The following is a 127,042-nucleotide window of genomic DNA, read 5'->3' on the forward strand; positions in this document are numbered from 1 at the left end:
AGAGTATAATATAATAGATTAATATTTTATATTATATTATATCTTTTCGATTAGATAATCTAAGTATCTTTTAAAGCTATAATATATTATTTACGAATCTTATTATCGTTATTAATAGCTTTTATTAATATTAGTTATATAATAATTTATAGAGAAATTTATTTAATATTAAATTAGAGTTCTTAGCGCTTACGGCTTAGTTTAATTTAAGAGCTCTTAATTAATTATATCGTATTAGTAAAGATATATAAATTAAATTCATAATCAATTTTTTTAATTAGAGCTATCGAGTAAATTTTAATAAGCGATCTTTAGTAAGCGATATCTAAATTTCTTATCTATAAATATCTATAAGACTAAATTTAGTAATTCTTTTTTTATCTAAAAGTCTATTTTACGTTTTATAACTTAAATAAAAAATCTTAAGATTTTAATAGAAAATAAAAAAGTTATTCTAAAATTAAATAATATATATCTATTTTTTAATTAGTACTATCGAGCGAACTTAAATAAGCGATATTTGAATTCCTTACGCTTTAATAATTATAAGATTAAATTTTAAAAAAATTTTATTATTAAAAAGCGTAAGTTTTAAGCTATAATTTAAAAAAAATCTTAAAATTTTAATAGAAAATAATAAAGTTATTAAAGGATTAAAAGTAGAGAAAGAGATTTTTAATAATTACGAACGTTAATTTATTTACTCGCGATAATTTAGTCGATCTAATTAAAGAGCGTAGATCTAACGAATTAATAATTAACTATATATATAAATTTAAGATTTTCTAATTTAGCTCTATCTTATTCTTTTATATATACTAATTATTCTATTACTATTTTATTCGCTTAAGTATAGATTTAGAAATTATTACTATTTATTTCTATATTAATAAATATTATTTACGCTATATTATATTAATTTCTTTCTAACTAGACTTTTTATATACGTTTACGTCTCGATTAATAATATCGCTATAGTATAAATATAACGAGCTATTATTATTCTTAATATCTCTTATAAAGAAAAGTATAATATTAAGATTCTCGAATATAATTATTTCTTTACTATTTTTATTATTTTTTCAGACGTTAAGCGTATATATATATCTATTTTTCTATCTTTCTACTTATTAATTATAGAATATAATTTTATAAAGAGAGAGAATAGTATTATAAGCGTACTCTATATTCTTAATATATTACTTAGCTCTCTAATCTATTCGAGTCTAGCGTATCTTAATAGAGATTTTATCTATTACTTAATATCTCTCTTCTATCTATATAGTTCGATATCTTAGTTATCTTATTTAAAATACTTATTTTAATATTATATCTATATCGATTCTAATAAATAACGTATCTTTTTTTTATTCTTTATAAGTATATTATTACGATACGCTAAGATCTTTTATAGAGTTATTATTTAATTAAATCTAGCGTAACTTAATATCGTATATATCTATTCTATAGATATATAGAATAATAAATATCTTTTATATTATTATAAATTTATAACTTAGTTATTTATTTTCTTAATATATTCTTTAAGTTAGTTAAAAAATATATAAAATATAAATACTCGAAAATCTATAATATTAATAGTCTCTTAAAAGCGATTTACTTTTAAACGTTTTAGTTTTTAAGTCTTAAACGATTATTTAATATTTATCAATATATTTATTAACGTTTTAAAATTCTTCGAAGACTTTAAGTATAAAGTAGAAGATATATTTAAAATGTTAATCTTAGAGTTTAACGAAATATTAATCTTAGAGTTTAACGTCTCTTAGATAAAAATTAAGAAAGTATAAAATTAAATCTTTTATATCTATAAGTATATTATTAAGTAAAACGATTAATACGTTTATAATAAATATTTAAAGATAAAATATAATATTAATTCTTAAACTAGTAATATAGCTATAAAAAATATATAAGAAAATATTAATATTAATATTATTTTACTTTATAATATTAAAATTAATATTAAAGTTAAAGAAAAGAGATACGAGAATATTTATCTATAATTTAGAAAACTAGCTCGAGATTTTAAATTTATCGAATAAGTTACTTATATTCGAGACTATCTTAAGTCGATTTTATAACTCTTTAATTTCGAGTATTATTCTATATTACTTAGATACTATATTTAATATTAAATACATTTTATTACTAAAAAATTTTAAAGTTTAAAATCTTAATTATAATAAGAGAATTTTAAGAATATATTTTTTAAAATTACTTTAAATTTAATCTCGAAATTAAGCGATTTAGATAATCTTCTTATAAGAATATTATTAATAACGATCTCGAGATATTATATATATTATTATTAATAATTAAGAGTATCGATATATTAATAAATCTTAATATCTCGAAATCTCGAAGAATATTATTTTATATCTCGATAGTTTTAAAAGTTATTAATTAAATCTCGAGAGCTTAATAGTAATTAAAGTTACTCGAGTATATTAAAATAATACGAGTACTATAAGTAATATATATCGTCTCTATACGCTCTAGACTATTCTATACTATTAGATTTAAATTCTTTAAATTATTAATATTATAGATTATAATCTTAATAAGATTACTTTAAAGTTTTTATATCTTTAATAAATTATTTTAATAAATATCTTATTTAAATAAGTTAGAGATTTTTACTTTCGAATCTTTTTAGAGTATATTAATTTTATTATTAATCGTATGCTTTTAAACTTCGATAATACTATTAAAATATATATCGAAGATCTCTTTAAGAAGAAAAAGTACGCTACGTAACGAAGCGAGATAGGGCGAGATTTTAAATATTTAATATTATCTCGCTTTAAGACGAAATTATAATAGAGTGAGATCGAGTCGAGATAAGATTTTTCTATCGAGGTAATAAGAATATCTCGCTACTCTCGTTAAGCGTTTAATTAAATTAATTTAAAGCTATTACTCTTATAAGAAATTAGTTTAAAATTAGTATTTCTATAATAGACTTTAAATATAAAATTATTACTCTCGTAATAGACTCTAAATATAGCTTTTTAAATATCTTTCTAAGTATCTATATCTTATATTTTATTTTACTCTATTCTTAATATATGATATTAAAATTTAAGAAGATTATTTAGAAATACTTAGAGTACTTAGAGTCTATCGAGATAATCGAAGTATATCTCGAAACTCTATCTTCGAATTAGAATAGGATTAGAGTTTTAAGATAATTCGAAACTTCGATCTAGAATCTTATCTCGACCTCGACTCCCTTCTTTAAAACTTCGTCGATATTTCTTATCTCGTTATATAGCGTAAGAAAAAATAGTAACTACGTTATATAATAGTTATTATTAAGAAATAATTCTTAATATTATAATATTAGTATAATGTAAAGCTATTCTATTAATTTATATAGTTTATAGATAAATATATACGATATTAAGTCTACGCTAATAGCTCTATAAGTATTTCTAAGATATCTTATAATAATTATTTATAAAAAATAGAGAAATATTATATTCTTATAGTAAGAAGTAAGTATATATAAATAAGTATATTTTCGAAATATTAGAAAGAAATAAAGACGTTAGATTAATTAATAGTATAAATTTTACGAGTTCTTTTATCGTAGTAAAATCTTTCGAAATAGCTATTAAAGTAATATCGAACGATTTTAATTCGTTTAAATATATATCGTTCGATATTTCTTCTATAGAGACTTAATTAACTATAATCGTTATAGTAGATTCTTTTCTTATAACGTTATTATAGTAATATTTCATATTAATATAATAAAGATAATAGATTAAGTTATAGTAATATTCTTTACTTATTAAATAATAACTTAATATAAGATCGTAGAGAGTAGATCTATATACTTAGTACTAAGAATCTTATTACTATTTAATTTCTTCGTAATATTCTCTATATTTATCTATTATAGTAACTTTTTCTCTTATTTAGCTAATTACTTTAGCTAAGTAGCTTATTAAGTAATTAGCTAAGCGATTAACTAAATAACTAGCTAAAATTAAGAGTATTCGATACTTAAAAGAATTTATAATTACTAATAAGACTTATTACGTAATTAATCTATTTTAATTCTTATTTTAATTCTTATTTCAGTTCTTAGTATATATATTTTAGTTCTTAATATATTTATTTTAATTCTTATTATACTTTAAAATAGAGCTATTAAACTCTAAATCTAATCGTTTTAAAAGTCGAGAATAAATAAAATGAAATCGAAAGTAGATATAGTAATAGTCTATTAAAAGATTTACTACTTAATTACTTACGTATAATAACTTTACGTAATAAGCTAAGTATTAATAGATAAGCGCTATAAATATTAAGATAAATAAAGACGTAGCGTAACTAGCTAGTATTATAAATAAGCGAATAAATTTAATAGACTTCTATTAAGTAATCTTTAGTTACTATTATCTATTAGAAAATAATTCTTAATATTATAATATTAATATAATATAAAGCTATTCTATTAATCTATTTAATTAATAGATAGATATATACGATATTAAGTTTACGCTAGTAATTCTATAAATATTTCTAAGATATCTTATAATAGTTATAACTTTATTAGATATTAATATTATATATAATATATAATTATTATTTAATTATCTCGAGCTATTAAGAGTAATTTCGTACTTTATAAATAAGAAGTTAAAGTTATTTAATATTACTCTCGCTCTCGTTAAGCTATAAAAGACGTATTTAAATAAAAATTAGATAGTAATTATTCTCGATATACTTAAGAATTATAAGATTTTTAATAAATTAGATTATATAATTATAGATAATATCTATTCTAATAATACTCTTATTAAGATTATTATAAAGATTTTATATAAGAAAGAAATCTTTTACGATATTAAATAACGACGTCTTTTATATAATAATTATATTATTAACTTAATAATATAGATATTTCTCTTCGAAAGAAATAGTAGATAATTATAAATATTTAAAGAATATAATTAATTCTTCTTTTAATATTTAGCTAAATTAGTAATAGAAGCTAAGATCTCTTAATAGACTATATAATATTATTATCTAAATTATAGAAAGCTCTTAAAAAATTTAATCTTTTAAAAAGCGAAGTTATAAACTTATATCTTATTATAATAATAATATTAAGTAAAACTTTTAATTTAATATATTTAATTAATTAATAAATTTATTATAAAGATATATATATATCTCTATACGAGATTAAAGAAATTTTAATATTGAAAGAAAAAATTATATTTTATTAATATTAATATTATTATAAATTTAGCTCTAATATTTATATAGTTAAGTCGAAGCGAACTAACGTTATTTCGAAGAAGAATATCTAGTTACTTAATAGTCTTTTTAAAGAATTAAGTATTTAACTCTCTATTATTCTTATTTCATTTCTTAATAAATTTCGATTTTACGAATTTATTTTAATTTTTATAATAAATTTTTATTATTATAATTTCACGATAATTAATTTTTATTAAAAAAAAATTTATATTAATTATTATTTAAAGGATTTTAATAAAAAAAAATTATATATTTTATTTAATAACGATTTAATAAAAAATTTATAATAAATCTATTAAAAACTATTTTATATTTAAATATATACGACGTTATAATATATAATTCGAGTTAATTTCTTTATAAAATAACTAGTAAATTTTATAATATTATAGAATAAAATAAGTTATAAACTATTTTTCTACGTTTCTTTTTTTAAATTCTAAAGCGCGATATCGAATATACGCGCTATATCGAGGTTTAATTTAGATTTTTACTATAAATAGTAGTAAGATAAATAGATAGAGTAAAGTTAAAGTAAACTTTTCTTATAATATAAAATACTAGTCGATATTCGTTATATAATATCTTTATTAAAGAGAAAGCTCTTAATTTCATCGTATTTATAATATAACTTCTATAAAATACTATTAGAGAAAGTAGAACTATCGCTAATTACTAGATTAAAAGAGTATAAAATCTCGCTAAGACGATAAGAATTCTATTAGTTACTACTATATTCGTAATAAATATAAAGAAATAATTATTAATAATATAATCGAGTCGCTTTCGAAATTATTTTAATATTATCTTAATAATATTTTCGATATCTTATAATATTAATTAAATCTTAATACTTTTAAATTCGCTCGATTAAATAAATATTTTTATTATATCTTAATTCGTTTTAAATCTATATATATTATTATTATTATATTAATATTTAATAAAATAACGTAAATATTAAATTTATAAGCTCGAAAATATTATTTATTTATAAAAAATTTAAAAAAAAATCTTTTTTATTATAGAGATAATATATTATAATACTTTTCGATATTTTTTATTTAATTAATCGTAATAAACGTAATAAAAATAATAAACTCTATTAAATATAATAATATTTAATTTTATTCTATTAGCGACTTAATAACGAAATATAAATACGTATTTATTACTTTTATATCTTATCTTCTTAGAGTATTATTTATTAAGATCTAGTAACTTATTTCTTAATAAACTCGAATATTTAATAAAATTTATTAATATATATAAATTCGATATCGAATTAAAAATTTCTCTTATTTCGAATTAATTACGAAGTAAAAAAGTTATACGTTATAGTCTTTATATTAAACGCCGTAGTAATCTAATTAAATCTTTTTTAAAAAATCTTAAAGAATTATAGATTCGGAAAAGTTAAAATATCTTTTCTTAATTTTTTAAATTTTTTAACTACAACTCTCGCCAACGTCGATAAATATGACCGCGCTGTCTTCGCCGGAGAACCCTGTCACCAGTTCCCGTTCCAAAGGAAAGAACTTCAACCAGCTCTGCTGACCTTATGGGCTAATACGTAAGGCACCTTTAAGCTATACGGCTTGAAAACTCACCGACGGTATGAGACTTTTACATTCAGTCTCTAGCTAATTAGACTTTGATATAAAGGAAAGACGCTAGAGAATCGCTTAATAATGTTATTCTAATAGAAGCGTAAATTTCTACTACTAGTAAATTTCTTCGAAGGATTATAGTTTAACTATTTATTAATAGACTTTAAACTACTAATCGAAAAGATATTAATCTCTTTATAATTTATAGAAATATTCGTTTCTTTAATAAATATAAAGTTTTAAAATATTTAACGAGTTAGTTTTAGAGTAAAGAAAAAAAGTTATATATTTAATATCTAGATATAAAAGTAGAGAGAAGAATATTTTAACTTTTATATAAAATCTTAAATTATAGATAATAATATAAATACTTCTTTATTTATAAAAGAATAAAATTCTTAATACTATATAAGCGTAAAAGAGTTAAATAATTCTAATAATTTTAATAATATATCTATAATATTATATAAAAAAATAGTATATATATAAAATATTTCGATTAAGATTTCTATATTTAGAAATATAAGTAGCTATTCTAGTAATTATTTTAATTAACGACTCGATAAATTTAATATAATAGCTATTAATATTATAACTATTATTATTATAACTATTACTATTATAGCTATTATTATTATAACTATTACTATTATAGCTATTACTATTATAGCTATTATTATTTATTAATTAAATAATTTATTATTATATAATAATTATAATAAAAGTAGCTATTATATCGAATTTATCGAATAAATATAAATGAAAATAAATACGATTAGTCGTTAATTAAAATAATAATTAAAATAATTACTTATACTTTTAAATATAGAAATCTTAATTAAGATATACTATATATATATTATATTATAATATAATATTATAGATATATTATTCTATAATATATATTATTAAGATTTTATATTATATTAAATATAGAATTATATAAATATTAATATTTTATATCTTATTAAAGTATAATATAATAGATTAATATATTATATTATATTATATCTTTTCGACTAATAATAATAATTACTATAGTTAATATTATTTAAGATATAATCTCTTATTTTAATAGCTAGCTTTTCTTTCTAAATAATTATAAGAATATTAATAAGATTATATTTTAGAAAATTATCTTATAAAGAGTATAATTTAATTCTAAAATAGTTATTACTATAGTTTTATCTAATATTATCTTTATTTTTCTTTAAAATAACGTTATCGCTTATTCTTATTTTAAGATTTTTCTTAATATTATTACTTAATTCGTTTAAAATATATTAATAAGATCTAATTTAATTTAGTTATTAATCGCGATTAAGCTTATTTTCTAAAACGAGATCTTTATATAAAATCGCTACGATATCGAGTATACACTACGTAATAAGACGGGAAACCTCGATAGGGTTTCGAAGAGGGTTGAAGTCGGGGTAGAGTTTTGAATTAAAGTTTCGAGTTTTCTCGAAATCTTAATCTCGTCTTAATTCGAAGCGAGGTTTTAAGATATATTCTATTATCTTAATAGATTCTAAATATCTCTAAGTAATCTCTTTAACTTTTAATAAAATATATTAAAAATAGAATAAAATAGAATATAGAATATAATATTATAGTTTAAATAAGAGTATAAGATATAGATACTTAGAAAGATAATAAGATATATGAGATTAAGGAACTATAGAGATATTACGAGAATACTATAAGGGCTTTATTAAGATAATAGCCTCGCGCTAACTTAATTAAACGCTTAATAAGAGTAACGAGATATTCTTATTACCTCGATAGAAAAATACTATCTCGACCTAACTCTACTCCGTTAAAATCTCGTTTCGAAGCGAGGTAGTATTAAATACTTAAAATCTCGCTCTATCTCGCTTCGTTACGCAGCGTAATCGAGATTATTAATTATATATTTTAAAATATTTAAAAAAAGATTACTTTTTTTTATAGTATTAATATATATAAAAGAATAAGATAAGAGTTAAGTTAAAAATCTTAGATTTATATATATAGTTAATTATAAATTTAAAGTTATTACGTCTTTTAATTAGACTATCTAAATTAATTTAATAGCTCTCTTAAGCTCTCTTATTAAAAAGATAGATATTTATTATTAATATATAAAATAACTTTTTTATTCTCTATTAAATTTTTAAGATTTTTCTTTTTATCTTTAGAGTAAAATTAAGGCTTTTAGATAAAAAAAGAATTTCTAAATTTAGTCTTATACTTATTAAAGCGTAAGAAATTTAAATATCGCTTATTAAAGTTCGCTCGATAGTCGAATAATTCTAATTAAAAAATAAAAGATATATATTATTAATATATAGAATAACTTTTTCGTTTTCTATTAAATTTTTAATTTTTTTTTTTAAATTATAGAATAAAATCTAGGCTTTTAAATAAAAAAAGAATATCTAAATTTAATATTATAATTATTAAAATGCAAGAAATTTAAATATTACTTATTAAAAACTTATTTACTCTATTAAGAATATCTTTTTATATAAGCTTAGATAGTCGAGTAATAATAATCTTAATAAATTTCGAAACTATTTCGCTCCGTCCTCGATTCGAATTCATAAATCTCTCTCGCTAAAAAATCGTAAAATCGTAAAATTATAAAATTCGTAAAATTAATAAAAATAAAAATAAATTAATAAAATTAATCTCTTATTAATTAACTTCTTATTAATTAAATTTTAAATTAATTTAAAGTTAATTAACTCTCTATAAACTTATTATTAATATAACTTCTTTTTTTCTATTAAAATCTTTTAATTTCTTTTTTAAATTAGAGAACGAAAATTTATACTTTTAAATAATCTAAGAACTTTAAATTCGATCTTATAATTCTAAGTAAATCTTAAATTATAATATTTTCACTCTTCGAGAGTCGAATTCAGTCTCGGAATTAGATTTAAAAACTAATTACTTCTTATAAATTTAATTTATAAACTTAAACTTATAATTATATACTTTTATAATAGTTTTTATTAAATTTTTCTAATTATTAAGAATATTAAATTAAATTATATCGCTTATATTAATAATTTAAGAAATTTAATTCTAATAATATAGAATAGTTTAAGACGTATATAGATAATATATATTACTTATAGTACTCGTATTATTTTAACGTACTCGAGTAATTTTAATTACTATTAAGCTCTTAGAATTTAATCGATAACTCTTAAAGTTATCGAGATATAAAATAATACTCTTCGAGACTTCGAAATATTAAGAATTATTAATATATCGATATTCTTAGTTATTAATAATAATATATATAATACTTCGAGATTACTATCGATAATATCTTTATAAGAAAATTATTTAAATCGCTTAATAATTACGCTGCGTAACGGACTAAGAAATCTCGACGAGGTTTCGAGAGAGAGAATTATATTAGAATCGATATAGATATAGTATTAATATAGGTATTTTAAATAAGATAATTAAAATATCGAATTATATAGATAAGAGAAAGATATTAAATAGTAGATAAATATTTTTATTAAGATACGCTAGACTTAAATAGATTAAAGAATTAAGTAATATATTAAGAATATAGAATACGCTTATAATACTATCTTCTCTTTTTATAAAATTACGAGTAAAGGCCTATAAATTAAATTCATAATCGTTTTTTTTAATTAGGACTGTCGAGTAAATTTAATAAGCGGTCTTTAATAAGCGATCTTTAATAAGCGATATTTGAATTCCTTACCTTTAAATATCTATAAGATTAAATTTAGTAATTCTTTTTTTTTATCTGAAAGCCCATATTACGTTCTATAATTTAAAAGAAAAATCTCAAAATTTTAATAGAAAATAAAAGAGTTATTTTAAAATCAAATAAGGGCTATCGAGCGAACTTTGATGAGCGAACTTTGGTGAGCGATATTTTAATTCCTTGCGCTTTAATAATTATAAGACTAAATTTGAAAATTCATTTTTTTATCTAAAAGCCCATATTTCGATCTATAATTTAAAAAAAAAAATTTAAAAACTTAATAGAAAATAAAAAAGTTATTCTATATATTAATAACGTACATCTATTTTTTTTAATAGTTACGAACGCTAATTTGTTTACCCGCGATGTCTAATTAAAAAGCGTAGATCTAATAAATTAATAATTAACTATATATATAAATTTAAGATTTTCTAATTTAGCTCTATCTTATTCTTTTATATATACTAATATCTTATAATTAATAAGTAAAAAAGTAAAAAAAAGATATATATATATACGCTTAACGTCTAAAAAAAAATAAAAGTAGTAAAGAAATAATCGTATTCGAAAATCTTAGTATTATATCTTTCTTTATAAAAGATATTAGAGATAATAATAACTCTTTATATTTATATTATAGCGACGTCGCTAATTAATATATAAATATATATAGAAAATTTAATTAAAAGAAAATTAGTATAATATAGCGAAAATAATATTTATTAATATAAGATAAATAATAATAATTTTTAAATTTATATCTAAGCGGATAGAAGATATATAAAATAATATAATATAATTAATCGAGAGCTCTTAAATTAAATTAAATTATTTTAAATTATAGACGCTAAAACTCTAATTTAATATTAAGTAAGTTTCTTTATATAATATTATATAATCGATATTAATAGAGACTATTAATAACGATAGTAAGATCTATAAATAACGTATTATAGCTTCGAAAGACGTTTAGATATTTATTAATAAGAAAAGTCTATTTAATAAGTTTAATATAAAGTTATTATTAAGTAATATAAATCTAAGAAATCGATTTATGAATATAAAAGAATAAGGCTATAGCGAAGATATTAAACGATTTTAATTCGATTTAAAATGAAATATTCGAGATAGTTTCGATCTAGAGAATATTTTTACTATTAAAGATCTTATCTTATTAATTAATTCTTTATAAATAAGATAATTCGAAATATCTCTTATAAAAGTCGTTTATTAGATTTTAACAATTTTTAAATTTATTATTATTCGAATTATATTAGATAAAATTATTATTAAAATCTTTTTACTTAACTTTATATTTAAAATAACTATTTCTTTAATAATTTATTTAGTTTAATTATTAATAGTAATATATTTTAATAAAGAATTTATTTATTCTAGTAAGAGGTTATTTATCGCGAGATTTAAGAGATTAAAGTAAAAAGCGTCGTAGATTCTTATACTTAATAAAAGTTTTGGATAATATAAAAAATTTATAAAGTCTATAATTTTAAATAGATTTAATTTTTATAATTTTATTTATAAAAAGAGCGATTAAAGATAATATTCTTATTACTTAAAAAGATCTTATTATCTATCTAAAAGATAATCTTTTATTAAAACTTATTAATTTATATAATTATAATCTTTTAAATATAATTTATATTACTTCTAATATATTTAAAAATATATTTTATATAATTTATAATATTCTCTATTTAAGTAATTCTAAAACGTTTATAAATAATCTCGTACTTATTAATATTTAAGCTAAAACTTATTTAAGAATAAAATCTTTTTTTATAAGAAAAAATAAAATATTAATAATTATTAAAATAGTATTATTATTAATAAATTTAATAATAAATAATTATTATATTTAGTTATTTTATATATAATTATAATATATTTAAAGATAATACTTTATATTCTAATTTACTCGCTTAATTTATTTATTAATCTTAGAATAAAAGAATATTAATAGCTTAATTATAATATCTAATAATTTATAAAAAGATTTTTATATAATAATTATAAATTAAGAATTTTAATTTAATATTATTAAGATCGATAGATTATATTAATAGAATATTTCTTTAAATAATAAATTAATACTTTTTTTACTAATAATATTTTTATTAATATCGAAATAGATTATATAATAATATTCTTTAATAAATTAATTAATTACTATTTAACTAGTATTATAATTATTAAATATAGATAATTTTATAATAAAGTTAATTAATATATCTTATTATTATTTTTATAGAATTAATAAAAATTAAAGTAAATTATATTCTTAATTATAAGATATTTTAGCTCTCTAATAGATATATTAATTTTAAATATAAATAATTACTATTATTCTTATTTCTTATTAATAATATTTTCTTTTAAATAATTTATAAAAATCTATTATCTCGAGATAATTATAGAATAATTAGTTATATATCTCTTAAATAATATTAATATATATATTATTAAATATTTATAAATAGTTTTTATAATAAAGTATCTTATTCTATACGAAGTACTTATTAAGAGTAATTTCTTAAAATTTATTCTTATCTTAGATAATAGCGTTATAAATTTTTATATAATAGTTATTCTTTTTATTAATTTCTACTATCTTATAATAGATAAAACTATTAATTATATATATATTAATATATTTACTATTTAATTCTAATTAATTAAAAATAAAAATTATTTTATATTATTAATATAATTATTTATTTTTAAAATTAATTAATTTATATCTACTTATTTATATAAATAAATTTATTCTAATATTCTAAAATTTAAATTAATAAATAATCTTTATATTAAATTTTAATAATATATTTAAATATCGAGTTTAGCGTTAATTAAGATTTTTTTTAATAAAATATATTAATTCTTTATAATCGATAAAGATTTTAATAAAAATATTTATATATTTTAATTTAGAGTATTAATATTCTAGATAGCGAATAATTATTAATAGTTTCTTATCGTAAATCTAGTAATTATACTCGATTAAGATTAGATTTTTACTATAAAAGACTATTAGATAAAATATTCTCTTATTATTATATTAAAAAAGAATATAATTATTAATATAATTAAAAAGATTCGTCTTTAGAATAATCTTCTTTCTTTTATTAAAATAACGTAAAATTTAAAACTTTAATAATAACGACTTTTAAAAAGTAGAAGATTTTTTAATATATTAAAAACTAATTAAATATAGCTTTCTATATTATAAGTTTTATTATAATTTATTATTTTAAAAAAATCTCTAATAAATTATTAATAAAAATTATTAAATTCGATAAAGATTTATATCTCTTTAAGATTAATAGATATAATTTATTTAAAAATAATTTAGATTTTAATAAGATTTATTTATAACTTATTTATAGATATTAATAAATTTAAAAATTTAATTTCTTAAATATAGAATTTATATTTAAGAATATTTATTTAAAAGTTAATATATTTTAATTTCTAAAGAATTTATCTAACGTATTAAATATATTTCTTTTTTATCTTATTATAAATAAATATATTATCGAGATAAATCTAATAGAAATTATTTAGAAACTCGAATAGAATATTATTTATATATTATTAATATATAGCTAGATCGTTAATTAGATTAAAAAGAAATACTTAATATTTATATATTTTAAAAGAAGTAATAAAAGTAATAAAACTCTTACTATTAAGATATATACGTAGTTTATTAAATATAACTATAATATCTAATCGAGTAAAATATTTATATTTCTAAATTTTTACTAAAATCTTATCTATTAATAGAATTAAATATTAATTTCTTTTAATAATAGCGTTTAGCTTTAAATAATTTATATAAAAATATAACTCTTTATTTAACTTTTCTATAAATAAAATAGATAAGATAAATAGTATATAATTTAATATTATAAAACTCTTTTTTAGATATTCGTCTAGATACTTCTTTATCTATTTTAATTTATATTCTAATATTAAATAAATTCTACTTTTCGAGAATTTTACTTTATTAAAACTATCGATAAATTCTAATTTTTAATTAAAAGAATAATATAAGAGAAGTATATTCATCTTAGTTCTATTAAAAATATCGAGATAATTATAATTGTCAGGACCAGCATAGGTGCGATACCAGTATGGGTGAGGTAGATCAAGGATAATAAGGCTACCGAACTATGTAGGTGGGAAGCAGGCATGATATAGTAGGAGATGCCTCCTGCCAAGGCACTAGGCCATAGGGCTGAGTGATGTGTCAAGGGTACGCTCGTAACACTATCCCCCCCCTCTCAATAGCCATGGCCCCCATGGCTGGTAGACCGGAGATGCACGCCCATTGCTTGCCCTGTGTCTCCAAACATCCATAGTCCGTGTAGGCCTCGACCGGAGAAGATTTGCCGAGGTGTAGTGGTATTGCCGGGCCGCGTGCTGGTCTTGACTGTGCCATGCCTGCCATACCCACATTATCCTTCAGAGATCGTGGAGATATAGCCACATCTTACCTACGTACCAGCAAGATTCTCTAAGTTCTTCTCCAGTCTTCTTGCCATAGTCCTTCGGTAGAATTGAAGAAAATCCAACGCATGCATGTGTCATAAATCCCCCCCCAACAGGGCAAATTACCGAATCATACCCCAAAAGTATGAATCCTTACCGAATCATACCCCTAATTACCGAATCATACCCCTACACCAAATCACACCCAAATATGGGGTATGATTCGGTAATTTGCCATTGCTTGGGGTATGATTTGGTAAGTTGTCAAAGTGGCCTCAAACTACGAAGGAGATAATCCGCAATCTGGCTTATTCGATTATAGAAATAAGGGAGTTTCTCCGACCGCATTTGATGAGACTTCTATCAGCCTAAAAACATCAGACGAAAGCCGAATGGGCGAAATTTCGAGCCCGGGGGTGTCCGACTTCACGCTGCAGACACCCCTATTCGGGTCCCATAGGCCCGGTAGGGCCCCGAAGGAATAATTCCTACTACGCTGCGCGACGGGGCGGGATAAGCTTCGAGGGTCAAACCTCGCCCCGGAACCCCCTCGTTACGCAGCGTAAATACCACCATTATCAATAATCAAGTCGATGATAAGCTTACCGCTATTATTACCTTCATTAAACCCTCTCATATCAGAAAGCTATTATTTTTCAAATCATACCCTAAGCAATGGCGAATTACCAAATCATACTTCATATTTGGGTGAAATTTGGTGTAGGGGTATGATTCGGTAATTAGGGGTATGATTCGGTAAGGATCCATACTTTTGGAGTATGAATTAGTAATTCGTCCCCCCCAACACCTGTTGGCAGCCTGGCCTAAAGCTTCACTGTAGATTTGCCCTGTGTCTCCCATGCTCTTGCCATCAAAAATCCATCCTTCGTCTCATCTCTTTGTCTTAACTTTGCTGATTCGTGGGTTTGGTAGGAGGTAGGGAAGAATCGAATGTGTTGAATGCCATTTGATAGCAGGCTTCACTATGTGTGTTGTCGATATGCTTAGTAAAGAGATCGAATCGTAGTCGTTTTGCCGGGTCTATTCCCGTCGCCATTATAGCAGGCTCACTATGATATTACCGACATGCTTAGTAAAGAGGTCATACGTTTACTACTCTTATAGTAGACTTACTGTAAGTATATAGGTGATCGGCGATATAAAGAAAGATATCTTGATGTAGATGTAGGTGGGATTTAGTTGAAATTTATAATATATTAAATATAGGTAAAGATAAAGCGGAGATATCTCTGAAGTTCGTTTATAATGTAGGTGGGTTTAGGTTGAAATTCATAATATATTAAATATAGATAAAGATGGAGCGAAGAGATCTCTAGAGTTCGTTTGTGATGCGGAGCGGAGAAGGATTTCTTATATTCGATATAGAGGACTCGTTTTTTAATGAATTAGACTATCGTTAATAATATAGATTATCTAATATAGATTCTTTCGAATAATATAGGTGGTTTATGATTTATATATATAGTAAGGCTTCTATATAATAGAAAGACTCAGCGTTTTCTTTATCAGACTCGGTCGCTTACTTCGAGTAGAAAGTGAAAAACCCGTTAATTCTCTTCGCCGGGGGGTGTACGAAGGAGCTTTATTATAATGTCAGGACTAGCATAGATGCGATACTAGTATGAGTGAGGTAGAATTAGAATAATAAGGCTACCGAACTATATAGGTGGAAAGCAGATATAATATAATAGAAGATGTCTTCTATTAAGATACTAGATTATAGAGCTAAGTAATATATTAAGAGTACGCTCGTAACAATAATACTTTATAAATAGCTTATATTTTATCTTTTTAGAATTAATTTTATTAATAGTATTAATTTAAATAAGATAATTAAGATTATAATATTTTTTATATTCTTTTCTAAGTTATAGAAATAAGTTTTATTAATCGATATATAGAGATTGCGAGATATTTAAATAATAGAAGATATATATAATATTAGCGAGTTATTATAAATCTTATTTATTATTAATATAAATAGTTTTTTTTACGAGTTAATTAATAATAGATTACTATATTAATCTTAGCGATATTAATAAATTTAAACTTTTTATTATTTTTATTTTTATTTAATAAGAAAATATTTTAATTAGTCTTATTATTATAAGTAGATAAAAGAGAGTCTTATTATTCTAATATTATAGATAAAGAAATTAATAATATAAATAATTAAAGCTTTAAAGTTAATAGAAAAGAAAGTTTATTTATTATTAATATTTAATTATTATTATAGTTATATCGATCGAATAAAAAGAGTATCTTATCTTATAATATATTAAGAATTATCTTATATTTATCTATCTAAGATTTCTTAATTATTATATTATATTATAATAATATAATTAATATTAAATATATTTCTTTTTAATAATTTTCTATTATTATTATAAAAAATAAATAATATATAATTAATTATTTTATAATCTAGGTATTATAATTTCTTAATAATTTAAATTATAATAATAAAAGTAGTTTTAAATATAAGACTTTATATATTATTAAAATTAAAAACTTATTTATAATTATATAAGTATTAATATATTTACTATCTACTAAAAAAATTTAAAATAAATAATCTCTCTTTTATAATAATAATATAACTTATATATATAAAGAGTAATATATTAAAACGTTATTAAAAAGATCTATTAAGTATACTTTATAAGTATCTCTTATTATAACTTTAAAAGAGATTATTTATTTTCTAAATTTAATAAAGAATCGTTGTTATTTATAATATCGACGTTATTATTTTTTAATTCTTTATTTATATTTATCGCGTAAAGTTATACTTTTTTAAAGTTTTTATTATTAATCTTAATTTAGATAATTATTATATAGTTATTTTAATAATAATCTTTTTTATTAGAGTTATAATATCTTAATTTTCTTAACTTTAAATTAATTTTAATATTTAAAGATATAGTAATTATAGTCTTAATAATAGATTACGATATAAATTATTTAATTTTTAAAGATATTTCTTTATAGTCTTTAAGATAATAAAATCTTTTATAATATATTATAAATCTTTTAGATTTTTCTTAATTTCTTTAAAAGATAACTTTTTAATATAAGAGTTTTTTTAATATTAAAAATAATATTCAATTAATAAAGTCTAAATAGAAATCGATAAAGAATTAAATCTCTTATTATAAAGTATTTATATTACGCTATATATTATTATATCGATTAAAATTTTTATAAATATTAATTTATTTATTTATAATCTTATTAATAAACTAATATAAATTTATAAAATTTTAAAAATTTCTATATATAGTATATTATATAATTTTATCGTTAAGTTATAAAATTATATAAATTATTTTAAAGTTTTTAATAAGATAATAATCGCTATTAGCTCTAAATTTCTATTCTATTCTAAAAAATTGATTATTTTAAATAGAATTACTATTATTAATAAATAGAGATAGAATTAGAATTTTAATTAATTTTTCTTTTAAATATCTAGATATATATTTCTTCTCAATTAAAGATAATAGACTTATTTAAAGATATAATAATTTAATTTAATTTTTTATTAAAGTCTCTACTAGCGCGTTTCTTTAAGTTTATTTATTAATATAAATATAAATATTTTAAATAAGATAATTAGGATATTAAATTATATAAATAAAAGAAAGATATTAAATAATAGATAGATATCTCTATTAAGATACGCTAGGCTCGAATAGATTATATTAAGAATATAGAATACGCTCGTAGTAGATCGAGGTCGAAGTAAGATTTCGAATTAAGATTTCGAGTTTTCTTAAAACTCTAATCTCGCTTTAATTCGAAGTGAGATTTTAAAGTATATCTTATTAACTCGATAAACTTTAAGTATTTCTAAATAATCTCTCTAAGTTTTAATATTATATATTAAAACTAGAATAAAATAGAGTATAAAATATAATATTATAATTTAAATTAGAGTATAAAATATAATATTATAATTTAAATTAGAGTATAAAATATAGATATTTAAAAAGATATTTAGAATATATATAAAATTATATTTATAAGATATTAGAGAGATATTATAAGAATATTATAAAGATAATAAAGTATCTTTATTATCTTAATAGAAAAATTCTATCTTAATCTAATTCTATCTTATTAAAATCTCGATCTAAAGCGAGATAATATTAGATATTTAAAATCTCGCTTTACTTTATCTCGTTATATAGCGTAGCTTAATTTCGATATTAAATTCGAGATAATATTAAAGAATATATTCTTAGAATTCTTTCGTCGTAATTAAGATTCTAAACTTTAGAATTTTTTAATAATAGAATATATTCGATATCGAATATAGTATTCGAGTAATATAGAATAGTATTCGAAATTAAAAAGTTATAAGATCGATTTAAGATAGTCTCGAATATAAGTAATATATTCGATAAATTTAAAATCTCGAGCTAGTTTTTCGAATTATAAATATAGAATATATTAAATTTATTTTATTTTTAAAATAATATTAAAATTCTTAAATTTATAGAAAATATAAGACTTTTAAAACGTTAATTTAATTAATTAAGATAAAATTAATATAAAAAATTCGCTTAAAGATATTTAGATATTAGTATATATAATATAATAAGATAGAGTTAAATTAAAAAATCTTAAATTTATATATATAATTAATTATAAATTTAAAATTATTACGTCTTTTAACTAGACCGACTAAGTTAACTTACTAGCCCTCTCGAGCTCTCTTATTAAAAAAAATTAATATACGTTATTTACATATAAAATAACTTTTCTATTTTCTATTAAAATTTTAAGATTTTTTTTTTAAATTATAAAACGTAATATAGACTTTTAAAAAAAAATTATTAAATTTAATCTTATAAATACTTTAAGATAAAGAATTTAAATATCGCTTAGTAAAAAGTAATTTACTCTATTAAGAATATTCTTTTATATAAGCTTAGATAGTCGAGTAGTAATAATTTTAATAAAATTCGAAACTATTTCGCTACGTCCTCGGTTCGAATCTATAAATCTCCCTCGCTAAAGATTCGTAAAAATCGTAAAATCGTAAAATTCGTAAAATTCGTACTATTAATAAAAATTATAAAAATTATAAAATTAAAAATAATAATAATTAATATAAAAGAATTATTATTAAAATTAAAATTAACTTCTTATTAATTAAATTTATAATTAATTAATATTTTAGAAATCTATTATTACTATAATTTCTCTTTTTTCTATTAAAATTTTACTATATTTTTTTCTAAATTATAAAACATATTCTACGCTTTCTAATGATTTAAAGTTTTTAAAATTCGATCTTATAGTTCTAAGTAAATCTTAAATTAAGTTATTTTCACTCTTCGAGAATCGAATTTAATCTCGATATTAGAAAAAAAAAATTAATTACTTTTTATAAATTTAATTTATAGACTTAAACTTTTAAATAATAATATTTAAATAAGTATTAAAAAATAAAAAGTTATTAATTAATTTACTAGGTAGTTATTAAATAACTTTATTACTTAATTAATTAATACTATTTATAATAATCTTAATCTATATTAAATAATTAATTTCTATATATTTAAAGCGATTCTTTATACTCTTAATAAGAATATCGCTTAATTTAATAATTAAGTTTTTAATAAGTTTTTTAAAGTTAAGATTATTTATAATAATAGAAATTAAATTATTAATAAGAAAGATAGCTTTCTTCTATCTATTAAAATAATAAATATATTTTAAATAATCTCGCTTTTACTCTATTATATTATTTAAAGTTAAAATTAAATTATATAATAGTATTATTAAGATATTTAAAATATTTAATTATTATATTCTTAAAGATAAATATAATAATATTATATATTACGAGTAAATATCTATAAATTAAATTTATAATTATTTTTTTAATTAAAGCTATCGAGTAAATAGATAAGCGATCTATAATAAGCGAATATTAATAAGTAATATTTGAATTTCTTACGCTTTAATAATTAAAAGACTAAATTCAATAATTTTTTTTATTTAAAAGCCTATATTTCGTTTTATAATTTAAAAAAAAATTAAATTTTAATAGAAAATAAAAAAGTTATTCTAAAATTAAATAATATATATCTATTTTTTAATTAAGGCTATTCGGCTATCGAGCGAACTCTAATAAACGATATTTGAATTTCTTACGCTTTAATAATTATAAGATTAAATTTTAGAATTTTTTTTTTATTAAAAAGCGTAAGTTGCGTACTATAATTTAAAAAAAAATCTTAAAATTTTAATAGAAAATAGTAAAGTTATTAAAGGATTAAAAGTAGAGAAAGAGATTTTTAATAATTGCGAACGCTAATTTATTTATTCGTAATATCTAATTAAAAAGCGTAGATTTAACGAGTTTATAATTAACTATATATATAAATTTAAAATTTTATAGCTTAACTCTATCTTATTCTTTTATATATATTAATATATTATATATTTCTTTAACTTCGTCTAATTTAAACGATTTATATACTCTCTTTTAATATATTTAATTCTTAATTTAATTAATCTTTAATATAATAATTAATAAGTTCTAAAATTAATTATTATAGTAAATTAATCTATATCTATACTCTAAAATCTTTATTTATAATTAATAATATATAATTCTAAATCGAGTTATTAATAAGATCGATTTATTAATTATAATTTTAAACGATTTATTAAAAAGATAACTTACTCGATTAATAAGATATATTAAAAATAAGATTATTAAAGAAAAACTTCTTTTTTAAATAAGAATATAATTAATTAGCGATTTGTAATAATAGAAGTTATTAATTATTATATAGAAAGTAAATAGAGTTCGATTTAATTTAGAGTTAAAACTTTTTTCTTCTTTATTAATTTTATAATAATAAAAATAGATTAAGAATATATAGTAAGCGATTAGAGTTTAATTTAACTTAGAGCTAAAGCTAAAACTCGATTTAACTTAAAAAAATTTAACTTTATAATTTAAATTTATATAAATTCATTTAACTATCTTTTTAAATATAATAGATTACTATAATATTTTATTTATAATATATATCTAACTATTAAAAGTAATTAACTTTATTAATTAAAAAAGAATTAGAAGATTTTTTAAATTAATATTTTTTAAGTAATTATTAATATTTATATTAATAAAGCTACTATAGATAATTAAGCTAATAAATAATATACTATTTTCTCTTTCTTCTATTAAGAAAATCTACAATTTATAAAATAACTCTATTAAAATATTATTATTTTATTAATTAAGTTCAATCAGCTAGATCTCTTTACGATCATATCAGCAGCCATGAAAACCTCTAAGGATCATTCTCCGAGGAGCCTCAAGACTTTCACTGTGGCCATAAGAAAAGTAACCTTCCAGGCATCATTTGGGCGGACTTTGAAACGCATTCTGAGCTAAGGTGCGCCAATGCCGAAGCTTGGACTATAGCTAGATGAATTGGTGTCGCCGAAACGCGACCTCGTATGCTGAAAATTGCAGAAGGCCACCACGTCACTTCAATATGCGCCTCTGCAAGGTATAAAGAAAAGACTGGAACGTCCAGTCATGTTCAGCAATGCTATTTGTACTCTGAGCTGACTCTGCCACAAGCTCTAGAACCCTAATGCTGTGCGCTCTTTGTAGATCCTGGCCAAGGTGCATACTTGGCGACAAGATAGCACATGTTGTCGTACGCCCTATTCTCGTACTGTAATCAGCGCGAAGTTCGTCCTCTTCCACCACAGCGATTGCCAGTCGGAGCCGTCCAAATGCAGTCGTTCCTTCTGTCTTATTTCGAGGACGGGAATAGGCCACTCACATCTGCCGAACACTCCTCCCTTGAAGCATGTGGTTGACTGAGTAGACAACATCATAATATGTAGAATACAAACGATTGCGATCGTCCCATTCCTCTGCGGGTTCGCTCATGCCATAATTTCTCAGATACGTCTTAGTATAGATCTTCGAGTTCACCTTATTGTATGGACAACGCCAGTCCGCTATTTCCATCTCGTTGTGGGCATAGTAAGACCCGGCATCGAATAGGATGATGTCCCCTGTCTCATATGAGGTGCCGGTATTTCCTTCCCAGAGATCCGCATGAATCAAACACGGCTTGACGCTTCGACCTTCTGTTTCCAAAACTCCGACCAATCTGGGTATGACCTGAGAGACTATTCTCGCACCGGTCCTCTCGAGCTCTGGCCACGATCCGTTGGTCTTGAAGTCTTCGGCCATGACGTGTATCATAAACTTTGAAAAGAATGAGGTCCAGCTACTGTCCCATTCTGTAGCCTGCGGCGTTCGGCCATTACAGGTTCTTACATGGAATCCGAATTTCCCAGTGGGAGATACGCTTTTCCTGTGCAGCTCAGTTATAAGGGCGCAGAGACGGTCGGGATCCGGGACTTGGTTGCTCATTTCCGCGAACTCGCAGAGAAAGAAATAAGTTGCTGGAATCTCGGTCTGGAACTTCCCTCGCGCAAGCGGCTTCGGAATCCCCGCCGGTATGGTTTTGTAGAGCTCCATCATCGCCCAATATTCGCCTTCCATCATTGCGTGTCCAGCATCTTCTGTTGCGCATTTCAGGAAAAACTTCTTGACCGAACCATCGGCCAACTCGGTAGTGATACGAGCTGTGATGGTCCAAGCGGAAGACCCGTATCTATGGGCGGAAAGAACCCTGGCGCCTTCGGGGAGATGGGCTGTGACATTTTCGTCTACTGGAAAGTCCCCATCTATGGCAGAGGAAGCCCCTGGCTGTGGGCACTGAAGGAGAGTGTGCACAGTGCCGCTCATATCGATTGCGCGGTCGCAGTATGAATTGAGTACTCGGAAAAAAGAGATGGGTAAGATTTCAGGCGGAGTAACTGACATACATAGCTATAGTGGCTTGGTGATTCGATCCTTCTCGTTCCACTCGAGAGATCTGCACTGTCGCTGGGATTTTGCCGCCGGGATTGAGATATGAGCCAATTGTAATACCCCGTCCTGTTTGGTCACTGACTTTACATTGGACGAAAGCTCTCCCGTATGGGAGCTTCCCAATGGACCGCCCCCAATTTCTGGACAGACGGTCCAAGACGCTGGACGGAGTACGGCCCATAAATGGCTTTGGATTGGGCGATCCAGGCCCTTTGGATTGACAGTCCGGACTATTGGGAGCCTTGCCCTCATGCATATGTGATGCACGAGCAGTCAGACGAAATGAGAACCCCTATACTCCGTGGATCCTGCGCACGGTCTGGACTGGCCAGATAAGGAAGGTAAGATGCGACGATCTTACACAAAATCATTGTCTCCCAAACTTCGTTTGCCAGTTCCACAAGGAGCTGTCCACTCTGCCTTGAGATCCACTGTTCCCTTCGCTTGCGTAACCTCAATTTACAAGTCTGTGATACGATCTAATTGGCTGGATGATAGTCCTCAGGCAAGCAAAAACAATATCGTCCTCTAGTTACTTGTATACCTCCCATTCCATGATTTCCATCGGTTTAGAATGACGGCATGTGACAAGCCTCGGCTAGGTCCGTATGGGATTTGCGGAGCAACCTAATTCTAGACGCTGTAGCGTTGAATCTCTCATGCATCCCTTGGCCAATAATTTCATAACTTTCTAAAGCAACATACAAGTAAATTATGGCTGTGAAATCTTCGATCAACAGGCTTTTTCTTGTCCCATCCATTGCCCAAAGGTACGGCATTCATTCTACCCTTGAATGTACACCCAGCTGCCGAGGGTCCATGTACTAGTACAACAGTACAGTACGACATCTCTGCAGTGCGCCCAAATCGAGAAGCTGCAGCCTCGTCACTGCTTACTTGTGGACCAGCGCAATTAAAGGCGCTACGTATGCCGTGTTGGTCGGTCGTATTTGGCTGATCTTTGCCCCATTCAGATTCACATTCGGCCGGGCCACGAGCATTATCATCAGATATCACTTCCATGACTCGTGCCAGGGTTCAGATTTACCCCCACCCAACACCCCATCCCTGACCTCCATTATCTTGCTGCACTGATCGCCCGGAAGGATACAGGTGCAATTGTTCCGGGCTCGAAATGCTTGGCAAGCCAGCCACCGTTGCCGGGCTTCACTGCGGTTCACCAGCTCCACTGATACCATCAGTCTTCAACGACAAACATGCGACTCGATTCTGTTCGCATTTCATCATCTCAATTTGCGACTACATGGTTGCATTGTCGCCGCCTTGGGCCATTTGCTAATGGTTAGATGATGAATCGTGTGATACATGAGCCACAACAATGGTAATTCTCTCCCTGCCAATCTATCCCAACCTTTTTTGAAACGCTCATTGACTCCATGCCGCCAGTGGAAAAGAATCCGCTCCCATGTCTCGCCCAAAAATGAAGTACCGGAGTTCTTAGCCACATCCGCCGCGAATGCTCGTCGTCCTCTCGCAAACACCCCATCCGGCCCCCAAAGAGGGAGAACCCTTGCTGCAAACGATGCACAAGAAGCGGAGATGGCAACGCGAGGACCTAGTCCATTCTCATCCTACCACGTGGAGAGATCTGGCGCGGAGCAAGGGCCAACCGATGAGCTTGGGTTGCACGTGGTATATCGACCGTCATCACCCGCGCCGCTAGACATCATATTTGTTCATGGCCTCGGAGGCGCTAGTCACAGGACGTGGTCAAAAAATCAAGACCACAACCTCTTTTGGCCACAGCAATGGCTGCCGCTCGAGCCGGATATCTGTTCGGCAAGAATACTCACCTTCGGGTACAATGCGAAGTTCCGCTCGGGCGGCCCCCAAAATATGAACATAGCAGATTTTGCAAAGGATCTGTTGTATGAGATGAAATTCGGAAAGGATATAGATACGGAAGATCTTGGGATTGGGAATGTCCGTCCACACAATTCTCTTGATGGTTGACTCCGCTAAGGTCAACAGGTCCCGATAATATTTGTTGTTCATTCTATGGGGGGCTTAGTAGTCAAAAAGGTACGTACTGCCGAATACAGTACAATGAAGGCTGATTTATCAGGCCTATCTGCTCGGACAAAATGATGAGAACTATCGAGACGTTATTAGATCGATATCTGCAATAATGTTTCTCGCTACACCTCACCGGGGCACAGATCTAGCGGAGTTGCTCAACAGGATGCTGTTTGTCTCCTTTCAATCCCCGAAAGATTTCATCGTCGACTTGAGCAGGAGCTCTGCAGCGATCGAAGAAATTAATGAGGAGTTCCGCCATGTTGCGCCGAAAATCTCCATTTTCTCATTTTACGAAACACTGCCTACCCAAGTGGGTCCCAAGAAAGTGGTCTGTGGCAGAAATTAGTCTTTGAGTTGTCCGTCATCGATACTGACATCCCGATAGATGGTGCTTGGAAAGGAATCGTCGATACTTGGGTATCCTGGGGAGATCTCTAAATCTCTCAATGCGGATCACCATGATGTTTGCAAATATATCAATCAAGAGGACTCAAATTACGTGATTGTAAGAAATGCGCTGAAGACTTCGGTGGAAAGCCTTCAGTCAATAGGTATGCTCAAGTAATTTCAGTGATATTGGAATTTCGGCTAGTCTGTACTCACACACGTTACCAACGCCAGGCGTCGCCGAAAGGGAAAACCGTTCATCGAACGAAGCGAAACTGGTCGAGAAGCTCTTCACAACCAACCAAAGTCTAGAGGACGACTTCGCCTTCCTGCAACAACGCTGGATGCCAGGCACTTGCGGATGGATCTTGTCAGATCCGAAATTCAGAACGTGGCTAGAAAATGCGTCCGGGTCTTGTATTGCCTGGTTGAATGCACCTCCTGCAAGCGGAAAATCCGTACTTGCCACATATATCGTAAATTACGTGCGCGAATTGGGCCATTACTGTCAGTATTTCTTCATCAACTTTGGAGATCCCACCAAACGTTCGCCGGCAGCTCTTCTAAGATCTATTGGATTTCAGATGGCGGAAGGTATACCCGCATTCAGACGAGAAATGGTCAAGTTGTCACGTGAGGGAGTAACACTTGAGAAGAAGGATGCTCGTTTCACTTGGCACAAGATTTTCACCTCGGTCCTCTCCCAGATGGTCTTGCCTACACCTTTGTACTGGATCATAGATGCACTGGACGAGTCAGAGTCACCAAAAGTCCTGTTGGAACTACTACAAAGTCTCCCCACGTTCCGTACGCCTATCCATATCTTGATCACTAGCCGAAGAACTCAGTCATTGTCCCTTGCCTTCAATAGACTGTCCGTTTCTGTTCCTGTCGACACAGTTCAAAACGACTATCACGCCGATATCATGTCTGATATTCGAGTTTACGTCGAACACGAACTGAAATTTATGCGTGGCACGGAAGACCTAAAGTTGCAAGTGACAGAAAGCATCCTCCATCGTGCTGATGGCAATTTCCTTTGGGTACGCCTTGTGCTGGAGGAAATTCTTGGCTGTCATACACAGCAAGCTATCATGCAAACATTGGAAGAGGTACCTGCCGGAATGGGTGCTTTGTATCAACGCATGGAGCTCAGTATTTCAAACAATTCGAAGGAAGCAGATCGGGTCTTAGCAAAAACGCTGTTGAGGTGGATCGTCTGTGCACATCATCCACTGACGTTGAAAGAGCTTTCTCAAGCTTTAAGTCCAGAGTTTCCTGAGTTCTTAGACCTCAAAAGGACGATCCAAGATGTTTGCGGGCAATTCGTTGTCGTCGACCGCAGCTCACACGTCGCAATGGTTCACAAGACTGCGCGAGATTATTTGACTCAGACACCCAGCCTTTATTTCTTCATCGACGAGAAGAAGTCTCACGGGGAGCTTTTTGCTAAGACGATATCTTTCTTGCTTCGTCCTGAGTTACGTTCTAAACTTGGACGAAATCAACAAGTTGTCCGCTCCACGGAGCCGTTTTTACTCTATGCTGCAACGTCACTCACGCACCATCTTCGGCAAGCCGCCACCACTTCAGAAAGCATGATGAATCAGCTAGTAAAGTTTCTCAAAGGACCTTCTGTACTTACCTGGGTACATTCGCTAGCCTCGTTCAGTCAGCTGGAAGTGTTGGTAACCACTGCGCGGGTGCTGAGTTGGTTTAGTGGTCTGAATGGCAAGCTCAATACTGAGAAAAACCCATTACTCCACCGCCTACAAGACTTGGAATTGTTTGATTTGTGGGCTACTGACCTTGTGAAGATCGTGGCGAAGTTTGGGAGGCATCTACTCGATGATCCTACCGCAATATATAAGATCATTCCTCCACTATGTCCTCGAAACTCAATCATGTCTCGCCAGTTTGGAAGAACCGAAAGCTCAATACTTGCAATCTCTGGTATCTCGCATACAGCATGGAACGATTGTCTGGCGAGAGTATCTCTACAAAATGGTGCCAAGGCCTGGAAGATTACCTGCGCCGGTCGTTATATTGCGGTCCTAAGCTCTGTTGGGTCAATAGTGCTGTGGGATTCGGTCAGCTTCGAGGAGACCTGTACGTTGCGTCACGCAGAGCTTGTCACGAGAATGTCTTTCAATAGCACGTGCGATAGACTCGTCTCGTACGGCTTCCGAACTACTAAGATCTGGGCCATCCCCTCCGGTCAGCTTGTTGCCAAGGTGGCCAATCCGGCTGATAGCAAAGCGCTTGCGATAACATTTGCACCGAATGATACAATGATCTTGGTCGCATCAGATGACAAGGTCGTCAGGCATCTCTCTATCAATGCTGTCGGATTAGGTTGGCACAATCCAGAACCCGACCTATTAAGAGAGAATTCGGCGGTGGAGGGAGGTTTTATCACCTCTCCCTCCTTCATGGTTTTCAATGCGGACGCCACTCAAATTGCTGTAGCATACAGAGGCTATCCATTGTCAATTTGGGCTACAGATGTACCCCGATTACTTGGCAGATGTAAGCGAGTTGTCAAGGACCGAGCTAATCAAGCTCGTCCATCAGTCAGCTGGATGGCTGTTGATCGTATCGCTTGGAATCCTGTCGCAGACCAACTTGTTGGCCTGTACAAAGATGGCTGTGTCTTCAAATGGAGTCCAAGCAGTGACGAGTACCAAGAGGCGCACACGACGGCGGATGAAGTTCAGGTCAGCCCTGACGGCAAACTTTTCCTAACAAGCGACAGTAATGGTACAGTCAAAGTCTGGAACCTTGCCTACTTCGCTGCCATCTATCAACTCTCCTCGGAAAACCTCGTCATTGACCTGGCGTTCGGTCCCGATTGCAAGCGATTTTACGATCTCAGGGGTTCTTCTGTCAATGCCTGGGAACCTAATTGCCTCCTTCGTGTTTCTGATACTGAAGAGGCTGCTAGTGACACGGCGAGTGATTATCAAACATCCACTTCCATTTCTCACGTTTCTGAGGCCTGGGTTGTGTCGATCGATCCTATCAGCGCGCTTGCCGCCGCCCCTGGCAGCCAACTGTACTGCGTGAGCCACGAAAACGGCACCGTGCATCTATTCGACAAGACGAGAGGACACCTACTAATATTGTCAGAGTCTACCGGTTTCCTCACGACCGATCATCTGACCTGGGGTGAAGACGGAAGCCATGTAGCGGCAGCTGATCTTGGCGGAAACATCACAGTGAAGCGTCTGAATGCTCAGGCTGTTCATCCTGGAACCACAGAGTTCGAGGTGCAGTCCTTACTCGCCGCGAAGTCCAAACCGACGGTAGGGGGGATCCATCAGATCTTGTTGAATAGAGATTCCACAAAGCTTCTGATAGTCAGCCAAGATGCTGGTCAGATCTGGTCAGTTGAGACCGGAAGCGTGGCTTTCTCTGGTGTGCTCGAAAAGGGAGAAATCCGCAGATGGATGAACCTTCCGGGGCAGAGAAACCTTCTTCTAGGAGTAGGCCCTAGAAACTTGGAAATAGTCCAATGGGAAGACCTAGCAAAAGTAGCTTCTCTGAAATATCCGGAAGACAGGTTCCAATTCGGCGGTCGGTCGAGTTTTGATGCCGACGAAATTACAAACACATCTATGAAGCAGCTATCTTTGACTTCAAGCATTGGGCTGAAGGAGGAAGTCCACGTCGACAAGGCCATGCTCACGCAGGACGGCAAATATCTTCTCATTCAGTTGTGCAAGCTTGTCACTCAAGGGAGAAGCACGAAGCGCCTGGTGGCATTCGAAAATTCTTTGCTGGCGCGTTCGCATCACAACAAATTGCCCGCTTTACTCGATTGCCTCGATATTTCCAACGAGGTGATGACGAGGATAGAAGTCCCACTCGGTATCCTCCCTGGGCAGACACTCGTCTTTCTGGATAAAGACCTGTGGATGTGTACACTCAGAATGAACTCTATAACGCATACTAGCGATTTAAAACGTCATTATTTCGTGCCACGAGACTGGGCAAGTACTGAAAGCTTGGAGCAATGTTGTATGTTACAAGATGGGACTTTCCTCTGCCCCAAGGATGGCGAAGTTGCGGTCATTACAAGTAGTGTAGGAGTGACAAGCTGGTGATTGCCGCAGTAGACCATCTCATGGTGTATGCCACACTAGTGAGCCAACACCTGGCTTCGACAGTTGTATGTGGCATTGAGCAAACTTGCTATGCTTGCTTGCTGCGAATGCTAGACAAACTTGACGGAGCAGAAGTCCATCGAAATTCAGCAATCAAAGCCGTGCCTCGGCAGCCAATGGTACAGATGTTGCAGGTCTGAGAGACCTGGAAGCAAACCAACTTCTAGGCGGTAGAGTGAAATTCAGGACGCAAGCAAATCCAAAAGCGTCGACACTGGTGAATCCACCAGCCAGTAGTACATGAGAATGGCGAGCTAGCACGCGGTAGTCACACATAGACGTAAGGATGGTGTAAGACTTGCAATGCTTGAGTAGATAGAGATTTACATTTCCACAACTGCGGATAAGGACTGTGTCTGGTCTGCTATACCGCAAGGCCAGGTACCGTAGACCGCAACGCTTACAACAGCGTCAAGCAGAGTTGATGGAGTTATTGCGGACATGCCTCAACAATTGTTGTGATACGATAGACATTGCATGCACCGTCAAGCGTATCTGCATTATCTACCTAGAAACGGCCCAGTAATCGGTCTGCACTCTATCCAAGCTGCATCTAAGATGAAAAGCGTTGCTGGATGACGGTATTGATCTCTGCCTTCTCTATTTTCATGATTTCAACTCCAGACAATGTTGTCAGAGCCTCCGTCGAAGAGCAAGCCTCAAGCCTCACTCTCCAAGCTTCCAGAGCCCGCTCCTCCGAAGCCGACGTCCCTTTCCACAGATCCACCCAGCCCCCTGTACACAATCTTCACAGTACGGGAGAAGCGCCTTCTGACCTTGCTCCTCGGTCTCACCACGATAACATCCCCTTTGACGGCAACCATCTACTTTCCTCTCCTTCCTCTCCTCAGCACCCACTACCACGCCTCTCCTCAAGCAATCAATCTTACCATAACCATCTACATCATCTTTCAAGCCCTGTCCCCCGCCATCTTCGCCACCCTCTCCGACTCCCTCGGCCGCAGAATCGTATATCTTATTACTCTTACCCTCTACGTGCTGTCGAACTTGGGCCTCGCACTGGAGCATAACAGCTATGCCACCCTCGTGGTCCTGCGGGCCTTTCAAAGCCTCGGAGCCAGCGCCGCTTTCGCAGTCTCTTATGGCGTCGTTGCGGACGTGTGTGTCCCGGCGGAGCGGGGGAAAATGGTTGGGCCCGTAAGCATGGCCTTGAACCTGGGCACTTGTGTGGGGCCTATCGTTGGGGGTTGGGTTGCGTTCAAGTCGGGAGATTATAATTGGGTCTTCTGGTTCTTGGTTGTCATCGGCATAATACTGCTGGTAGCTGTGGGAGGACTTTTGCCTGAGACGGCGAGGACTGTGGTTGGGAATGGGAGTGTCAAGACCCAACGATGGTGGGAGAGGACTTGGCTGTCGTTTCTTCGGGACCGGAGTAAGAGGACGGGGGGAAATACAGCGAGGAGCGCAGGGAGAGAGGAGGACCCAAAACCAAGGATGTCGGATGGGAATTGCGGGGAGACTGCCCAAAGCAAGATTAACGCCGCCACCGAAGCAATGGCTAGGACCGGAAGGACGGTTAAAATGCTGAATCCACTGCCTTGTCTACGAGTAATTTTGTGGAAAGACGCGGCTCTTGTCTTGTGGATGCATGCGTCCTACTATATGGTCGATTACAGCATTCAGACATCTATCCCGTCATCGTTCAAAGACATCTACCATTTCAACGAACTTGAAATCGGGCTCGCATATCTCCCACGAGGCATCGGCATCATCTCTGGTGGCTATGTAAATGGCAAATTGATGGATCGAAACTATAGGACCTCAGCAAAAGAGATAGGACTCACGATTGACCGAGAGCGCGGTGACGATCTTCAGCAATTTCCGATTGAAAGGGCGAGGACAAGAGGGTCCTGGTATCTATTAGCGATCTTGACAGGCGCTTTGATTGGATATGGATGGGCCCTCGACCAACGTAGTCACGTGAGTATTCCTCTCCTGCTTCAGTTCATTCAAGGATTCCTTGGTACCTCTATCTATACCATTTTCAATACTCTTTTGGTGGATGTGTTTCCAGAGAGTCCTAGCACGGCCGCGGCAGCGGCCTCCATCTCTCGTTGTGCCCTGGCCGCCTCAGGCGTCGCGGCCGTTCAACCTCTCGTCGGTGTCTTAGGGAGGGGATGGTATTTCACGGCCTTGGCCGTGCTCACTGGTGGCGTTGGCTCCGTGGTGATTTGGCTGATACGGGAATGGGGAGCGAAGTGGAGGCACGAGAGGGTAGCGAAGACTACCAGAGCGTGCGGGAAGAACGATGCTGGAGAAGCGGGTCTGAAAGACCAGGCTAGACTACCCGGTGGGACCAGAGAGGAAAAGCTGTCAAAGGATGTGGCAGGTGCTGCGACTACTTCCTAATCACGACGAAGCTGCAAGGCATCGAGTCTCGGCTCAGAGCAGATTTGGAACATCATACCTCTCTGTTGGCCTTTTGAAGTCTAAGGTGCCGCCCAAGACTATGGCCTAATAGTTTGACCTGACCACAATAGTGAGAGCTCTGAGAAGTAGTACATGGGTTCCCACGACTGATCGAACGCAAGCCTCAACTCCTGCGAACTATCTTGAGAGTAGAACTCAACGACTTATGATTCAGATGTTGTTATTCACTTCTCATAACATAAAAACCCCACGAATTTACGTCCCTTTCCGCGGCGTTGGCTCGTGGTCATTTTCCCCGCAGCGGCTCGGGATTCAAGGGAAAGAATTGAAGAAGTAGGCGCACCGTTCCTCGCGTACCCACTCACTCGGCTTGCACGGACGTGGCCGGTTTCGCGAGTGAGCTAGCTGAGCGGCACGAGCAGGTGCATAGGCTCAGGTAAGCACGCCATTTGATTCAGCAGAAGCGACGGCCGTTGAGAGCACGCTCTGGCTCCGACTCCTGCTCAAGTACTCCTTCGTGAAAGCACGTGGGAACTGGAGCGATTTTTTGAAACGTTTCATGAGAGGAGGTAGTTTGCGCCTGCCTCCCCACCCACACTACATGGATATCACCGAGGCACATGCCGCCATTGGAGTAGTTCACATCGTACGCCTCTTCCACTTAGGAAATCACCATCAGAGTAAATCAAACCGTTTTTCTCTCCTCGCTCCTACTTCTGAACTTCAATCCCAAGCCTAAGGAAGAGGAGAAAGAGGTATAACGTTGAACAAGTCTGAATCGATCTGGTTGTTGGAAATACGAAAGATTCGTCCAGAAGTCGATATCAGGCCGATATACCGGAGGACGGGAGGCGCGCAGCGAATTGTGTGGGAGACCTCCTAGCTCTGGGCAAGTCCAGGTTCATTTGACGCTGGCCTACTTCCCCCCAGAAAAAAATTCTCTATTTTTTTCCATGTTCTTTTCCCCCTTTTTCCTTCCAGTGCGAACTATGGACATCCCAACATACGATTCTCGCTTACGTTACCGATCGAGCACAGGCGAGGGGATGATCATTGTACGAAAAGAAAGGTCTTGCGTAGTACCGAAGAATCAGCCGACAAATCAGCAACCTCCAGGTCTCTGCCCGTCCGGTAGACAATGAAGGCCAGATGGACAGATAGGCTCCGCAAAGACAGTTCCAAAATCCGTAGTTCCCCATCCTCCATACGTAAAAGTCCATTCCCGGTGGTATTCGTGCAGTCCTTCATGCCCCCATGCGACTCTGTGCCGTTGCCAATTTCGGCTCGCTCAAGCAGAGAGATGCACGGTTGGTAGTAGAGGAGATACGGCTCTCGGTTCGAAGCACGATCGACGCGGAAATTGGCCCATAGGGACACGAAGTTTCCCCAGTTGTCTTGGTAGATCTGCGCGCTGTAGTCCAAGCCTGGCCAACTCGGGCCCACCGCAATCGCTTTCGTGGGGGAGGCATCCGATGTCTGGAAATTGAGAGCGCAGGAATCCGTTACGGCGCGGTTCATTACGTCGAGTGTCATCATGGTTGGGCAACCGATGACGTCCGGTTGGGTGTGGCGGCCATCCGCCAAGGTGTAGGATATGAGTAAACAGAGGAGCGCGAGGACTGGGAGATACACGTTGAGAAATTTTGAGGGTTTGAGTGGACAAGTGAGGGAGCAGTGCATATACAGCGGAGAAGTTTGAAGGGATTGAGTCGAAAAGGAAGACCAATTGAAGAGAGCCGTGCAGATGCCATGGTACTATAGAAAAGACCCACCTACCAACATCTGAGGCTTTTGTTATAAGGGAAGCTGTTCATCAATGTAAAACTCATTAATGTAATCGAAGTACATATATGGCTTACAAGAATTGTTGGAAGAGGTGTGGAAGCTCGCCACAGCTTGACTGGGGGCTAGTGAGGGAGAGGCACAGCACACACTTATGGCAGGTTAGTGCTCGCAAATAGTAAGGCCATATAGAAATTATATATGCATAAGTAGATATATAGATATATAATTAGGTATATCTAGACCGAGGTAGCTAAGACTTTTCTAGGTATTTAATAATCTAGAAAAACTCTTTAACGCTAGAAAAACTTCTATATCTAAGCGATATACCTTAGAGTAAAAATAAGGCTATATGTAGATATAAATAAGTAGAAGAATAAAAATATAGCTCTAAAAGAGAATAATTCGAATAAAGAGCTTATTATTAATATAGTAGCTATATAAATAATACTCGTTATATTTATCTATCTCTCGTATATCGTATATTATATAATAATATCGTATATTATATAATAATAGAATAGTTAATTAAATAGTTACTAACGCTATAGTCTTATAATAAACTTATTAATCTATAGTCTTATTATTACGATTAATACTTATAAATAGTAAAATTATATAAAAATTATATATATATAAGTAGATATATAGATATATAATTAGATATATTTAGATTAAGATAGTTAAGACTTTTCTAGATATCTAATAATCTAGAAAAGCCTCTTAGCGCTAGAAAAACTTTTAAAATCTAAGATATCGTTTAAAAAGAACGAAGATCTCGAAGATAATTTTTAATAATATTTATTATAGTAAGTAGTAGAGACTAATAGTATTAACGCGAATAGATTAAAAGATATTAATATTATAATAATACTTTAAGTATATAGATTAAGTAAGTAATAATATATAGATAATAGAAATCTAACTTCTAACGATCTAGTAATTAAATCTTATTATTATTAAGATTAATATTATATATTAATATTATAATCTTTTTATAAAAGAAATAATCTAAATAATAACTCTTAATATTAAATAATATTAATATCTTATAAAGATTACTAATAACGATTTTTCTAATAAAAAAGAAGTCTTTTAATTAAAATAGCGATATATTAGATAAGACTTTTTATCTAAAAAAATAATATAAAACTTTAACTACGTACGCGTTATTATCTAATATAATTATTATAAGTATAATCTTATAATAAAATAGATTTATTTTAGATATTAGAAGTATAAATTCTAGATAATTATTAAATAGTCTTATCGAGCGATATATAAGAAATTATTCGTCGAAGTTTTTTTATTAAAGATCTCGCTTATTATAAATAAATTTATTTATATATAGAAATATCGCGAAGATAAGATAAAAGAAGATATATAGAGTCGTCTTAATATAGATTAATTTATTAAAATAAGAAAGAATTTAAAATAATAGATTCTTAATAATAAAACGTTTTTTTTTATATTAGCTTCGCTATAAAGATATTAACTATTTATAATAATATATTATAATTAAAAGTAATAAAATATTAGAAAATTATTAAATTTTATATTTATATAGATTAATCTAAGATCGATAAGATATATCTTTATAGACTTTAATTTAACGCGATAAGTATTTAAATTAATAATTTAGCTAATAAAAGTATTTATAATTATTAAAAAGAGAGATTAGATCTCTATAAGTATATAATAAATTATATAAAATCTTATTAAAGTTATATATATCTTTTTAATTTTAATAATAAATCTTTATTAGAGAAATTATATAATCTCTTAAAATAATATAATCTAATTATATTAATATTCTAATAAATTTCACTCTATTTTAATAGAGATATAAGATCTTTTAGCTATAAATATATATTAGCGATTTTTTAATATTAAAAATATAATAGATTATTAACTAGCTAATTAGCCTTTATAGATATCTAAATAAATATTATTATAATATTATAAATAGTTATTAATATAATTATATCGTATAATAAGATTATAACTAGTTTATATATTAAGAATTTATATAATTTATTAACGTATATATTATTATCGTAATAGAGAATTAAGCGAGATTTTTATAATTAATATAGCTATAGCTTTATTATATAATAAATAATCTTTATTTCTTTAAATTATATATTTTTAAAATAATAATATATAATTATTTTTATATTAAAAATCTTTTTAAATTAAATTAATTAAATATAGTTAAAATAGTTAAGAATATAATCTCTTATATTAAATTTTCTAAATATATTAATTTATATATATTATATAACTTAACTATTAATATAGCATATTAAGATAACGCTATTTTAATACTTTAGAAAGATATCTTATTATAATAAATCTATTCTTATATTATCTATAATTTATATAATTATTATAAATCTTCGAAGAATATTGAAAAGTTATTTTAAGAATATTCTTTTTAGAATTATAACTTTAATAGCGAAAGAGAGAAAATTAATCGTTAACTCGAGCTTTTAATATAAGATAATTACTCTTTTTAGAAGATTTTTAATTATAATTTTTATTTTAGCTAGCTTATTTAAGAGAAGTCTTATCTATATATAAATACTATCGAATTTAATTTCTAAAAATTTAATTATAAAATCTATAATATTCTTTATATAATTAATTTAAAGACTTAATTCGCTATATAGCTAGTCGAACTATTAAATATATATAATTACGTTATTATTTAATAAAAGAATTATAAAAAAATCGTCTAAATAATAGAGTATTACTTTCTATAGAAAGATCGCGATTAAGATCTAAATAAAGACTTTTATAAAGAGATTAAATAGAAATAATAATATATATAATTTAAATAATAGATATTATTCTTTTTAATAGTATTTATTATAATTAAAATTAAGTAGTTATTAATTTAATATAGCGATAAATATATATCTAAAAGTATCTTTAAGATCTCTTTTAATAAATTAAGCCCTTAGATCTTTCTATAATAATATTATTACTATATTATTATATATAATATATTCTAATATATCTTACTTTATCTAAATATTATTATTAACTAAATAATTATATAAAAATAAGAAATTATAAATTCGTTTTTAATCTCTATTATATTTCGATATTAAATCGAATAGCGAATAGATATAATAGAACTCTTTTTAAAAGTTAATCTCGATTAGACGATATTATTAAAGTTATTTTTAAAGATTCGTCGATAGTATTTAAATACTTAATATATTAATAGATAATTTTAATTATAATAGATTAGAATATAATCTTAAAAATCTATCTTAACGCTCTTTTAAAGAATAGTTAAAATAGTCTTAATAAATATTAAATCTAAGTAATTATTTAACTATTTAAATTAATTATTAATTATTAATAATTCTTAATAAGATAAATTCGAGTTTAATAGATTATATAGCGTATATAGAAATCTCTTAAATATATATTATAGTAATTATAATATCTATAGATATTCTAAAAGTTATTCTATTTTAATAATATAATTATCTAATAGTAATTAATTAGAGCTACTTATAACTAGATTTTAAATCTTAAAATACTTATTTAATAAATAATTTTATTAATAGATTATATAGATATATAAGTAGATATAACGCTCGCGATTATAGATACCTCTATTAAAATCTCTATAAATTTTATTTTCTTTAATTTTAACGAGTTTATTAGAGTTAAGCGTATTAATATTTAGCTTACTATTATTCGTATAAGATTCTTTAAATATAAAAAGATCTTTATAGCTCTAATCGTTTATTTCTTAAATCTTAAAATTATCTTAGCTATTCTAGATATATATAATAATAAAGATAGAGTAATAAATAAGAATAAAATTGAATTTATAGATATTAAATAGTTATAATAAATAAATAATATACGTATAAAGAATCTTATTTAAGTCTTTTTTTATATCTATATATATAAAGTAACTAGCGACTATCGAGTATATATAAAAATAATATATTATATAATTATAGCTATTAATATTCTTATTCTTTTTAATTAAGATAATATATATATAAATTAATCTAGTAAAGTTTTTAATCTTAAAAATCTCGAAAAAGATTTACTTAAAATACTTAATAATTATATTTTAAAATCTTTTAATAATACTAAAAAAGGGTTTCTTATCTTCGAAGTAACGAAAGAGAATTTCTCTTCTTTCTTCTTAGTTCGATTTAGAGTCGAATAAATCTAAATTCGATATATTCGAGTAATGATAATAATATCTATAATTATAGTAGTAACGATAGTAGTAATATAGCTTATAAATTCGATTCTCGTAATAATAACGATAATTTCGCTTCTCTTAGATCTTAAATAACTAGACTATTAATTTTTAAAGATCTACTTTAATAATAGATGAAGGTATTTCCTCGATCTCGTTCGGGCTAATAATTCTCGATAATATTTTATATATGAGGATCTTCTCGTAAGAGAGAGATATTTTAGTTTTAATAATCTTAAAGATCTTAAAGATCTTATTAATCGCGTTAAAGGTCTTTTTAATAATTTTAAAGACGAGTATAGCTTATTTAGTCGCTTTCTTAAATCTAATAATAGTAGCGAAAGCTATTATAAAGTATATAAGAGTATAAAGTATAATTATAATAATTAAATAAAGATTAATATATATAGACTTAACTACAAAAGAAGAATAATAATATAGCTCTAAAAGAGAATAATTTAAATAAAAAGTCTATTATTAATATAGTAATTATATAAATAATACTCGTTATATTTATCTATCTTTCGTATATCGCATATCGTATAATAATATCGTATATCGTATAATGATGAGACGGCTGATTAAATAGCTATTAACGCTATAGCCTCATAATAAATACACTAACCCACAGTCCCACTGTTGCGAATAGCCGAGATTGCCATATTGAAAGAGCCTTGAATAGGCCGTATCCCCTTCATTTCTTACTCCTTATTCTTATTCCTCTCATCGCAAAAAGAGGTTTTTTTAGTCTTTTTCTCTTTTCAGATATTAGACGAAAGCATTTTTATTTAAAAAATATATTATTCTTCTATATTGCTATTTAGTTACTATTAATAGTCTCTAAGCGTTTTTATAAGTCTATTATAAAGATTATAACTATATATTAGACTATCGCTATTAGATTATTATTTTTATAAGAATTATCTATTAAATCTATAGAAGAGCCCTCTAATAAACTCTTATTCTTCTCTATTCTCGCTATATCTTTTATTTATTAGCTAGATTCTTTAATAAAATTACTTACTTCGTTAGATCTAATTCTTAATCCCTATATTATTTAATTATAATTCGTTTATTAGAAACTTAAATAAGAATAGATTAATGAAAATAATATACTTTAGAATTATAATAAACTCGTCTATATATAAAGCGAGGTTAATAAGATTTATATTTATTATTAATCGATTATCTCTATTATATATTAGTTTATATTCTAAATCTCTATATTATTAATCTATTAATTATTTCTATTTACTCTATCTTCTTAATTATTATCTATATCTCTTTAAACTATATAATTAATTTTAACTTTATTATAATAGAGAATATTAATATTATCTAAAATAAAAGTAATACTATATCGCTTCTTTTTATATTAAGATAATAATCTTATAATAATCTCTCTTCTTCTTCGTTTTAAAGTAGTAAATTTAAAATATATTAAATAAATCTATTATAGAACGTTTAATATTAAATATTTTAATAAACTATTTAATAGCTTTATTAATCGCCTCGCTAATAATAATAAAAAAATTAAAAGATTTAAAGAGTTTTTTTAATACTTCGAGGTCTATAATTAATTTATATATTTCTTTATCTATAAAATAATTATTTTACTTCTTTAAAAAACTCTATTAAACTATTATTATTATATTTCTAATTTATTAACTATTTATATCTTCTAATTAATATACTATTTTTATAAGATCTTCGTTTATAATAGAATTTAGCTTTATTAAGACGATATTTATATATAATAATTATTTAATAATTATTTAGAAAATTGAATTTTAAGATAGCGATTTTTGCTAATATAATTAAAAGTTTATCTACTATATAATTTACGCTTAAATTAAACTTTACTCTAGATATATTATAATATTACTCTTATATCTTCTTATTAAAATATCTAAAATCCTTAATTATTTTATTATAATTATTATTTTATTATAATTAATTTAATTATAATAAACTCTATAATACTTAAGATTATCGCTATCTATATATATATAATATATATAATTAATTATATTTTACTATTAGCTATATTAATAAAGTCTTTATTAATATTATTTTATTAAGTATAAAATCTTCTTTTATCTCTTAGCTATAATTAATATTAAGAGATCTTAAATTAATAATCGAGTTATTTTTATATATATTTATCTCGCTAAGTAAGCTTCTATTAAAGAGATATAGTCTATTAAAGAAAAACGACTAGAAGAAATAACTTAAAAATTATCTCGATTAGATATTCGCTAATATCTTACTTATAATTATCGCTTATAGTATTAAAATAGATTATTAAAGTCTTAATTAGTTATTATTAAGTAAATTTTATTCTAATATTATTATAATACTCGAAATATTATTTAAAGATTTTTAAAAGTAGAAGAATAATAATCGTCTAATAAGATTAGATATAAAACTCTTAAAATACTTTATTTTATCTTTATTAAGCTTTATTTTAAAATATAATAATAATTAGAGAAGAATTTATAATCTTTTTTTCTTATAATTATACTTTATTAATTATTATATTTATAAGATTTATAAAGTATTCGAATATATTATATTAAATAATACTATTAATATCTTACTTACTTAAAATAAAGATATAATTATAATTAAATAAGACTTTATTAATATATTTAGATATATTCTTATAGTCGAATTAGATTTTTAATTATTAAGTTTCTTTTAAAATAGCTTCTATTATATCGATAGATTCTTATTATTCGATATATATATTATATCTTTTATTTTCAATCTATTCGCTAAGACTCTTTATTAAATATTTATTATCGTTTTATTTTAAAGTATTATATTTTATTATCTAAATAACTTCTTTACTATTCTTTTATCTAATAATAATATAATCTAATTTAATAAAGATTTTAATATTATCTATAATAACTATAGTTTAAAAATAAATTATATTAAAAATAAAGAAGATACTTTTATTAAATTTTTAGAAATTTAATTTAATAGTAAGAAGATAAAGATTAAACTCTCTTTCGATAAATTTAAATAGATAAGAAAATTAATAAAAGCTCTTTTAAATAGATAAAATATTCTCTATAACGAGCTTAAGTTAGCGATAGATTTATTATTTTTCTTCGCTAAAATAATAATTCTTAATAAAGCTTTTCTAAAAAGATTTTACTTTATACTATTTAAAAAATAAGAATATTATTATATTATTATTATAATTATAGCGAACTTATATTAATAAAATATCTTTCTATCTATATAAAATAAGATATATCTACTTCGTTATATAATTATATATTATTATTATTTTATATAGATAAATACTTCTAATAAGTATAAAATAAGAGAGTATATTCTTAAGAATATTGCTATTTATTCTAAATTAGATAATATATTTAATATATATTTCGCTATTCGCTATTATAAGAAAAATATCTAATTTAAAGAGATATTTATTATTCTTATAACTATTTATAAATAGCTATTCTATTTATATTAATTATATCTTATACTCTACTATAATAATAACGTCGTTATTAAAAATATTTATAATAATTCTATATATAATTAATTATAATATTACTTAGATAAATAATTATATTATTTACTTAATATAATATTAATATATATAATAGAATAAGATAGAACTAAGCTTAAAAACCTTGAATTTATATATATAGTTAATTATTAATTTAGAATTACTACGCTCTTTAATTAGATCGACTAAATTACCGCGAATAAATAAATTAGCGTCTATAATTATTAAAAAAATAGATATACATTATTTATAATAGAAATAACTTTTTTATTTTCTATTAAAATTTTAAGTTTCTTTTTTAAATTATAAAGCGTTATTTACGCTTTTCAAATTTTTAAGAATTTTGAAATTTGATCTTATAATCATTAAAGCGCAAGGAATTCAAATATCGCTCACCAAAGATCGCTTATCAAAACCCGCTTATCAAATTTACTCGACAGCCCTAATTAAAAAAAACGGTTATGAATTTAATTTCTAGATCTTTACTCGTTATTTATAATATAATTTAAATTTCTATTAAATAGAATACTTTAATTAATTTACTTTCTCGCTTTAAATTTAATAAAATTATTAATTTATATTTATAACTAAGCGCTCTTAATCTATATAGAAATTATTAAATTATAATCTATCTAAATTATAATATAAAAAGATTTCTCTAAATTATAATATCGCGAGATATCTCTAATAGAATTTTATTAATAAAATAAAAAGTAGTTATTAAACGACGAAGATCTTTTATATTAAGTTTTATACTCTATCGAGAATTATTATATTTTTCGCTATTATTTAATTACTTATTAGCTAAATTATATATCTAATTAACTATTATATTTAGATTAAATTTATTAAGACTTATCTTATAAATATTTAATTAATCTATATAAATATAAAATTTAAGAATCTTAAGATCTTTTACTATCTACTATTATAGCGAATAATTACTAATATTTATAAACTATATAATAAGACTAATATTAAAAAATATCGTCTAATTATATAAGATCTACTACTCTATATTCTTACTTAATTTAATAAAACTTCTCTAGAGAAAATTATCTTATATACTTTCTTTTATCTTATATTTATTATATTTCTTTATATAAACGAGTTTATATAATTTTAAACTAAATTCGAGAATAATAATTTTAAATAATAGTATATTATAAGATATTTAGTTACGCTTTATAGTTATTATATAAAGTTATCTCTATTAATTTTAAAGATAAATCTATTTAGAAGAGAAATTACTCTATCTATTATCGCTATAAATAATAATATTTACTCTATTTATTCGCTATAAAACTTATTTACTTACTTCTCTATTAATAGATTATCGCTATTATTTAATCTAAATAAAATCTTTATAAAATAATATATTATCGCTATATTACGTAACACTCTATATATACTTAATTATCTAGATTATTACTTAGAATACTCTTTTTATAAAGAAATCGCTATCTTTATAAAAAATATTAATCTAATAAATAATAAGATTTAACTATTTAATCGTTAAAAGTTTAATTTATATTAGTATATATAATAGAATAAGATAGAGCTAAGCTTAAAAATCTTAAATTTATATATATAGTTAATTATTAATTTAGAGTTATTACGCTCTTTAATTAAATCGACTAAATTACCGCGAGTAAATAAATTAGCATTTACAATTATTAAAAAAATAGATATATATTATTCATAATAAAAATAACTTTTTTATTTTCTATTAAAATTTTAAGATTTTTTTTTTAAATTATAAAGCGTTATTTACGCTTTTCAAATTTTTAAGAATTCTAAAATTTAATCTTATAATTATTAAAGCGTAAGAAATTCAAATATCGCTTATTAAAGATCGCTTATTAAAATTCGCTTATTAAATTTACTCGACAGCTCTAATCAAAAAAAACGATTATGAATTTAATTTATAGGCCTTTACTCGTTATCTATATATCGAAATATATTTAATCTATATTCTCGCTATATTATATTATTTTTATTATTCTTATATAGCTTAAAGCTAATATATTTTTATTAGATATAAATCTATTTTAGAAGTTTTTTTAGAATTAAGCTATATAGTAAATCGCTATTTATATATAGCTAGATCTTAAAATCTAATTAATTATTAATTAAAATATATATATATATATAGTTTCTATAAGATATTACGCGAGATAATATTAATCGCTATAATTTAATTAAGAGCTAGTAAGAGAGAGATATAATATATATTTATAATAAAATAATTAAGACTACTATATTAGAAGAGTCTTAAATAGATTATATTTCCTTTATTTCTTACTTCTTATTCTTATTTCTCTTATCGTAAAAAGAGGTCTTTTAATCTTTTCTCACTTACCCGCGTCTTATTTTTTAGTATTTTCTTATATTTAAATTCTAAATCTTTTATCTTATATAGAGAGAGTTTTTCTAGAGTTAAGCTATATAGTAGATTATTATCTATATATAATTAAGCCTTAAGATCTAGCTAATTATTATTTAAAACTTATTTATACGTATAGTTTTTATGAAACGTTACGCGAGACAGCACTAGTTCCCTCGAAAATGCTTTTAAACCTCAGCGAATCTAAAGTATAGCGTATGTAATAATGCACTTATTAGGACCGAGTATCCAAAGAGGAGATTCTATATTTCTGATCTCGCCGCGCTATAATTTGAGGATTAAACACATGTTTTGAATAGAAGACATCATCTCGCTTTATGTATACTATAAGATTCAAGAAGTTATGATTAAGCTATCAAGTTCTCCCTCGTGAAAGACTTAAAGAATTAATCTACGGGTGAAAAGGGAGCTAATGGTTATATCTGTATTGACACTTAGCGCTGGCTGAGGTTTAAAAGCGCCGCCGCCGTTAGGTTGTCGCTAGGATGAAGCTAGAGACGATTCGCGTCTAGGCCTGGCCGATGACATCGTTGAAGCACCCATGGCATGTCATGAAAACAAGGCATTGGGGTTTTCCCCTTTATGTCTTATCCGCCAGAGTGGTCGCCGTCCCTGCTTCTCCGACCCCGATTGCGAATGCCTACTGCCTCTCTATGCTGGCGCGTGAACGACTAAGACCTGCCCCGACGAGGTCCACTTGCCTTTGTGATCAGTGACCTACGGATCCTGCTACGCCACAATGGAAGACTTCATCGAGCGCGTCGGCCAGTCCTATCTCGAGCGTAAAGCCTTCGCCGTGCCACAACAGCTGGAGAACTTCGCGAAAAAGCAGTTCACCGGTGGGGACGAAAAAGAGGCTGAGGCCAAGAAGTCCACGGGGAAGAAGGCCACCGAAGAAGAGGAAGAGGGGGAGGACGAAGAGGAGCGGACGACGAATAAGAAGGGTACCGGAAAACGGGCAGGCCAGACCTCGTCAGGCTCATTACAAAAAGACAAAGAGATTGCAAGGTTGAAGAAACAGCTTGCGCAATCGAAGCTCGAGAATGCCAAAGCGCCTCATGAAAAGAGCGCGTCCGGACTGAAGAAGTTGGGCGTAAGTAGGGCGTCGAATGGGCAGAAAGCTTTTACGAGTAAGGCGGCCAGGGGAAATAAAGAGACCACGAAATCCGCGGCGCTGGGGGCAGTGGCAGCGGTAGGTGGGAGGCATGGGGAGAAGAAAAGTAAGAGCGGCGAGAAAGAGGCGAGCGGCAGTACACTGGCGAAAGAGGCAAACATCGTAGAGGCATCACCCACAAAGCGGAGGACCTCGGCGAGTCAGTACCATGGGCATGACGGTGGAGGCAAAAGTGAGCATGGGGCCGGGTCAAAGAGTGAACATGGCGGTCATGCAAAGAGCACTACTTCGCATGCAGCTGCAGCATCAGATAGCAAGCGAAGACCGTCAGCCGCTTCCCAGAGCGAGCATGGAAGCACGGCCAAGAATATTGCACCCGCTCCTGTGCACAAGCACCCCCCAGCACATGCAGAGAGGTTGGGAGGAGCAAGAGCAGTAGTGGAGTCGCGGCGGCCAAAAAGACGAGAAGAGCGAGAGCGAGAGCGAGATCTTTACGCCGTTGAGGTGGTGGAAGAGGTGCCGAGGGGAAAAGGAAAAGATGCTGGTGGAGTGGTGGAGGTTGAAAGCTCCAAAGGGAGAACGCTGTACAGAGTCTGATGAGGTTGCTTGGAATTTGTTTCGTCTGATACCACTGGACGAGACGGCGTCTTGATTGAGCATTCGAACTGTAAGATTGGCCGGTGCCAAGGATTGGAATATATGTACAGAGATCGACGACTGGTCAAAAACAGGACCAGTGCCTGAGGTTTGTGCTAGGAGGAACAGGCTCATCCCTCAAGATAGCTAGCATGTTCATTCCCAAAGTCCACCCACCAGTCGTCAACCATGGGCTTGCTTCCCTACAAACATGGCGAGCTGCAGGTCCGTGATGGCTTCCAAATCCATGAATGTTTGGCTTGATCCCCCAGATTCCCGCCGAGTTGCACACTCCTCAAGCCTTGAAAGATTTGGAATAGAATATGGAAAAGATATTCAGAATTCAGTATCGGAGGATAATAGAACTACATTCTTCACATACAATCTGTACGCCGCTCGGCTCAGTCATGGTGGTGGTGTACCATCTCCAAGTCTCCAGACTCCATACGGTAAGTACTTACACACACATGGGAGCGTTCCATCCGGGAATCTAGCCCAGAAGGTACCTGTTATCACTAGGAAACGCAGTTTACTAGGAAATGCAGTTTTTAAAAATCCGATAAATCCGACGTAACATTAAAATGTCTATTTCTCACCAGAATTCTATAGTAATTAGATAATATAATAATATATATCTTATAATCTATAAAGATATATAGCTACTTTTATAAGTTAAATTTATTATAATAAGAAAGTTTAATAACTCTAAAGTAAATATTAATATTAAATATAATATTTACTCGCTGATAGCTAAGCGAGATTTTTCGTCTTTAGCTAATCTATTATCTCTTATCTAAGATCGCTTAATCTTAAACTCGAATAATAGATAGTAATATATATTAATTATAATGTTTATAAGTATAAAGCTCCTATAATTACTGTGGAGTTATTATTATTAATTAAGAAGTAAGTTATAATTAAGATAGATAATTCTAAATTCTTTTATTAACTATTACTCAGCCAATAATAGATTAATTTATATTATTTAAATTCTGAATTATACTATAGAATATACTCTATAGTTTATACTCTTTAGAATATAGATTTCAGTGCGTTAGGGTGAGTTAAGTTATATTTTAGTAGAAAATAGATATTTTAATATTGCGCCGGATTTATTGAATTTAAAAAAATTGCATTTTCTAGTAAACTACGTTTTCTAGTAATAACAGGTACCGAGATTGCGATCAGCCTGCCGCGCGACTTACTAGTTGAAGACCCTTGTGTTTCTAATTCTCCTATGAGACGGCGTCGTAGTGAGCTGAATTTAGACGTAACGTAGAAGTGAGTTATCTCGCTTAATAGCGCCGGGAGAACCCACCAATCAATCTACCCAGATCTCCTGGAAATCGTACTAAAATACACCTTATTTTGTAGAGAAAGAAGCTGATACTTAGTTTCATAAGGAAACGCATAATACTAGGAAATACGGAATTTTTAAATTTAATAAATTCGATATAGCTGGCTATTACTATTATAGCTATTACTATTACTTATTTAAATAGCTATTACATCTTCTATATTAGACTTACTAAGATTATTATTATTCGCTTTAATAAGAACTTCGTCGTAATCTTTACTATAATATCTTCGTAGTAAGATACTTAGTAAGATAAAAGAGATACGATTTTTACGCGTTAGTAGATCGATAAGATCTAAAAAATAATAATCTAAGTTTCTCGATATAGAAGCCTTAATAGCAAGAAAGAACTAGAATTATTAATTCTTATTATACGGAGTTACTATAGAATTTTGATGAGAAGTAGATATTAAGTATTGGATTGGACGTATTAGATTTAAGATTCCGCATTTCCTAGTATTATGCGTTTCGTCATGAAACTAAGTAGAGCGGCACACTCTCCTATCAAATATCAAAAAATCAACGAAATGACAACAATGACAACTACATATGTGTGTACGTGACTCCCTAGGCCTTTCTACTACTCAATTGACCAATCAGGGACCCCAAATAATTTCCCTACCGAGCACCGTCGTCCTCGAGTGAGGGATAACGTCACGCCAAGACGCTAAAATCTTAGCCGGATAACTCATTTCTGGACGGCACGAGTAGGTCATTGGTGTGAAGGATTGAGGGAGTGGAAAGTGGAAAGCCGTTCACAGAGTGAGTAAGCGCCAGCGATATTCTAGGGTGGACTGGTTGACGGTACTTTTCTTAGTGTGATATATGAAGACCCAATCGGCTGAAGCTGAGATGATTGCCGAGATTTGAGGCTCAAACTCAATATGTTAGCGTAGGTCGCTTGCACTAGGTACTTTATCTTACTGCACTGCAGCCTGCAGAAAACCCTTTCCTCACCTCGTCTCTTCGAGCTTCCAGTCATCTCCGCTTCAGCAGGAATGTGATCGAGGCATTTGTCCTGTCGGTAGATATAGCATGGACACGTGCAATTTGCTGTCTCTGCGAGTTATATCAGATTCCTGCATGGACGTTACAGTTGCCTCGCTTACGGTTACGACATTGGTGAAAGGGATGAAACCTGCCTTATTTCTTCTCCTTCTGCCTTTAGCCCATGTGAAAGCAAAGAAGATGATTGGGAATCGCCTGGTCAAACCGCTTGTTGTTTACACTTTTGATGACTTTTTCCCTCTTCATACCTGTCAACCAGTCATCTGTCTTCCCGTCGTCTCCTCTCCTTACCCACTCATGGCGTTCTTCAGCTTTGCGGCTCAGCTCGCCAAGCATGTCAGCAATATAGTAAGATGCAAGATTACTCAGGCGTTTAGCCACTGCAATAATATAATGCTACCCTCCACACAATTGACCACGTCGTCGACACTTACTCGGTCGTGTGCGAGGAATATAAATCCTTGTCCAGTGTGTTGCTCTCATTGTTGCGACTCTTGATGGCTATGGCATCAGAGTACTTACACTCTTTTTACCAACATTCATGTTAATGATCTTCAAACTCAGTATGCGCATCCGCGCCGCTTCTCGACTTTATCTCGCACTCTCACTCGCTCTAATATCGAATGCCCGGCCTTGTACGTTGGACTCCCTTCTCAGTCTCCAAGTGGCCTGAATCCAGGCATCGTGCCTGTTTGTCAAGTTAGAGGCATGCAGGAAGGATTCATTTCAATTGGCGCTGTGAAATTTGCCCCTAACTGGTTTACCAGACGCTGACTTCGCGCTCAATTGTACATAGCATCTTTAAGTTCTTCGATACCCCAAATTCCCTTGGTAACCAACAGCAGCTCGCTCGCTGCTACTTCTGCGCCTCACTATTCGTCCACATCTACAGCCTCTATCACATACTTAACAAATTGGCATAGCATCTCGTCTGGATCCTCTGTGAGCTCGTCTGATGGGCCTGGCAGCTCATTGGGATGGCTCCAAAGCTCCGCCAGTAGCCCTAGTGGCTCATCACTATCTTTGAGTACAAAAGGCTTGACGACCGCCTCCTCCGCTTCCATCTCTTTTGCCTCCCCAGCTGTCTCTTCGTCTTCCGCCCCTTTCCCGCAATGGTCTCCACCGGAGGTTCATGCCGCTTTCAACGGATCTTCGAATTCGTCTGGGTTCCCAAAGTTCAACGTCGATCAGAAAGAGAAGAACGTGCCTGGAATCACCGCTTCAGCGTCATATTCAGCCTCTGGGGCCTTCAGTTCCGCAATTCCCGCTTCCATTACGTCCATGAGAAACCCGTTCAACGTCACTAAACCGTTAAATCAAACGAACGTCTGTGGTGGACCCGTCTCTATTGCCTCGAGTCTGATCACATCAGGGCTGTTTCCCGCCAATGACTGCTTACCCCTCAACTGGGACCAAGGAGTCTTGGACATGCCCTATGGGGGAAATTGTTCGATGAGCCCTGGCTTTGATGGATACAACGCCAAATCATGCTCGTGCGTGAACAGTGCCGCTAAGTGGTATCACGACTACGCCACCGCAACGGTTACTTCACAACAGTGTCAATCGAGCTACGACTTGTATGAAGCTCTGGATATTCAGACTCTGGGATGTTCTTACAATACTATCACGGAGCTGGCAACCCCGTACCCTGCTCCGACGAGCTGCTGCGACAAATGTGAAGTGGCCGCCAGCGCCGTGCAGCTCGTTTACTGGCCACCTGCAGATGCCCCATCAAACTCTTCGAGCGGAACAAATACTACCGGCTCAAGTAATTGGAATGTGACTGCAGCGCCAGTACAATCAGCGGCATCTTATGGCATCGTCGAAAATGGATTCACCTTGTGAGTAATACCCAAACAGGTGTAAGGTACTTAGCTAATTTGAATAACAGCATCTCGCCCTCAGTCTATGTCATCTACAGCTCAATACAAGCCTCAGCATCGTGTGTGGCGCTGTTCAACAGCCACATACCCATAGGATCAGCCTATACTGCAGTCACTCGTGCCTATGACCCCAACGGACTCTCTACTGCAATCTGCGAGGCTGAGAACATGGGTGCGGGCATCGAATATTGTATCTCTCCTGTAGCCGACCAGAACAATCCCGCGTACTGCTTTCAGGGCATCGACAACGGCTGGAGGCAAATCGATTTTTCGGAGCTCTACGATCCTCCGCCGGCTTCAGACCTCCTTACCAGATATCAGTCTTGCTTTCCGGGACATTCCATCAGTGCCGATTTCGCTTCCATGATGTTCGTGAAGCCCCAGCTCGCTTTTCCGCCCGACGTTACGGACATCGATCCGGTGTGGGCGACTTGGGGTGGAAGCACTTGCACGCCGGTCAATTTAGGCGTCTACGATCCACCGCGGGTGCTGCAGAAAGCTACCGCTCTCGCACCTGTGCCGACGCCGGCTGCAGATCCACAGGCTGAAAAAGCACCTCCGTCTCCAGCGGCAACTTTGAAGTCTCCTGTCGCTGCTCCCACCACGGCTGCAACTAGCGCTGAACCTAACAACGGCGTGAAAGCAAACGATCCCGGTAGCAATAATGCGGGGACGGCAACGCCTACCACTGCGCAGTCTGACCCAGTGGCTGCTGTTGTGGATCCTGTTGATCCTTCAGTCGTTGCGCAGAACGAAGGCTCGCCAGCGACTGGAAACAGTAATGTCGTAAAAGCAGGCTCGAATTCGAAATCAAACTCGGATCCAGTGGCTGCTGTTGTGGATCCGGTGAATGGTTCCGTGGGTGAGCAAAACGAAAGTCCACCAAACACTGCAAACAGTGGTGCAGTGAACGCAGGCTTGAGTTCAGACCCGAACTCGGATCCGAGCTCTGGCAACTCTAACAGCGATCCTGGGGCTTCTGGAGGGGGAACTACGCCAGTCGATACAGAGAAGCAGTCAGGGGCGAATGCAGCGACGAACCCGGGAACTGATCCCAGCACCGACTCTGCAACTGGGAACAATGACCCTTCCACTGCTCCTATCACTCTCTTACCTCAGCAGCCTGTAGATACGGCAAAGGAGAACGGCGGTACCAGCGCTACTAGTGGAAAAACTGGGAATGCGGTTGGTGGTGCCAACGGAGGCTCGAAGGGCGGCAACAGTGGTATCACGAATGGAGGCACGAGTGGAGGAACCAGCGGCGGTACGACTGGAACTAAAGAAGACACCAGTGGAGGCACTGATAGCGGGTCGAATGGCGGCATAAACGATGGTACCAGCGGCAGTCCGAACGGCGATGGTAACACCAATCCAGCACCCATTGCCTCAGTCAACAGCCAACCGATCACCAAAGACACTTCGGGAAACATCCTGCTCTCTGGCTCAACATTGGCACCAGGCAGCACAGCCATCTTCTCCGGCCACACCATCGCCAACGCCCCTTCTGCCGTCATAATGGACGGCTCCACCTACGCTCCCTCCCCCACCACACCTTCCGCACCCTCACTCCTCGTCAACAACCAACTTCTGCAACTGACCAATGGCGGCTTGAAGATCGGATCTCGGACCCTCGTCCCGGGCACCCACACCACGATGGACGACCACGTGATAGACTACGCCAATCCAAGCCAGGTGATCGAAGACGGCGTCACTCACAACCTCGCTCCTGTCTCCTCTTCCAATCCGCTCGTCCTCAGCGGTCAAACCCTGTCACGAGCTACAGACGGCGGTCTCATAACAGCCGGCACGACCATCGCACCCGGCAGTGCAGCCGCAATAGGCGGCCATGTCTACTCCCTCGCCGGCTCCTCGAGCCTCATCATGGACGGCAATACCTACGCCCTTCCAGCAGCCACGGATGCATATCAAATCCAAGCCGCTACCTCTTCCCCCCCACCAATCGTAGCACCCGGTCCTCTGACCCTCGCAAACGGCCTCGTCGTCACAGCTCAACCGTCCACCTCTCCAGACACACCGCAGAACTACCTCCTCCCAAACGGCGCCTCCCTCTCCGCCGACGGCAGCGCTGCCGTGTATTCCGGCACAACATACTCCGCCCTCCCGTCAAACGCCGGCATCGTAGCAGCCGACCCATCCGGTTCCTCCACCCTCGCCATCCCCACCGTACCGCCACCCGCCACGCCATCCATCCACACAGCAGCCGGCGCGACATTCACGCCCCAGCCCTCCGGCTTCGCAATCGGAGGCACCACCCTCACGCCCGGCGGCCGAGCCCTGACCACGTCGGGAACGATCGTCAGCCTCGGCACGGGCGGGACCTTCGTCCTGGCTTCCTCGCCCACGGTCCTGCCACCCCAAAGCGTCTTCGCCGCCGCCGGCGCCGCCTTCACGGCCCACGCGACCGGATTCGTCCTCGGCGCCAAGAGCTTCACCCCCGGCGGCGCGGCATACACGATCGACGGCACCGTCGTGTCGCTCGGCACGGACTCCGTCCTCTCCCTCGGCGGCACGGCGTACCGTCTCGGTCCGCAGTCCGTCTTCACGCTCGCCGGGCACACGTCCACGGCGGCGGCGACGGGGTTGGGCGGCGCCGTCGCGTCCGGGTTGAGGGGGGTGGGGTTTCAAGGCGCCGCCGCTGCGCGGGGGGCTGACGCGTGGGGCGCTGGGCTGGGGTTGGGGGTCGCGGTCGCGGCGGTTGTGCTGTGAGGGATGAGCGGGGGGAAGGGGGGGGGTTATGCGTCATAATGGTTCTGGGAATGCGGGATAGCCGATACTTTTGGTTTGATGTGATGATCGATATGGATGTTTGTGGAGAGAGCGTTGGGATTGTATATATTACATTCTTGTCATGACTTCGTTTCTTCATCATGGTTCATCTCCTGCTTCTGCGCATGTCCCCCCCCCCCACACTTGGATGTATGCGCACACTATATCTTTCCCAACCCCCTGAGCTTGAGGTAGACATCCGTCCCCCACCCCCAGAGGCTCTGCACCATGATGCTGCCGCCGAAATGCTCCGCATACGCCCTGCCGAGCGGTAGACCGTAGCCCAGACCGGCAAGGCTGCTCGAGTCGCCACCCGCGCCGGATATGGCGTTGAGAGCGTCCGCGTTGCCGTTGCCGAGGTCGAGCAGTTCTTCATCGCCAAAGGTCGTGAAGCTGTAGGCCCAGATGTTGTCGAGGTTCTCGGGCGATATCCCACCCCCGTGATCACGGATGCGGATCGTGACGCCCGGTGGTGTGTTGGAGGTTGTGGGATCCGCTCGCGAGGGATCAAGGTGTATGGATTCAGGCGGCGAGGGAGATGGGTCTGGCGCGGCTGCTATTGTGACTTCAATCGGGTCACGTTCCTTGCCGCTTTCGACCGTAGCTCGGAACGCATTCTTGAGGAGCTCCGTGAGGATGTACTCGAGGTGTGTGGGTACATGGGCGAGTCTGGTGTCTGGCTGGCCGTTGATGATGACCGTGGGGCGTACGCCGTACTTCAGCTCACAGATTTCCGAGACGAAGGATTCGCACTGGCGGATGATTTCGGCGGGGCGAAGCGCTGTGTCGATTACGCCGATGGAGGTCGATGAGCCGTCTTGGCCATATTGGTCGTTATTGGTACAGTGGGGTTGGGAGGAGAGGTGGAGCGCAATATGCTGCTCAGCAATCAATCGCGTCCCAATCCTGGCCCTCAGATGCTCATCCAGGAACCTGGTCACATCCCCCGGGCTGATGTATTTCCTACACTCTAGGAACCCACGGGCCAGTATGGGTATGGTATCCGCATGTGTCTGCACCAAATCTGCCATCACTTCCGTGAATTGGATCTCATCCTCGAGCGTGTTGATTTGCCGCTCTTGGTAGGGGAGCAAAGTTGAGAGGGAGTGGACATAGTTGTTGTAGATGCGGGAGATGTGCGGGTTCGAGACGACGATGAAGGGGAGGTTGCGGAGGGCTTGGATTCGGTGGGCGAGGCGGATAGGCAGCAGAGAGAGGGTGAAATTCGCGGAGGTGAACAGAGTGGATGCGGAGAGTGGGGGACGGCCGTGTCTGGGGGTTGTATGTCAGTGGGTGGATGTTGATGTAAAGAGTCAGGGATGATACTGGACGAGATCTGCCAATGTCAAAGGATGTAACGGTCGAGAAGCCAGGCGGGCTACTTGATCATTGTCGATGCTGGTAGATGCGGGCGGATGGGACCATGGTTGGTTTCTGGGCAATTGATGCGTAGCAGTTGCAAGAAGACGCCTTGACCGCTGTTTCAATGGGCAGACGATGCGAATGAGACACGGGTCTAGGATTGCTGGTCTTGCTGGCATTGCTGGCATTGTGTGCTGGTTCCTGGACGGGGCACTACGTAGAGTGGGGGGGGTCTTGCGGAGCGGTGGAGCGGGCTTGGCATTTTAGCGTGTGCAGAAAACGTTGGAATACTTGACACTGAGAAAATCACACACACACCACCAAAAGTAGTACTGAATAGATGAATCTTCTCCCATATCGCATTCAATCACTTTTCTCATCATATTTAAAGCTCCTGTATATCTCGCTTAGCCAATTCCTGTTGTTTCGAAATACCCCTCGCAACGATCAATAGAAGGGGCTTACCTCCGCCTATTCGGTCCAGAATCGTTCGTTTACTACTCCTGCACTGGAGACCTGATGTTATCGTCTAGGACGTTCACTGCTACGTGCAGACGGTCTATAATATCTAAGAGTATCTCTTTATATATAGCTCGGCCTATAAGCCACAGTTTCGCCCTAAAGGTACCCCTCGCAAGCTTCACTCGGCCGCCGAAGACTTCCTTATTAAGTATCTCGAAGATTAGCCATGGGCTATGCAGAAAGAGATAGTCTGGTTTCTTTGGGAGGAGTAGGGCCTGTTCGCACATCGGTCCACGATATCAAGGACTCTTAAGAGGAGGCGCTTCTGCGTCGATTGGGAGGCATTTCGAAACACTAAGGCAAAACACCAAGGATCGGCTAAGCGAGATATACAGGAGCTTCAAATATGATGAGGAAGGTGGTAGAATGCGATATGGGAGAAGATTCATCTATTCAGTACTACTTTTGGTGGTGTGTGTGTGATTTTCTCAGTGCCAAGTATTCCAACGTTTTCTGCACACGCTAATTCAACCCCATATTCGCTGGTAGGGCTACATTGCAGTCACCCCACGGAAAGTCTTTGATGCCTTCAGATGGAGATACAATATCATTTAATCCTAGAGCAATAAGTACTTTATGGACACTGGTGAGAAGTAAAAGGCGAGCACGAGACCTGCACAATGTTCCCAACCGCCAATATCCAAACACAACCTACGTGCCGTGTCACCTTTATCATACAATTGACAGTCGCTTCCTCGTCTTTCAAACCTCCCATGATCTATCTACCCCAAGGAGTCCCCTCTTCCGCTCTGAGTCGGGTGACGTGACCTGCCAGTTGCACACGCCAGCCTCGTGTCGTTCATTCTCTAATAGATCAAGAGATATGTTCCAAAAGTCAATCACCACTCAGCTCCCATCTCCCCTCTGCGCGAGCGTGAACTGCCCTGTGTAGTTCTCCGCTCCGTGGGGCAGGAGCATGGCGGGCGTATACCGAGGGTTGGGGTACCGCGTCGCCAGATCCATTCTGACCGAGGGATTTACTTATTTCTGACACAGGGAACCCGGTGCAGGCGGCCAGGTCCTATGAAATTAGCCATCATATCCGTCGACTTGCATATTTTAGACTCCGACTTCAGCCTATGAAACTATCTATCATAGAAACCGGGCGTAAGTGGCGCGTCGGCTTGCATATTGCACACTTCGACTTCAGCCTATGAAACTATCTATCATAGAAACCGGGCGTAGGTGGCACATCGGCTTGCATATTGCCCACTTCGACTTCAGCCAATGAAACTATCTATCATAGAAACCGGGCGTAGGTGGCACGTCGGCTTGCATATTGCACACTTCGACTTCAGCCTATGAAACTATCTATCATAGAAACCGGGCGTAGGTGGCACATCGGCTTGCATATTGCCCACTTCGACTTCAGCCAATGTCTTCTGCCACGCCCTGGCTGTGGAAGTTCGCTCCAAACCAGAACATGTGCTGAAAATTGGCCCTTGGCACCAATGTCAAGTCACGCATCCTGATCATTGAAGGGTCTATCCAACAAAATCTACTCCCATAGGCACTGCAGACCTCGAATCGCGACGGTTAGGGAGTAACGTGTTTCACATTATTCGTCCCTGCAAGTCATCAGTCTTCCACGATCGTACCTGGCATCATGTCCGACGGTGAAGATGACTATGACAGCGGATCTGACGGATATGATATCAATGATCCACGGGCGCGTGAACATGAGGCATATAAGATCGCTCAGGAAAATGCAGGAAGGGCGGCGAGAAGGTTTAAGTATGGAGACGACGTGGACGCCGACGGAAATGACTATCATCCCCGTGAAGAAGACAATGGTGATTCAATGGAGCTGCGCCTTCAGAACGCTCGCGAAGCACGAGGTTGGGCTTTTGAGTAAGGACATGAACCCTTGGTCACTTCACCGAAAAGGCAGACTGTATTGACCAAGCCTTCCGAATAGTGAGGCTAGTCGACGATACGAGTGGAACGCAAGGTGGACAGGCGGTTGTCATGACGGGGTTGAAGAGGAAGCAGATAAGCGGATGGCGGATGTAGAGAGGTGGAATGGTGAAATTGAGGAGCTAGAGTGAGTAGACTAAGAGCACCATTCCGATAAAATCACTGAGAATCAGCAGGAGACGCTGTGATCAAGCTCGCGATGCTCGTGCACATAACATGGACAATAATCCAGATTCGAGCCCTGATGAAGAAGAGAGTGCAAGCGACAGTAATGAAGAGTATGAAAAGAATGTTCGTGATGCGCGTGAGGCTCGGGAAAGACGATATGACCATGATGATCAGGAAGAGGAGCACGGAGAGGGAGAACATAATGATGTTGATGACGATTTGGAACTCGACTCCGACGACAATTCGGAACTCGACTTCGGCAATTGATTTGCCTACTTGATTCACGCTGTTTCGTTCTTTACAGATTGACTTGCCTTTTCATAAAATTTACCTACCGCAATAGCTCAAATTCTGGTATTTGAATGCAGATAATCTACCAAGGAACCCTGATATCTAAAGTAGCTTCGAGACGAATCAACATGGCTCCAAGAGAGCGCCGCTCACCCTAGGCCTAATACAAGGTGAGGGCAGGGCACATTTCTCATGGCTTGGCAGTGGTCTCGTGGTCACGGTGACGAGACGGGAGAGTGTTGGGATTTGGCGAATAGTACAAAGAGAGATGAGGAATGGTATCTTGGTACGCGAGGTAGAAGCTCGGCTGCTAGGTCATGTGCTTTCGTAAATCTTGCCATACGGTCAAGCCATTACCATGCATCTCCCCCCTCTGCTTCAGAAGCAATGACAGCCAGTAATGCAATCCCTGACCATGACTTTTCTCTCTTAACGAGATGTTTTCCGGCTCGCTGACCATGTTCCATGCCCATCCATTCACCACGACGCTTGTCATGGGTCTCAATGCCGTCCTACTGAGTTCTTGCTTCCCCATCCTGCTCAACGTGGATATGGTCATCGGTCTGGAGGGTATGGACGGTGTCGTTGGGGAACTCAACACTATTGGTAGTAGATCAGCAATCACTGAAAGGTGGTATGAGTGTTCCGGACGTACGTGAAGCCTTTGATCAAGGTGAACTCATGCTTAATGGTCCCGCCCTGCGATTTGGCGCTCTCCTTGGCTCTGAAAACATCTTAGCTGGTGGGAGCACGAGTGGTTACACCAGATCTAATGTACTTGTCAATCTGCTCGGGAGAAGCGCCCTGCTTCAAGGTGATCTGTCGAGGCTCGTCATTAGCAAGGATGACTAGGCTGCAGCTGTTCGGCGGGACGAACATTGAACATGGTAGGCATCTTGAGGTTCGTTGTTGTGGCTGGTGCACAGAATGCTCTGCTGAGATTTGGTATGATAGTTTTGATGTTGCTTTGGAATGTTGGCTTGATTGATTGATTGATGTTGTGAGATGTGAAAAAGGGTGGGATGACGAATTTGAGGACCTTTAAGACGTATGCAATGCGCATTGACCTACTTAAAGTACTTTATCTCACGGATAAACCCCCACAGCCCCACTCTGACAGATAAAACACGCTAATGCAGGGTACCAGATGACGTACGCACGGCTAAACGTTTCGCCGATCTCCCCATGTCAATCAAAATTATAAAAGTGAAGCGAGAGTTTTGCTTCGGAGGAGGAGTAGTGGGCCTTTTACCATCACAGACATGGAGGACCAAGCAAATAGGCCCCACCGTAAGACGAAAGAGAAGAAGAAGCATACTGGAGACCGCAATCCAAAAGCATTTGGCTATGCAAATCCAGGTCGGCTTGCTAAGCAAGCTGTGCGCTCCCACGATATCAAAGAGAAACGCCTCCATGTCCCTCTCGTGGACCGCTTGCCGGAAGAAGCGCCTCCAATTATTGTTGCCGTCGTTGGCCCACCGGGGGTTGGAAAAACTACACTCATAAAGTCTCTGATCAAACGATACACAAAGCACAACCTCAGCTCTCCAAGTGGTCCCCTCACCGTCGTTACATCCAAGCGCCGGCGTCTCACCTTCATAGAATGTCCCGCAGATTCTCTCGCCAGTATGATTGATGTCTCAAAGATAGCTGACATTGTTCTCCTCATGATAGACGGCAATTTTGGCTTCGAGATGGAGACGATGGAGTTTTTGAATGTGCTGGCTTCTAGTGGTATGCCTGGCAATGTCTTCGGTATCCTGACCCACCTCGATCTTTTTCGAAAGCCAAGTACTCTGAAAGATGCGAAGAAGAGGTTGAAGCACAGGTTCTGGAGCGAACTATATCAAGGAGCAAAGCTGTTCTACTTGTCCGGGGTGATCAACGGGAGATATCCGGATCGAGAAGTGCACAACCTTTCCCGGTTTATCTCCGTGATGAAGCAACCGAGACCGCTGATCTGGCGCAACTCGCATCCTTACTGCTTGGCTGATCGTATGCTGGATGTCACGCCCCCTACGACAATAGAGGAGAACCCTAAATGTGACCGGACCATTGCACTCTATGGCTATCTCAGAGGAACCAATTTCCCTGCTGATGGAGCTCGAGTCCATATTCCAGGGGTTGGAGACCTGAGCGTTTCGGCAATCGAAGCTCTACCGGACCCTTGTCCCACACCTTTCATGGACCAAGCGATCGCCAAAGCATCAGGAAAAGCAGGGCGCCGACGCTTGGGCGAAAAGCAAAAAGTCCTCTTCGCACCAATGTCAGATGTGGGAGGTGTATTGGTGGACAAAGACGCTGTGTATATTGATGTCAAGACCTCGAACTTCGATAAGGATGCCGCCAAGGGTGAAGAGAGAGGTTTGGGAGAGCAGATGGTGGTGGGATTACAAAGCGAGAGAAGACTTTTGGGAGAGGCAGAGGATGGTGTAAGGCTGTTCACTGGTGGGGATATGCTCAAGGATGATACGAACGGGGCAACCGAGAACGATGCCGGCAGGAAGGAAAGGAGAAAAGCCAGGATCGTGGAGCAAGAGCCTAGCGACAACGATCTTGAGCCGGAAGACGAGGGTTTCGTCAGTGGAGAAGAGGAGGAGGAGGAGGAGGCGGAGGAGGAGGAGGAGGAAGACGACGCAGGCTCTATGGTGAAAGGGGACATATCTGCGGACAAGCTTGGCCGTGCATTCAAGCCCTCAAAAGATGGTTCGCCCAACGGTAGAGTCGATGGTGATTTAGCTTTTGCTGAGAGTGATTCTGAGATCGGCTCTGTCTCTAGTGAGGAGGATCAAGAACTGGAAAGTGGACCTGACGAATCGGAGTTTGAAGATGACGACGAAGAGGACGCTGCCTTGCGATGGAAGTCCAATCTAAAGGAGAATGCGCAAAAACTACACAGCAAGCAGAGACAGTATCGAGTCTCGGACTTCGCTAAGATGTTATACGACAATTCACTATCACCAGCCGACGTTGTTCGCAAGTGGAGAGGAGAGAATGACAAATCCGTTCTGGGCAATGGCAATGCTTCGGAGTCAGAAGCGGAAGAGGACGATAATTTCTTCCGGAAGGCAAAGCGTGGTGATGAAGCGGAGGATCTTGAGGACCGGTCCATTCCGCAATACGACTATGATACTCTAGCCCAGAAATGGAGTGATCCGGACAACCTTGAAAATCTGCGGCATCGTTTTGCTACGGCCAATCTTCTGAAAGAAAGGGATGGCGATGATGGAGGTGCTCTCGGAGGTTCCGCATATGAAGATGATGAGGGTGACGGCGACTTTCAAGACCTCGAAGCCGCGCCTAGCTCAAATACTGGTGATGCGCCAGAAAATGCGGAAACCTCGCTTGAAGCAGAGAGAGAGAAGAACGCTCGGCGAAAGGAGGAGCTCAAGCTTCGCTTCGAGGAAGAAGATCGAGAGGGTTTTGGAAAACAAGCAGAACGTGGAGATGGTGGCGGGGATGCTGAGGGCGAGTTCGGAGAAGACGACTGGTATGATGCTCAAAAGGCTGATATACAAAAACAACTCACAATCAATCGCGCTGAGTTCGAGTCGTTGGATGTAAATTCGAGAGTACGGGTGGAAGGACACAAAGCTGGCACGTATGCCAGAATTGTATTGGAAAAGGTGCCCTGTGAGTTTGCGGCGACTTTCAATCCAAGATATCCAGTCATTATCGGAGGCCTAGCTCCCACAGAAGATCGGTTTGGCTTTGTTCAAGTGAGAATCAAGAGACATCGATGGCACAAGAAAATCCTGAAGACTAATGATCCTCTCATTTTTTCGATGGGTTGGCGAAGATTCCAGACACTGCCGGTCTATAGCATCTCCGACTCCCGCACCCGGAATCGCATGCTGAAGTACACTCCTGAGCATATGCACTGCTTCGGTACTTTCTTCGGACCTCTCATCGCTCCCAATTCAGGCTTCTGCTGTGTCCAATCCTTCTCCAACAAGAATCCCGCCTTCCGAATTGCAGCTACAGGGGTAGTGCTCAACGTTGATGAGAGTACGGAGATTGTGAAGAAGCTAAAGCTCACCGGCCATCCATACAAAATCTTCAAAAATACTGCATTCATACGAGATATGTTCTCGACATCCCTTGAGATCGCCAAATTCGAAGGTGCCTCGATTCGTACAGTGAGTGGGATTAGAGGACAAATCAAGCGAGCTCTCGCCAAGCCAGAAGGTCACTTCCGAGCTACCTTCGAAGATAAACTACTCATGAGCGATATCGTCTTCCTTCGTGCATGGTATCCAGTCAAACCGCATCGATTCTACAACCCAGTGACGAATCTTTTGGAAAATGTTGCAGAAGTAACAAGAGATGAGATGGACGATACCGGCTGGAAAGGCATGCGCCTAACGGGTCAAGTCCGCGCCGATCAAAATCTTCCAACTCCCCAGCAAAAGAATAGCGCCTATCGGCCAATCGAGCGCCCAACTCGACACTTCAACCCTCTCCGCGTCCCTCGCGGACTCGCTGCTGAGCTTCCCTTCAAATCCCAAATCGTACAAATGGCTCCTCAACGCAAACAGACCTACCTACAAAAGCGAGCGGTAGTACTAGGAGGCGAAGAGAAGAGGGCGAGGGATCTGATGCAGAAAATCATGACGCTTAGAAAAGAGAAGGTGGAGAAGAGAAGGGCGAAGCAGGAGGAGAGGAAAGAACCATATAGGAGGAAAGTAAGGGAGAATGAAGAGAAAAAGGCGGAGAGAGAGAAGAGGGAGAGGGATGAATATTGGAGGAAGGAAGGAAAGAAAAGGCGGAACCAGGACGATGGAGGTGGGGGCAGAGGTGGGAAAAGAGTAAAGAGGTAGTCAGTGTCGTCTACGTGCAAAGGCCCAATATGTCCTCGTACCAAGGTCTGGAGCCTGGGCAAGTTCAGCGCCTCTTGTCCAGTATTTGGCTAAGAATATGGACTTGACCGAGTTCACCTATGTCGTATGCGAAAGCGAAGTTCTGTAGATAATCTCATCCTGGCCGCGAGAAGGTCGCAAGATGTTTGATAGGCATTGGAGACCCTCCCTAGGCCTTTCAGCAATCTCAATCTCAGGATGTGGGTGGCAACGAGCTTGACCTGAGCTTAGGCGTTGGCTGCGGCATGAACTAAAAGAGGAGCGGATCGCCAGGCAAACACGCCGTGATACCTTAAGGACTCGCCTGAGGGCTTTATCGTAGCAGATGGGCAACCCTGTCACTCACTGACAGAGCACAACAAACACAAAATCGACTTCTTACCATTGTGTTTGTCAGGCAGTCTCTAATGTACGTCCTGTGTCTACTCTGATATCTTCTTCATTTGCCACAACGGGAGTCGTCGCCTAGCAATTACCAGACATCCAAGAGCCACATTCTGCAACGTTCATTCAAAGCTATCGCTACCATTGACGGCATACTTTCTTAGCAGATTTGCCCTGTATCCGATGCGATGCTTTACTGCCTCGATGTCAGCTGGATCCAACTTCATCCTCTGATCGAGCTCAACCAGGTGTTTCCATTTCTCCTCCATCGTCTGGATGACCCAGTGCCTCGCAGTGTGCTCTTTTCGAGGTCTGGCGAACCTCGGGTCCAGAATGGCATTTCTCCACAAGTCCTGCACGCCCATGATTCTCATCACGTCATCCCATTCGGAAACTGTATCGTCCTCAGAGCCATCTGGAAGGTTCCAGACGTGTCTCTTCGCCCATTCGATGGATTCTATGTTGACCTACTCTGCGAATTCGCACTTGTGGGCGAACGCACCAAAGGCTTCTAATGCGGCATCCTGGTGAAGGCCGAGGTACTGAAGTGTTTCTAGGCTTTCGATCGTCTCGGGTACGCACTCTCTTATGTTAATGGTTTCGGAGGCGATGTGCGCAATGGTAATCCACTCGTTGTCTACATATACGTGGGCCGCAGGGAACTTGAGGCGGGCATAAACGGGAGGTAGACTAAGAAGCGTCGTGATTTGAGGACACATTGGGGTTCGATGTATGGTTGACTCGAGGCCTTAGACCTCATTGGGCAGGTTTGGCTAGCAGTGGCAAAAATAATTGCAGTCTTAGGGCCCATGACGTCCAGTCAAGCACACGGACGCGTCTAATACTGTGTTTGAGCTTCTTCTCACCCTGACACGGCTTTCAAGCACATGCCAATCGACCTCACACCAGCCACGATAGACCCAATCGGAAGTCCATAGAGCACATATGCCTCCGATGCAGTCAGCGCGGTGTAGGAATATCCTGGACAGCACTTGCCAGATGCACCGCTTGCGAATACCCACCCTGCCGCTTGACCAGCTCGGCATGGAATACCATTGTTGAGCCTGTTTGGGGCAACACCAGTCGAAGTATCAAATGTCCTAACGACACTCGCATAATAATTCCTCAACAACTGTGCATTCTCCGCCGCCCAATCCACATCCCTTGACGTGGAATCCGCACTCGACCAAGTGTCGGAACTTGACCACGAGACACTGCTATCGTCCGACTCTGAATCTGACTCGGTCGATGCCTCCTCCTGGCACCAGCAGGCATTCTCGCAATCTTCCCGATACGTCTCATACAAGGCTTGCTCGAATAACACGTAGCCCCAGTTGAAACACAGCATCTCGGCGCCTTGGCAGTGGCAGCCTGCGCGGTCACAAAGGTCAGTCAAGCGGAAGAGCTGTTGCTGCTCGCCCCAGAAGTCGGAGAAGGAGAGGATCATGCTGCCGTCGGGGTTGGTGCCTGAGGGGTGCATGTTGAGGGAGGGAGGGTAGGGGCCTGGTGGGAGTCCTGGGAGGCAGCTAAGTTCCTGGAGCCCTTGTCAGAGAGTGTAGTGGAGGTGGATAACGAAACGGTACGTAGGTGCTGCGTTTGAAGAGGTGCTGGGTTGACGAGTGTGATGCAGACTGGAGGGGAGATGCTAAGATCATTATGGTCTGCAGTAGGAGGATCATGATGAACGTGAAGCATGACGCCATAGTGGAAATTAAGCTCTGCTCTGGAGCAGGTCTTCTTGACTGCAGATGTGCTAAGTCGATATCATCGTTGAAGGCGGTTGGGAATGCCTTTGTTGAGGCGAAATATTCTTGCGCCTTTATTCTCGCTCAATCATGCTCCATGTCGCATGTTGAAGCTTATCTCTCCTTGCGCTATGATCTAAGCCTGTAATTTCGTGAATCGGAGAAAAGAAGGACGCTGCAAATCGGTTGCACTGTCGCTATAAGAGCTCAATCGCTAGACGTTAGTTAAGATTACTGCCGATATGCGCGCCGCTCGCTCACCCCTAAACTGGGTCTTGAGTAACCGCCGTCCTACAATCGCGCGGCCGGGATAGGATCGAGAGTGAAGCGTCCGTTTGCAGGTGAGCTGCTGCCTGATTCCCACTTCTAGCAGAGATCACAACGTTTCTCTTTCACATCCAGGCGAGCAGCTCGTTGGTGAGGCAGGTCGGCTTCGATCTGGAGACGGTGATTGTCAAGATACAGCCGGCTTTTAATGCGTTGGATTACCAGGTGAGTAAAGTCTTGATCATTGGAACTAATGAAAATAGATCTACAGGTCAGATCACAAAAGTTGCAAGGTCTTTGTTTCTATCTGCGTTCTTTGATTCTGCATGCGTGCTTGTGGATTGTAAGCCACTAAATTTTTACTAGGATTAACCGCTGGCGACAAGGAGAGACGTGGTTAAAACAGTCAATGGGAGTATTCTCACACCGACCATAAATCGCTGTCCTGTCGGGGTGAAATCCTCCTTTTGCTGGCATACAACTAAACGAAAGCAAAAATAATCCAAGATCAACTGGGAGTTTGCGGAGGATGGGACTGTCGCTTAAGGAGAACAAGCCGGTAACCGGGTAATGAAATGTTGGGAGTTGGTGGCCAGTTGGGCCGGTCGGAGCTGGGCTGATGTGAGGGCTGGTCGGTGTGCTTGAAGTGAATGCTTAACCTGTGAGCTCTTCTAGAAGTGATGCACGAGCTTTGGCCAGTTGGGCCGGTCGGAGCTGGGCTGATGTGAGGGCTGGTCGGTGTGCTTGAAGTGAATGCTTAACCTGTAAGCTCTTCTAGAAGTGATGCACGAGCTTTGGCCAGTTGGGCCGGTCGGAGCTGGGCTGATGTGAGGGCTGGTCGGTGTGCTTGAAGTGAATGCTTAACCTGTGAGCTCTCCTAAAAGTGATGCACGAGCTTAGTACGTGACAGTCTTACAAGTATTCACGAAGTTCGCCGATTCACTCCCTACTCTTGCGATACAACGGTATCCGGACATATCTTCCAACGTTGACGTCCAAGATACTTTCCTAGCATTCAACTTTCTATCTCTCGGCGATACTATCCTCTTCTATGGAAGTCCTTTACTGATACTTGCCTACTAAATAACACCAGTACCATCAGCCAGAGAGCTTTTACATGCACACCAGCTATATCCATTGCAGTCGACCCTTCAAATTTTCCTAGAGCTCACGGTGCGACGCCAGCATATTCGTTATCCAATTCTACCTGCGACATTGAATCTTATTCCTGTTCTACACATCCTCAAAGACCCGCCCGTAGCTATTCTGCGACAATACCACACTCAAACTTACGGAACGCACCACGGACAATATGTCGAGTGTCCAAGCTCTGGCTAATATCGATACTAGCCTTCCCGCGTTGGAGAAAACTGCTCAAATCCTCCAAGATCAGAGTAAGCGGTTTGGAGAACAGCAAAGACTGAAGGGCAAGCAGGGAGATAAGCAAGTCGTTGAGCAGAAAGATACTGCCGGCGATCTCGAAGCTCAGGCCTCTGCCGACACTGGCGAGCTCCGCAAGGAAGTATCCAAAGGGCAGAGAGCTGAGGCAGATGCCTTTACGATACAAAGCCTTCGAGAGCGTATTATACACTTAGAAGAAGAAGAGAAGACCAGGCTGGAAGCAGAGAAAGAAATTGTGTGCGAATCGATCCAACTATGGTCCATCGAGCATGAAATGAGGCTATCATTGGAATCAACCGCCAACGTCGACGCCGCCCATCTCATCAGGAACCAAAACGGGCTACTGAAGGACGCAAAAGCGAATATTCACGCGCTTGAGTGTGAGCTTCAGGCGTACAAAGATAGATATGGGTCTCTGGGGCGCCCATTGTTTCGCGGCCCATCTTGGGGGCCAAGCAATTGGCTGCAACATACGCCGCCGTCAACACCCTCAAGCTTGCATTTACACCAGCATCAGTTTCGACACATACGGCCCAAAGTCCGTCTACCTACCATTGGAGCAGGCCAGGGCACCAGCTTCGTCACTACTCCTGGCCAGTCACAAGTGGTCAGTGAGTCACCAGCTCCCACTCCTCACTTGGGTGGTGGGCCTCTTCAACCCAGCTCGAGCTTTGTACCTACTCTTAGCCACCCTCGAGTGGTCAACGAGGCTCCGGCTTCCGCCGATCGCCTGGGCCAAAACGTCTTCCACCCCCACTCGAGCATTGTTCCTAGTCCTAGCCAATCTCCAGTGGTCGACAAGACAGCGACGTCAACTGCTCCCTCGGGTCATGGGGTCTTCGAGCCCAACCTTCCGCGCAATCCAGTCAGTCAGCGTCTTCGCATGCAAGATCAGTCTCAGCGACGTGCTACAGTCCTCCCACATTTGAGGCATCTACAAAAGGCACCGCAGCCAGCTGGTACTACTCACATACAACCTGGATTGCCAAGGCCACAGCCAGACACGCCTTCAGGATCAAGAGACACGCAGGATACTGAGTCCTCGGTCCAGACACAGGTGAACCATACTTTCTACAACTGGATTGATGGGATGTGGCAGGCAGAGGATTCCTGAGAGCATGGCAGAGGTGGGCATGAGTGGCTTGGGATATGACATGGAATGCTTGGATGTCAAGAGGGTGTGCGGATCGTGGATGTGGACCAGGGAAGGATACATGAATGGAAATGGTTTACATGGCTTAACGATGCGTTCTCTGGATGTGCCATCAGCGTGGTAAGATAAGGGTCATGCACTTCGGCGGCATCGTACTCTTGACATTTCGAACCCTTTAGATCCACGACATCCCAAAATGTCCTTCGATCCGGCTCTATCTCTTGTTTTTCGAAAAACTAGGAAACCTGAAGATTCATTGATCTATCAATATCGACTGACAGACGTCCATTTCGATGAATATTCTGTAGAGACACTAGAGCCGCCAAGAAGCTAGTTGAACCTTGCTCGTTTCCAACTTCAGTCTTTCCTTTGTATGACAGTCAGTGGTCCTATAACAACCTATATAGCCTCTGTGTCTGCCCTTTCCCAGCAGTGGCAAGTATACGGCAGTATCGATGCCAAAGTCTGAGCCTTTTTCACGGTCAAACAAGGCACCGTTGGACCCACTACCCATGCCACCCACGCAGCAGCAAATTGAATAGGAATGTGAAACATAACGATCATGAGCCCAAATCAGTAATGTCACGGCATCTTAGTCGAGTCTGTCAGAATATCAGGTATGGTAGAATAAGTAGTGTGTAGATTGCATGAATTCTTCTATCTCAGGACTCCCCTGGGCCAGTATTTATACCCCTCACAAATTAGGTGGTTATTCCAACAGGTGGCTAAGAGGAGGCTAGGAACCTTATTTTGATACTCCCCTGTGACCTATCTCCCCTAGCCTAATCAAAAACATGATACTATACCCAAATCTAATACCGACAAGCCTTCCTAACCATCACCGACAAGCCTTCCTAGCCGTTACCGACAAGCCTTTCTAACCGTTACCGACAAGCCTTACCAATAAGCCTTCCTGGCCGTCATAAGTTAATAAACGCCCCTTCTTTATCTAATACCTCTTAATCCTACTACTATAACTCGTCCTATTTCCGCTTCCGAGATCTCTTCTTAATGGTTTATCTTTCTTGCAACCATTTCGAGATTAATTTCGGGTGCAACTTTCAATAGATATCCGCTTCGTAACCCTTCTCATAGCGAGGATATATTATATCGTTAACGATAGCCTTTCCGCTAGAAGTTCTCTTATTCGAATATCTAATTATTATAATTAGCCCTACTCTCTTAGTATCCACAGTGCCTATATCTAGAGTCTTTTAACGTCTCTCCTTCTCTAATAATATATTCCTCGCTTTATTAACAGTTATCCCCGGCGTTATAGCCCAAATTTTAATAAAATACTAAAATTCTTCTAAAAGAGTTATATCGAGATAGAGGAGAGTCTATTTATTATCGTTAAGAATTATATTAATCCCTCGAATAGGTTTTTTTAGCGTCTTAATATAAGTAAGATAGTAAGTTATAAAGTCGAAATCTTTATATCGAAGCGAGTAATACTTTCGAATTAATCGTATAAATTCGACGTTATCTTTTAGAGTATAGATATTAACTAAAGAGTTTATTATAAGATAATTATCGTTAAAAGCGTTAGCCTAAAGTTTCTATTTAATAAGGCTACTTATAATAGAGATAATAAGATCTATAATCTTTATTACTAAATTACGCTATTTAGCTTAAATCATAACTAATTTATTAAAATCCGAGGCCTCTTAAGTATAGTTCTAGAGCTTTTTACCTCTAAGAAGAGCTTTAATATCGATAAGCTATTTAGAGTAGTTATTATTCGTAAGCTAACGAATAGATGACTTAAATATAAAGGTTTCGGGATTTATAACTAACTAGAATAGATATAGAATAGCGGTGGTATTTTAAGCGTCAAGTTCGGGCTTATAATTTATTAGAATATTAGATATAATAGAATAAGTAGTATATAGATTATATAAATTCTTCTATCTTAGAACTCCTCTAGGCTAGTATTTATACCTCTTATAAATTAGGTGATTATTTCAACAGGTGGCTGGGAGGAGGCTAGGAACCTTATTTCGACCTAGTACTATCTCGCGTAACGTTTCATGAAAACTATACGTATAAATGAGTTCTAAATGATAATTAGCTAGATTTTAAGGCTTAGCCGCATATAGATAGCGGTTTACTATATAGCTTAGCTCTAGAAAAACTTCCTCTATATAAGATAGAAGACTTAAAGTCTAAGTATAAGAAAATACTAAAAAAATAAGATGCGAGTAAGTGAGAAAAGATTAAAAATCTCTTCTTATAATAAGAGGAATAAAAATAAAGAGTAAGAAATAGAGGGGATATCGTCTATTTAAGGCTCTTTTAATATAGTAATCTCGACTATTCTATTATAAGTATATATTATATCTCTTTCTTACTAGCTCTTAATTAAGTTATAGCGATTAATACTATCTTATATAATATTTTATAAAAATTATATATATAAATAAGTTCTAAATAATAATTAGTTAGATTTTAAGATTTAATTATATATAGATAATAATTTACTATATAGCTTAGCTTTAAAAAAACTTCTAAAATAAATCTATATCTAATAAAAATTATTAGCTCTAAGCTAAATAAGAACGCTAGAAATAATATAATATAGCGAGAATATAGATTAAGTATATTTCGATATATAGACGATATAAGTTAGACTTTTGATAATTAAATAGTTAAATCTTATTATTAATTAAATCAACGTCTCTCGCGAAGATAATAATTTCTTTATAAAAAGAGTATCTTAAGTAGTAACTCGGGTAATTAAGTATATATAAGATATTACGTAGTATAGCGATAATATATTATCTTATAAAGATCTTATCTAAATTAAATAGCGATAATAATTTATTAATAGAGAAGCGAGTAAATAAGTTTTATAGCGAATAAATAGAATAAGCGTTATTATTTATAATAATAATAAATAGAGTAATTTCTCTTCTAAATAAATTTATCTTTAAGATTAATAGAGATAATTTTATATAATAACTATAGAGCGTAATTAAATATCTTATAATATACTATTATTCGAAGTCGCTATTCTCAAATTTAATTTAAAATTATATAAATTTATTTATATAAAGAAATATAGTAAATGCGAGATAAAAGAAAGTATATAAGATAACTTTCTCTAAGGAAGTTTTATTAAATTAAATAAGAATATAAAGTAGTAGATCTTATATAATTAAATAATATTCTTTAATATTAGCCTCGCTATATAGTCTATAAATATCGATAATTACTCGCTATAATAGTAAATAATAAAAGATCTTAAGATTTTTAAATCTTATATTTATATAGACTAATTAAACGCCTATAAGATAAGTCTTAATAGATTTAATCTAAATATAATAATTAGCTAGATATACTATTTAGTTAATAAGTAATTAAATAATAATAAAAAATATAATAGTTTTTAATAGAGTATAAAATTCGATATAGAAGGCCTTCGCCGTTTAATAGCTACTTCTTATTTTATTAATTAGATTCTATTAGAGATATCTTATAATATTATAATTTAGAGAAATCTTCTTATATTATAACTTAAATAAATTATAATTTAATAATTTCTATATAGATTAAGAGCGCTTAACTATAAATATAAGTTAATAATTTTATTAAATTTAAAGTAAGAGAGTAAGTCGACTAAAATATTCTATTTAATAGAGATTTAAATTATATTATAAATAATATTATATTAAGTAAATAGTATAATTATTTATCTAAGCGATATTATAGTTAACTTATATATAGAATTACTATAAATATTCTTAATAATAACGCCGTTATTATAATAGAGCGTAAGATATAATTAATATAAATAAGATAGTTATTTATAAATAGTTATAAGAATAATAAATATCTCTTTAAATTAGATATTCTTTTTACGATAGCGAGTAATAAAATATATATTAAATATATTATCTAGTTTAGAATAAATAGCGATATTCTTAAGAATATATTCTTTTATTCTATACTTACTAGAAGCGTTTATTTATATAAAATAATAATAATAATATATAACTATATAATAGAGTAAATATATTCTATTTTATCTAAATAGAAAGATATCTTATTAGCGTAGATTTACTACGATTATAGTAATAATATAATAATATTCTTATTTTTTAAATAGTATAGAGTAGAGTCTTCTTAGAAAAGCTTTATTAGAAATTATTACTTTAGCGAAGAAGAATAATAAATCTATCGCTAACTTAAGCTCGTTATAGGGGATACTTTATTTATTTAAAAGGGCTTTTATTAACTTTCTTACTCGTTCTAACTTATTAAGAGAGAGTCTAATCTTTATCTTCTCGCTATTAAATTAAATTCCTAAAAATTCAATAAAAATATCTTTCTTATTTTTAATATAATTTATCTTTAAGTTATAATTATTATAAATAATATTAAAGTTCTTACTAAATTAAGCTACGTTATCGTTAGATGAAAGAATAGCGAAGAAGTTATTTAGATAGTAAAATACGATACTTTAGAAGAGGATAATAACGAGTATTTAATAAAGAGCTTTAGTAAATAGATTAAAAATAAAAGATACGATATATAGATTAAATAATAAGAATCTATCGATATAATAGAAGTTATTTTAAAAGAAATTTAATAGTTAAAAGTTTAACTCGGCTATAGAAATATATCTAAATATATTAACGAGATCTTATTTAATTATAATTATATCTTAATTCTAAGTAAGTAAAATATTAATAATATTATTTAATATAATATACTTAAATACTTTATAGATCTTATAAATATAGTAATTAACGAAGTATAATTATAGAAAAAAAAGATTATAAATTCTTTTTTAGCTATCGTTATACTTCGGAATAAGATCTAATAAAAATAAAATAAAGTATTCTAAAGATTTTACGTCTAATCTTATTAGATAATTATTATTCTTTTACTTTTAAAGATCTTTAAATAATATTTTAGATATTATAGCAATATTAGAATAAGATTTATTTAATAATAATTAATTAAGATCTTAATAGTTTATTTTAATATCGCGAGTAATAATTATAAGTAAGATATTAGCGAATATCTAATCGAGATAATTCTTAAGCTATTTCTTTTAATTATCTTTTTTTAATAAATTATATCTCTTTAATAAAAACTTACTTAGCGAGATAAGTATATATAAAAATAATTTAATTATTAATTTAAAACCTTTTAATATTAATTATAATTAAGAGATAAAAGAGAGTCTTATATTTAGCGAAGTAATATTAATAAAGGCTTTATTAATATAACTAATAATAGAATATAATAGATTATATATATTATATATATATAAATAATAATAATCTTAAGCGTTATAGAGTTTATTATAATTAAATTAATTATAGTAGAATAATTAAGAATTTTAGATATTTTAATAAGAAGATATAAAAGTAGTATTATAATATATCTAGAATAAAGTTTAATTTAGATATAAATTATATAGTAAGTAAGCTTTTAATTAAATTAACGAAAATCGCTATTTTAAAATTCAATTTTTTAAATAATTATCGAATATTCGCTATATATAAATATCGTCTTAATAAAGTTAAATTCTATTATAAACGAAGATCTTATAAAAATAGTATATTAATTAAAAGATATAGATAGTTAATAAATTAGAAATATAATAGCGATAATTTAATAGAGCTTCTTAAAGAAATAAGATAATTATTTTATAGATAAAGAAATATATAATTTAATTATAAATCTCGAAATATCGAAGAAGCTCTTTAAGTTCCTTAGTCTTCTTATTATCGCTAGCGAGATAATTAATAAAGCTATTAAATAGTTTATTAAGATATTTAATATTAAATATCTTATAATAGATTTATTTAATATATTTAAGGTTTATCGCTTTAAAATAAAGAAGAAGAGAAATTATTATAAAGTTATTATTTTAATATAAAAAAAAGTAACGTAGTATTACTTTCGTCTTAGATAATATTAATATTCTCTACTATAATAGAATTAAAATTAATTATAGAGTTTAAAGAGATATAAATAACGATTAGAAAGATAGAGTAAATAGAAATAATTAATAAATTAATAATATAAGAGCTTAGAGTATAGATTAATATAAGATAGAGATAATCGACTAGCGATAAATATAAATCTTATTAATCTCGCTTTATATATAGGCGAGTTTATTATAATTCTAAAGTATATTATTTTTATTAATCTATTCTTATTCGAGTTTTTAATAAGCGAATTATAATTAAATAATATAGAGATTAAAAATTGACTCTAATGAGATAAGTAATTTTATTAAAGGATCTAGCTAATAAATAAAAGATATAGTAAGAATAGAGGGGGGTAAGGATTTATTAGAGGGCCTTTCTATAGATTTAGTGGGCGGTTTTTGTAGGGGTGATAATCTGGTGGCGATAGTCTAATGTGTAGCTATGGCCTTTGCGGTAGGCTTGCGAGGACGCTTAGGGGCTATTGGTAGTGGCTGAATAGCAATGTAGAAGAATAATGTGTTTTCTAAATGAAAATTGCTTTCGTCTGATATCAGAAAAGAGAAAAAGTTTAAAAACCTCTTCTTACGACGAGAGGAATAAGAATAAAGAGTAAGAAACGGGGGGGACACCGCCTATTCAAGGCTCTTCCAATATAGTAATCTCGGCTATCCTGCCATAAGTGTGTGCTGTGCCTCTCCCTCACTAGCCCCCAGTCAAGCTGTGGCGAAGAGTTATTGCATTGGTGATAATGATTCTGATCCTAGTACAAGGAATTCCACCAACGCCATGATCCTATAAAGAGCAAGAGCGAACGAAGACTTGATCACTCTATGAATGAACATGAAAAGGCCCTGACACTCCAACCTCTAGCCATCGGAGACATCGTTATCCGAGTATACTGTGCCACTTTGAAGCTCTACCCTTTACTCTTTCGACATCGGAGATTTAATCATCCGAGTACTTCCGTGCTGCGTTCGTCCCTACCGCTGGACCCCTTAGTGGCCACTTCCTTGGCTCGACTGTCCGTTATCCCAATTCGTTCCCCCTCCTCCTCCACCACCTCTGCCACCTATCCAACCGAAACGTGCACCATCATTCCAGCCACCACCGCCACCACGTCGTCTTTTCCAGCCATTGCCACGGCCAGGACCGCGGAATGGGCGATCACCCAGCCGTGACGGGGCTTCTTCCAAAGGAACGTAGTCCGGATGCGATGGAGTCCGGATGCTTCCATCAGCTCTCCTGTTTGCCCGCGGGATTCGTGGTTTCCCATTCTTCCCCAGTTTTGGGCCAGGAGATTCGTTGTCAAGTGCAGGAGTATCATCATCCTGCTCTATCGCGCCTGTCTTCTCATCATCATCTGAACCCGCCTCTGCCATGGCGTGCTCGCCCTCCGAGCTCTCCACAGGGAGGTCAACGACTCCGTCCTGGCTTCCAGCTACCGCCTCCTCTGGCATCACATCAGACTCCGGCTGGCCGCCACCCAACGGATCTTTAGTCGTGGTGTTTTCCGCTGCAACTGCGTGATCTGAGTTCTCCAGATTCTGTGCAAGCTTTTTTTGCGTATCGAGCATCTGCCTTAGGTTGTCCATCTCTCTCTGTTGCTCAGCGAATTTGTCAGCATGCTCCGCCTTCAGTGTTTCAAGTGCGCTCTTGAGCAACAAGTTCTCGCTCTTTCGCTCTCGGTACATGCTGATCAGAGTGGTTCGCCACAGGAGGTTCAACTTTGCGTTCTCCGCATCAATATCGCTGGTTGGGTTTGCCAGAATCCCCTCTTTGTTCTTGCGGTTTTGGCACGAGAATCTGCTCACAATCTTGCGTACAAGATAGCTGAGCATAAGGAGGCACATGGTGCCGAAAATGAGCCAAAGCAATAGCTTCAACCAATCTGAGCTTGTGGAGGCCTTTGGTTCTTCGAAGGACCAAGACCAGGTCGACTTCGAACCCGAATCGACAAATGTCAGTGACTCTAACTTTGCGAACTTCTCATATCCAGCTTCCCATGCCGAGTAGTCCTGCCCAGCTAGCTTTTTTCCCACGATGAAGGGTTCACCGGTCTCCGAGGACCCGTACAAGTAGTCCTGGTGGGGAATCAGGACTCCATTGTGGAAAGCAAACTCCCCTATTTCTTGCGGTATGACCTCGATTGCTGGACTTGCAAACATTCGAGGACCGTAGTTGGCGGCAACACCCAAAAGCGTAGCCGCAATAGGCACCGCCACGTGCATGGGGCTGAGGTGCCGCATCAGGAATTCTGGACTCATGAGAAGTGCCATGGTTGTGGTGTATGTGGCCGTGGATGTTGTGGTATCTTGCCGGCGAAAGTGTGGGTCGAGGTGGAAATGTCGTGACGGAAAGCGGAAAGAATGTTGCTGGAGGCGAAATGCTCTCTGTGGGTTGCCGATATGGCCGACGCGAGAGAGCGATTTCAGTGAAGGAGCAGTCGATGTAGCAGATTGTTTGCCTTCTTTGTTGTGAAAGTATTGCTCTTGAGCACTGTCGAGGGATTTGAGGGCGTGTCAAAGATTTGACGGCGGCACTGCAAGCAAAACACCTTGTGTTTGGTGCCGATTTGGTAAACTCCACAGGTGACCGGAAAGATGGTGAAGGAGTAGTCGGTGTGTGAGGGTTTTCGCCGTCTGTTGCTCGAAAGCTTTGGCTCCCGAAAGCTGTGCCAGCAAGAGGCCCAACGCCGCCGCTGTACTCGTGGTGACGGGCGTGGAGGGTTGAATACCACTCAAGAGGTACAGGAACGTATCGAAGCTTCGTCGATGTTGAGGTGTCTGATGGTATGATAAGAGACCTCGATGGTAGGAGATGTCTGATGATGATGGAAAGAGGTGGGACAGAAGAGGTTTGTGGGTGCGATGGTGTGCGATTTTCCGGAGGAATATTGGTCCGTCTGCGCCTGTGTTGACGAGTGTTGAAAAAAGGAGGAGGTTGGTCGTTTCCGTTCCCAAAGCGGAAACCTTCAGAATTTGACTATGCTGACAGGCGTGGGAATATTCCCTGGGCAATTTCTACGGTGTCTAGTATGAGGCTCTGGTTTTTATACACTAACTCATTGGGAAGGCTCGTTACCGATGGTGAGGGACATGATATCAACGGTTGTGACCAAAATAGTCGCAGAAAAAGGCGGCCCTGAACTGCAAAACTTGCGTGCGGAGCAGGATGGCGAAAAATTGAGACATTGCGACAACCTGTATGGGTTACAGTGAACCTATAAAGAAGCTCTCATTTCCTTGGATCTTAGGTCTGAGATGGGGTCGACCGTCGTGTCGTCGAAGCACTTGCGCGCAACCACAGACTCTCTCGCATGCTTCGATGATCAATTCCTCCCACAGACGCGCGCTCTCCTCTGAGGTCGGATGGTGCCCATTATTCTGAGCCTCCTCGAGTTGACGGATGGTTAGGTGAACTATTCCATCCCTCAGCTTGCCAACCACAGACTTGCTCGCATGCTTCGACGATCAATTCCTCCCACAGACGCGCGCTCTCCTCTGAGGTCGGATGGTGCCCATTATTCTGAGCCTCCTCGAGTTGACGGATGGTTAGGTGAACTATTCCATCCCTCAGCTTGCTCGCTGCTGATTGCGCGGACCATCCTGTTGCGCTTCCATTAGTTTCTGGAATGATGACTGATTGTGGGAGCATGCCTTTGCTCCGGCAGTAACCGCAGACGTTGGCGGCCTTGAGATTTTCTGCCGACTTTGGAGGGAGGTGAAGAGCCGATTGGTCAGTGGAAGAATCGAGCTGTGTGAAGTCTCCCTCCGGACTCTCGATATCTTTGGGTCTTCACGGAAAGCGTTCGGGACCTCTCCGATCTCTTTGCTCGCCTCTTTGGCTGCGGCTTTCTTGGAAGCCCCTATTCTATGCATTCTGTCTTATTTTTATATATTTTCTTCTTTCCTTCTCCCACAACGTGACTTGCGCTTGAAGCTCACCGATGAGCTTTTCTCCCCTGGCCTTCGCACCGCTGCTGTCCTTCAAGGCTCTTTCCATTTCTGCTGTCATATCCTCGAAGCTCTTGATCAAGTTCTACTTACCTTTTCTCATGTTGGCTTGAGCTTCGAGCTCAGCGGTATCCGTCACGAAATCGGCCACTTCTCTTTCCAGCTCAGTGGTCTTTCTTCTTGTCCTTGCCAGCTTGGATCCTTGCGTCCCGGACTTTTGGTGTGTGACCTCTTGTTCGAGATCCTCGATACGCTTGTCCTGTGCTTCTTCAGTAGTGGTAGCATCCGATAAGGCCTTTACGGTTTCGGCCACCAACTTCTCTTGCTCGGCTCGGCGCTCTTCGCTCGTCTTCTGATCGGCCCACTTCCAAGTCAATGATGACTCAAGGTCTTGGTTGTCCGTCTTCAATTGGCCAACTTTGATCTGAAGATCGTCTCGGGCGGTGATCTCCGGCCATCTCGCTCCAACTCATTGCAGTCGTCTTCCAGTTCGTTGAGCCCGGAAGGGGCACCGGCCAAACCGGTAGAACAAGAGAAGCTTGAGCAAGCTGTGAGAGCTGTGAGTGCTTTCTGACGGACGGTATCCCAGTTATCACTTGGCAGGTAAAGCCGTTCAGCGGCTGGCGTAGGTGTAGGAGAATGGCATGACTGGTCTGGTAGATGATGCGAGAATATCATTGGGAAGGGAAGAGAGCTCGGAGAATAGACCTCACGCTGTGAGTGTCTCGGCACGAGACTTCAGAAAGACCCCATTGAGGTGCTTGAGGAGAGACGGTCTCTGATAAGTTTATATATGGAGATCTCTAGTTCAAACCAAGCTGCACGGATCATTTGCAAAAACTTGGAAGAAAGTCAAAAAGACATATATACTGATTGCAAGGGTGGTTAATAGAAACCAGGTTATAGAGATGCTGATTTATAGTGGGTATATTGAATACATAGGAGATATGTTGCGGATGCGTATGTCGGAGAGAGAGGAGGTCTGGGGGGTTTAAATACTCTAGGATGCCACAGGGAATAACACACAAACAGGTGAATTCACACTGTGAATTCTCCGAATCTTCATCGTTCAGTAGGTGAAGTCACGTCTTCACTGCCTTAGTCGTATCCACCTATCACACGCAAAAGTAATAATTAGTGACAGCTTTGTGTTTACTTGCGGAGTGATGTGAGTCGAGCAAGAGCTGATGATGTGGATTTTTTTCGAGCGGCAGGGGTATGGTCACTTTCCAGCAGTAGATGATTAGATGTGAGTATTGGTATCAAGGTCGGGAAACAGTTGCAGTTGCTACAGAAAGCATCACTAGGTTAAGGCTGGGCGCACTTCAATATCGGATTGGCTTTTCAATTTGACATCATGGGTATTCATCTATGAATTGCACATACAGTCCTAATTCACACTCGACTCGGACTTTCCGCACGAGCACACTGCATGGATCGTCGCAATCTATTAACCGTGTAGATTCCTCCATCAACAATTTCTTTTCCTGAGACAGGGGTTTTCTCACCGTTGACTTGACCCCTTTCTGTCTTGACCTGCGTTCGACAGCCACTCAGAATGACGACTTATCGCCAGGAGCAAGAAAAAGAGAAAGAGGACACCCATTGGGACGGATTTGGAGGGCATCTCGGAACCTTGTGGTGATGCTGGCGATGGATGCTTTTCTTTGGGAGTCGCGGTCAGGCTTGCCTCGCCAGGGCCCTTCGCCTGACGCTCCTGCCTTTTTCCAATTGGCGTAGAAGGCTGTTCTCCTTGGTGAGAATCTCTCTCGGTCTTCTGGTGGGCTCCGCCAATAGCCAGTTGTTGCCACTCCTGATATGATTCCATCTCCTCCTCCGTATACGGATTTGGTGTGTCCAGAACATCCAACAAGAGTCGTCTTTTTTGGCCCGATAGATACTTGATGGTTGTGCGACGGCTCTCGCTTTTGACTTCGGTGTTTGGGTTTCTTTGCATTTGGTCTGTTTCGGTTGCACTCTCAGCGTGGAATGCGTCATCGTGCTGCCATTCTGTCACTTGGGGCGCTGGATCGCTGGCTTTGGTGTCGGTTTGAACGTGGTTGTCCGGGTCTTCGGAGTCGAGCAGGAACCTTCGATCATCTTCATTATCTGTTGGGGCATCGTGTGTTACACGTATAGAGGGTCTGGACGATGGAGAATCCGTGGCCTGGTGGTCGGACTGTGTTTCCGGCTGAGTACCAGAGACTTCTTCACTACCAGGTCCTAACAGAATCTGGCCCTCCTCCTGATCTGTATCAGTGTCTGATTGAGGGCCACTGGCAGCTTCGCTTTGCGGCCCCAGGAATGAAGACTGATTGGTCCGATTTGGCTCTGGTTCAAGTACGGCGAACATGTGGTCATTTTCTGATATTTCTGCCTGCGCAATGTCCTCGACTTCGTCTTGTGGTGTCTCAGGCTGAGCCTGGGTTGAGTCTTGAGTAGATGGGTCCATGTCGCTGTGATCAGATGCTGTTTCCCACCCTATGTCGTTTTCATCTCCGTCTAGGGGATTTCGCAACTGCTGCTGGTTCGCGGCGAGTTGGATCTGAACTTCAACATAGCGCTCATCACCCTCTTTTAGTCCTGGTGCGCGTGAGTCAATGTCCGTGGTCTCTAGTTCAATGCAGCGCGTGTCATATGGAACGTCCTCATTGTCTTTGCCCCTTGCAAAATCGCCATTGATGAAACAAGCATATTGAATTCTCCAAACGTCCTCAGGAGCCTGTGGACGTATCAACCATTGAGATGCATTCACAAACTCTACCAAGCCTTTCCGCATGCCACTCAAGAAATATAGGAGATTGACGTATAACATCTCTTCGCCAACTCGCATGCACAGGCTGACTGTTCTGAGGCTGTTGAGGCGTCTCAGAGGACAGTAGTGAGGAATATCGAGAGTCTCGAAAGTCATCGCCTCGAGTTCTTGCCGCGTGTTGTAGACGCCTAGCATGTCAGTCGGATCGGAGAATATGTCGTCAATCTGCTTCTCAGTAAACAAGGGTAGGTAAGCAACAAGACCCTTTAGACACAATGCAGTGATAGTATTACACCGAAAGGTTGTTCGCCAGGGAACTTCAACGTAGTGAAAGAAGTGCTCCAACTCTTGAGCATCCGCCAAATAGTAAGATTTGGAGGCAAAGAACACGGGGCGTGATTCAATGTAAATCTGACGGCAAGTTCGTGTGACCTGATGCCACGATGCCTTGATATGCACGAACTTCTTTGGTGCCGGTGCTGTTGGAGACATCTCGGGCTTCGGGGGGCTGGTAGCGAAGTCATGGCCAGCATATGACGGTGGAGTAGCGAGCAATTCGATGAAGACCTTTTCCCGTATTTCTGGGGGCAGCTTCCCGAAGGAAGTCTGGAGAAATGGCTTAAGGTCTAGACCATCGGCGCTTTGTGTGATCCTAGTTTTGTAGTGGTCCTTGGCGTCTTTCAGAACGCTTGCTTGCTCTGTTGAGTCTGCTGTATCTGAATGTACAGATGTTTTGACCCGCAAATCTGGCCAGTGGCCTTGAAATGCAGCATCTCGTTGCCCTAGAAGATTCTCATCTCCGTCTAAATTATTGTCGATACTGAAGTCCATGAGATGGATGTTCTCGATACTCTGGTCTCTTGGCTTTTGGTCATGATCATCTGGGGGATGAGGTGCCATAGTGTTGGCAAAGGTTGAGTGCAGGTAGATGATAAGGAGGATTCAGAACTTTTGAAAGAATGTCTGGGGGTGGGTGTCATGCCCGCTTGCATTCCATGTGTTCATAGCTGCTGGGATGTAAGCCTGACTTTTCCATTGGCACTAGTAGAATTTTCGTGTTGGTGTACGTGATATTGATTTATACGAAGCCATGTGAAGCAAGGCATAATGTTGTTGTGCCAAGACGCTACTACCCTTCTCCTAACACATCAGACACTTGGAGATGCATGGAGAAAAGTCAGAGTGTTGAGGCCCGCCTCCCGAGCCTTTTGAGCTAAGTCATGATTGTATGTGTCACTCATGGAAGAAGACCTTTATGAATACTGTTCAAAACCTGGTAGTACTATTGAATAACTATCTAGTCATTCGAGGGGTCTAAGTACATATCTACAAAGCGTGCTCTGTCCAAACATAACCTTTACCCCCATCTATCAACCGCTGTAGACGGGAGATCCAGCAGTCAGTCGCTCTCTGACCACAGGGCTACGAAGAATAGTAGAACAAACAGAAGCAGAGCGAGTAGTTGTCCCAATGTGTTCTCCAGCTTTGCGTACAGAACCACGTACAACAGAGCCAGAGCAAGCATGAGCGCAGCCGCTCGAATGCATCCGTTCAAAGAATGTTTTGGGTGCGGAGTCGGCAGAGATTGGCGCTTTGCCTTTGGAGTCGAACTCTTGTCCACGGTCGCGATGTGCGTCTTTGATTTCTCAGGGATTGCAGAATTGCCGGGGTCCGGGGATGATTGCAGCAGAATCGGAGACTTCTTGGTCTTCTGAAGCGGCTTCGCAGACTTTTCGGAGTCATGGGGCTTCTCGATTGGCTTTGATTTCGGCTGGATATGTCCATCTTGTAATCTTGGCTGGTACACTGCACGTTTGCCTGAAGTCACATCATTCTGAGAAGGAACAGTAGCCATTTGGCTTTCACCTCGCAAGTCTTCTGCAAAATCCACTGGCTTTGTTTGAGTCCCAGCATTGCAATGTTCAGTATCCACTGGCACTGTCTGAGTCTGAGCGTCGTAGTGACATCGGTATTGAAATACTGAAGAGTGCTCTGTCGTCACTTGCGTCCTCTCTGCTGGCCGGGCTTCGAGACTGTCTTTGTCTCCCACTTTTGAAACGATCGCTGGAGTTTGGAAAGAGCCCGTTCCCGCCTGCACGTAGGCAAATTTGCCGTCCACCAACTCTCCAGAAGCTTCCAGTCCTTGCTGTGATTCGGTTGCTGTCGAAGGACTATGAATCTTTATGTTGAGGGGACTTTGAAGACCCTCCGACTCCTCCTTTGGTACAATCTCAGTTGAGGCACCGGTGTGGTCTTCGCTAGACGGTTCTTGCAATAACCGCGACTCCCAGTTTGCATCAGATTCGGCTTGGGAATTGTGTTCATCTCCGTCTGCAATCTTTTGTGGATAGCCAGACTCTTGACCTGGCTCATCATCCATTTTCGCGCCATCGTTCTTCCCATCTGGCTGTTCTTGCAGGTCCATCGGCTCCTGATCTTGCTCAATATCTATTTGGACACCATCTTCCACCCCATCTGGCTGTCTTTGCAAGTCCTCGGATTCTTGATCTTGCTCATTGTCTATTTGGATCGTATCTTTCTCCCCCTCTGACTGTCCTCGTAAATACCCAGATTCCTGATCTGGCTCATTGTCCGTTTGCGTACCATCTTCCCCCCAATCCACCGATCCTTGCAGGTTCTCAGACCCATGATCTGACCCATCGTCCGACGAAAGATCAACGGTTTGTCCGCCTCGTAGTGCTTGTTGGTTTTCCGACACCTGACCTGGAACGACATCTGGTGGGTCCCAGTCTGGTACCCCTTCCTCAAAGTCGCACGACCCGATATTAACCTCAACCCAACGTTCATCATCTGCCACTAGATCCGAAGCGCGGGAGTCAATCTTCAAAACCTCTCCCTGAATTGAGACATCGTGATAATCCAATAGTTCAAAGTTCTTTCCTCTTCTGTAAAAGGTGTTGGGGAAGGCAGCGTACTGGATGTTCCAATCGTCTCCCAACCCGTTCTGCGAACTTATGGTCCAATGGAAGTCATCCACAAACCTCATCACTCCGCGCCTCAATCCTCCTATGTTGAACAGAAATTCAAGATGTTCCCACTCTTGGCCAACACGCATGCAGAGACAGATCTTGCGAAGACTTATCATGTCCTCCAAGTCTACAAGGACGTGGTCGCAGTCTATTTCGTTAGTCCGTGCCGCTTCGAGCTGCTCGCGATTGAAGGTAGGACATCGGGACATCAGTTCCTCAATCTGCTGGGGTTTCCACTTTTGCCTGTTTATGACAAGATCCTTGAGACACAATGAGGTGATTGTATCGACCTGGAATAGCCGAGGCCCTACTCGCAAATCGCGACCAAGCTTGCAGAATGTTGCTAAGTCTTGGAACTTGGCTAGATAGTAGGATTTGCAAGCGTAGAAGATCGGAAAGGCTTCTAGGTAGATCTGACGACAGGCCTGCAAGACCGTGAGACATGAAGCCTTGAGGTCGACGAAGGTTGCGAGCGATATTGGAGGTCTTTGGAGGGTAATGGTGCTCAGGGCACGGTAGTCCCAGCCGGCAAATGGAGAAGGTTCGGCCAATAAGTTGCGGTAGACTTGCTGGCGTGTCTCAGGAGCCAATCCGCCAAGGCTGGTTTTGAGGAAAGGTCGCAGTATCGCTTGTTTTGAGGCCTCATACAAGCTTTGTATCTGGGCTGCCGTTATTTGAGGGGTCGGCCAGTAATGCACCACAAGTTCCCTAAAATTACGATTAGATTGGGAAAGACAACGACAGGATTTGATATGAAGGCTCACCAGCACTGTTGCGGAGTTTTCTTCGACGATTGAAAGACTGGATGCACATGCTTTGAGTCCGACAAGTATTGATTGACATAGTCGCCAACCTTGATCAGCTCGTCTTGTAGAAGCTGCTCGCGAGCGTGATTGTCCGGCACTCGCTCTGCCGTAGCATTGCGAAGAGCATCCAGGCTCGATCCAACATGAGAGAAGAATTGGCCCTTCATCCAATGAGTTGTGTCATCGGCAGAGAACTTTTCATTGCCATGGCGTTTGGCTTCGGGAGAAGGGTTTGAGTGGATTCGTTCCGTGGCCCTAGGAAATTGACGATTTGGTGCCATGGCTTCTAGCACTACCGAAAGCCTCTCGCAACCTATCCTAGAGTCAAGAGGTTATGGTCAGGGACAGAGAGCCAATTCTAAGAATCAAAGTGGTGTGATGAAGGAGGAAGGTGGAAGTCCGAGGGGAGAGTGCGCAGGTATATGATTTTATCCCCTCTCTCGGAAAATTGTGTTGTCAACAAATCCGCGTTATGGTTGTTCCCTGTGTTCTGTAGTGTCAATCTACTCGTGAACGCCACGAACAGATAGACGGAATGTGACGATCCAAACCACACCGTTCCACCAGTATCAAGTCTGAAAAGAAAAGATGGCTGGAATGATAGTAACAGTCTTGATCGAGCGTACTTAGATGCCTGTGGGATTCTTGGCATTGGGCCTGGTTGCGCAACGCACTGATCCACTTTGCCAACTCTACAATCATGACTCGGACAGTAATCGTTTCTATGTGCGTTTCAAGACTCTTTATCACTACGATTTCAAGGCCGCTAATATACCCAAATCTATACAAGAAGTGAAGATCCCTGGAGTCACGAAACAATAAGTGACATTCGGGTGAGTAATCTTCTCAGAACCTTCAGCTTGTTCGACTTACTGTGTGGCACTGCATGTCAATTTAGTTCTGCCAGTCTATGAACCGCCAGCGCTTCAATCGTTCTCTGCGACTTTACTGTTGGTCAGGGCACCAGCGTCCGTCCCGACGTTTCGTCACGGCCATGCCCATCGCACAACCCTGATCCTATGCTGAGAGCACCGAACTTGTCCACCATGGCTAGCATCTTCCAAGGCATACATTTCTCCAATGGGGCTTTAATGTCCACCTCCACGAAGCGCTCTTGTCCTTGTTCCAGCCCTGGAGCCTGAGTATCATTCATCAAGATCCGTCGTTGGATATAAATCTCGTCGAAACTGAGCTCCACATCTCCTTTTCCCTTTTTCCAACCGTCTCCTATAAAACAAGCATACTGAACTTTCCATTCTTCTTCAGGATTTTGTAAACGCAGCACCCAGTGAGACTCATCTAGAAAATCGATAACTCCTCGGTTCATGCGCGGTAGACGAAATAGTAACTCTACATACCCGAGCTCTTCACCGACGCGCATGCAGATATAAAACTTTCGTAGACTCTCCAATTCTGCTAGCCTGTAACAGCCCAACACTGGGACCCACGAATTGAGGGAGATTGTGGCTGATGCAAGCTTTTTGACTGAGAGACAAGGTTTTTTACACATAGAGAAGTAATCGTGCTGCTCCGAAGTGGTGAGTCGAAAGGGTAGCCGAGTCTCATGAATAGTGAGAACTCTTTGATGTTGTCAGTGTAGTAGGACGTACGTGCATAGAACAACGGATAAGCTTCGACATAGATTCGACGACATGTTTCCAGAACGTCAAGGCACGAAGCTTGAAGATGGGCGAACGTTGTTGTTGGTGGACCCGGCCCATTTGCGTTCTTGGGCTCAGCACGAATGCCTTGTGCAGTCAGTTCTTGGCCTGCGTGCATGGGTGGAGTGGCCACTAGTTCGTGATAGATTCTTAACCGAAGTTCTGGAGGTAGCTTTCCTAGAAGAGTCTGGTGGAAAGGTCGTGGTTGATACAGCTCCGCGTTGACGTCAACCTCCACCAATATTTCACGTCCCATGGGTCTCCCAGATGAAAGAAGCTCACGATAAGCTCGCAGAGTGTAAAAGAACTCTGGTCGCGCGGCGTCGAGGCGTAGCTTTCTTCGTCGTTGAACGTACCAACAATGGGACCCAAAGCATCGCAAGTAAGTGTGCTGTCGATTGAAAAAGGTCCGTAGGATGGCAACATGCATACATTCCTCACCCTGACTCATATCCATATAGATTCTGCGAAGATTTTTGCACTCCGTCAATAGGTTGAAAGCGCCCGTGACCTCCGGATCCGTCCTTCCGCGACGGCAGGAGATGTAGCCTTCGCTGTGAAGGTAAAACACGCCGGTATCATAATGGTAATGTGGTACTTCTTGCTCTTGGAATGGTTCTTGTAATAAGAGGCTTCCAACACGAAAAGCTTCGAGATTCGAGCGGCCAGTTGGCCCAATGCCGACGAGAAAGCGAGAAAGCTCTTGTGCATTTGCAAAGTAGGGTAAGGCGCTACCATAGAAGGTGGGAGAAGCTTCGAGGTTGATCTGGCGACAGGTTCGTAAGATTGAGAGACCAGAGCCTTTCAAGTGAATGAAGCGTGGAGAGGCAGTTGATGAGGATCCGTCTAGAAGTGCCTTCTCAGTAGCAAGTGGAACCTTCCGAAATTCGTTGTCTGCTCGGGATTGTGGTCCCACCAGCAGCTGCTGATAGATTTTGACACGAAGCTCGGGAGGTAGCTTGCCCAGAGCGGTACGAAGGAAGGGTTGCGCTTCGTGTCTTTTCTGGACTTCTAGGAGGCGAGCAAGTGTAAATAACTTCTTTTGTTCCGCTTCCGGACCACGATCCTTACGGTTCAAGAGTTTCTGTTTCCTAGAGAGTTTGACTTGACGCTGAGGCGCCATGGTTTGAACGTTGACAGGTCACAGAGAGAGAAACTAAAGTCGTGGATGTGAAAGCGCCTTTGTTTTCAAGCAATGGTGAAGATGCAGCCCAAAGCTCTTCAGAATTGTCTCAGCATCGCCAGAAGTCCAAGTATTCGTACTGCATAATGATCTGAGGAAGGAAGAGTTGATATGTAAAGATGGAGGCAGGATGGGTTGTGGGGTTGTTGTACAAGTCCCGAAGTTGTAGGTGTTGACGACCGTTCAAGGTCAGCCCAACCTCTGCTCCCGCGATAGCGATAGCGCGTTCCGGAACTTTCATCCACCGAGGTAGATGACTCATGACTACTGGAGTGTTGAAGGCATTCCCAAATGCTAACGCTGCAATTTTACTGCTCATTTGCAAAACGCACACTCGCCTTCCTTACTTACATTCCCATCATTGACAATCCTCATCCACCAACTACCCACCAAGACCTTGTTTTCATCACAAAATACATACTCTTTCGACCGCACGACCTTACCTCTCTAGCAGCTACAATCATGTCACTATCTAGAGTAGGCATTCGCGTGCTCGAAGCCATGAGATCCGCAATCGGATGGGCTGCACGCAGGAAGATGGAACCGTTCTCTGCGCCAGACATGGAGCGGATTCCAGCCTTCCGAGAGGAAGACCGTGTCACAAGCACTTCATCTCACTGGATGGTCGAAAACAACGACGCCGACATGTGGGCTGAACGGTTCAGAGTTGCCCTCGCTGCTCCCCACTGTATCACTCCAGACCACTCTGGTATGTACCCTTGGAAGTACAGTATCCATATTTCGGTCTACTTCTCTCCTTTTAAGATGTGTTTCCGGTAGTAAACAGCTGTCTACCCTTTCGGGCTATCTTCTTGCCAAGTTTGATATCTTGACGAAGCGTTGCTGACTACGAGAATTCGTAGCTCGTGACCAAGCCTCCAATACCGAATCAGTCGAAAGCACATCTGCGAATACTGAAGACATACAAATGGTCCCACTTGTGCCAAAAAACGCCATGGAAGAAGCTATTCGTCTTGAGGCCGACCCCAAAGGCCTGTATAGCCGTGATTTGATAGACACTGCTGGTCTCGTTAAAAACATCAGAAAGCGACACAGAGACGCCATTGAGGAACATAGAAAGGACAAAGACGTCATGCGGATAGAGAAAGAAAACCTGCAGCACAGGTTTGATGATGAGAAAGAGCGTTTGTGTGGCATCATTCGCGGTCAAAATGAGGCGCTGAAATCGAGAAATGAACAACGGCAACAGATTTGCGACAACAACTGCGAGCTCCAATTCAAACATCAAGACTTGCTCGACGACAACAAAGCCAAGGATAGCCGTATCATTGAGCTGAAAGAGAAGGTGGAGGCAACGATTGAAACATGCAATAGAGTCACACAAGGCTCGGTGGTCTCTTTGAAGATCGCAGATAAACAGATGGAGCATCGGATTACCCGCATAAAAATCAAACATCAAGAAGAAATAGCCGAAATTCGCGGGTGGAATTCGACACTACAAGAGCGAATGAAGATTGCTCGCAGATTGCAGCCAGTCATCGTGCTTCACAGGGATCAGGTGGGTACTGTGTGTAAACTGCATGAGAGTTTAGTCCAGATGAAGATAGCGAAGACGGAGGAACTGGCTGCGAAGGAAAACGAGAACGAGGAACTCCGTGCCCGCAATGACCGCCAAGAGCGGGAGATTCGTGATCTAAAGATCGTAGCCAAGGCAGATGGGGAGGTCCTCGAGAAAACCGATAAGTTGCTAAGCGACACACGGAAGGCCCTCAGCGAAGCCAAAGGCAAGATCGAGAACCACCAACGCGAGGTTACAACTTTGAACAAGTGGGGAAAGGTGTGGGAGAATGGTTACCGTTCTAAAGACAAAGAATACACGACGCTCGAGAGTGAGATGAATACTCTAAGGGCAAATCAGCGCATGGAACTTATCAGAGCTGAGGCTAAGAATGAAGGTCTGCAAACAAGGGTTGATTCTCTTCAGATAGCCAAGGATAGAATGGATAAAGACTTGGAATGCTGGGAGAACGGGCACGGTGGCAGTCCGAGGTCGTCCAAGCCATATCATAAAGACAAACAACCAGGAGAAGACGCAGAATCCTTGGCAAAGGGGTTGAAGGCTGAGAACGCTAGAGCAGATGCACTTCAAAACAGTGTTAATGCCCTGCAAGCAGAGAAAGATGTCTTGGAGAGACAGCTAGGAATTGCGGCGAATGCATACAATCCGCAAATCCAGGAGCAAGTGAAGCGCCTACAGAGCGAAAACCAGAGATTGGGCAAGACGGCAGAGGAAGCAGCACTGCTGAAGATAGAACTGGAGGCGGAATTCGCAGCTGCCGAGAAGGAGCGCGAAGATCGACTCACTAATAGGACGAAAGAGCTCGAACTCGGCTTCGAGAACTTTGACAAGCTCCGTGACCAATGGCTTTTGCACAAGCGAGGCCTGGAGGAAGAACACGATAGGGAGGTTGTTGCTGACAATCTCCGGTGTCAGATCGAACGCCAAAAGCTAGAAGCCCAACTGAAGGCAGTCTCGGAGGAAAAAGAGAAGGAGATACTGCGCGAAAAGGAAGACTTGCAGAGCCAGAAAGCTGAGCTGGCAACGCAAGTGAGAAACCTTCATTCCGACGGCCAAAACCTCGTCAAGATGAAGGCTCGAGCCCATAAAGCCGAGAAAGAGGTACTCGAACTTCAGGTGGCCGAGGCCAATAACCGAAACCATCGAGACTCGATTCAACGAAATCTGGAGAATGAACTTCAGAGCCAGAGACGAGACGCACAGCGTCACTTGGACCTCCTCAACGAAGAAATATACACGATGGCGGAAGATCCAAGACTACTGGATCTTCACAACGAACTCCAGAGAGCAAATTGTAGCATGAATATTTTTGACTACAATGTGACATATGTTGGGGTGAACAGCGAGGCTTTAGGCCAAAATATGTTCGGTGCGGACTTCTGTGATTCGGATGTGCGTCTCCTCCAAGATGCAGGACGACCTGTGCTTCTCGCACAACTCCAAGCGGCGAAGCGGACATTGAATGAATTGGGACGTCTCCTGGCCGAGAATCCTGAGGTCGACATGGACAAGGCTCTCTCACTCGTTAGGGCACCGCGAGGTGACGAGGATGCCGCTCAACCAGTCGATGATATCTTCGACCTATGGAACGAAACTGAACAACCTGCGCCTCAATCAAACCCGCGGAAGCGCTCCGGAGCGCCTTTAGGCCACCCAACATATGGCGACCATCAGGACAACCCCGCTTTCGATGACTGGGGAGTCCAAGACCACGAGGTTTCAATGGGCGCTAGACTCTCTACGCCGGAGGACATTTCGAACCGACACAAAATTCTACCAAAGTCTCGTCTCAACGGAGGACCAACCTTCGTTCCTCTCGAGAATATAGACCCAGCAATTCGCGACCAGTGATTACTCAATATCTTCTCATTGAACAGCACGCTTCATCTTCCCGCCTAAGCTTTGCATCAGCATTGCTTCGGGGGGGGGCTTGCGATAGATTTACCCTAGGACTCGACGGCATTTCTCAACGATATGTGTCTAGGCTATGATTCAAGGTCGTGCTGACATTTGTTACCATTCTTCATTCTATTGTAATAACTCCGTCCCACATTCTTCAGCTGTGCTGAAGCGGTCAGCTGGGCTGACGCGGTGGGCAACGGAGCGATCCACCTGGCTGTTTCGAGATATCGAAGCGGTAGGCTATGGGTCTGATACTTTCTAATAGTGCTCGCGAGGGTTCATTTTAGGGGCAGGATTTGAGACTAGGTGGAGGTTTGGTGTCTTGTGACTTGAAAAGATCTGGATTGATGGATGGCGGAAATAATCTTCATACGAAGAGGCCTGGATGAAGCAACTCCAGAGTGGTCTTAAGGAATGAATGACAGAGATGCGGCATTCCTTTACAGACAGACTAGAGGCGTTGGCGTTTGGAGTTGATAGCAACAGAAATAAATCGACAGATTCTTGTCCGGAAGACTTCTCCATTGTTTCTCTAGTTGCACGTTCTCGTCTCTTCGACCTAGCGGCGCAGAAGTGATCGACATTAAAGACTCCGTTGAGTATAGCAAGTAATAATCTGATTGACTATAGTGGATACAGTAGCAACAGGCTGAAGGCACCATGATGTGAGGTATTGCCTGATTGCGCCAAGACACTGACCCGCTCTACGTAGAGTACATGTCAGTATGAGGAGCGTGGATTTAGTTAGCGGGGTTGTCACAGAACAGTGCTCAGAAATGACTACATCTGTTCAAAGACTTCTGCTCAGCTCTTCTTGTATCCTTGCAATGATCAAGATCCTCAATTGGAAGCTGTGATTTCAATGGCATGGCTCTATGTGTTGCTTTGTCCAATGCTTCTCGTCGCGCTCTTCTACACGTAATACCCAGAGGAAACTACAACGTATTTGAAAATTGCCTTGTACTTTGCTCAATCCCAGATATCATTAATAGAAACTTGATTTACTCCAGCTCTACGTCTGCACGCATGCACAAACTTGTTTTTCGAAGGCCACTTGAAACCTTTAGGACTGAGTGAGCACAGGATGCTGCAAACCCACCCGCGAGGAGAGTCTTTCGTATCATGCATGCGAACAATATAGGTGCCAACACCATCCCCAGTTGAGCGAGGGCAGACGCCAACAAGGATTTTGATACAGAGGCAAGTGACCACTTGCTGCGGACTGGCTGCGGGTCGAAAAAGACATTGCAGTCTCTGAGTCGAAGATGAACTTGACGGCAGTCCATTGGATGGTAGGACAAGAGTTTTTCAGATGTATGATGGATGGACTACTGATGGAGCTGATATCGTGGGTAGCAAATCTGTGAACTACATATGGTGATAGGGCTGCTGGCAGTTCATGGTGACTTGGATACGAAGTCTCAAAGCTAGCTTTCCTAGGATCATTCCAAACAAATGTCATGGTTAGAGCTTTCCTTGGGCGTTCAAGAAACGAGCAAACGTGGAGTGATTCTTTTGGTTTGATTTGACCCTGGGTATCTGCGCCTCAAGAGCTCGCGCTCTTAAGGAGCATATTTTGAGATTGGAGTCTTGTGCTTTTGGAGGACAAAGAAGTGGGGGGATGGTGTGCGTGAAAGGCTCTTTGTTGTCAAGCTGGCACTTCTAGATTGATTCCATCTACCCTAGAAAACAGCAGCCACCGATAGCATAGAATGGTGAAGCTAAGATTGTGGGTGATGGGGAGGAAAGGTTCTTACGCTAGCAGCTGAGGTCTCGCAAGTGTTGAAATTGCTCCAGCGGTGGCGAAGCAGTAAGTTCTTTGTTCATAGCAAACCCAAGAGCGATGAGTCAGCTCGAGGTGTACTTTGGCCGCGCGGAACGTATCTGGTGTTGAGGAGATTTCCCATGACAACGCTTGAACACCGACCTTTATTTTCCACAACAACGCTCACGCCTTCAACTTTCCACAACCTACAGCATACACATACCTCAACCACATCCAAGATCCCATGTTCACAATTAGTCCTGTATCGCTCATAGTTTCTCCATCATAGTGTTTGACGCACATTATTGGCAGCTACCCATCCACGTCACGCAGCTCCCACTGATGACTGGCAACATGGCAGACCTATTGGTTCTAATTTTGTCCATTCTCGTCATATTGTTACTCATCACCGCCTGGGACCATACCCTTGCCCTCCCATTCTTAAACCCATCGAGGCGTGAAGTGCGGGATCTCCTCGTTGCAGTCGAAGACCTGTTGTTGCCGATGGGGTCGTTTCCAAGCAAGCTCTTGCAACCTTGGGTCCCAACAGTCAAGGAGTGCCGGTCACGTCCCACGGCATTAACACTGTCCCACAACCCAACACCTGCCGAGGAAGGGTCAGAGCCCAGTACTCCTGCTTCGACCGAGCCTACACCCGGCGAGAGCGGATCAAACCCCACCGCAGTGCCCCCATCGACCGAACCAACATCTGTCGTCGGTGGACCAAATCCAACCATGTTGCCCCTTTCGACGGAACAGGCACCTGGCCACGGCAAATCAAAGCTCACCACAATACCCCCTCCACCCGTGCCAGTGCCTGTCGTTGCCGGGTTTGATACTACTACATTACCACCTCTCCCCGAGCCAACACCTGTCGAAGGTCAGTCTTTTGGCCCAGAAGACGATCCAGACAAACCGCTCTTCGACTCGCTTGAGTACCAGCAGTTATCAGGCGATGACATCCAGATGGCGTTTAATGTACCACTTCCGGAGCAGCAAGGTGCCGAGATCGACTCTCTTAGTAGCGATTCTACCGTTGCTGGTGAGGAGACAGAGAAGGAAGAGCAGGAGCAGGAGGTGGAAGATAGCACTGCTGTAGTGGAGAAGGAATCCACGGAAACCGAAGTTTTCGAGAAGGAGATTCGTGGCTTGGTCGATCCCGAGGGAAGATACGGCCCGGATCTTCGGAAAACGATCGAACTCGTCGCCGGCACCGTCGAGCGTCAAGCAAAGGCCGAGGAGGGCCTAAGATCCGAGACCGTGCGCTTCCAGAGAGCGGAAGATGATCTTAGACACGGGTGGGAAGACTCGAGGGAGGTGTTCGAACGCATCATCAGCGGGCAGAATGTGATGTTGCGGTTGACGCGGGATGAGAACCATGAGCTTGTTGAAGAGAATCAAACACTACTCAGCAAGAATGCTGGCTCGATGGAAAAGTATCAGCGCATGCTAGACCAATACAACAACCACCTCAACTCGCTGAACGTGGCAAAGGAATCCGCCGAACAAGCCGCAGAAACGGCAATAGCTGGGGTGAATGGCCGCATTGACGCGGTGAAAGAGAGCTATGAGCAGAAGAAGTCAGCTGCAGAGCTCATCAATAGGCAAGAGCGGAACGCGCTCAACTTCTCAAAGGAAATGGTAGAGAACAACCTCGCGGAGGCTCGCCGTCAGGTGACTGCGGGTGAGCAGCAGCATGATGCTGCAATAAAGGAAAAAGACAGTACCATCAAGGAGCTCAAAGTAGTGATGAGGCAACTGAGATCAACAGTGACGACGTCGGAAGAGCTTGCGGCTTCCGCCGAGCGGGGTCTGCAGAAGCAGTTGGATGACCGATGCAAGGAGAAAGACCGTGAAATCGGCACCCTCAAAGATCAGCTTCGCGAACTGGAGGATAGGGTTAAAGCACTGGGCGGCTGGAAGGACAAGGCGGAGGCAGAGCAGCGAAACCACCAACGCACCTCGAGTCAATTGAACGATCAAATGACGGCCCTTCGCGAGGACAAGAACCATTTAGTGCATGGGCTGAAGCTCGAGATCGGAGGTCTTCAGAGGAGTATAAAAGAGGAAGAAGATACAATAGCTGACCTTCGGCGGAAGGTTACTAGCCTGAAGTCAGGCCAAGAGGTCAAAGACCTCAAGTCTCAGCTTGGAGAAGCCAAGAAGCAGCAGCAACTATCAGTGAAGGAAACGCAAGATCTGAGACAGCAGCTGCAGGATTGCCAGCATGGGGTGGAGAAGCTCCGAGATACTGTCAAGGCTCGAGACAAGAAGATCGAGAAAGATGCGGAGATCTCATCGAAGAAGAAGGAAGATCTCGAGAAGCGGCTAGAGCAGGCTACATGCGCCCAAGACAGAGGCCTTGAGGAAGCAGCTCGAAAGGTAGAGGAGCAAAAGAAGGAGCTATCACGCGAGCTCAAGGACGCCCAGGAGGCGGAACAGAAGGCTGGCGCTGACTTGCAACGCCTCGAGGATACGAGGAAGCGGACGACGATAGAACACCAGAATGCTATGAAGGAGAAAGACGAGGAGATCAATCGTCTTGGCCAAACAATTCAAGATGCGAGGGCGGCCGCCGCCGCAAAGGCAAATGAAGCCGGGAAGGAGGCCACTGAGGTTGGTGCTGGTGAAGAACGACAGAATGAGATGGAAAAGAGAGAGACAGTCGAAATTGCGCTCAAGAAGGCTGCCGAAGATGCAAAAGACAAAGATCGACAGCACGAGAAGGATAAAAAGGAAGCTGTTGAGAAGGCTGTCAGAGAGGCTGCAGAAGATGCGACAAAGAAACAGCGACAGTATGAGGAGGAGAAGAAAAAGGCCGTCGAAAATGCAGTCAGAAAGGCCGAAGAAGATGCAAACATGGAAGTTCGACAGCATGAGAAGGACAAGAAAGAAGCTGTCGAAAAGGCTGCAAAAGACGCAGACGATAAAGAACGACAGCATATGATGGAGAAGAAAGAAGCGGCCGAGAAAGCTGTCAAAGAAGCTGCAGAAGGTGCGAGGCAGACACTTCAGAAACAACTAGACGACGAGAGAGAATCATCTCGCCAAGCGCAGAACAAGGCCATTGAGACCGAGACCAATCTGCGAACTGAAATCAGTGGTCTCCGGTCACAAGTCGGGGAAGTTGTTGAGTCCAAGAGCGTGGATCCCGCCAACTCTCAACCTGGCAGAGACGCGAAAGAATTGACAGTGATAGCCAGAGAGGCGACCGAGGCGCACGAACTTCTTCTGGAGATCGAGGGAAACGGCGTCATCCAAGGTTCAGTCGAACACACTGTGCTCCGCCAGCTCAACAACGCAAAACTTGCGCTGTATTGGATCAAGTGTGACCTTCGAAAGCCGCGTTTTGCTGCTGACAAGCACCATTTCCGCGATATGACGTACGGCGTCGAGGTAAAAGAGGAGGACATCAAGCAATTGAACATGGCCACACACGGAAAGCTGGTCCAACAAGGCAAAGTGGCGAATGCGAGGATGCAAAACTTGCGGTACATCTTGGACACAAACAATGATGTCCAGAAAGATGCAATGCTTGAAGCCATATACACGCCGAACCCAATCAAGCGAGAGACGAAGAAAGCGCGAGGTCTGAAGCGGCATACGCAACCAGGCCCTGGCATGCTCCCCTCAGTTCCTTCAACAATCGTTCAAGCCGAACATTCAACCGGTCACTCCCAGCAGAGGAATGGAAATCCGGAACCACAATACGATCCGCGTCTCTTCAATCCGCCCCAGAACGTGCAGCCGCAATTATCAGCAGCCACGTCACAGGACCAGACCCAGGGATTTTTGCCAACTCCCTTTGACGGAGCCGCAAGTGGATTTTCTTTTCAACTTCAAACCAAGGCTACGCCTGACTTTACGTCAGCTCAGGGTGTGCCAGGATCCGCAGATGACGGCAGCTCATCTTTAACGGCACAAAGCCAAGGAGACCAGCAAACGGATGCGCTGGGCTTCGACTTTGGTGCCATAGATGAATCTCATCCCGTTTGGAAGGGCATCAGCTTCGGTAAGCAGAAAGAAGCCTCAGAGGAGGCCGGTGCAGCACAGAGCACCACCGTGCTTCAAGAGAGCGGAAACGCCGAGCCTTCGTCAGCACAATATACGCCCTCTACTGGCTTTCAATTCGGTAAAACCGCCCTTCTCCAGCCCTTGACAATAGCTGACGTTTTCACAGATGTTCCATCGACGCCAATGAACAACGAACAGAGTGGCGGATCCATGGATCGGTCAACGGGGGTCAAGAAAGACCACAACGCCAAGCCTTCCTCAGCGCAATATACGCCCACTACTGGCTTTCAATTCGGTAAACTCTCTCTCCTCCAGCCCTTGATAATAGCTGACACATTCACAGATAATCCATCAATGCCAATGAACAATGCACAGAATGGCGGATTAATAGATCGATCAACAGCGGCCAAGAAAGACCACCGTCAACCTTTTGCAGACATTATGGCTTTGTTGAAATTACCAACATCGTCTGAGAAAGCAACTATAGCCGCCGTCCCAGAGCCGGTTCCCAAAAACAACAGAACTTCAACTACTGGACCTACAGATATAGCAGCAAAGACTTCGCGCACGTATTCTGTTGTTAAACAGTCACCCTTTCCAGGCCTCCAAGACGACAACGGGATTGCTGGGCCAGTCTCCGAACCCACGTTCCAGCGACCTAAAAACAACATCCGAGGCCGAGGTCGTTTCAATGCATCCAAAGGTCGCCTGCTTGCGCATCAAGCGTTCGCTACGCGGCAAACTGTACCTTCGCCAGAGTCGACCCAAGCACAGCAACCAGACCCACAAGAGCAGGGCTCCGTCATCCAGCAAGGAGGTTCAGGGGGTTCCGTTCAGCATGATCATAACTCTGACAAGCCCATAGGCTGGACAGACCTGATGACGAACGCTGTGATGGATGAGTTGCGACGCAACAGTGACGTTGGCCTCGACTTCCTCGGCGAGTTCCTCAGATTGAACTACGATTTGGAGACGGATGACATCCAAGGTCTGAACAAGTTCCTAGAGATGCTAAGACAGGAGGTCAAACCCGGACATGGCTCTCGCTCTGACCAGCCCAAGGGTTGGACAGCGGGAATGACGAGTTTCGTCGAAGTTCTATTGAACAAGGGCCATACAAGCGCTGACCGAATTATCACGTTGCTCAACCGCGAGTATGGTAACGTCTCCGCCATTGAAGGAGTGGGAAAATACGTGGAGAGATTGAAGACCAACCACAAAACCGGGATCCCTGAAATGCCCACTGGATGGACGAAGGAGCATACGGCGAAAGTGAGGGGTATGCTGCGGGACGGAGACGAAATTGACTTCATCGAGGAAATTATGAACATGGAGCTTGATTTACCGGCGGATGACACAGGTTGTTGGGAAAATTGGCTGAAGAAGCTACAGTCGGATTACCAAGCCGAAGCGGAGGACCCAATGCTGCAGGACTAGACCCAATCCCCGCAAACTTCCCGCCGAATTCCTGATATCCGTATACAACGATCCGGAATGGCTTGTGATGCTTCTGGTGTTGACTGAATGCGATGTGTGATGTCCGCTGGTTGTGCTACCATGCTTCTAGCGTTGACTGACCACGATGTATGATGTCTGCTGGTCGATCTTCATTGCTTTTAGTACTGACTGATTGCGACGCATGATTTCCAACACACTCTCTCTATCTTCGGCCGACCCTGTACAGCTGTACCCGGAGATCCGAGAGGTGGATGAAAGATAGTGATTGTTGTATATCGGTTGTACCAAGGAAGGCTGCGCAGAGACTGTTTGTTTCATGTTGTTATGAGGTTCCGCTGAGAATGGACGGTGGATGGTAGCATGATTTCAAGGAACGGGCTCGCGCGTTGGATCCGGAAGCGAGAAGTTCTTCTTGCGTTGGCTATGTGTTTTTCTCTCTTTGTACGAGCTGTTGTCACAAGGCTTTCGATGTCCGGCGTGGCACAGCCTTCTCATAGCAATTGAAATATCCAAATCATCCCCGACTGCCCTTGATCACCAATGTGATCGCTCTGAAAGCGATGAAGCTTCTCGCTCATTCCTTACTCTTCAAACAGTCCAAAGGCTCACAGCTTCTCCTTACGTTCTCCCTGTACCTTCAGCAGCCTCTTCCCAGGCCGGAGTACAGTACAATGTAGTCGCACGAAGAAGCTACAATGGCATGTCGTCGAAGCTTGCTTTCTGTGCCGCAATGCCAAGACTGATGCCAAGATCAGCGCCAAGCCACCAGAATACTCGTGCTGTCCAGAAAAGAAGATACTTGATAGGACGAGGACACCAATAGATCCTTCCACTTAGCCGGATGTCGCTCGATCTATTGGTGTCCTCGTCTTACTAAGTATATCACTTCTGGACAGCGCGAGTACGAAAATCACGAGTCACGACAGAAGTAATATGTTGCTGAAAATGGCAACACAAAGCCTCTTGGGTGATGGCTACAAGGGATCGTTGTCCAGCACTAGTACCTCGAAATTCTGGATCTCTGGTCACCTTTTTGTTCTATTGCTGGCCAAGTCACACCCCGCCTCTCAGGCTCTCTCAACTTCGTCTTCTAACCACAAAGTTGATACCTTTCCTACCCTCCGGCATCCAGTCAATATCCTCCTCCTCCATACCCCACTCTCTTAAATCCACAAGTTTGACTTCCAGATCCCATTTGCTTTTCGTTTCCAACTCCACTCTTTGCCAAAGCTTTCGAAAAGTTTCGTCATCATGGAAAAACATGTTCCCCCACGGTCTGTCGAGCTCCCTCGGAGGCACCTGCGCACGTTGATACCCGATGAGAATAGTTCCGGACTTTGAAAGCTCAACCACCCTCTTCATTATCGATGCCTGCCCTTCCCAGTCGAACAGGTGGAAGAATTGATTTGCGATGATAATATCGAACATTCCCTTCCACTGCTCTAGACCAGAGCCGGTATCACAGATATTCGTCTGTAGGAAATTTGCCACCATCTTGTTTCGGTCGTTGAACAGTTCAAAACCCAGATCCCACAGCTCCCTGCTGATGTCGCTTGCATACATGTTCCGTGGGGATGTTCCATCCGCGGCCAAGAGCCGCAAGTCCTGCCCCAGACCACAGCCCAGATCCAGGATGGTATCTCCAGCCAGTGCTCGTGCTAGGACTTCGGGATACTCGGGAAAACTTGAGATACTCGGCAGTAGGAAGACCCATTCTCCGATGCATGGGTAGCCACCGTGCAGCCATGCTCTGTCTCGCTAGTAGGCTTGTTAAATAGCAACGACAGAAGTGCAAATCTCGTCGGGGTACTCACTATTCGATGCAGATGGGGAATAAGCTCACTGTCCGTAAATCCAGCCCAAGTCTCATACACTTTTCTTATCTTTGGCTTCAAGCGAGGACCGATGTTGGCTTTGTACCATTGACACGCTACTCTAATCATCATTAGTCACAAGTACGTATAGGCATGGGATGGGAAGATCTGCTGTTGGACTTGGTTGATGAAATGGTGCTCAGGAACATGCATTGCGAGATCTAACGTGGAAGTAAACAATGTTACTCACGCCTGGTTTCCCCGCTTGCTTTTTTCCCTACACAGACCACCCTTGGCATGGACAAGGCAGCTCCATTCAAGACCTCTTGGCCCACGTCTTGTATAAGGCTAAAAATCTTTGTCGCCTCCTCTCTGTGGTCTGTTTTTGCAAGACTTGATGCGAACTCCTCCATCGTCAATAAGTGCTGCTCGCCATTCGCCCTTGCTAATTCTGGTGGGTCCTGGAAGTGATAGATCATGGTATCCAGCAGGCCTTGCTCGGCGAAAAAATCGGGCAATTGTAACGTCCAATCATTTCTGCCCCGCGAATACACCATCTCTCGCAGCTCATGCAAGGCTGGAGTGTGTAAGGAACTGTTGCTAGTTCTGACATGTGTACCAGGGTAGTTGAGTTCATCCCATTGGATGTAACCGCCGGGTTTGAGCATTCGAAGAAGATTACGAAGAATGTGTCTTGGGTCACTATTCTGCACGACAAGTACAAGTAATCGGACGTGAACAACGTCATAGACGCCTATCATGGACTCCGGTACAGGGTCGAAAACGTTCCATGTCTTCAATGTGAAATTTGGAGACAGCCATTGTTTAGGTGGCGCTTGGGATGTATTGATATCGAAGCCATCTAGCTTCGCTGTCGAATACTCACGGGCAACGTCTATAAGCCAAATCGCTGTTCCTGTTGCGACGTCGGCAATACGGGCATCTGTCGGAATGGATATGGAAGGATGGAGGCTGAAATGGAGTGATTCTTTCCAGAGATAATGCTGGAAATTCAGGCGCGAGGCAGCAGCATAGCTCCTGCCTAGCATATATCCACGTCCATCTGCTAGATTGAAGTCGGGACTCACGTTGCTCAACGCCATCATCGAAATGTGATGGGAAATATGGTCTTTCAGGCAGCCCAGCGGTCAGAAGACTTGGAATGAGAAGATGATCTGCAAGGCTCTGAAAATGGTGGTAGACTGGGGTGCAAAGGATGCTAGAAAAGTATTACTCGCCTCGCCGATGCAATTATCGCACTAGCCATGCACCCGTGCATCATGCGAAATGCAGTGAGATCTGACTAGTGGGTACGCTAGTGATACAAAGTATTGCATCGCATGAGTTTCCTCTTTTACTCTAGCCTATCCTTGTTCGCGCCTCTGCATCGAAGAAAATACTTTTTCTTCAAAGCAGTCGGATCGGTTTTCTGACCGAGGAAATCGGATCCGTTTTCTGACCGAGGAAATCGGATCCGTTTTCTGACCCAGGAAGTCGGATCTATTTTCTGCAGGATTGCCTCGAAAGACAGCAACTTTGACCTGCATGAAAGAGTGCTCTTCATACCCTTAATGATTGAAGTAGTCGGATGCGTCACTCGGCTGCAGTATTGGTTCGAAACAGAGCAACTCTAACCTGCATAGAAGGCTCATATTTACACCCTTAAGTGTTAAAGCAGTAGAATCCATTTCCTGCGGAATTGTCTCAAAGCACAACAAAATTGACCTGCATTATAGAATTTTTTTCACACCCTTGAATACTGAAGTAGTGGAACCGTTATACCCAGACTTCATTTCAAACAAGGCAACATTAACCTGCATTAAAAGAGTGCCTCACACCTTCGCATGTGTCCTCGAAGATATCCTCGCCAAACAAAAGAAAGCAGATAAGTGTGGACCAGTCCAGGGCTTTGGACCGACCGACCGAACCATTGAGAAGTTTGTCAGGACCCACTATCAAAGTGTCCTGGCTTCGAGTACCTTCTACATGCAAGACTATCGAATGCAAAAGTCTTGTTGCAAACAACAATGATACCAAAGACCGACATCCTGGAGGTAGGCGTTGCGGTTGGCCGAGGTACAGGCCCAGAATTAGCCGATGTGTTCGTCAAAGTACTCAATCAGCTTGCCCGTCATTTCAGCGTTCAGGTAAAAGTCTACCAATCGTCGCGAATCTATCATTCGTATCACTCGCTTTTCTCAGCTGGATATGACCTTCAGCACATTCGCGATGAGACAGCGCTGGACGCAACGCATTATGAAGACTTCTGTAGAAAGCAGGCTGCGCAGGGTACCAATGTCATTTTTCGAACGGCTTTCACCGCGCAATCATTGTATTTGGTCAGACAGCATTTGGAAGCTGTTAAAGTTGAACATTTCCACAAGCAATCGGCAGAAATCCTTCTCATCCGTGATCAAGCTCAGGGCTTCTATACTGGGTCGAATACTTACTCCTTGGACGCGCTAGCAGTTTCGCGCTCATGTCAATTCGACAAGGCCATATTCAATCGCATCGTTACTTACTCTCTATCCCGGGCCCGTAGATGCTGGGGCGAGAACACCAAGATCGACTCTTTGACATTGGTTTACAAGCATCATCTCTTTGACGGCATTTTCGACGTCTGGGCCCGAGAGTGGTCACAGGAGCATGGTTTGAGTATCCAATTCATCCAGCCGGACACAATGAACAGAAACATACTCGCATTCGGGGTTCAAGGGCATCAGTTGATCATCGCCGGCAATGAGTACGCAGACATCATGGAAGTACTGTTCCTTGACATGTTCGGACAGGGTGTTCAAGAGACCAGCTATTCCGAGAACGTCTACCTATCGCCTCCAACGAGCGAGTTGGTGGAGTACCAAACCGTTCACGGTTCCGCGGACGACCTTACCGGCAAGGGAATTGTAAATCCATCCGCAACCCTGAAAGCAGCTGCTGCAATCCTCGAACGTCACGGTCGATGCAAAGGCGTAGAATCCAACATGAATAACGCCATCGAAACAATGGCCCAACAGAAAAACTGCACGCCAGACCAAGGCGGCACCTCCACCACCGCTGCCTACGTCTCAGCTATCCTTCATCACCTCGCAAACCTATACAGCCAACCAACCTCTCTCTCGCTCGCCCGACGACCGTCACCCATACCCACCACGCCCGAAACCTTAACACCAAACCCCCACCTCCCCACCCTCGGCTTGAAGACAGCCCTCCTAATCATCGACTTCCAACAAGATTTCGCCGCCTCCATCAACGCCTCCTCTCCATCCCTCCCCACCATCACCAACAACATCTCTCGTCTGCTCTCCCACATCCGCACCGCACAGACCCAAGCACTTCCCTCCCCGTCTCCAAACCCCACCTCGACCTCCCCCTCAATCAAAGACATAGAACCAATCCACATCCGCTTCCTCAGCCCCCCCTCGCACCACCCCACCCCCTGGACCACCCGCTCCGCCCGCCCCGCCAACTGCGTCCCCGGCACCCCCGGCGCCGCCTTCATCCCCCCCATCGCCCCCCTCCCCACCGAGCGCGTCTTCGACAAACACGCCCTCTTCGACCCCTTCCTGCTGCCGGCCTTCGAGCCCCACCTCCGCGCCCGCGGCGTCCGGCACCTGTTGCTGGCGGGGCTGTACGGCGACGTGTGCGTGGACGCGACGGCGCGGTCGGGGTTCCAGAAGGGGTTCTGGATCAGCGTGGTGAAGGGATGCGTGGGGAATTTGCGGGCGGGGGTGGCGGAATGGGAGAGCTTTGCGGAGGAGGTGTATGGGGCGAGGATGGTTTCGGTGGAGGAGTTGGGGGTGGGTGCGGGGGAGGGGGGGAGGGCGAAGCTTTAGCTTGTCTCGGTGACTGGGCATCGTTGGGGGTGAGATTGGAAGTGGGTGGGTGGGGAAAGAGGAGGGACTGTCACTTTCTAAAAATTGGTCATTTCCTTAGTCGGGAGAATGCGACAAATGTCCACTGTGTAGAACGGTTGATGCAGGATTGGCTGTCCACTAGAAACCATGAACTCATTTACTTCCCTCGTCAGCAGTTACTCGACTTATATCGTCACAGGCACGGCTGAATAAGGGTATATATGACTGGGCCGGATGTGCGCCGGGGCTCGTAGGCCTGGATAGGCATCGATCGTACTCCAACACCAAGAGGAATCCCGTGTCTGTGCGAAGTAGACCTGGTGTAGAAACAGTAGCAATGTACAGGCGTCGGCAGGCGGGACGAAAGAATGCCATGGCTCTGAAAGAGACGGTATCGGAAGACGAGTCATACGCTGGTAGAGGGCGAGTGTATGAATTTATGTGAAAATTCATATTGATATGTAGAGCGCGGCACACGAACCCACAATCCCACCGTGGCGATTCCTCCCGAGGCCTCGTCTCCGCCCCTCACGTTCCCAACTTCAAAAACCCCTCCACGAACGCGTCCACCGCCCCAGCCGTCTCGTCCGCCTTCTTCAAAAACGGAGCGTTGTGACTCCCCGCCATCTCCCGCACGGCCCACTCCACCCCGGTCCCCTGCATCATGGCCTCCTGGCCGAACTTGGGTATCGCTTCGTCTTCCGTGCACACGAGGTAGGCCAGCCTCCGCTCGAAGCCCGGGCCCGTCCACGCGGGCGCCGGGGCGGGGGACTTGAAGGCCAGCAGCGCGTGCGGGACGAGCCGGGAGGCGTTGGCCGCGGCGACGGGGGGGTCGATGTCGGCGGAGAGGATGGCGAGGGGGTTTGCGGGCATGGTGAGGCCGGGGGATGGCTGTGAAGGTGAGCGGGAGTGGGGATTGCGGGCGGAGAGACGACGAGATGGAGGGGAGGGATGATGGTGGTAGCGAGCTAGCTAGAAGAGACGGTGGACGGGACCTCGTTTTGTTTCACCCATCCGGGCAGTTCGCCCCCTTGTCCGTCCGCCACGCTCGCCCCGCCGGGCAAGACGAACCCGGAAATGTGTACCAGGCCCACAACCCCCCCCTTTTTCCCCTCGCCACTCCGCTGCACCTTGCTTAATCCCCGCGCCGCGCCGCTTCCGGGCACGCCGCCGTAGGAGTGCATCACGATGACGACGTCCTTGCCTTCGGTCTCGATCAGGGGGAGGAGAGAGCGCTTGAGGACGGTTTCGGTGTCGGCGGCTGCGTCGGCGGATGCGGGGTGGGAGGGGTTCAGGGAGGGATAGGAAGCGTATGCGGTGGGGAAGGAGAGGTGTTGGAGGCGGGAGAGGAAAGCATCGTAGGTTGAGGGGTGGAACCAGGCGCCGGGGATGAGGAGGATGGTCGGCTTTGTTGCGGCCATGCTTGGAAGGGTACGGAGGGATTGAAATTGATGCGGATACGAGATGGATATATATATTGGAACTCCTGTTCGATAGCTGTTCTCCAGACCGACCTGAAACCTTGGAGTCAGGCATAAGAAATGAGGAGAACATGTTGACTGCTGTGATAAAATACTCGCATGCACAGCTTAGGCATACGGACAAGGCTACGCGCTTTCAGCGAGCAGAAAGTCGTATCGAGATCCCTCGATCGCGTCTTCTCTTTCCACGTTTTTCACATCACACATGGCAACATCCAACAGAATGTTCCCAATGCTCAGTAGGTCCGAGTGAAGAGTGCCTGCTCCCATCCCGTGATGGTGTGTGGGGCTAAGTTTATCTCGTCTCTCGGCAGGTAGTAGGATTCAGGGGCTGCCGACTTTCACTACGGCACCACTCAATAATAAAGCGACCTGCAGCAAAATTTCAGCGTCGCGATTCTTTTTTAAGCAGATCTGGAGTTTCATAGGTCGCGCGAAGTTCTATCGTGCGTTTTGTTAGCTAGAAGCTAATGCGTTGCAAGGACAGTAATGTTTGGATGTTCTGCCAAGAGAAGGTACTTGTACTACTAAATTGCTAAGATATGACTTGCTAAGCACGGTAGTAAGCACGGTAGGAACAGGTGCACCGGCGCCGACGATGCGTGAAGCTCCAATCTGCATCCATGGTCTTTCCACCTTTACATGTTGTGGACGGGTTAGAAATTACTAACCTCATGAAGCAGAGATCTCCGCCTCGTCGTCATCATCACATCCCAGCTCCCCCGCCTTTCTTCCATCCAGCAACAATCGGCCCCAATGTTGATAGTGACGGATGAGTGCATATGTATGCTATGAAATGCATGACACGACATATCTAGTGCTGACTATCGACTACCTATCGGCTCACGGAAATCAGTTCGCGGCGCCGGGCGTCAAGTCGCAAGTCGCTGTGTGCCCCCACTTTCCAAGATATCTAGAGTAAACCCCTTTTCCCTTTCCAGGGTGTTGCATATGGCCCGCTTAGCTCTACGGAGTACTTGATTAAATGCACTCACGCGGAGAAGGGAGAAGGATGAGCTCGGGATTGCCCCTTTCCTCCCGAAGGTACGCCAAGCTATTTTTGGGCCCCACTTGGTCCCGGACGGCCGGAGACGCGAGAAGATAACATACCGGGTTAATTGGCATATAAGATACTACCATATAGCCGAAGCGTCCATCTGATCATCGTTTGGAACCGTATTTTATATGTAAAGGGGCCTTATAACACTGTGGTATCGTATGGCCTAAGGCGCTAGTCAATGGTCTTACTAAGCTCACTGTCGCCAATTAGAGAGCTCGGAGAGACGCCCTTGTTAGACGGGAAAATACCTCTGTACGGGGGATGGTACCTGATTTGGGGGCGTAGTGTACCGCAAATGGCCTGTACCTACTCCGACTACTCATTATTCTACTTGCCTTGCTACTGTGAGGGTTTACTCAATAGATTCCCAATGGACTTGAATGGATATTCCTGATTTTGCCCTGGGGGCCTAGTACGATTAAGTACCATTACTCAGCAGGCTACAGAGGTCTGCACCGAAAGTCCTGCACACGCACTAGTGTAGCCCTAACCCTACTTTCGGAAAGCGGCCCTGTAGAGGGGAAGCCTAGAAATATATTTCACAGCGCATGGATGGGACTTTAGGTACTTCTTTTAGCTTGATAGGGGTATTAAGCCCCGAAACCTAGCTAAGGCTAGGTGCGATTCCGAAGAACTCCAGACGTATTGTCCAGATAACCCTTTAGGTGGGGCGTTATCCGAAGTCTAAGCGCAAGAGTCTTGGCGGGTGCAGGACTTTCGGTGCAGACCTCTGTACTAGGACCCATATCTTACAGTCTAATTATGGCCTACGTCTGAAAACCGTTATTTTGAACGGTATCTTATATGCAAAGGGGCCTTATAACGATGTGGTCTTTTATATGACAATTAACCCGGTAGGTACAGTACACTACTTCCTCCACCAGTTCTGCTGGTTTTTGGGGCTGAATCACAGCAATTCAGGGCCAAAGAATCATCCGGAAGTCGATTGGCCTGGTCACTCTACCGAACATCCATAGCTCCGTCTTCCTCGGGTCCTCTTGGATCCAGGATTGATCATTGAGTCGAAGACTACCGTACATCGGCTCCGGACTTCTTAGGCTCGACGTTTTTCCAGAAAGTCATAGAGACGGCGGCAGCGAGGTCCTGAATTGGCCCATCGAGGAACGATGGTACTACCACAGAACAGTATGGGACCACGGTGCCACGTGTTAATCCTAGTATCCTAATGGTACCGTACCATCTCGTGGTAAGCAGGATAGACCTTGGCAAGGTCTTGGCACATTGGTCGATTTGGAAAGAGTTGGCGAACTTGGTCCCAGTGCGTAGCAAGTTGGCCAATTGAAGCCGACCAGAGATTCTATTCGCGTCCGTACAAAGCCAAAGTGCCCACATCGCATGCAGTATCCCAACTATCTGAGTGTCACGGTGAAACAGGACGCGAAAGGCTGGGCCTCTATCGAATGAGAGGATGTGGTGAATGTGGATGCAGATAAATCAAAATAGGGGGGTTGCTTCGGTTCAGGTTGCCCAATCACTTCCTTCTCCTGCTGGTGAGCCCAACTGGGCTTAGTAAGAATGGGGAACGCCGAATCCCAAATATCCTGGACGCAACAGCAGCCTGTGTATGTAAGATCTGAAACTCGTCGAAGTGTCATACGCACCAGTCATTTGTTGGGGTTCGCGCATCTTAAACCCCTTCGGAGATATACTTTACATCTCAGCATGGAATGGCCCGGAATTTTCGTTCATTGACCACACCCACATGGACTCCATGACTTGCGTACATGGGCCGTGTAGCCTAGTCTGTTTTCGTGTGCAGAAGTCGTGGAGTTGAGGGTGGCTTGATCCTTCGCCCCTTTAATACAACAGTACAGGTCTACTCTAAATCTCGTGCTTGATGTTAGTAGCCCGCTTATTCCTCTTTCTCCACGCTCGACCTTTTCCTTCTCTACCTCCATACTCTACAAGTATGACATCTCCACAGGAGAAAGCATATCTTTCAGAGAATCGTCAACCACAACTTTATGGCGCTTACATCTCTACTTACGCGCTTGCTGTATTAGCAGTTGGACTTCGTCTCTCTGCCCGGAAATACTTTTCCAAAGCCGGAATATGGCTCGATGATTATGCCATTTGTGCATCTTTGGCTTGTGCGACTGGGAACTTTGTTGACATGATAACATGTAAGCAGATCATCACGCTTGCCATGTAATGAGACTGACTGGGGAACAATTCGCCAGGGGTTCGTCGTGGAGTCGGGAGGCACATCGAATTATACGGGCTGGAAGGCGTCAAGCACTTCTACCTCAGCCTGTTCGTCTGCGAGATACTCTATACCTTGACGCTCTGCCTTACCAAGTTCTCAATTTTGCTGTTCCTCATACGAATTTTTGGAAAGACAAGTATACGGATCCCGATAATGATTTTGGCCTCGATTGTTACGGGATGGGCCATCGCAGTGGTATGCTCTAAAGCCTTTCTACGCTCCAGCAAGATTTCGCTAAGCGTCGCTTGACTAGGTTGTTACCACAATCTTCCAATGCAGCCCCGTCCAAGGCTTTGTGAGTGGACCCCTGCTTGTCACGTCTTCCTACTCAAGGCTATGTTCCGAAAGAGAGGCACTGACTGAACAATCTCTCAGTGGGACAAGTCTACAAACCCTACATGTGCCGTGAACGTCTACGCTTTCTTTATTGGTAATGCGGTGCCCAACATCGTCACGGATTGGGCTCTTCTGTTGCTCCCAATCCCGTACATATGGCGCCTCCATCAACGAAGGGCGCAAAAAATTGCTTTGTGCGGTGTTTTTGGACTTGGTGGATTGTAAGCACCCACTCTCTTCGCACCTCCTTATCACACTAGTCTTGCTTCAATGAAAGACCGAATGCCATCCAGATACTGACATGTTCCCCAATAGTATCTGCATCATTTCAATCGTCCGTCTCTATATAATGGCCACCCAACTCTTCCACACCTCGTCCACGGACGTCACCTGGCTTTTCATCGGCTCTTCAACCTGGACGGCCGTGGAAGTCAACATTGGCATCGTGTCAGGTAGTTCTCCCCTTCCCTCCTTCCCTCCTTCTGGCACGGCAAGATCTCGCCTCCTCTTCCTCTCTCTCGCCCCACAAGCCTCTCGGCCACCGACTTCCTCTCTGACAAGACGTCCAGCATGCCTCCCTTCCCTCCGACCCCTCTTGGTCGCCATCCTCGGCGACTCCGCATTCACCACCAGCCAACCATACGATGGCAGCAACAAAAGAGTGCACGACGGGTACCCGAGCGGCAGCGGGCATGGCGTTCGGACAAAAGCGTTCCAGGATCCCTACATGATGGTGCGAGGGGAAACACGCGACGGCGAGAGTGTCAACGTGGGAGTAGGCGATGTTCGGGAAGGCAGCGGGGACGTTCTGGTCACGCATGACATTTCCGTCGTGGGGGAAAAGGTTGGCGGTTAGATTGAGGCCGCTTCGAGTGAGTGGATGTGCGATTTCAGGTGTGAAGGCCTGGGGACTATGCTAGCGGGTTGGAATCTCCTCGTGTTGGCTTGAGTGCTCGACACGAGTGCTAGGCTATACATACTCACCAGCTTAAAAGTATGCCCTTTGTCCAGCCTTGTCCCTCCCAACCCTAGTATATGTTAATGCGTCCGCTCGTCCTCCTCGTATCTACTACTCTACGAGTGCCGATGCCAGATTGTTCGCATCTGTCAACGTAGAAGCTTTTTCGCACTCAGACTCGGAGGCTTTGAACTACCGACGCGGGATTTCATGCCCTTTTTTGGTCTCGACCCTGTCTACGTGCTATGTTTTTTGAGACTATGTTTTACCGGCCTTATCGTGACTCTTTGAGCGTTTCACTGTTTTTCTCTTGTCCGTTTGGGAGGAACGAATACCGGAGAAGATTGGGGGATAGTGCGTTCCACCTGGCGAGGAATCCATAACAGCCGAGACGACCACGGCGACGCTCGATGTTGGGTAGAAGGGATGGAGCGCGGGAATAAGCGAAGAGCTTTGGTCTCAGGGAGGGGTTGATAGCCGGGTTGATATGGTTTGAGAGCGTGGAGTTGATGGAATGAAATGGTTGATATGATATGCACTTCTGGCAAGGGAAGGGGGAATGAGGAATGCAGAACGTGGAGGGCTACACATCGTATGATTGATTACCTTGTGGCTTGAATGCTCGTGCTCATTCTCTTAGGAAATATCGATCTCATCGTGCGAGCGGGCATGGTGATTCAGTACCCTATACGCCCCGGGCGGGAACGATGACTGCGAAGAGGATTGCAAAGTTGGACTGTTGCTGGATAAGTAGTCCAATACCCGTCTACTTCAACCTACCTACTAACGATGCTGTTGATTGGAGTTTGTCAGGACATCAAAGTCGGCAGTCGCAGCTTTGACAGCAACAAAGGGAAAAGAGAAAAAAAGGCGTGAAAGCATTCTTTGTCCCCAAGTCGCGTAGCGTAAAAGGATCTGAATTTCTTCTTCCGGTCTCCTTCTCCTCGTCTTCAACCTCAGAGAGATAGTTAGGGTCGCTTGTCAAAGTTGATGATGGGCCATCACGAAGTATGCAGCATGGGTTGTCGGCGAAAAACAAATCTTATGTTGGGTATAAATATAAAGTGTTAACACTTTTTGCGCGGTAATGCTGCCTTTACCGAGGCTGATGACACACGCCGGAAATTCGATTGGCCGAGCGAAGTTTTTGAGAGGTTGAAGGCATTCACTTGTTCAACGGACAGCGACAACAGTACCAACGCTCTTTTTGTCACCACCAACAATAACGCACTCGCGTTATTCTTCCTGTTCTCATATTCGTACATACAACCACATCTACCGTGCTGTTCCTACATCCACTCCATGACACCTTCTTGCGTTTTCAATCTCAACACCTACGTCTTGTACCCGTGGTGGTGACTTAGACACCTAGCTTCTCGTCACAGCGATGTCTCTCGCACAGCATATCTGGGACGCTGTCCTCGATTTGGTGGAAACTATTGGCGCGTTGGAGGACCACGACATCCTTGAAGTCGTGAAGACGGAACCCGATTCCACCTATTCGCTTCCTTCCGTCGACCTACATGCCACATCTGCGCAAGCTTGTTCAACGGATAAAGAAAACACCGGGATAGTGGCATGGATCGAGCCCCAGCATTCTGGTGCCGTCCAAGATTTTGCAGGCAAGGACGTCAGTGTTGAAGAGGTCACCAGTGGCGCGGAGTCTGGCCTAGAATCGACCAATGACACCGATCTCAGAGACCAGAATGATGAGCACCAACAGGAGAACTCGGGTCCACACATCGGAACAGAAATCGCGAACCTCATAACACACCGCATTGACCCAGAACTCATCGGACAGAATTGGACTTTACGACAGGACAACGTGCAACATCTGAAATGGCAAGACAAAGCTTCAATGACCATAAAGAAGATGACAGAGGAGGCAGAGGCGCGAAAGCACGAGGTGAGAGATGCGAAGAAGGCGGCTGTCCGAGCAAGAGCCGCGATGCAACGACAGATCGATGACCTCGAGCGTCAAGTTCAAGAATCAGAGCGAGACAAAGACACTATGCTTATGGAGAATGCTCGCGCTACCGATGCACACGAGAGCAGCCTGCGAGAAAGCAAATATGAGTTGGAGGCTCAGAAGGAGGCAGCTGCGCACGCGGCAGCCGCGGCGGAGCGCCAGATTACAGGAATATGGACCAAGCATAACACAGACATGGCCGTAGCCGAAGCGAAGATCAAAGAGCTACGGGCTGCGCAAACCTTCACGTTCGACTGCAATCGGGAAGCCAATGCGCTCCGTGAGGAGCTCTCCGAAGCGAAGAAAGAAAGGGTGGAGGAATTAGCAGCCAAAGACGAGGAAATCAAAACCCTGCAAACCTGCATCTACGACCGTGATTCCGAGATCCGTCGTCTAGGTGCCGAAGCTGAAGATGATTGTAAGGCCAAGAGGGAAGCCATCAAGGAGAAAGATGGCGTTGAGCGCGCGAAGCTGGCGGCCGATCGTGAAATCAAGAAGCTCAAAGTGGAGAATGAAGCTTTGGAGTCGAAGCGGGGAAAGGCGGATTCAAAGGCATTGGAAGCTGGAGGTCGTGCCAAAGGGCTCCAGGACCAGCTCGTGGTTACCGAGAAGAGGGCAGCATATTGGGAGTCGTTGTGCACCAAGAAAGAAGAGGATGCCAAAGACAAAGTCCTGAGCGCATACAACGTGGATCAGCAACCCACGTTCATACCGTCTGGAGAGGAGGGAGTGTCGGTGCTTGTCGAACAACTACGCAAGGAGAACGGTGAACTCCGGGAGAAGATAGTTTGTTTGACGGATGATATTCAAGAGTGGGCTCGAGCTTGGGAAGCGGCGGTTCAGGGTCAGAAGATGTGGGAGCAGGACATTCGGCGCCGATGTGATGAGGAGAAGCAAGAAGCGCTTGATAAGGAGCGTGCGAAGTGTCGCGTGACCGATGGGCGAGATGCTAGGGAGCAGGATATTCGCCGAGAGTGTGAGGAGGAGAAGCAGAAAGCGCTCGCTGCGGAGCGGGAAATTGGCCGGGTTCAGTCGGAGTCTCGGACATGCTCGCTAAGGGGGCAGTTTGCGGTGAAGCTCAAGTCGCACTCCAATCGAGAACTGCAGAGGCTCCGTCGTCGGACTGGAGTGGAGCACAAGAAGCAAATGAAGGTCAGAAAATGTCAAGTGAGGTGGGTTTTTAATCGAGCTGTGTCGCGCGCTGTCGAGGTGGAGCGGTCGTTGCTCCAGACCCAGTCCCGGACCCAATTCGAAACGGAGATAGCGAGTTACAAGACCCAATTCGAATCCGAGCATGCGATTTCCCAGACTCAATCAGGAGCTCAGAATGACACAGGTCCATTGAACCAGGTCCTTCTGCACGAGGAGGTCAAAAAGCGAGATGGGTACATCGAATTGCACAAGGCGAGATTGAAAGAAGCGTTTGACGCTAAACGGGAGTCGGAAAGCACTCTCAAAACCGTCAGAGCAGAGAACGAGCGGTTGAGCCGAGACGTCGTAGCCTACGAGAATCAGAAAGCACTGGCCAGGCAGACCAAGAGCGGGGCGCAGATCACTCTCATGGCGCAGGAACTGGCTCGAGCTTTAAAACTCTTCAACGAAATAGCCACATTGGGCCTTGACGAAAAGCATCGCAATCTCCTGAATGAACTCGTCCTTGCGAATAAAGCGGTGCGAGATATCAGATCTACGATCGAGGAAGGCGCCGTGGTCGACTATGAGGATTTCCAGGGTAGGCTGGATCGAGTTGTCGCGAGCTCCGATGCGTTCGACTATTTGGATCCGAGAGAGCGACCAGCGCTGCATGCACAATTGGTTGAATGCTATGCGGTTATTGGTGGTCTGACCAAAATCCTCGCGGGCGAGCGCGGAGATGTCATGAAAGAGGATATTCTTGAGAGGATATACAGAAACAGTGATAAGGGAAAGGGAAAGCAAGGCGCCGTCACTGGGTCAGGGCCGGCTTCAGGGCCATCATTTGGTGCAAATGGCGGACTAAGTGCGGCCCCATTACTCCAACTCAACGGAAACAGTACTTTCCCATGCGATCTGAATGATAATCCTCAGACCCCCTTCAGCAACACTTCCACATCTAACAGCACACAAAAACCCACCGAACGTCCTTTCACAACCACACCGAAGCCTACGGCGCCAGGGTCTCAGAACGAGCCTGAATATATGGACGCTGCGACCGCGCATGCTCTCCAAGGGACGGATGCATCGATTCAGGGTACGTCTGACCCCTTCGACCTTGACTCCATCGACTGGTCCGATCCCACGTGGCTGGGTTTCGATCCATGAGCTAAAGCACATTTCAGAGCAAGCTCCTGAATTGCAAGGGGTACATGGGAATGAACCAAGTAAAGCCTCAAAAGACCTTGCTAACATCCTTTCAAAGCTCCGAGATAGTAAGTTGGATCTCAAGGATGAAGCGAGTATACATAGCTCACAGCTCTGCAGATGCCGCGATCGTACAGAATCAACTACACCGCCAAGACGGCACCGAGATGGATCTGTCTCCGCTGTCGGGACCACTCTCGCTGCAAGAGCGGGTGCAAGGCCCCGAGCAGCCGGCTGGATGGACAGATGTCATGACGGGTTGGGTGCGGTATCTGCTGCAACAGGGTACGGAATTGAGCGCCGTCGAATCGGGTATGCGATCGTTCTTTCCAAGCATCAATGATATGGTGGGGGTGAAGCAGCACCTGGAAAACATCAAGACGGAGTGGGAAGGTCGAGAGGTTTAGGTGCAGCAGACGCAACGTCGCCACTTCTAGGTGATGATCCTCCTTGCCCAGATGTCTCATTCCTACCGTTGAGAGTGTCGGTATTGTTCTGCTTGGGGAAGTTGATGCCAAATGGGTCCTGCTTGCATAGAGAGAGGGAAGTCGGTGATATCACGGTGTGCAGTAATGGAGGGCAGGGGAGTCGGGCTGCGAAATGTCTCGGATGAACTTGAGGAGCGGGATCAGCTTTGCGGCTTCGGTTTTTTGTACTGGTACCATCAGGTATCGCGTGGCTTTCTGTATCCGGCGTGATGCGGCCATCTCTACATATCGCATAGCATCTGAACATATCACTCTTGAAACCATTTCCAACTCTCACAGGGCCTCGTTGAGACCCGACTGATTCTCCTTGGGTTCCCGAACTTTTACCCGTTCTACTGGATCTTTCGGGATTATACCTAGGTCACGTTGTATATGCAGAATGGTTCGATTGGACGGCCGAGAAACGGGTATGACTGTAGGGAAGATCACGCTAGGGCTTATCAGTTGACATCGGCCAATCAGATGCTCAGGATTCGTGATGTCGTCGGTATTCTGAGCCCTGACGATCAAGGCGCCCGATAGTTTGGACTACTAGTTCTGACGGCCGGATTAGTCTAAATTGAAGCTATATAAATAGTTTATAATCCGTTTAAAGTCTAGATTAGTCTAGATAATTTAGACTAGTCTTAAACTATTAGTCTACTTATATAAAGACTCTTCTAAAGCTTCTATAATATCGTCTTCTTTTAAAATATTAATAATAATATATAGATCTATCTTCGTAAAGATATTTAATTAAAACTATAATTTTAAATACTCTAATAGTTTAATAGTCTTTATTTTAAGATTATTTCTTTAATCTAATATCGTATACTTAGCTTCTAAAAATATATATTTCGACTTTAAGAATATAGTAGAAATTAAGTAGATATTAATAGTTATCTTTAATAATAGAGAATATTAAATACGTTATTAAGGTTCTAACTATTAGTCGAGTATTATTATTATATTATTAACGAGTATAAAGAGATCGCGAATATATAGATCGAGTTCGTTATCGACTATAGTTCTCTATCTCTTATTTTTATTCTTTTACTATAAATACTTATTTATAATCTCTTTATTAAACTTATTAGAAAAAGGTCTTATTAGACTAATAAAGAATCGATATTTAATCTTCTAAAACTTCTTTATTATAGTCTTTATATTTAATTATTATTTAGAGTCTTAGTTATTAAAATAGCTTTATTTAATTATAGAATTAAGAATAACAATCGCGATATATATTAATAATTTTTTCATCTTATTCTAATACTTTAATAGCTTAATAAATTCGATCTAAAGAGATTTATATATAAACTTATAATTAGCGAATTACTTTATGGCGTCTTTAAATATATTAACTAGAAAGTTTATAATAGAAAAAACTTCTTCTAGAGTAGCTCGATAACCTTTTATTATTTTAGTAATATTATAAAAATTGCGTAGAAAATTATAAATATAAATAAGCGTTTTCTACTCTTTAGTAATTAGTAGATTCTTCTAAAGATTAGTTTTCTTATTAATAATTATAATAATAACCTTGATTTTTTTAATAGTCTAATTAAGTATTAAGTATTAAGAATTTTATTAGAATTTATTATTACGTCGTAATATAAGACCCTTAATTCGATTTTTAAAGAATTATATTCGCTAAGAACTTCTTATAATTTAAATAATAATATTATATAGCTTATTAAGAGATCTTAGTTTATACTATTACTTTAACTAAGTATTAAAAGAAGATATAATCTTATTCTTCGAATATTTATAATTATTAACTATTTTTCTAAAGAGAAAGTTTTAAATTATTAGATTAATTATATAGCTATTATATCGAAGATGATATTACTTATTACGAGCGTATTCTTAATATATCTCTTAGCTCTATAACTAGCGAGTCTTAATAGAAGATATTTTCTACTATATTATATCTTCTTTTCATCTATATAGTTCGATAGCCTTATTATTCTTAATCTATTCCATCTATATTAGTATTATATCTATGCTAGTTCTAATATTATAATAAGACTTCTTTATATATCCCTCGACGAAGAGAATTAACGAGTTTTTTACTTTCTATTTAAAGTAAGCGATCGAGTCTAATAAAGAAAACGCTAGGTATTTCTACTATATAGAAACTTTATTACACATTTAAATTATTAGATATCTATATTATTCGAAAGAATCTATATTAGATAATCTACATTATTAACGATAGTCTAATTTATTAAAAAACGAGTCCTCTATATCGAATATAAGAAATCCTTCTTTACTTCGTTTCTCGTAAAGAATCTATAGTCAAATAATAGACTATCGACGAACTTTCTATTATTTAAAAAATACTATTTAGAGTACTTATAGTCTTTACGATAATTTAATCGATTAAGAAACGAGTGTAATAAAACCCCTCGAGCGTTATAGTCAAACTTCGACTCTTAATATAGAGATTTATTAACTTTCTTAACTCGCATACACCTTCACAGTACTAATATTTTAAAGATCTCTTTATTTCACTTTAAAAAGATACTATTCGAACGAGGAAGCCTAATTAAAATCGCCATTTTTACGTCTATCTTCTCCGCTTTATTTTTATCTATATTTAATATATTATAAGTTTATTATAATATTAGCCCCTTCGACTATCGTATAACATATCGCGTATTATCAGAGCTAGTAATTATTAGCTACTATTAGCCATCTATTTTATATATATAAATATTCGTATATTTTATAAATTATAAGCTCGAAAGCGAGTAGAATAGTATCGAATATTCTTATACTTTCTAATATAAATATTAAACTAAGTCTTCGATAATCGTTTATAAATAGATATATCTTATAACGATAGCCTATTTTTTTAGCTCGTATTTATCGACGAGAGAGCTATCGCTATTTAATTTCTATATAAAAAATATCGAATTAAAATTCTTATTTTATTCGAGATCTCGAAATAATATAAATAAAAAACCTTTATATTATACGAGAACTCGAATTAATTAAAAACTCTTATATTATTTTAAGATTTTAAAACAATACGAGTAAAACGTTAAAACTCTTATTTTATTCGAGATCTTGAAGTAATACGAGTAAAATAATTATAACGTTAAAATTCTTATATTATTTCGAGATCTCGAAACGGGTATTCAAAAGCCTCGGCACTCTTTCTATTTTCTTTATCGAGGTTTTTTATAGATTTAACGAGATCGGGTAAATAATTAATCTCGAATATAAAGCGTAGATTTGAAAACTGATATATATAAGATACGATGTACTGGGGTTTAGGGAATCTAGCTTCTAGAGCTATCGGGGAGTGTTATAATATTAGCCCCTTCGGCTATTATATATATATCGCGTATTACTAGAGGCTAGTAATTACTAGTTACTATTAGCCACCTATTTTATATATATAAATATCCATATATTCCATGAATCAATAATCAGTCTTTCAATCAATTTCTAACATGTCTGGTATCCTACTTTCAACAGAGTTCCTCAAATTCTCACTCAAATCCACCTACATCAACACCAAAATACATTCCTCCGCATCGCCGATCACCTATATACCATAGCCACCCTTATCTCACATACGATGTTAGCAACTCAGCTAAAAAAGCTTGGTCCCGGGGGTGTCTGCGCTTGACAGCCAGACACCCCTATTTGGACCTAAATAGGGCCCCGTAGGGACGTCGCAGGGCCCCCGTAGGGGCTGCTCCTAACATACGACGACCTACATAGAAGATACTCACCTCCCAACTCGCCGTCACTCCATATACCACGTGTGCAGCGTTCTCTATCTGCTAAGGACCTTTACCAGCGATATCGTGAGACATCAAGTCATCCGGAGGAGATACAAGGCCAAAATCCGCCTGGCATCCCAGCCTCTTCTCCTTCGCAGGAGATATTAGAATAATAAAAAGAGATATAGACCCAGAACTCGGCTAGCATCTCTACCTTTTCACCCCCGTCTCCATTATTACTTATATTACGGAATTTTAAAGTATTTAGAGCTAATCGATATCGACTAATATCGTTATAATTAGTTTAATAGCAAATTAGATAGCTACTTAGTTTAAGACTATTAGATTTATTTATCTTTATAAATATTAATTTAATATCATTCGATAATTGAAAAATAAGAATTTAAGATAAGCTTATCTATAATAATAATTATTTCCCTACTAATACTTTTAAAATTACCTATATTATAGCGAGACTTAAAGAGAAAGCTAGTTAGTATATATCTACTAAACGACGATATCGCTTATACTCTATAATCGATAATCTTCTAAATTATCTAAGTAACGTATATAAGATATTATTATTTATTCTTAAGATAATCTATCGATATACTTATAATTAAATAAACTAAGAAAATTAATTATTTCTTAAATTCTATAAGAATATTATTAAATATATTAAATATAATTTTAAGAATAATAATCTAATAGACGATATATGAAAAAAATCGAAACTTCGTTACTATAACTTAATTAATCTATTAATTAAAGATTAGATAATTTCTAAATTAAAGAAATATATTATAGAAATATAGCTCGAGTACTAATAATTTATCGAGGAATTAATCGAAAAGAAAATTAAAAGATTCGCGAAATAATATATAAAAGTAAAGATTAAGACTAATATAAAAAAGAATAAATAGTTAATTATAACTCGTTCTATTTTTAATATAGAGAGTCTAAGTCTTATTAAGATAAAGAATCTTATATATAAAAACTAGGCTTATATATAAAAATATAATAAATATATTAATCTCGATATAGATATCGAGAAGAAATATAAGCTTAGTTATTAAGACTATTTATAATCGAAACGCTATAAAGATATAGACTATATGAATATATTAGACCTATAAACGATATAGTTATAAAAACGTAATAGCTCTATAAATATAGTCGAAATTAGTATAAATATCGATAAATCCTCGAACATCGCGTTTTTAAACGAATTAAAACTATTCGATATCTTTAGAATAGCTTTATTTTTTTATATTCGCAAATCGATTTCTTAGATCTATATTACTTAATAATAACTTTATATTAAGTCTATTAAGTAGGCTTCTCTTATTAATAAATATCTAAGTATCTTTTAAAGTTATAATACGTTATCTATAGATCTTATCGTCGCCGTCGATAGTCTTTATTAATATCGATTATATAGTATCTTATAAAGAAACTTACTTAATATTAAATTAGAGTTTTTAGCGTCTACGACTCGATTCGATTCGAGAGTTCTTAATTAATTACATCGTATTATTTTACTAATATTTTATCCGCTCAAATATAGATTTAAAAATTACTACTATTTACTTCTACGCTAATAAATACTATTTTTATTATATTACACCGATTTCCTTCTAACTAGACTCTCTATATATATTTATATCTCGATTAATAATATCGCTATAGCGTAAATATAACGAGCTATTATTATTTCTAATATCGCTTATAGAGAGAAGAATAATACTAGAATTTTCAAATACGATTATTTCTTTACTACTTTTATTATTTTTCAGACGTTAAGCGTACGTACATATCTATTTTTCTATCTTTCTACTTATTAATTATAGAATATAATTTTATAAAGAAAGAAGATAATATTATAAGCGTACTCTTAATATACTTCTTAATTCTATAGCTAGCGGGCCTTAGCAGAAAATATCTTCTATTATATTATATCTTCTTTTCATTTATATAATTTAATAGCTTTAATATTCTTAATCTATCTCATTTATATTAATATTATATCTATGTTAATTCTAATATTACTTAGTATTATAGAAGACTTTCTTTTTATTTAATAAAGTAGTAATAATAGCGATAAGAGTATCGTTATTATAAGCGTTATCTATAATAAAGTATCTTAACTTATTATAAATTCTATAGTTATTAAGTATACTAAGAATAATTATAATCTAATTTAAGTCTAAATATTTCTTTTATAGCTCTTAAAGAGCGAGAGTAATAGTATATAACTTCGACTTTTCGCTTATGAAATACGCTATTATAGCTAACAGTCTAAAACGATTTAGTAATATTTATATATTATATATAATATAAATGTCTGAAAGAGCTATGGCTAGTATATATCGTAATCGCTTCTTTCTCTTCTTAAAGAGATCTTTTATATATATCTTAATAATAAAATTAAACTTCGAAAGTATTCGATTAATAACGAGATTAACGTATTTAAGAAATATTCGAAACTTCGTATTTTTAACCTACTTGAAAAAAAGATCTTAAGTTATAGTTTATTAAAGATATAAATACTTTAGAGTATTTTTATTTAGATTAATACTTAATAACTTCTTTCTTCTTTTCTCTTTTAATTATATATTAATTTTCGCCTTATAAAGTATAGCTATATTAATATTTATCTCATCTTATATTCTCTTTTTAGCTATTATACTAGCTATAGAATTAATAGAGTAATTCTTCTTTAAATATCGAGAGATAGTCTTTAAGTCGTTATTATAATTATAGATCTTTAAATATTAATTATAGACGAATTTGTTATCGCGTATAATTATATACTTATAAATTATAGAGATTTTAACTTTTTATCTCTTATTAGATATCTCTAATATCTAAAAGACGCTAGACCTTAAGTCTAGTATTTATAATAAATTCGATATAAGATTCTCGAATTCGAAGAATATAAAGATATCTTCTCGTAATAGTAAAACTATAAATTAGTAAGTTTATTATAAGATTATAGCGTTATATTATTATACGATATACGATATATAATATACGAGAGATAGATGAATACGGCGAGTATTATTTATATAATTACTATATCTATAGTAAGCTCTTTATTCGAATTATTCTCTTTTAGAGCTATATTATTATTCTTTTATTAGTTACGAGTAAAGACCTATAAATTAAATTCATAATCGTTTTTTTTTAATTAGGGCTGTCGAGTAAATTTGATAAGCGATTTTTGATAAGCGATCTTTGATGAGCGATATTTGAATTCCTTGCGCTTTAATAATTATAAGATTAAATTTCAAAATTCTTAAAAATTTAGAAAGCGTAAATAACGCTTTATAATTTAAAAAAAATCTCATAATTTTAATAGAAAATAAAAAAGTTATTTCTATTATGAATAACGTATATCTATTTTTTTAATAATTGCGAACGCTAATTTATTTACCTACGATAACTTAGTCGATCTAATTAAAGAGCGTAGTAACTCTAAATTAATAATTAACTATATATATAAATTTAAGATTTTCAAGCTTAGCTCTATCTTATTTTATTATATATATTAATTATAAAAGAATATTTCGACTATTTTAACTATATAATTATAAAGCTATTTAGCTATTTTAGCTATTTAAGATTACTATAATTATATAAATATTTTAATTCTATTTTAATTTTATTTTAGCTCTATTTTAGCTCTATTATAGTTATATAACTATAAGACTACTTAGCTATTTTTAACTATATAGAATTATTTAGTATATTAGCTATTTAAGACTATTATAATTATATAAATATTTATAACTATTTAGCCATTAAAGCTATTTTAACTATTAAAGTTATTTTAGCTATTTATAATCGTATAACTATATAATTATATTATTACTATTTAAATATATACTTTAGCTATTTTATCTATAACTATTTATCTTAGCTATTATAGCTATATTAATATTTTAATTATTTTAACTATTTAGACTATTATAGTTATATAACTATTTTAGCTATTTAAACTAATATAGCTATATAAATATTTTAGTTAATAAGACTATTATAGTTATATAGCTATTTTAGCTATTTAAACTATTATAGCTATATAAATATTTTTAATTATTATAGCTATTTTAGCTATTTTAGCTATTTCAGCTAGTATATTTATTTAACTATTTTAACTATATTAGCTACTTAAGCTATTATAGTTATATAGCTATTTTAACTATATTAACTATTATAGCTATAGAAACTATTATAGTCATATAACTATTTTAGCTATTTTAGCTATTTAAGTTATTATAGTTATATTACTATTATAATTATATTAACTATTTAAGCTATTATAGCTATATAACTATTTTATTTATTTAAATTATTATAATTATATAACTATTATAGTTATATAGCTATTATAGTTATATAACTATTATAGTTATATTAGCTATTTAAATTATTATAGTTATATAATTATTATAGCTATTTTAGCTATTATAGCTATATAGACTATTATAGTTATATAGATATTTCGATTATTTTAGCTAAATAAGCTATTATAGTTATATAACTATTCTAGCTATATAGCTATTTTAGCTATTTAAGCTATTATAGTTATATGAATATTTTAGCTATTTTAGCTATTTAAGCTATTATAGCTATGCGAATATTTTAGTTATTTAGACTATTATAGCTCTATTAACTATTTAAGTTATTATAGTTATATAAATACTTTAACTATTTTAACTATTTAAGCTATTATAATTATATAACTATTTTAGCTATTTAAACTATTATAGTTATATATATATTATAATTATTTAGCTATTTAGACTATTATAGTCGTAAAGATATCTTAGCTATTTTAGCTATTTAAGCTATCGTAGCCTTAGAGATATCTTAGCTATTTTAGCTATATAAGCTATCTTAATTATTTTAATTATTTAAATTATTATAGTTATATCTAATTACTTTAGCTATTATAGCTATAAAGATATCTTAATTATTTTAACTATTCGAGCTATCGCAATTATAGAGATATTCTAGTTATTTTAGCTATTCGAATTATCGTAGATATTGTTAGAATATCAGGTATGTGATGTGTAGAACGGACGGATTGATTCTTCAAAACCTCTCCGGGGCCAGGTCCTAAATACAGTACAAAATCAGATGGCTGGAAAACATGGTGGCTGGGATGCGCGGGGGCCACATTTCAACAGATATAGAAATATTTTAGTTATCTTAGCTATTTAGGCTATCGCAGCTATAAAGATATATTAGCTATTTTAGCCATTTAAGCTATCGTAGTTATAGAAATATCTTAGCTTTTTTAGCCGTTTAAACTATCACAGCTATAAAGATATCTCAACTATTTCAATCATTTAGGCTATCGCAGCTATAAGAATATCTCAACTATTATAACTATAGAGATATCTTAACTATTTTAGCTATTTAAGCTATTATAACTATAGAGATATCTTAGCTATTTTAGCTATTTAGACTATCGTAATTATAAAGATATTTTAGCTATTTTAATCGTTTAAATTATTATAGTTATAAAGATATTTTAGTAATTTTAACTATTAAGACTATTATAACTATAAAAATATCTTAACTATTTTAATTAATCGAGCTATCGTAGTTATAAAAAGATCTTAACGATTTTAGCTAATTAGACTATCGCAGCTATAGAGATATCTTAATTATTTTAGCTATTTAGACTATCGCAGTTAGAGAGATTTTTAACTAGTTTAACTAATTAAGCTATTATAGTTATAGAGATATCTTAATTATTTTAGCTATTTAAGCTATCGTAATTATAGAGATATTCTAATTATTTTAGCTATTCGAACTATTATAACTATAAAGATATCTTAGCTATTTTAACTATTTAAACTATCGTAGTCTTAGAGATATCTTAGTTATTTTAATTATTTAGACTATTATAGCTATAAGAATATTTTAGCTATTTTAGCTATTTAGACTATTATAGCTATAAAGATATCTTAGCTATTTTAGTTATTTAAACTATCGTAGCTATAAAGATATCTTAATAATTTTAACTATTAAGATTATCGCAGCTATAAAGATATCTTAATAATTTTAACTAATCGAACTATCGCAGTTATAAAGAGATTATAACTATTCTAGCTATTTAAACTATCGTAGCTATAAAGATATCTTAATTATTTTAACTATTTAAACTATCGTAGCTATAGAAATATTTTAACTATTTTAGCTATTTAAGCTATCGTAATTATAAAGATATCTTAACTATTTCAACTATTTAAGCTATCGTAGTTTTAAGAATATCTTAATTACTTTAGCTATCGAGACTATTATAATTATAAAGATATCTTAATTATTTTAACTATTTAAGCTATCGCAGTTATAGAAATATTTTAGCTATTTTAGCTATTTAAGCTATCGTAGTTATAGAGATATCTTAATTATTTTAACTAATTAAGCTATCGCAGCTATAGAATATCTTAATTATTTTAAATATTTAAGCTATCGTAGCTATAAGAATATTTTAATTATTCTAATTATTTAGACTATCGTAATTATAGAAATATATTAATTAAACTATTACTACTATATTTTAATTAATTAAACTATTATAGCTATTACGATATTTTAATTATTTTAACTAATTAAGCTATCGTAACTATAAGATATTCTTATTACTTCGACTATTTAAACTATTATAACTAGAGAGATATTTTATCTATTCTAGTTATTTAGATTATTATATTAAGCGATAACGTATACGCGTTAAAGTCTTATATTAGATGAAAAGCTCTATTAAGAGTTATAATTTAGATTAATTCTTTCGTAGAGAGATCGTAATTTAATATTAAGAGTTATTACGCTAGTTCTTTCGTAAAGAGATTATAACTTAATATTAAGAATTATTATTTAGATTAGTTCTTTTATAAAGAGATTATAACTTAATATTAAAGGCTATTATTTAGATTAGTTCTTTTATAAAGAGATTATAACTTAGTATTAAAAGTTATTATTTAGATTAATTCTTTCGCAGAGAGACTATTATTTAATATTAAGAATTATTATTTAGATTAGTTCTTTTGTAGAGAAGCTATATTATTAATATATAACGTCGATAATTTCTATCGCCTTTTCGTTATTTATCTAGTCTATCTACTATTTACTATAATATTAATATCTTTTAGCCTATTCGCGCTAGTACTATTAATCTCTACTACTTACTATAATAAATATTATTAAAAGTTCTTTTTAAGACCTTCGCCCTCTTTAAACGATATCTTAAATTATTTTAGAAGTTTTTCTAGCGCTGAGAAGTCTTTTTTAAACTATTTATATATTTAGAAAAGTCTTAGCTATCTTAGTATTAAATATATCTAATTATCTATTTATATATCTATTTATATATATATTATTTTCTATATAGTCTTACTATTTATAAGTATTAATTATAATAGTAAGATTATAGATTAGTAAGTTTATTATAAGACTATAGTATTATATTATTATTCTTTCTTTTACTTATATCTATATAGCTATAGCTTTATTTTCACTTTAAAGTATATCGCTTAAATATAAGAGTTTTTCTAGCGCTAGAAGATCTTTTTTAAATTATTTATATATCTAGAAAGATCTTAGTTACTCTAGTATTAAATATATCTAAATATCTATCTATATATCTACTTATATATACGTTATTTTCTATATAACCTTACTATTTACGAGTATTAATCTATTATTAAGTCTTTTTATAGGTCTAATAGATATCTTAATAAGTATTAAATAATCGTTTAAGACTCGAGAAATAAGTCGTTTCTTTAGCTTAATATTAAGAACTACTAGTCTTTAAGAGTTAATATTTTATATACGCTTAATAATCTTGCTACTAAAGACTATAGATTCTATAACGATATTAAATAAATTGATAGTAATAGTAGAGGCCTTCGATAGCTCGAAATCGCTATTATTATTAATATATATAAAAGAATAAGATAAAGTTAAGCTTAAAAATTTTAAATTTATATATATAGTTAATTATTAATTTAGAATTATTATACTCTTTAGTTAGATCGGCTAAGTTAGCCCGATAGCTCTTCTACGTCTTCTTATTAAAAATTTATATATAGAAGTCTTATACTTTAAGGTACTTAGCTTGCGATAGATATAGTTATTTTATAATTTCTTAAATTATAGAGCTCGCTTTACGCTTTCTAACGCTGTAAAAATAATAAAGTTTAATTTACTATTAGTAAATTAAACTAATATTCAAATATTATAATTATATTAAACGCGTTCGAGATTAAATAATAATTCTTTTATCTATTTATATAATTATTATTCTTTTATTATTCTATTAATCTATTAATTTTATTAATATAAATATAATTATTCTTAATATCTCTCGCGAAAACGTTATTAAACGCTTTAGATATATATACTTCTTTTACTCGTCTTTTAGAGTTTTTATTAATATTCTTAAACTATTTCTTAGCGAATTCGTTATTATTAATAATCGAGGCCGTAAGCGAGTCTAATAGCTATCTACTATTATTTATAAACGTATTAAAAGATCTTTAAAAAGAGCCCGAACGGATTTATAGCCATCGTTCTCTCTTATATACTCCTCTTAAGCTAGCGATAGTATCTTTTAACTCAGCGATACTATCTCTTAAGACGCGTTTTTCTTCTTAATTCGTTCTTTATTATCTTATTTTAATTATATTTCTTAATCGCTTAATTAATACTATCTATTCTATTAGTTTAATAATCTACTTAGTTAAATCGTTAATTAATTACTTAATTATTTACTTAGTTAGTTATTTAGCTAGCTACTTAATCTAATACTCTATAAGAGAAGAAGTAAAAAAAGAAACTATAATAGATAAATGCGGAGAATACTATGAAGAAATTAAATAATAATAAGAT

The 127,042-nt window shown here is 38.4% G+C and overlaps 22 protein-coding genes across 22 annotated transcripts; 11 read left to right on the forward strand and 11 right to left on the reverse strand.

Annotated features, from left to right (window-relative positions):
* Window positions 1–23,005: 23,005 nt before the first annotated feature.
* HO133_003123 (uncharacterized protein) lies at window positions 23,006–23,989 on the reverse strand (the record flags this gene model as incomplete). Its single annotated transcript, XM_037294047.1, has 1 exon — window positions 23,006–23,989. The coding sequence occupies one exon, from the start codon at window positions 23,987–23,989 to the stop codon at window positions 23,006–23,008; it is 984 nt and encodes a 327-aa protein (XP_037150125.1).
* A 1,465-nt stretch (window positions 23,990–25,454) lies between these two features.
* Window positions 25,455–30,648, forward strand: HO133_003124 (uncharacterized protein; the record flags this gene model as incomplete). The annotated part of the gene is made up of 5 exons (XM_037294048.1): window positions 25,455–25,457; window positions 25,523–26,059; window positions 26,202–26,483; window positions 26,666–26,706; window positions 26,727–30,648. The coding sequence occupies 5 exons, from the start codon at window positions 25,455–25,457 to the stop codon at window positions 30,646–30,648; spliced, it is 4,785 nt and encodes a 1,594-aa protein (XP_037150126.1).
* Window positions 30,649–31,335: 687 nt separating this feature from the next.
* Window positions 31,336–33,078, forward strand: HO133_003125 (uncharacterized protein; the record flags this gene model as incomplete). Its single annotated transcript, XM_037294049.1, has 1 exon — window positions 31,336–33,078. One exon carries the CDS (start codon window positions 31,336–31,338, stop codon window positions 33,076–33,078), a length of 1,743 nt encoding a protein of 580 aa, XP_037150127.1.
* Window positions 33,079–34,040: 962 nt separating this feature from the next.
* HO133_003126 (uncharacterized protein) lies at window positions 34,041–34,632 on the reverse strand (the record flags this gene model as incomplete). The annotated part of the gene is made up of 2 exons (XM_037294050.1): window positions 34,041–34,086; window positions 34,199–34,632. 2 exons carry the CDS (start codon window positions 34,630–34,632, stop codon window positions 34,041–34,043), a joined length of 480 nt encoding a protein of 159 aa, XP_037150128.1.
* An 11,167-nt stretch (window positions 34,633–45,799) lies between these two features.
* HO133_003127 (uncharacterized protein) lies at window positions 45,800–47,043 on the forward strand (the record flags this gene model as incomplete). The annotated part of the gene is made up of 2 exons (XM_037294051.1): window positions 45,800–46,765; window positions 46,882–47,043. The coding sequence occupies 2 exons, from the start codon at window positions 45,800–45,802 to the stop codon at window positions 47,041–47,043; spliced, it is 1,128 nt and encodes a 375-aa protein (XP_037150129.1).
* Window positions 47,044–49,509: 2,466 nt separating this feature from the next.
* On the forward strand, window positions 49,510–53,785 carry HO133_003128 (uncharacterized protein; the record flags this gene model as incomplete). Its single annotated transcript, XM_037294052.1, has 3 exons — window positions 49,510–49,523; window positions 50,099–51,016; window positions 51,067–53,785. 3 exons carry the CDS (start codon window positions 49,510–49,512, stop codon window positions 53,783–53,785), a joined length of 3,651 nt encoding a protein of 1,216 aa, XP_037150130.1.
* A 221-nt stretch (window positions 53,786–54,006) lies between these two features.
* Window positions 54,007–55,395, reverse strand: HO133_003129 (uncharacterized protein; the record flags this gene model as incomplete). The annotated part of the gene is made up of 2 exons (XM_037294053.1): window positions 54,007–55,117; window positions 55,172–55,395. The coding sequence occupies 2 exons, from the start codon at window positions 55,393–55,395 to the stop codon at window positions 54,007–54,009; spliced, it is 1,335 nt and encodes a 444-aa protein (XP_037150131.1).
* A 1,940-nt stretch (window positions 55,396–57,335) lies between these two features.
* On the forward strand, window positions 57,336–58,081 carry HO133_003130 (uncharacterized protein; the record flags this gene model as incomplete). Its single annotated transcript, XM_037294054.1, has 3 exons — window positions 57,336–57,580; window positions 57,648–57,773; window positions 57,823–58,081. 3 exons carry the CDS (start codon window positions 57,336–57,338, stop codon window positions 58,079–58,081), a joined length of 630 nt encoding a protein of 209 aa, XP_037150132.1.
* Window positions 58,082–58,617: 536 nt separating this feature from the next.
* On the reverse strand, window positions 58,618–59,000 carry HO133_003131 (uncharacterized protein; the record flags this gene model as incomplete). Its single annotated transcript, XM_037294055.1, has 4 exons — window positions 58,618–58,705; window positions 58,761–58,829; window positions 58,884–58,924; window positions 58,983–59,000. 4 exons carry the CDS (start codon window positions 58,998–59,000, stop codon window positions 58,618–58,620), a joined length of 216 nt encoding a protein of 71 aa, XP_037150133.1.
* Window positions 59,001–59,367: 367 nt separating this feature from the next.
* On the forward strand, window positions 59,368–62,925 carry HO133_003132 (uncharacterized protein; the record flags this gene model as incomplete). The annotated part of the gene is made up of 1 exon (XM_037294056.1): window positions 59,368–62,925. The coding sequence occupies one exon, from the start codon at window positions 59,368–59,370 to the stop codon at window positions 62,923–62,925; it is 3,558 nt and encodes a 1,185-aa protein (XP_037150134.1).
* Window positions 62,926–63,470: 545 nt separating this feature from the next.
* On the reverse strand, window positions 63,471–64,828 carry HO133_003133 (uncharacterized protein; the record flags this gene model as incomplete). Its single annotated transcript, XM_037294057.1, has 3 exons — window positions 63,471–63,805; window positions 63,851–64,038; window positions 64,215–64,828. 3 exons carry the CDS (start codon window positions 64,826–64,828, stop codon window positions 63,471–63,473), a joined length of 1,137 nt encoding a protein of 378 aa, XP_037150135.1.
* A 1,844-nt stretch (window positions 64,829–66,672) lies between these two features.
* HO133_003134 (uncharacterized protein) lies at window positions 66,673–67,875 on the forward strand (the record flags this gene model as incomplete). The annotated part of the gene is made up of 1 exon (XM_037294058.1): window positions 66,673–67,875. The coding sequence occupies one exon, from the start codon at window positions 66,673–66,675 to the stop codon at window positions 67,873–67,875; it is 1,203 nt and encodes a 400-aa protein (XP_037150136.1).
* Window positions 67,876–74,857: 6,982 nt separating this feature from the next.
* HO133_003135 (uncharacterized protein) lies at window positions 74,858–76,138 on the reverse strand (the record flags this gene model as incomplete). The annotated part of the gene is made up of 1 exon (XM_037294059.1): window positions 74,858–76,138. The coding sequence occupies one exon, from the start codon at window positions 76,136–76,138 to the stop codon at window positions 74,858–74,860; it is 1,281 nt and encodes a 426-aa protein (XP_037150137.1).
* A 1,102-nt stretch (window positions 76,139–77,240) lies between these two features.
* HO133_003136 (uncharacterized protein) lies at window positions 77,241–81,470 on the reverse strand (the record flags this gene model as incomplete). Its single annotated transcript, XM_037294060.1, has 4 exons — window positions 77,241–77,655; window positions 77,782–77,866; window positions 77,909–78,273; window positions 79,324–81,470. The coding sequence occupies 4 exons, from the start codon at window positions 81,468–81,470 to the stop codon at window positions 77,241–77,243; spliced, it is 3,012 nt and encodes a 1,003-aa protein (XP_037150138.1).
* Window positions 81,471–81,969: 499 nt separating this feature from the next.
* Window positions 81,970–84,647, reverse strand: HO133_003137 (uncharacterized protein; the record flags this gene model as incomplete). The annotated part of the gene is made up of 2 exons (XM_037294061.1): window positions 81,970–84,268; window positions 84,325–84,647. 2 exons carry the CDS (start codon window positions 84,645–84,647, stop codon window positions 81,970–81,972), a joined length of 2,622 nt encoding a protein of 873 aa, XP_037150139.1.
* A 674-nt stretch (window positions 84,648–85,321) lies between these two features.
* Window positions 85,322–87,150, reverse strand: HO133_003138 (uncharacterized protein; the record flags this gene model as incomplete). Its single annotated transcript, XM_037294062.1, has 2 exons — window positions 85,322–85,779; window positions 85,977–87,150. The coding sequence occupies 2 exons, from the start codon at window positions 87,148–87,150 to the stop codon at window positions 85,322–85,324; spliced, it is 1,632 nt and encodes a 543-aa protein (XP_037150140.1).
* A 522-nt stretch (window positions 87,151–87,672) lies between these two features.
* HO133_003139 (uncharacterized protein) lies at window positions 87,673–90,601 on the forward strand (the record flags this gene model as incomplete). The annotated part of the gene is made up of 2 exons (XM_037294063.1): window positions 87,673–87,919; window positions 88,074–90,601. 2 exons carry the CDS (start codon window positions 87,673–87,675, stop codon window positions 90,599–90,601), a joined length of 2,775 nt encoding a protein of 924 aa, XP_037150141.1.
* Window positions 90,602–92,771: 2,170 nt separating this feature from the next.
* Window positions 92,772–97,868, forward strand: HO133_003140 (uncharacterized protein; the record flags this gene model as incomplete). Its single annotated transcript, XM_037294064.1, has 1 exon — window positions 92,772–97,868. One exon carries the CDS (start codon window positions 92,772–92,774, stop codon window positions 97,866–97,868), a length of 5,097 nt encoding a protein of 1,698 aa, XP_037150142.1.
* A 1,098-nt stretch (window positions 97,869–98,966) lies between these two features.
* Window positions 98,967–100,806, reverse strand: HO133_003141 (uncharacterized protein; the record flags this gene model as incomplete). The annotated part of the gene is made up of 3 exons (XM_037294065.1): window positions 98,967–99,647; window positions 99,704–99,822; window positions 99,954–100,806. 3 exons carry the CDS (start codon window positions 100,804–100,806, stop codon window positions 98,967–98,969), a joined length of 1,653 nt encoding a protein of 550 aa, XP_037150143.1.
* A 924-nt stretch (window positions 100,807–101,730) lies between these two features.
* HO133_003142 (uncharacterized protein) lies at window positions 101,731–103,536 on the forward strand (the record flags this gene model as incomplete). Its single annotated transcript, XM_037294066.1, has 1 exon — window positions 101,731–103,536. The coding sequence occupies one exon, from the start codon at window positions 101,731–101,733 to the stop codon at window positions 103,534–103,536; it is 1,806 nt and encodes a 601-aa protein (XP_037150144.1).
* A 549-nt stretch (window positions 103,537–104,085) lies between these two features.
* HO133_003143 (uncharacterized protein) lies at window positions 104,086–104,978 on the reverse strand (the record flags this gene model as incomplete). The annotated part of the gene is given in 2 exon segments (XM_037294067.1): window positions 104,086–104,529; window positions 104,541–104,978. 2 exon segments carry the CDS (start codon window positions 104,976–104,978, stop codon window positions 104,086–104,088), a joined length of 882 nt encoding a protein of 293 aa, XP_037150145.1.
* A 6,028-nt stretch (window positions 104,979–111,006) lies between these two features.
* HO133_003144 (uncharacterized protein) lies at window positions 111,007–114,335 on the forward strand (the record flags this gene model as incomplete). Its single annotated transcript, XM_037294068.1, has 2 exons — window positions 111,007–113,818; window positions 114,049–114,335. The coding sequence occupies 2 exons, from the start codon at window positions 111,007–111,009 to the stop codon at window positions 114,333–114,335; spliced, it is 3,099 nt and encodes a 1,032-aa protein (XP_037150146.1).
* Window positions 114,336–127,042: the final 12,707 nt, after the last annotated feature.

Source organism: Letharia lupina (genome assembly GCF_014066315.1).
Source record: "Letharia lupina isolate WasteWater1 chromosome Unknown contig_16, whole genome shotgun sequence".
Classification (NCBI taxonomy): Eukaryota; Fungi; Ascomycota; class Lecanoromycetes; order Lecanorales; family Parmeliaceae; genus Letharia; species Letharia lupina.